Below are 144,179 nucleotides of genomic sequence, written 5' to 3'. Positions count from 1 at the left end.
CCTGACCTGCCTCTTGAGAAATCTGTATGCAGGTCAGGAAGCAATAGTTAGAACTGGACAGGGAACAACAGACTGGTTCCAAATAGGAAAAGGAGTTCGTCAAGGCTGTATATTGTCACCCTGCTTATTTAACTTCTTTGCAGAGTACATCATAAGAAATGCTGGGCTGGAAGAAGCACAAGCTGGAATCAAGATTGCTGGGAGAATTATCAATAACCTCAGATATGAAGATGACACCACCCTTATGGCGAAAGTGAAGAGGAACTAAAAAGCCTCTTGATGAAGGTGAAAGAGGAGAATGAAAAAGTTGGCTTAAAGCTCAACATTCAGAAAACTAAGATCATGGCATCTGGTCCCATTACTTCATGGGAAATAGATGGGGCAACACTGGAAACAGTGTCAGACTCTCTTTTTTTGGGCTCCAAAATCACTGCAGATGGTGACTGCAGCCACGAAATTAAAAGGCGCTTACTCCTTGGAAGGAAAGTTATGACCAACCTAGATAGCATATTGAAAAGCAGAGACATTACTTTGCCAACAAAGGTCCATCTAGTCAAGGCTATGGTTTTTTCAGTGGTCATGTATGGATTTTAGAGTTGGACTGTGAAGAAAGCTGAGCACTGAAGAATTGATGCTTTTGAACTGTGGTGTTGGAGAAGACTCTTGAGAGTCCCTTGGCCTGGAAGGAGAGCCAACCAGTCCATTGTGAAGGAGATCAGCCCTGGGATTTCTTTGGAAGGAATGATGCTCAAGCTGAAACTCCAGTACTTTGGCCACCTCATGCGAAGAGTTGACTCATTGGAAAAGTCTCTGATGCTGGGAAGGATTGGGGGCAGGAGGAGAAGGGGACGACAGAGGATGAGATGGCTGGATGGCATCACTGACTCGATGGATGTGAGTCTGAGTGAACTCCGGGAATTGGTGATGGACAGGGAGGCCTGGCATGCTGCGATTCATGGGGTCACAAAGAGTCGGACACGACTGAGTGACTGAACTGAACTGAACTGAATATTCCATTGTATATAAGTACCACAACTATTCTATCCAGTCATCTGTCAGTGGACATCTAGGTTGCTTCCATGTCCTGGCTATTGTAAATAGTGATGCAATAAACATTGGTGTACATGTGTCTTTTTAAATTAAGCCTATTATGTGCCACATGCTCTACAAATATCCCACATAAATCTAATAAATGGACTTCCTTGGTGGCTCAGATGGTAAAGAATCCACCTGCAATGTGGGAGACCTGGGTTTGATCCCTGGGTTGGGAACATCCCCTGGAGGAGGGCATGGCAACCCACTCCAGTATTCTTGCCTGGAGAATCCCCATGGACAGAGTAGCCTGGTGCGCTGCAGTCCATAGGGTTGCAGAGTCAGACACGGCTGAGCTAATAAGCATAAGCACAAACATAATAAACAAGGTAGAATTTTTTTTTTTTTAATTTGACTGTGCAGAGCAGCTTGTGGAATTTTAGTTCCCTGCCCAGTAATTGAACCTGGGCCACTGCAGTGAAAACACCAAATCCTATACTACCAAGGGACTCACCAAAGGGTTATTTTTAATATTCTTATCTTTTTGAAATATTTTGGGAAAGTATCATCCTCATTCTCTTTATACCCTGAGTTGCCCCACCTTTTAAGGATAGTAATTTATTTGATTGAAGAAATGGGAAAACTCTCAATAACTGGAACTCACTACATTCAAAGGTGAGCCTGGAAGGTCATTGGGCAGCTCTTTCTTTCTTGTGTGAGGTGACCACAATCTTCAGGTGCCTGGGAATGTATCTGCTCTGTACTAACTCTTCCCACAAAATTCTAAAGGATAACCTTGAGAAGAGGTGATTGGAGGCCCTTATATTTCAAGTGTGGGTCTAAGCTAGATTAGTTACTAACTTATTTATCAAATTTAAGACATGTTAATTTAAGATGCACCCTTCTTTTACATGTTATTAAGAAAATAATGTTGCCAATTGAACCACAGTAAGATGTTTTATTACTTAGAATTTTTATCTTATGCTAATTGCAAGGGTATTTTAGACATATCTTGCATGGATTTTTCTTACAATTCATGCAATCCAGGCTTCCCTGGTGGCTGGGCACTGGTGGCTCAGTGGTAAAGAATCCACCTGTTAATACGTAGGTGGAGAAGGCAATGGCAACCCATTCCAGTACTCTTGCCTGGAAAATCCCATGAACAGAGGAGCCTGGTAGGCTGCAGTCCATGGGGTCGCTAAGAGTCGGACACGACTGAGCGACTTCACTTTCACTTTTCACTTTTCACTTTCATGCATTGGAGAAGGAAATGGCAACCCACTCCAGTGTTCTTGCCTGGAGAATCCCAGGGATGGGGGAGCCTGATGGGCTGCCATCTATGGGGTCGCACAGATTCGGACATGACTGTAGTGACTTAGCAGCAGCAGCTGCAGCAGCTAATGTAGGAGACTCAGGTTCCATCTCTGGGCCATGAAGATACCCTGGAGAAGGAAATGGCAACCCACTCCAGTATTTTTGCCTACAAAACCCCATGGACAGAGGAATCTGGAGGGTCCATAGTCCATGGGGTCGCAAATAATCAGACACAACTTAGTGACTAAACAACAATAACAACAATTCTTGCAATCACTCACTGTGTATTCATAAAAGAAAAACATAAGTAAAACAAATTAAGATATTCTTAAAATTTGTTCACATTAAAAGTTAGATTCTGAGTTGTATTTTGATTGGGTTGTCAGTGTCTAAGATTTGCAAGTATTATTTTCCTCTGTGCCACAGCACTAGTGACCCAACATTTCTTAAAAGGATGCTTTCTTAAGCCACTGATACCCTTTCTGTAAACAAGATTGTGCAAGAACTGTGGCTGGTCAATAGCAATTCCGAAACACATCCTCATTTCAGATTTGTTTAAATATGAGAAAGTGAAGTGAGGTGTTAGATGTTCAGTTGTGTCTGATTCTTTATGATCCCATGGACTGTAGCTCACCAGACTCCTCTGTCCATGGCTTCTCCAGGCAAGAATACTGGAGTGGGTAGCAATTCCCTTCTCCAGAGCATTTTCCTGATCTAGGGATAGAACCTGGGTCTCCCGCATTGCAAGCAGATTCTTTACCATCTGAGCCAATAGGGATCAAATCCACAAGTATAAAAAAAGGTGACTTAAATATATATATATTTCCCTACTCATATCATTTTTTAAGGGTATGATTTACATGTAAAACAAAGCATCCAGGAAAGTGACTTAGGAAATTAAGAAAAAAAAATATTCATCTTCTTTTGCCCTGTGGAACAAAAGCAGATGCACAGATGAGTTTGGGTTAGAGATTTAGTTGGCTAGCATGTGGCTGGATGGCATCACTGACTCGATGGACGTGGGTCTGGGTGAACTCCGGGAGTTGGTGATGGACAGGGAGGCCTGGCATGCTGTGATTCATGGGGTCGCAAAGAGTCGGACACGACTGAGCGACTGAACTGAACTGAACTGAACTGGCTAGCATGAGGGAAGATGATAGCGGAAAGAATAGTTTAGCTAAAGTGAGAAGCATGGATTAACAGTGAGATCATGGGAAAAGAATTTAATTTCCAATCCTCAGGTATGTCCATTGTAAAATCAAAATAATCGTCCAGTGAGGCTCAAATGAGACAGAGTTTGGAAAAGCTGTTTATAGACTAAAGTTTCTTCTGAGGAGTGCTGTGGTTGTGATTGTTATTGCAGGCAGATAGATCCCTTCCTCTGATTCTCTCCAAACAAAATGTCCTTTGCTTCATGACCAGGACTGTAGTCTGCCAGGGTCCTCTGTCCATGGGATTCTCCAGGCAAGAAAACTGGAATGGGTGCCTATTCCATTTTCTAGGGGATCTTCCCGATCCAGGGATCGAACCTGGGTCTCCTGCATTGCAGGCACATTCTTCATGGTCTGAGCCACCAGGGAAGCTCCTACACCTGGGTAGTTCACACTAATCAGTGCTCTACTTTCAGGTGCAGGCAAAGTTGCTAAAGCATGGTCTTAGTTGTAGACGGAAGTAGCTGCAAAGCAGGCTGGGTGGTCACTTAGGGTGTTGCAATCAATGTTGTGTGGGTCTCAGGATGAAGCCCACTCCACAGGTCAGTTCTCTGTTATATTGACTCCTCCAGCATCATCACATCTGAGATTGGTGTTTGGCCAATGGATTTAGGTAGAATGTGATTTTTATTGCGGGGAGATGCCTTAAAAATCATCTAATGCAACTTTTTCATTTTAAATATGAGGAAATCTGTTCTGTAGAATTTAAATTCTTTGCATAAAGTGACATTGTTAGAGAGTGGCAGATATGGAGTTCCAAATGCCTTTTGTGAAGTGCCTACATTCAGCTGTATTTGTGCTGTAAACAGGGTAATATGACTGTATCTTCATGATGTATGTTTGTTTTCAAAATTCATAGCAGAGGAGATTGGGAAGAAACCTCTGGGTTTTCGTTTGTTTAATGAATGTTTCTCTGAAAATCACCAAGTGACTGATTTCCCAAGAAGTGGTGTAAGGCAGTCTGAAGAGCTGATTTTAGAACAATTGTATTTCAGATGTATACTTTGGAATCTTGAGTGAAGAATAAGGTGGGAGGAAAGAAGTTGGGACAGTATTTCCTCCCTTTTTCTGTGATACCCTCACCTAAATTCCTCACTTCACTTCTAATTCTTCCTTCAAACAAAATGCTAATAAAGATATCACATTTTATGACAAACTAAAGAGCTCTGGGTGTCTGCAAGCTCCATGTCTTCAAAGATGGTCTCCAGCACTTGGTTTCTGTGAAATGGGATACTATCTCACATCAGATACAGGATTTACCAAGGCAAATTTCACTGGAAATGCTTTTCTTTGCTGCACATTTAATGACTGCCTAGAGGCTCCTGTGTTAGGTTAAGATTCTTTTAGTCGAAGCAATCAACTCTTTCAAATACCTGAAGAAAGGACGCAAGTAAGAAAGGACACAAAGTATTTCATGGATCACACGAGCAGAGCTGCACTCAAGTCTTAGGATAGAACTGGAACCCAAAATTGAATACCCTAAGAGCCTTCTTTCTCTGCTCCCCTCTGCCCAACTGCCTCCTCACTGCTGATTGACTTCCTCTGCTGCTATGGTCCAAATGGAAAATGAAAACATGGCTGCTAATAGCACCCTAACATATACTACAGCTCACGTCTCCTGCCTCCAAGAAGAGCAACTGCTAGTAAAGAGTAGGTTTGGAGTACATCTGTGGAAAGTCTTGAATACTTGGTTAATAAGAAATTGCTGTAACTGTTATTATTTTTTAGCTGTAGGATCTTAATTCCTTGACCAGAGATCAAACTCATGCCCCCTGTAGTTGAAGCACAGAGTCCTAACAACGGAACTGCCAGGGAATTTCCTATTACTCTTGTATCATTAAACATCCTATACTAATATGCAGAACAGCTTTAGTGAAACATTTTCAATTAACTAAATTCACTATTGAAATAAGGTGAAAGAAATAAAGGAAAATTGTAGACATAAGCTGACAAATAGAAAGCATTTCATTTAATGGCAGAGTGGGAAAGGATGGCTATATATGATGAACTCTAGTCTCTGGTTGAAACGATGGGCTTGAAAAATAATAGAATATTGCAGAGTCGAGTGTTGCTATAGGAACAGTTACCTAAAGATCTAATCAGTGTCTTGTTGAATGAAAGGATTTTCTCTTCAGTATGAAGCATTTCAGCACGTGTTAAAAATAGTTTTCTCAAAGCAAGCCCCACAATCTCTGTCCCAAAATCTGCTAGTTCCTAATATTTTTAAAACAAATTTTAAAAACAATCAGAACAGTGTATGTAACATGCTCATTAATAAATGTGATGAGGTTAAACCTATGTTTATTACATCAGTTATTCAGTGAGAAGGATCAAAGGTGTTATAGTTGGCTTTCCCCAAGGCAAAGCCTAAGAAAAGGACTTGGGGGAGAGGTGGTTTATTTGGAAGGTGAGTAAGCAAACAGATCAGGGGAGGGGTAGTTGGCAGAATGAGGTGGGGAAGGAGATTTGCCCCTCTGAAAGATGGAGGCCAGGGCATTTATCCACTACTTCTGTCCCTCATTGGTTGAGGGTTGCCTCTTGAATGTCTTTGTTTCTCAGCTGACCTAGAAAGAGAGCCAAGTGACCCCTGGCCTCCTAGGAGAGGGTCCATGGGCAGAATGTGGAAAGATGAGAATCGCAGGCTTGAAGCAGGATGCTGGTGGTAGTTGAGTCTAACCCCATGTAGAGGTGATGTGACACAAGTACCAGAGAAATCTGCTATATGTAATTTCAGGACAGTAATTCCCTGACCTCATCCTATGCCGAAGTCTAATTTCATATGGTATATTACTTTATTTTCCAGCACAATGACACTTAGGGAGTTATTTAATCTCTCTCTGTGTTAGTGCTTTGTCTCTAAAATTGGGATAATACTAATACTATTTGCAAAAGAGTTGTGATGAGGATTAAATGCATTAAAATTTGTAATGCCCTTAACAAAGTGTGCAGTCCATGGTAAGTGCTTGATAAATGTTAGCCATTATTATCATGAATAATGGTGGAGTAGTAATGTACCACTACCATTGATGGTGAAGCCTATTTTTGCATCTATTAATAGTATCTCCACAATGTCAATAACTCCACTGCTGAGTGATTTCTACTGTATCTCACACACATTATCTGATTTATTCCTCACCACAATTCATACGAAGAATCTGGTACTTTGAATTCTGAAAATATCTCTCAGACAGAAAATCATGGGCTGTTTTCAGAACACTGATGAATAATGTAACTCTTGTTAAGTCTCTTTAGTATGTCTTCAATGTGTCTAAAGCTGGTGAAGTGCGTGTTCTGAGCTTTAAAGCCCTCATTATATGACTTCATTCAGGCAATCTCAAGTCCTTCAGCTGAGATAGCAGTAGATCTGAATACTATTGTTTGTATTGGAAGGATAATTTTAGATTACACGAATGATTTTCTGCAGGGCCAAGATGAAAGTACAAATCACACAGGAAGAGGCACCAAGGCTCACCTGAAAGAAATTGCAACCACTACTTACTAATGAAAACATTTCAAAGGGTCTGTATCTTAAAATACAGTGCTTTAATAGAGAAAAGGAAAAGTGAACGAGTTCATACTTTTCAAGTAATATTAAGTCACTTTCCATTTTTATATTGGTTCTTTATTCAAGATGTTTTCAAATATATTAACTCAGTTGCAGGGCTTCAATTCCTAATAGGAAAATGAAACTGATAATGGTTACTGTATTTATTCACTTGGGCTACTATTAAAAACCCACAGAATGGGTGGCTTAGCTAAGAGAAATTAACCTTTTCACAGTTCTGGAGGCTTGAAGTCCCTAATTAAGATCTGGTAGGACTGGTTTTTGAGAGGGCTTTCTTCTTGGCTTGCAAAGAGCAGCCTTCTGATGGTGTCCTCACACTGCGGAAAAGAGAGTCAGCAAACTTCTGGTGTCTCTTTTCACCAGGACACTGATCTTATCTGATCAGACCCCATTCTTAAGGCCTCATTTAATCCTAATTACTTCACCAGGAGCTTCATCTCCAAATATGACCACACTGGGCATATAAATTTTGGGGGGAACACAAAGTTTCATTTCATAACAGTTACTTAGGAAAATATTTTTAAACACAGATGGCAGCTCATCTTCTCTATAAGCAAAAAGTATTGGTTGCTCAGTCATGTTCAACTCTTTGAGACCCCGTGGACCACAGCCCCCTAGGCTTCCCTGTCCATGGGATTCTCCAGGCAAGAATATTGACTGGAGTGGGTAGCCATTTCCTTCTTCAGGGGATCTTCCTGACTCAGGAATTAAACCGGGCTCTTTCACATTGCAGGCAAATTCTTTATCATCTGAGTCACCACAGAAGTCCCCAAGTATGAAAGGAGAAGAACTGGCCAAATGCATGAGAAAGACGATGTTTTTCTTTTAAAAGGGTCATCCAGGCATAGGCAATGAGTAAGGCTCTTTCTTTGCACCTCATCTAATTTAATTCTAAAAACTACCCTCCTAAACAGAATTATAAGTGATTTAAGAAGTTTTTTGATTAGGGAGGAAAATAAGACATTAAAACAAAACCATTCTTAGAAATCTTTGGAAGTAGTCTGAAATGCCTGGGTGTGGAATGCTTTAATGTAGCTTTGCCTGAAATCAGGGGGTTGATAGTTGCAATAAAACTCCAAATACATTGTTACATCTCAGATTTTGGGAACAGAATCTTACTTTCTTAAAGAGATAGTTTCAAGAGGAAATTTGTTGAAATGCAACAACCGGAAAGTCTGCATTCTTCTTGGGCTAGCTGAGCCTTCAGTTAAGTGTGATTAGCATTGCTGTTGTGTGTGTGTGTGTGCTCAGTCACTCAGGTGCATCTGACTCTTTTGTGACCCCATGGACTATGGCCCACCAGGCTCTCCTGTCCATGGAGTTTTTCAAGCAAGAATACTGGAATGGGTTGCTATTTCTTCCTCTGGGGGATCTTCCCGACCTAGGGACTGCACCCACATCTTCTGCATTGACATTTCCTGCATTGACAGGTGGATTCTTTATCACTGAGCCATCTGGGAAGCCAATTGATAAGGATTGCTGCTGCTAAGTCGCTTCAGTCGTGTCCGACTCTGTGCGACCCCATAGATGGAAGCCCACCAGGCTCCCCTGTCCCTGGGATTCTCCAGACAAGAACACTGCAGTGGGTTGCCATTTCCTTCTCCAATGTATGAAAGTGAAAAGTGAAAGGGAAGTCGCTTAGTCGTGTCCGACTCTTAGCTACCCCATGGACTACAGCCTACCAGGCTTCTCCATCCATGGGATTTTCCAGGCTGGAGTGGGGTGCCATTGCCTTCTCAGGATAAGGATTGCTAATGATTACCAAATGTTACATACTTTTTAGGTATGTAACAATAGCTTACATAACAATCTCTTCCTGCTTTGTGTTAGTCACAGCTCAGTCTTGTCTGACTCTTTGCGACCCCATGGACTGTAGCCCACCAGGCTCTTCTGTCCATGGAATTCTCCAGGCAAGAATGCTGGAGTGGGTAGCCATTCCCTTCTCCAGGGGTTCTTCCTGATCCAGGAATTGAACCCAGGTTTCCTGCATTTCAGGCACATTCTTTACCATCTGAGCCACCAGGGCCTCTTTCATGCTTTAAAGCTCTACAAACATGAGAGAAAAACCCAGCTTAGCAACACTCTCCTGCACACTCAGCTGGATAATGCCAGTTTTCTGGACTTTCCACTTCTAGTTGCCATATCTTCCAGCAAATTACAGATTGCATGATAAACCATGCCTTTCAGAAATTATGACCCTCTGTACTACACACTTTTTTAACCTGTGAAAAACCAAGTGAGGAAAAGCAGAAGGAAAATTAGAAAATAAATCCTCAGGATGGGTTTATTTCTTTATCTTCCTGTGGATTAGCTCTGTTGTTGTTTTCCTTTTCAAAACTATAACCCTCACAGCCCAGTGATGAATTCTAGACTGCTCTTTAAAGACTCCTCAAAGGAAAAACAGTGGCTGTGTTTCTGGTATGTTTAAGTGGAAAATCAGTATCTCCTGCTTAGGGAAATGAGAAATATTAAGCAGTTAGCTGTTGCATTACATAGTAATCTCAGTTAGTCAGTTCAGTTGCTCAGTCGTGTCTGACTCTTTGTGACCCCATGGACTGCAGCACATCAGGCTTCCCTGTCCACCACCAACTCCTGGAGCTTACTCAAACTCAGCAATCTCAGTCATCAGCTATAAATTTTCAGTTGAACACCCGTGGTGCTTTACAGTGTCAGATATGCTAGTCATTTAGCAATTATGTTATACTCATAACCATTCCATCTAGAGCTCTGCTCTAAACAAAATGATCAAGGCAGAACAAAAGAAAGGCAAATTTCAGATTGGTGGCCCAACTTAATTAAAGCACAGAATGAATTGTTAGATGGCAGCATTAATACTAGTCCTATATTTTACCTTCTATAGACAGAGAAGACTATTTAGATCCATTTTACTCATTAATTCCATAGGTTTTTTTATTTTTAGGTAATTATTTTATTTAATATTCATTTACTTATTTATTTGACTGCATCAGATCTTAGTTGCAGCATGTGTATCTCGTTTCCTGACCAGGGAATCGAACCTGGGTCCCCTGCATTAGAAGTGAAGAGTCTTAACCACTGGACCTCCAGGTACATCCCCCTATAGCTGTTTTTGAGTTCTTATGTTTTCTGGACATTGCTCTAAGAGTTTGGAATAAAATTGTCTGTTTGTACTTGCACTAGGCTTATATTCTAGAGGAGGAAGCAGACATTAAAAAAAGACAAAAAGTAAACAAACAAGATAATTACAGATAGCAACACTTGCTTTGAGGCCAAGAAAACAGTACAGTGTTATAAGGTTGCATCATTTATAACAATTTTTGTTTAAAAAGTTATATGTCAATTATACCTCTGTTAAAAAAAAAAAACCCAAACAAAAAACAAAACCCCTCATTCAAAGTTGTTTAAACAACATGGGAATTTATTGGTTCAGGTAGCTGAAAATATAGAGGTATGGATGATTTGGGGTTTAGTTGATCCAGGAGATAAGCAGTGTCAATACTGACCCAGTTTTCTCACCACAGAAGAGGCTTCATCTTAGAGCTGGGTACCCTCAGGGGAGGAGGAGGTCTACTAGCTGGAGTCAGGTACCATGCGTCCTTGTTCATAGGCAACTGGGCTTCTGCATTCTAGTTAAAGGTGCTGAGATTCATTAACTTAGGGCTCTTTCCCATCATAGTATCGGTGACTGAAGATGGAAATAAAATCTGGTTACTGTAAGCCAGTCAAGTCCCATTCCTAGAGGTGGGACAGTGGGGCTACATGGGAGCGGGTAGATACTGGGAAAGATACATCTGCTATTAGCAAAAAAACAAGGAGGGATTGATGCTGGCCAAGTACCTAAAAATGTTCACTACAGAAAGCAACCAGGACCAAGAGATACTTCATAGTGGAAGAAGTGAGTGGAGAAATGAATGACAAGAAGAAGCTAGGTGTGCTGATATCTGGGGAAAGAGCACTTCAGGCAGAAGAAGCACCAAGTATAAAGGCCCTGAGGTAGAAATGAATTGTTATATATTTTATGAGCAAGTATGTAGCAGAGTGTGATGTCACAGAGGTGGAGCAGTGTGGTGATTTAGTACTTGCCAGTTTAGCTAAACTGTAACTACTTTTGCCAAAATCCCCTTCCTTGTACAGTTTTAGATTAGACTTGGCCATAACAATCTTTGAAAAGTGGTATCCATGTTTATGGGGCTTCCTTGGTGGCTCAGCCAGAATCTGCCTACAATGCAGGAGACCCGGGTTCGATCCCTAGGTTGGGAAGATCCCCTGGAGAAGGGAATGGCAACCCATTCCAGTGTACCTGCCTGGAGAAGTCCATGGACAGAGAAGCCTGGCAGGCTACAGTCCGTGGGGTTGCAAAGAGTTGGATACAGCTTAGCAACTGAACAGGGCTCCCTGGTGGCTCAGAGGTTGAAGCATCTACCTGGAATGAGGGAGACCCGGGTTCGATCCCTGGGTTGGGAAGATCCTCTGGAGAAGGAAATGGAAACCCACTCTAGTACTCTTGCCTGGAGAATCCCATGGAGGGAGGAGCCTGATAGGCTACAGTCCATGGGGTCGCAAAGAGTCAGACATGACTGAGTGACTTCACTTACTCACTAGCAACTGAACAACAGCAACAATCCATGTTTATATCCAGAGGGCTGGTGTACTAAGGCACCGTTGCATTTCCCATGATCCTGTGACTGGTCTAATGACTCACCTGGGTATATGGGGCACTTGGAATGTTTGCAAAGTGCTTCTAGCTCTGGCAAGACTGTTCCCTAAGCATCTCTGAACCTTGGACCATGTGTATGTGTGGTCAGGGTGTGAGCACCTCCTGCAGATCACTCTCATCATCCAAGCTGGAGGCCTGGAGGAAGTGAGAGACAGAAGGGGACTCCAAGTTCATACCTGTGGTGTCTAGCTTGTATTTTCAGGTTCCTGTTAGTCCTTGCTCTCGTCTTCTTGTCCCGCCCCCACCCCCCGCCCCCCGCCGCCGATTACCTGCCTTGCTAACTTCAAGCCAGGTACCAAATATGGAAGCAGTAGCCTTATATATATTGTTTAACAATTGCTTAATATCAAACTCATGCAATAGCTTTGGATAAAAGTCCAACTCACATGGAATTTGGTACAGGAAGTGGTTCCAGAAAAATAAGACCCTAAGGAAAAGTTTTTGAATCAGTTCTCTGAATTAGTTCTGGATTCTCAGGAATTGTTTCTCTGATCTTATTAGATATAGAGACATAATAATCCTGTCTTCAGTGATGAAGAAAACAATGGTAGTTCACAGCATGCAGAGGAAAACAGTTAATAAAATGACTACCTGTAGTTACCTGTGATCAAACCTGCATAGAAGACAAGTCCTTAGGGGATCAAGTATTTGCTGCCATAAAACATTCAATGAAAATAGGGAGTGAAATGGGATTGAGTGGTTGCTTATATATGTATGGGAATAGAAATAGAAAGAAAGTGACGAGTTTAGGACTTCAAATTTCCAGAAAACTTTTATTATTGTTACAAAAAAATCCACTTATCTCCTGTAGCTGCAGGACTGAGATTTCTGAAAATAGACACCTACAGAGTCTAAGCTTGTATATGGCTGAATAACAGGATAAATTGAATGCTCAATCTCTCAAGGTCTTTTGTGTCAATTTGGGACTTTGATTGGGAAAGAATGGGACCCTGAAAATTTAGAGAAAGATACATGGAAAAATTCTCATAAAGCTGGGGACCCTTAAGCTCTAAATTATGTTGTGTTTCCCCTTACTTGAAGAAGCAGCTCTTCTTCTGCAAGAGAATATTAGGCTCCCCTCACCTCTCTTCAGGGTTTCCCTGATAGCTCAGTTGGTAAAGAATCTGCCTGCAACACAGGAGACCCCGGTTCAATTCCTGGGTTGGAAAGATCCGCTGGAGAAGGGATAGGCTACGCATTCCAGTATTCTTGGGCTTCCTTGTGGCTCAGGTGGTAAAGAATACACCTGTAATGCAGGAGACCTGGGTTCAATCCCTGGGTTGGGAAGATCCCCTGGAGAAGGGAAAGACTACCCACCCCAGTATTCTGGCCTGGAGAATTCCGTCGACTATATAGTCCATGGTGTCTCAAGAGTCGGACACGACTGAGCGACTTTCATCATTCATAATTCACCTCTCCTCAGGTATTTAAGTTGCAAGGGTATATTATACAATATATAAATACAGTGTAAGTTTACATAAGACAAGTTTGTGCTAAGTCGCTTCAGTTGTGTCTGACTCTTTGTGACCCTATGGACTATAGCCCACCAGGCACCTCTGTCCATGGGATTCTCCAGACAAGAATACTGGAATAGGTTGCCATGCCCTCCTCCAGGGGATCTTCCTGACCCGGGATCAAACCCATGTCTTTTATGTCTCCTGCATTGGCAGGCAGGTCCTCTACCACTAGCACCACATAGGTTTACATGATTTAATTTTATATTGACTCTGCTAATAGAGGAGAGCTATTGCAGAGGATGGCACTGAGAGGTATTCAGGAAGTGCTTGGTGAAGATGATCAGTCCCTTGCTTAGGGAAGACATTGACATGAGGTTAGGAAGGTGTAAGTAAAGCAGCAGTCACCTCTGTGTTCAGGAATCCATGTGTAGGATCATGTCCTCCTACAGCTCACATACATTGTCTCTGACCTGCTGGCTCATGGTGGTGTCATGGGACAGCAGTTTCTGGTATTCTAGCTGCTGCTGGGCCTCCTTCAGTCCCTCCTAATCATGGGCCAGGTATGCATGCAAAGCCATGATGAAGAGTGTCAGCTTCTTCTTCAGGTCACTCACATCACTGAAATTGAGACAGATACAAGTTCTCATTCATCCTCATGGCTTCCCGCCCTCCCTCACTTCACATTCATCCTTCCTTTCAGGCCCAGTATCAGATATAGGAACAACATCCTTACACGGACTCTTGTACTAGCTCTCACATTGCTCAGTGTCAAGCCTCCATGATAAATCTTATTCTGTATCACTTATAACAGATCTCTTTGATTAAGCCCCAACTGATATACAGAAATAGTTCAAACTAGAACTAACAGGCTAAGATAAGGAGTGCTCATTTTATTTTAAATGCATTGAGAATCTTTTGGATAGGTTTAAACAGCTTGCTCTAATGAGACTTAATTTAGGAGAGTTATGGGTATAAGCAAGCCACGCAGTTCTATTGTAATAGTGTAGGTGAGATGGTTACGTGAACTAGGAAGGTAGTAGTGTAGCTGGAAATAAGCTCTCAATATATTTCAGAGGTGACTAGCTAATGAACTAGATGTAGATGATAAGCGGAAGAAAAGAAGACTCCTAAGTTTCTTTTTTGAGCAACTAAGTAGAAGAGCCCTGAAAGACTGGGGAAAACAGATCAATAGTTCTATCTTGCAATTATTAAATTTGAGAATCATATTTGACATCTAGTCAATAAGATATAATAATTAGGTCTCAAGATAGAGTTAAGTGCTGAAAATGTGAATTTGGAAATTATCCTCATGAAGGTGATATATAAAACCCAGGGGTACGATGGGATCATCCAGAGAGAAAGTGGACAAACATTATTATTCAGTTATGGCATAATAATTGAGTAAAGAATACTATTTTTTGTGTTTTTTTTGGAAGTCCACCATGTACTCATGGGTAACTAGGTGATTATGTAACACAATGCCACACACATAATATTTCTCTGACTATCAAATGGCAATCAAATGCTATAAGGTAATAATAATAGTAACTCTAATCAGGATAACCATTATTAATATGAATTAACTTTGCAATAGGAAAATATTGTGATACAATTATTGTTATTTGCTATTCCTTGCCTTATCAGGACTGTGGAATATGACTTGCATGTTTAGAAGTATTTGTCATTGTTGTTCAGTCACTAAGTCAAGTGTATTTCTGCAACCCTATGGACTTTTCTGTACACCAGGTTCCTCTGTCCTCTATTATCTCCCAGAGTTTGCTCTGATTCATGTTCATTGAGTCAGTGATGCTATCTAACCATCTCATCCTCTGCTTCTCCTTTTGCCATAAATCTTTCCTAGCATTGGATCTTTTCCAATGAATCAGCTCTTTACATCAGGTGGGTAAAGTATTAGAGCTTCAGCTTCAGCATCAGTCCTTCCAATGGATATTCAGGATTGATTTCCTTTAGGATTGACTGGTTTGATCTCCTTGCAGTTCAAGGACCTCTAAAGAGTCTTCTCCAACACCACAATTCAAAAGCACCAATTCGTCAGCATTCAGCCCTCTTTATGGCCCAACTCTCATATCCATACATGACTACTGGAAAAACCATAGTTTTGACTATATGGACCTTTGTCAGCAAAGTTATGTCTTTGTTTTTCAATTCACTGTCTAGGTTTGTAACAGTTTTCCTTTCAAGGATCATATCAGGTATCAAAATTATGAGGCAGAGATTATTAGGCAGATTCTGGTTCTTGTCCTTGGAAATAAGACAATGTGTACTTGTCTGAAAAGCTGCTTTAAAATAGATTTTTTTCCTTTTAAAAATCATCTTATTCTCTATTGTCTAGAGACATAACTAACTCAATTCATGTCAATATTATTTTGGGATAAGTGGGAAAATTACTCTTTTCAGTTCGGCACTAGGATGATCAAAATGCAACACCATCTGAAACTGGTCCCATAGCTTCTTGCATACAATGGTAGAAACCTAGATTTATTTTTTTTTTTCCTTGTTGTTGAGTCACTTAGTTGTGTCCAACTCTCTGAGACTCCATGGACTGCAGGATGCCAGGCTCTTGTGTCCATGAGATTTCCCAGGCAAGAATACTGGAGTGGATTGCCATTTCCTTATCTAGGGGATCTTCCCAATCCAAGTACCGAACCTGTGCTACCTGAAAGTCTTCTGCATTGCAGGAGGATTCTTTAGTGCTGACTCCAGTACTGATCCAGTCCAGCACTGAGTCCAGTCCACTAATCTGGACTTCCCATTTTGGCCTTGGCATGGTCCCAAGTCATCAGTGAGATGCAATGCAGAGACTTTGGAGTCAGAGTCCTGGGTTCAAATTTTGGGTCTATCAACTATCTGGCTGATATATATCACTATTTACCTTAAAGATAAATTATTTATTTCCTTTGAGTCCCAGTTTTCCCACTAAAATGAAAATAATAACTAACTTCTAGAAATATTATGAGGATTAAATGAAATAACACAGTTCCTGGTATTTCCTGAGCAAATGCTTGATGTCTGCTAGCTGTTATCTGCAGCTCATGCTTAGTCAGTTATATCTATTCTATTTATGTCTCAGATCTCCCATAACACCCTAAATTTAACAGACCTTCTTCATCTTCCTCTTTCTCTTCTTTATTTTTATCCTCTCCCTTTCTTTAAAAAATTTTAATTTTTAATTTATTAAAAAATTGAATTATAGTTGATTTATAATGTTATATTAGTTTCAGCTGTGCAGGAGACTGATTCAGTATTTTTACAGATTATACTCCATTAAAAATTATTATAAAACAATGGCTATAATTCCCTATGCTATGCCATGTATCTTTGTTGCTTATTTATTTTATACATAGTAGTTTGTGTTTTTGGAGAAGGCGATGGCACCCCACTCTAGTACTCTTGCCTGGAAAATCCCATGGACGGAGGAGCCTGGTAGGCTGCAGCCCATGGGGTTGCTAAGAGTCAGACACGACTGAGTGACTCCACTTTGACTTTTCACTTTCATGCATTGGAGAAGGAAATGGCAACCCACTCCAGTGTTCTTGCCTGGAGAATCCCAGGGACAGGGGAGCCTGGTGGGCTGCTGTCTATTGGATTGCACAGAGTCGGACACGACTGAAGTGACTTAGCAGCAGCAGCAGTTTGTGTTTTAATCCCATAACCCCCAACTTGCCCCTTTCCTCTTCTTTCTCCCCTCTGGTAACTACCAGTTTGTTTTCTATATCTGTGAGTCTGTCCCTGTTTTGCTAAATACATTCATTTGTATTATTTTTTAGATTCCAGATATAAGTGATATCATACAGTTTTTGTCTTTTTCTGATTTATTTCACTAAGCAAAAATGTAATTTCTAGTTCTATCCATGTTGTTGCAAGTGGCAGAACTTCATTCTTTTTATTTTTATGGCTGAGCAATATTCCATTGTATGTACCACATCTTTTTTATCTGTTCCTCTGTTGATGGGCACTAGGCATGCTTCCACATCTTTGATATTGTAAATAGTGCTTCTATGAACATTAGTGTGCAAGTGTCTTTTTGAATTAGTGTTTTTATTTTTTTTCAGATATATATCCAGAAGTGGAATTGCTGAGTCATATGGTAATATATTTTTAGTTTTTTGAGAAAACTTGTTTTCTATAGTGGCTGTACCAACTTATGTTCCCATCAGCAGTACAAGGGTTCCCTTTCCTCCAGATCCTCACAAGCTTTTGTTATTTATAGACTTTTTGATGAGAGTTATTCTGATAGGTGAGACGGTGTCTCATTGCTGTTTTGATTTACAATACATAAGTATATCAAATAAATGTGTAGTATGTCTTAAACTTACACATTGTTTTATGTCAATTGCATCAGTAAAAAAGAAATTTTCTTTAAAAATTTATTTTAAATTGGAGGATAATTGTTTTACTTTGTTGTGTTGGCTTTTCCCGTATGAAGAAAATTTTGTATTATAGCTTTCTATTTCTCAGAGATTTATGCACATGATACACAAATAAAATTGTGGTGGTTTTGAACATTTTCCACACAAGTTTAATACTCTTCAAGAGGTGTGAAGCCTAATTCAACTTCCCTTGAGTTTGCGTTGACTTAGTGATGTGCTGGAAATGAATAGAGAAAAGCAGAAGTGGTGATGTTGGACTTCAGAGACTAGGTCATGCAAGGCACTGTCACTCCTTTCTTCCTATTGAATTGTTCACTCTGGGTGAAGTTCATTGACTCGTCCTGAGCAGAGATCATGTGGATGAGAAACTGAGGCCTCCTGCCACTATCCAGTGACTAACCAAGGCCTCCAGCCAACAGCCGTGTGAGTAAGTCCTCCTGGAAGTGAATCCTCCTGTACTGACAACCTTCATATGTCTGCATCCCCAACTGACTTTGACTGAAACCCCACAAATGATGTGGAGTCAGAAAAACCCAGCTAAGCTGCTCCTGGCTTCCTGACCTTCAGAAACTCCTGTAAGATAATATATGCTTCTTGTTTTAAGCCACTGATATTTGGGGGTAATTCATAATGAAGCAATAGATAACTAATATAAACATGTTTCTCTATAAGAATAAACTTATTAGATAATATTTATTATATTAAAATGTGTAATATGTTATTATTGTGTTTCAGACACTGATTAAATATTTTGCCTGTATTATCTTCTTTGATTCTTATTGGGATCTAATGGTATAGGTTCAATTATAAATTTATTTTGCACAGGAGGAAATGGAGTCTTGGAGAGCTTATGTAACCTGCTTAAGTTAAGTGAGAAGCCTTACTCTGGGATTGTAATGCAGAAGTCCATACTACATTGACTCATTCTTCATAGAGTTAGAGTAAATCTCTTATTGATGTCTTTGACAGAGTGAGATACCAAGCATTATACACTCCACATTCCAGTGCTAATAATGCTGTTTTGTCCTTTCTTTTCCATAATATATGTTTTGAGCTTCCTAGGCTTGCTTTTTTTTTTTTTGTCAGTCTTAACCAAAGGAATCCCAGTACTTTGTCTTGAAACACAGGCCCTCCTAATCATGAAGAAAAGAAGACAGTGCCATATAAGAAGGAAATGTTTCTTTCCTCTTTCTTTGCACATGCAGAGAAAAACAGGAACTATTCTTGCTTATATTAATTTTGGATAAGGATAAGATACCTGGATTTCTGAGATTGTTGCTAACTACTGTTGATAATAGCCTTTAATCTCTGAAAGGTCAGTAATTTTGATTGGTTGTTTTTCTTAATAATGTGTGGCCTTGGTTATAATTTTGATGCAGGCATCACTTTTTTCTACAAGGTATAAAACTTGTGAACTCTGTGAATTCTGAAGGAGATCGTTATTTCCCTCTTATTTCACATTCTTGAGGTAAAATAAAATTATTCTGCAAATTCCTTATTTAAACAAAGATCTTAGGAATCTTGTCTTATTTAAATTTAGCAAGGGTATACTTCAGTAGTACATTTTTTAGTGTTATTTGAGAAAGTCTTTTTGTTGCTGTCATGAATAATTACTTGGATGGCTATAAAATTCCTGGGTCACAGCTCTAACCTGGTACTGATCATTCAGTAGAGTTTGATTATTCTACTGTCTTCTGGCATGTTTTAGGTTGGAGAAAAATAAGAGGCAGATATTTTCTTGATACTTGTAGAGTCTATTTTTCTTTTTCTTCGAAATTATAGAATGGGGTGTGTGTGTGTGTGTGTGTATGTCTGCATTTTATCTTATTCTTTTTCTAGGATCCCACAAATACCTGGGCTCATGTATTTTTTCAAATGAGATTTTTTTTTTCCCTACTTGATTGTCAGTTGTGTTCTTGATTGTCAGTTTTTCTTTCATTGGAACATTTATACTCCTAACTGACTCTGTCCTCTACCCTCCACATGTATTATCTTTTCTCATTGTTTCTTCTCCTCATTTTTATCTTCAATACTGATTTTCTGGGGGTGGGTGACTTTTTCTTCTGTTTCAGAGGGTAGAGGTGGATAAGTGATTCAACAATGTACATCTCAGTCTATCTTGACTGATTCATGCATTTAGTGAGAATTCCACCAGGATTTTCCAAGTTCTTTTTTTTTTTATCATTTTGTCCCAAAGTCAGCTTTTACAATTTTATGTGTCATCAGGATAGAAAATTAAGAAGAAAATTTATTTGATGTTTGTCATCATCTCTTGCCATATTTTCTTAGAAGTCAAAATACAGTAATTTCAAATGCTTTCAAGTACAAAATGATATATGTGTCTCCCCTTGTTTTCAGAAATCTCTTTGGAAACTTACTAGACTCTAATTTACTTCTCATTTTTTCATTAATGATTAGACTATAAATATCTCACCTACATTTTCTCTACTGATATTTTAAGCAATATATTTCTAATTATATAGAGTTTAAAACAATGCTTTGATCTCTGTTCTGGAAATTAGGAACACTCACTAATTGATCTTTATGAAACATTTATATTTTAGGATAAAAATATTAATCACAGTTTTATAAATTTCTTATTAATTAACAAGGTTGAAAATTTGCAAACAATTGTGAAAACAATTCTTCATCAACTTTCTAAAAATCTCTCACAAAGCTTGAAAGAAAATGTACTATATCATAGAACATGTTCCTTTGTGTCCATTTCAGATTAAGGAAATAGATTGATTATCATACATTTAGAACTGTTCTTTATGCAGTGGGGAATACGAAAGGAAACCATTCTTGAATTTAAGGGAACTTAAAACCCTCTTAAAAACGCTGAGAAATGCTGGGCTGGAGGAAGCACAAGTTGGAATCACGATTGCCAGGAGAAATGTCAATAACCTCAGATATGCAGATGACACCACCCTTATGGCAGAAAGTGAAGAAGAACTAAAGAGCCTCTTGATGAAAGTGAAAGAGAAGAGTGAAAAAGTTGGCTTAAAGCTCAACATTCAGAAAACTAAGATCATGGCATCTGGTCCCATCACTTCATGGGAAATAGATGGGGAAACAGTGGAAACAGTGTCAGACTTGATTTTTTTGGGCTCCAAAATCACTGCAGATGGTGACTGCAGCCATGAAATTGAAAGATGCTTACTCCTTGGAAGGAAAGTTATGACCAACCTAGATAGCATATTCAAAAGCAGAGATATTACTTTGCCAACAAAGGTCTGTCTAGTCAAGGCTATGGGTTTTTCCAGTGGTCATGTATGGATGTGAGAGTTGGACTATCAAGAAAGCTGAGCGCTGAAGAATTGATGCTTTTGAAGTGTGGTGTTGGAGAAGACTCTTGAGAGTCCCTTGGACTGCAAAGAGATCCAACAAGTCCATCCTAAAGGAGATCAGTCCTGGGTGTTCATTGGAAGGACTGATGTTGAAGCTGAAACTTCAGTAGTTTGGCCAGCTGATGCGAAGAGCTGGCTCATTGGAAAAGACCCTGATCTGGGAAAGATTGAGGGTGAGAGGAGAAGGGGATGACAGAGGATGAGATGGTTGGATGGCATTAGCAACTCAATGGACATGGGTTTGGGTGGACTCTGGGAGTTGGTGATGGACTTGGCTTACTGTGGGGTCACAGAATCAGACACGACTGAGTGATTGAACTGAACTGAAAACCCTCTTGGAAACAAAAGAATCATGACACAATACATGACTATGTACATATATAATTGATGATCATGGATGAAAAAGAAAAAGAAAATTACCTGCGAGGTGATTCTATCCACTGGCAGTTTATTTGTTTATTTATTTTTACGTTACATGATAAAGCAAGATATTGAACTGCTTGACATTTAAAAATAAAATAAAATCTTTCTTCTCTGTGGGGTTGTCTTTAGTTTGTGTTTAAATTATGTAAGGAGCAACATACTTCCCAAGATGAATTGTTTAGAAAGTAGTTTGTTTCAAGTATTGTTGACTGTCTTACTTTTAACAAAATCTTTAATCTCTTTGCTTACTAAATACAAAAAGATAAAAAGACAGACATCTCTGAAGCTGCAGTATCTCTTTAAACTTTATTATTATTATTTTTTTTTAGGAAACAAAAAAGGAGTCAATATTTGTGGGTCAGAATTTCTTTAGGTTTTATGCTGCTGGGAAATTATGTATAATTTGATATTGGATTGTAGCAGAATGACATTTTTTTTTTCTTTTGTTCCAGTTGCTTTAACCTTAGCATGCCACCTAGCAGTGCTGAATTCAATAGCAGACCTTTCTGCAGACAGAAATTTCCTAGAATCAATATATTGGCCACACTGTGTCATGGAATAAAGACCTCACTAGTTTCTTTTCCTTGGATAGTTTCATATTTTTTCCTTGTTTTGGGGCTGTTTGAATGTGAAAGGATTAGTTGCTTCGTTGTGTCTTGCTTTTTGTGACCCCATGGACTATAGCCCGCCAGGCTTCTCTGTCCAAGAAATTCTCTAGGAAAGAATACTGGAACAGGTATCCATTGTTTTCTGCAGGGGATCTTCCTGAGCTAGGGGTCAAACCAGGGTCTCCGGCATTGCAGGTGGATTCTTCACGGTCTGAGTGCCTCGGAAGCCCATGATGCTGTTTGCTGCTGCTGCTGCTAAGTCACTTCAGTCGTGTCCAACTCTGTGCGACCCCATAGTCGGCAGTCCATCAGGCTCCGCGGCCCCTGGGATTCTCCAGGCAAGAACACTGGAATGGGTTGCCATTTCCTTCTCCAATGCATGAAAATGAAAAGTGAAAGTGAAGTCGCTCAGTCGTGTCTGACCCTCAGCGACCCCATGGACTGCAGCCTTCAAGGCTCCTCCGTCCATGGGATTTTCCAGGCAAGAGTACTGGAGTGGGGTGCCATTGCCTTCTCTGATGGTGCTGTTTAAGAATACACAAAACTAGGGGTACTTTGAAATATCTGCATGACTGTACTCAGCAAAGGTTTTCTTAGTATAGCAAATCTCTTAACTTTCTGGGACGAAAAAAGAAATAGAGTAGGGGAGGGAAGAGAGAGAGAGCAAGAGAGATTAATTAAGTTCTATATATCATAAATGACCTTGTTTTGAAAATTTTTATGACCGTTACATGTCTTTCAATAAGTTATTTAATAGCTCTGTTCATAACTCCAGAAATGAAAACACTGATATTGTTCCCAAAAGGGTGTTGTATAGGTTAAGTAAAAGAATTTCACAGACTCTCCCTACCTCCTCAGCCAGATTCACCAGTACCTGGCCCAGTTGTATCAGCCCTGGGCACTTCCCAAATGCCATGCAACCAGCCACACTAGGACAAACTCCATAAGCAGTAGGATAAAACTGGTCCCAAGACCTCCTATGCCCAGCAATGGGATGTAGCAGGAACCAGCCCCCTATCTGCAGGCCAGCAGAGGCCATTCAAGGTAGAGTCTGGCAGCCAGTTGGACCAGGGGCCCTGTCTACCAGCATTCCCACAGTAGTAAGCCCTGTCACAACAGAAGGGTCCACAAAGTTTATTGCAGCACTGTTTACAGTAGACAAGACATGGAAGCAATTTAGATGTCCATCAACAGATGAATGGATAAAGAAGATGTGGTATATACATACAATGAAATATTACTCAGCCATAAAAAATGAAATTATGTCATTTTCAGCAACATGGATGGACCTAGAAATTATCATACTAAGTGAAGTCAGATAGAGAAAGTCAACTACCTCATGATTTCACTTACATGTGGAATCTAAAAAATGAAAGAAATAAGGAACACATGTATACCTGTGGCGGATTCATTTTGATATTTGGCAAAACTAATACAATTATGTAAAGTTTAAAAATAAAATAAAATTAAAAACAAACAAAAAAAAACAAACATAAAACTGAAACAGATTCATAGATACAGAGAACAAACTGGTGGTTGATAGAGGTGAGGGATGAGATGAATAGGCAAGGAAGATTAAGATGTGCAAACCTCCAGTTATAAAACAAGTTATGGGGATGTAACATACAGCACAGGGTTTATAGTCAGTAATATTGTAAAAACTTTGTATGATGATAGATGACAACTGTGGTGTCCCCAGTAGCTCAGATGGTGAAGAATCTGCCTGCAATGCAGGAGACCCAGGTTCAATCCCTGGGTCAGGAAGATCCTCTGGAGAAGGGAGTGGTAATCCACTCCACTGTTCTTGCCTGGAGATTTCCATGGACAGAGGAGCCTGGCAAGCTATAGTCCATGGGGTCACAAAGATGGTAACTAGACATTGTGGTGATGATTTTGTCATGTATGAAAATATGTAATCACTTTATACCTTAAGTATAAATGGGTTGAATGCCCCAACCAAAAGACAAAGACTGGCTAAATGTATACAAAAACAAGACCCCTATATATGCTGTCTACAAGAGACCTACCTCAAAACAAAGGACACACACAGACTGAAAGTGAAGAGCTGGGAAAAGATATTTCACGCAAATGGAGAACAAAAGAAAGCAGGAGTAATGATATTCATATCACAGATTGATATGAATCCCTTCTCTTCCTGCCCCCAATCCTTCCCAGCATCAGAGAATCCTGCCCCCCAATCCTTCCCACTCTTGAGAGTACCTTGGACTGCAAGGAGATCCAACCAGTCCATTCTAAACGAGATCAGTCCTGGGTGTTCTTTGGAAGGACTGATGCTGAAGCTGAAACTCCAGTACTTTAGCCATCTCATGCGAAGTCTTTTCCAATGAGTCAACTCTTCCCATGAGGTGGCCAAAGTACTGGAGTTTCAGCTTCAGCATCAGTCCTTCCAAAGAACACCCAGGACCGATCTCCTTTAGAATGGACTGGTTGGATCTCCTTGCAGTCCAAGGCACTCTCAAGAGTCTTCTCCAACACCACACTTCAAAAGCATCAATTCTTCAGTGCTCAGCTTTCTTCACAGTCCAACTCTCACATCCATACATGACCATTGGAAAAACCATAGCCTTGACTAGACGGATCTTTGTTGACAAAGTAATGTCTCTGCTTTTGAATACGCTATCCAGTTTGGTCATAACGTTCCTTCCAAGGAGTAAGCGTCTTTTAATTTCATGGCTGCAGTCACCATCTGCAGTGATTTTGGAGCCCCCCAAAATCAAGTCTGACACTGTTTCCCCATCTATTTGCCATGAAGTGATGGGACCAGATGCCATGATCTTAGTTTTCTGAATGTTGAGCTTTAAGCCAACTTTTTTACTCTCCACTTTCCCTTTCATCAAGAGGCTTTTTAGTTCCTCTTCACTTTCTGCCATAAGGGTGGTGTCATGTGCATATCTGAGGTTATTGATATTTCTCCTGGCAATCTTCAAAGAATTCCAACATATAGAGTCTAAACAACATGCTTCTGAATAACCAAAAAGTCACAGAAGAAATAAAAAAAGAAATCAAAATATGCATAGAAGAGAATGAAAATGAAAACACAGCAACAAAAAACCTATGGGATTCAGTAAAAGCAGTGCTAAGGGGAAGGTTCATAGAAAATAAGCTTACCTCAAGAAACAAGAGAAAAGTCAAATAAATAACCTAACTCTACACTTAATGCAACTAGAAAAGGAAGAAATGAAGAACCCCAGGGTTAGTAGCAGAAAAGAAATCATAAAAATTAGGGCAGAAATAAGTGCAAAAGAAACAAAGGAGATCATAGCAAAAATCAACAAAGCTAAAAGCTGGTTCTTTGAGAAGATAAATAAAATAGAGAAACCATTAGCCAGACTCATCAAGAAAAAAAAGGGAGAAGAATCAAATCAACAAAGTTAGAACTGAAACTGGAGAAATCACAACAGACAACACAGAAATACAAAGGATCATAAAGATTTGCCAATAAAATGGGGAACTTGGAAGAAATGGATGAATTCTTAGAAAAATATAACTTTCCAAAACTGAACCAGGAAGAAATAGAAAATCTTAACAGACCCATCACAAGCACAGAAATCAAAACTGTAATCAGAAATCTTCCAACAAACAAAAGCCCACGTCCAGACGGCTTCATAGGTGAATTTTACGAAAAATTTAGAGAAGAGCTAACACCTATCCTACTTAAACTCTTCCAGAAAATTTCAGAGGAAGGTAAACTTCCAAACTCATTCTATGAGTCCACCATCACCTTAATGCCAAAACCAGACAAAGATGCCACAAAAAAAGAAAACTACAGGCCCAAATCACTGATGAACATAGATGCAAAAATCATTAACAAATTTTTAGCAAACAGAATCCAACAACATATTAAAAAGATCATACATCATGACCAAGTGGGCTTTATCCCAGGGATGCAAGGATTCTAAAATATTCATAAATCAATCAAAGTGATACACCACATTAACAAATTGAAAGATAAAAACCATATGATTATCTCAATAGATGCAGAGAAAGCCTTTGACAAAATTCAACATCCATTTATGATAAAAACCCTCCAGAAAGTAGGCATAGAAGGAACATACCTCAACAGAATAAAAGCCATATTTGATAAACCCACAGCAAACATTATCCTCAATGGTGAAAAATTGAAAGCATTTCTCCTAAAATCAGGAACAAGACAAGGGTCCCCACTCTCACCACTACTATTCAACATAGTTTTGGAAGTTTTAGCCATAGCAATAAGAGAAGAAAAAGAAATAAAAGGAATCCAAATTGGAAAAGAAGAAGTAAAACTCTCACCGTTTGTAAATGACATAATCCTCTACATAGAAAACCCTAAAGACTCCACCAGAAAATTACTAGAGCTAATTAATGAATATAGTAAAGTTGCAGGATATAAAATTAACACACAGAAATCCCTTGCATTCCTATACACTAACAATGAGAAAACAGAAAGAGAAATTAAGGAAACAATTTCATTGACCATCGCAACAAAAAGAATAAACTACTTAGAAATAAATCTACCTAAAGAAACAGAAGACCTATATATAGAAAACTATAAAACACTGATGAAAGAAATCAAAGATGACTCAAATAGATGGAGAAATATACCATTTCATGAATTGGAAGAATCAATATAGTGCAAATCAGTATACTACCCAAAGAAATCTATAGATTCAATGCAATCCCTATCAAGCTACCAATGGTATTTTTCACAGAGCTAGAAAAAATAATTTCACAATTTGTATGGAAACACAAAAAAATCTTGAATAGCCAAAGCAATCTTGAGAAAGAAGAATGGAACTGGAGGAATCAACCTGCCTGACTTCAGACTATACTACAAAGTTACAGTCATTAAAACAGTATGGTACTGGCACAAAGACAGAAATATAGATCAATGGAGCAAAATAGAAAGCCCAGAGATAAATCCACGCACCTATGGACACCTTATATTTGACACAGGAAGCAAAAATATACAATGGAGAAAAGACAATCTCTTTAACAAGTGGTGCTGGGAAAACTGGTCAACCACTTGTTAAAGAATGAAACTAGAACACTTTCTAACACCATACACAAAAATAAACTCAAAATGGATTAAAGATCTAAATGTAAGACCAGAAACTATAAAACTCCTAGAGGAAAACATGGGCAAAACTTTCTCTGACATAAAGCACAGCAGGATCCTCTCCCAGAGAAATGGAAATAAAAACTAAAATACACAAATGGGACCTAACTAAACTTAAAAGCTTTTGCACAATGAAGGAAACTGTAAACAAGGTGAAGAGACAGCCTTCAGAATGGGAGAAAATAATAGCAAATGAAGCAACTGACAAAGAATTAATCGCAAAAATATATAAGCAGCTCCTGCAGCTCAATACCAGAAAAATAAATGACCTAATCAAAAAATGGGCCAGAGAACTAAACAGACATTTCTCCAAAGAAGACATATAGATGGCTAACAAACACATGGAAAAATGCTCAACATCACTCATTATCAGAGAAATGCAAATCAAAACCACAGTGAGGTACCATTTCATGCCAGTCAGAATGGCTGCTATCAAAAAGTCTGCAAACAATAAACGCTGGGGAGGGTGAGGAGAAAAGGGAACCATCTTACACCGTTGGTGGGAAATACAAACTAGTACAGCCACTATGGAGAACAGTGTAGAGATTCCTTAAAAAACTGGGAATAGAACTGCCATATGACCCAGCAATCCCACTGCTGGGCATACACACCAAGGAAACCAGAATTGAAAGAGACACGTGTACCCCAATGTTCATTGCAGCACTGTTTACAATAGCCAGCACATGGAAGCAACCTAGATGTCCATCAGCAGAGGAATGGATAAGAAAGCTGTGGTACATATACACAATGGACTATTACTCAGCTATTAAAAAGAATGCATTTGAATCAGTTTCTAATGAGGTGGATGAAACTGGAGCCTATTATACAGAGTGAAGTAAGTCAGAAAGAGGAATACCAATACAGTTTATTGATGCAAATATATGGAATTTAGAAAGATGGTAACAATGACGCTATATGCGAGATAGCAAAAGAGACACAGATGTAAAGAACAGACTTTTGCACTCTGTTGGAGAAGGTAAAGGTGGGATGATTTGAAAGAATAGCATTGAAACATGTATATTATCATATGTGAAATAGATTGCCAGTCCAGTCGATTGATGCTACCAGTCAGTCCACATCACCACCCATTCAGTTTGTTGCATGAGACAGGGTACTCAGGGCTGGAGCACTGGGATGACCCTGAAGGATGGGATGGGGAGGGAGTGGGAGGGGGGTTCAGGATGGGGAACACATGTACACCCATGGCTGATTCATGTCAATGTACAGCAAAAACCACTACATTATTGTAAAGTAATTAGCTTCCAATTAAAATAAATAAATTAATTTAAAAAAATAAATAAAAATATGGAATCACTTTGTTGTATGCCTGAAACTAGTATAATATTGTAGTCAATTGTATTTCAATTAAAATTTTAAAAAAAGCAGTTGCAATTTTTTTTAGACATTGTGAGTGCTGGCTCATATACTGTTCTCCACTGATTTCAGGCCAGGTTGCTTCTATGTGTGTATAATACTTTCATGTTATCTAATGTTGTCTCAGAGAAGACAATGGCACCCCACTCCAGTACTCTTGCCCAGAAAATCCCATGGACGCAGGAGCCTGGTAGGCTGAAGTCCATGGGGTCGCTAAGAGTCGGACACAACTGAGCGACTTCACTTTCACTCTTCACTTTCATGCATTGGAGAAGGAAACGGCAACCGACTCCAGTGTTCTTGCCTTGAGAATCCCAGGGACAGGGGAGCCTGGTGGGCTACTGTCTGTGGGGTCACACAGAGTCGGACACGACTGAAGCGACTTAGCAGCAACAGCAGCAGCAGCAGCAGCAATGTTGTCTCATGGGTCTCAAGGAGTTGGACATGATTGAGTGATTGAGCATGCATGCACACAATGTCTCACTGATCCAAGCGAGGAGATTTGCCACATAAAAAAATTCTGAGCACACGGGCCCTATTTAATCTTCTTATGCACAATTCAAATTCTTTTCCTCAAGATCTCTTGTTTCCCGCAAAGAAGACTCCTTCCCTCCTCTCAAGATTCTTCCCCAAATGGAATTGGGTGGCACTAGAGGTAAAGAGCCTGGTGGGCTGTAGTCCATACGGTCACAAAGAGTTGAATGAGACTGAAGTGATTTAGCATGCACACACAGTGGTAAAGAACTTGCCTGCCAATGCAGGAGACATAAGAGACGTGGGTTTGATCCTTGGGTTGGGAAGATCCCCTGGGGGAAGGCATGGCAACCCACTCCAGTGTGCTTGCCTTGGAGTATCCCATGGACAGAGGAGCCTGGCAGGCTACCGTCCATAGGATCGCACAGAGTTGGACACAACTGAAGTGACTTAGCTCACACATAGTTATTATAAGCTTAATTTGTATGTGATTTTCTCATTTTAATATCATTAACTAAGAAAATTCTGCTGCTAAGGGCATCTACAATGGCACATGCATTTTAGTGTCTGTTGGACCATTACTCCATCTCATCAAATTCTATTCTTGTTTCAATTTTGTTGTAACAAGAATGGAAATAGTCTCCAAATTCTCTTCTTTATTTTTACAAGGTCTTGATAACTTGTATTACCTCGAATTTACTGACATCACACATTCTATTTCTATAACTAACTTTGATACATTTCCTCTTATCCAATAAAAATATTCTCCTCTGACCAGGGCTGCCCACTCAATACCACATAGAGTCTATTGATTGGCAGCTGAATCCAAAGTTATTCTCTCTCAGTGTATAGTGCTGGGTGGTTTCTCATTTGGTACTTTGAAATTCCTTCTGTTCCAGTTAACTATTGCTATTTAACAAGCTATCCCTAAACTTACTGGCTTAAAACAGCTTTAGTATTTTGTTGTATTTTACTATTTTGTTGATGGGGAATTTGTGGATTCTGGTGATGCGTCTGTTCCCTGTGGTGCTGCCGAAGGTCTCTTGGTGGTATAGAGCTGGCAGATGGGCTGGTTTGAACGGTTCAAAATGGCTTGGCTCACATGTCTGCCACTTCGATGGCAATGCCTGGAAGGCTGGCCTTAGCATCTCAGGATGGTTGGAGCTCAGGGCTCCTAGAGCAAATGTTCCAAGTGGACCAGGCAGGAGATGAAAGCCTTTCAAGACCTAGTCTTACAATTTCCAGAATATCAGTCTTGTCACATTCAAACAATTCACTAAGGCCAGCTCAGATTCAAGAAGGGGGGAATTAGAATTAGTTCTTCAATAGAACAATAGCAAGAATTTGTGATTATCTTTAATCACCTATACTTGTCCTGCAGATTTAGTCTAAAACAATGTTAAGGATAAGTGGCATGGCAAGCAATTTAGAAGTGATTACTTTGCCTGCCTGATTCACATTTGTTAGTGTGTGTTTTACTATATATTTTATGAACCAAGTGATAAGTACATGTCCTTTTAAATTTTGCTAATTCAGCAGTGAGTGCAAGATGAGTTTGGTTGTAGAGAAAGTCTACTTTCTAGCCACAACAGTGTCAACAGTGATGATGGCCACAGCTACTACTATTTTCACCTCCACCAGCACTGTTTACTTAGGACCTGTGAGCTGTGTGCCTGGCACTTATGAGCTTTACATTGGCTCTAATACCAAGATAATTCTACAAAGAAGAATCATTATCTTCATTCTGTATACCAATACAGTAAAGCTCTGAGCAAATAAGTAAACTGTAGTTTAGTAGAGGCAGAAAGAGGTGACTGGAACCAGACTGAGTTCCAGTTCCAACTCAGCCACTATCTACCAGTCTATCTTTTGAGCAAGTTCCTTAGTTTAATTTGTGCTACAGTTTCCTGCTCTGTAAAAAAGGAACTAATAGCAGCAACCACTACATGAGAATGTAATGGGGAAATCTAGGTGCCAAGGACAGTACCTGACATTTGGGAAGTGTGAGCTATTATTATTACTATTCCCCAAGTTACAGAGCTTGTAAATATTTCATAATTCTGCAAGCTGCCACCTGGGATGAAAATGAAGAGCACCAAAATACCTAAGGAATCTTTTACTAACTTAGGGACTAGAGCTACAGTAAGTTTGCATCCTATTGAAAGTTGAGTGGACTTTGGCCTTCATAGCACTAAGTTCCAAGAAGTCTGATAATTAAGATCTGACTTTGCAAATGCTGTCTGTGTGTATCTGTGTATTTGTGTATCTGTGTGTATCTCATGGGGCTGCTACTGGCAAACTGCTTGTTCACCTTCAACCTCGATGGCTGTTCTTAGTATCTTGTCACAGTGCATGTTTAGTTGTTAAGCTGTGACCAACTCTTTGCTACCCTTTGAACCGTAGCCCACCAGGCTCCTCTGTCCATGGAATTTTTCAGGCAAGGATATTGGAGTGGGTTGCCATTTCCTCCTCCGGGGGATCTTCCTGACCCAGGGATCAAACCTGCGTCTCCTGTGTCTCCTGCATTGCAGGTAGGTTCTTTACCTGCTGAGCCATTGGGGGAGCTGTCTTTTAACTTTCATGGCAGTAGAGCCTAGACCCCTCACAAGGGTAGACATAGCCTGTCTGACTTGGATAATTTCACAGCGTCCAATGTTTCAAAAGAAAAAGGAAAACACATCCTGGTTTTATAAGTGTGTGTCCTCGTATCACTGCTGTCTTTGCCCATATGATCACTAGCTCCTTTTCTTTTTTAGACTTAACATTCAGTTCACATTTATTGAGTACATATCCTGTGAAGTATACATCATAATAATTAATTTATACTTTATGAATAGCTTTACCATGGACAATCTTTTTAAATCCATGCAGCATTTTACAACAGAGAAACTGGGGCTCCAAAATGTGGCGTGTCTTCCCCAAAGTAATAGACAGTGACAGAGACATATTCTCTAAAAATAAACTTTAAAAAACTGAATTATATCTATGTGCATAAAAATACACCAATCATCTGTATACATACTGATGGATTTTTCACACAGTGAATACACCCATGTAATATCCACTGGGGTTAAGAAATGCTGGACTGGAGAAGCGCCTCATGTCCTTGTCCAGTTTCAATCACTCTCCTTTCTTTCGTGATTTCAAATGGCATCAATTAGGTTTGTCTGTTGTGTTTGACTTCTTTCAGTCAAGTTACGTTTTATGTCTATTTTAAATCACATTTATCCCTATTGTTTTATTGGACGTCTTAGTCTTCTTGGGCTGTGCTATAACAAAATCCCAAAGACTGGGTAGCTTAAATGATTTTTCTGAGATTTATTTTCTCAGTTATGGATGCTGGAATTCAGAGATCAAGGTGCCAGCATCGTTGGGTTCTGGTGAAGACTCTCCCCTGGGCTTATGGATGGCTGTCCTCTCCCTGTGTCCTCATGTGGCCTTTCCTTGGTATGTGCATATGAGGAGTGATGAGATCTGGTGTCTTTTCCTCCTCTTCTTTTTTTAAGGTCAAGTTATATCTTATTTGTTTATTTATTTGGGCCATGTGGCATGTGGGATCTTAGTTCCCCCGCCAAGGATTGAACTTGTGCCCCCTGCATTGGAAGTGCAGTCTTAACCACTGGACCACCACTCTTCCTCTTCTTATCAAGTCACTGGTCTTGCCATGGGGCCCCACCCTCATGGCCTCATCTAAACCTAATTACCTACAAAGGCCCCACCTCCAAATGACATTACATTGAGAGGTAGGGCTTCAACCTACGAACTTTGGAGAAGCAGAAACATTGTCTATAATACTGGATAGAACAAAACATCAGCTTTAAATAAGAAATTTTCTTCTTTGAAAATAAGCATACACATGCTTGGTTATTCAAAAACACGCAAAAGAAGTAAAACTTGGTTGAAATTTATATGTGGTTTCTTTGGAGAAAATGATGTTTGTTTCCAAAAAAGTGTTTGATCTCAGACAAATCAAACCTTCATGTGGACTGAATTCCTGGCAGGCACTTTTGTGTGTCACAAAGACAGTGAGCACAAAGGAACCATCGTGCGTTTTTCTTGCTTGATTTTATTGCAGTCTTTTCTAGCGGCCATGAACATGGAGACTGAATATTGGAAAATTATTATGTTGGTCTATATTTGTGAATTTCTGCTGTATACTAAGAACTGTGCTGGCTGGTTGGGATGATGATAGTGTTGCATAGCACTAATAGTGTTGAGCATCAAGAGAGTTCATTGACTTTGAGCAGCTTACACTCTGGTTGGGGAAAGCATTTGTTCTCCCAGCCTTTTCCCATGTATGTGTTTATGGTTTATTTTGCTGGCTTTATACAGAATCCTTGGATCCCTCTTCATTTAATATGCAGGATGGAGATTTGGACAATCAAAAACAAATTGTTTAAATTGCAGGGAAAAAAATCTATCTGCTAAAATAAAAATACATGTTTGTAACAACAACAAACTGAACTGTTTGAATGTGTGCATTCTTAAGGAGAGGAGAATAAGAATAATACTAATGCATTGAGCTTCTTATATTCCATGGCATATATCAGAGGCTGCACATACAATTTTCCACAGGAATCTGGAACGAAGACTTAGGAGCAGAGGATTTATGATTTCCCTTACTTCTTTACCATAAGATTCTGAAACAAACGAAAGCCTATTTGTCAGCAAATGAAAAATGTACAATTTCTTTTAGCCGTGGTGGAACTGTGGTTTAAAAATACCTAGTGTCCTCTGCAAAAGCCTTGGCTGAGTTTTGAGAGCAGCCGCTTGCCTGTCAGATGTCTAATTATCTTTCCCTCCTCCTCAGCCACACCAGTAGTAAGGAACTACGGAGACCATATTGTTGCCCATATGTTGAAAAGCTACTAAATTAAACCCCAGTGAAAAGTGCTGACAAGTCTATTGCAGGAGTTGAAAGTTGAGTGACTATATTTTTCTAACCTACCACTCCACTGTTAGTATTTTTGCGTTTTCTCTCTCTGAGGTGCAAGCTGGTTGTTCTTTGTCAAGGCCTGAGAGGTTGTTATCACACATCAAAGCCATCAAAAAAGAAATTGAAAATCTAGGTTAGACTGGATTTCAGCAGTTGATAAATGAGAATTAGGCCTAAATCCCTAATGTTAAATCACAAAATCCTGATGTTCAGTTTGTCCCGCTCTGAAGCGTGTGAGATATTCAGAGAATTTAAGTCAGGGACCAGTGATGTTCCATGCACGTGCAAACCCCAGACACAGTCTCCTGAGGTTCAGTGTTCATGGCAGGAAAGGGTTTCTTCACATGTCCCACCACCCCTTTTTTTTCTTTTACTATTGTATGACTGACATTTTATTTTTCAGTGCATTTTATATTTTGGGGATTAACATTAGAAAAAGAGAACTGACTCTTCAGTTCAGTTCAGTCGCTCAGTTGTGTCTGACTCTTTGTGACCCCATGAATCGCAGCACGCCAGGCCTCCCTGTCCATCACCAACTCTCGGAGTTCACTCAAACTCACTTCCATCGAGTTGGTGATGCCATCCAGCCATCTCATCCTCTGTCGTCCCCTTCTCCTCCTGCCCCCAGTGCCTGCCAGCATCATGAGGTGGCCAAAGTATTGGAGTTACAGCTTCAGCATCAGTCCTTCCAATGAACACCCAGGACTGGTCTCCTTTAGGATGGACTGGTTGGATCTCCTTGCAGTTCAAGGGACTCTCAAGAGTCTTCTCCAACACCACAGTTCAAAAGCATCAATTCTTCAATGCTCAGCTTTCTTCACAGTCCAACTCTCACATCCATACATGACCACTGGAAAAACCATAGCCTTGACTAGATGGACCTTTGTTGACAAAGTAATGTCTCTGCTTTTGAATATGCTATCTAGGTTGGTCATAACTTTCCTTTCAAGGAGTAAGCGTCTTTTAATCTCATGGCTCAAATCACCATCTGCAGCGATTTTGGAGCCCCCCAAAATAAAGTCTGCCACTCTTTCCACTGTTTCTCCATCTATTTGCCATGAAGTGATGGGACCAGATGCCATGATCTTAGTTTTCTGAATGTTGAGCTTTAAGACAACTTTTTCACTCTCCTCTTTTACTTTCATCAAGAGGTTCTTTAGTTCCTCTTCACTTTCTGCCATAAGGCTGGTGTCATCTGCATATCTGAGGTTATTGATATTTCTCCCAGCAATCTTGATTCCAGCTTGTGCTTCTTCCAGTCCAGAGTTTCTCATGATGTACTCTGCATATAAGTTAAATAAGCAGGGTGACAATATACAGCCTTGACGTACTCCCTTTCCTATTTGGAACCAGTCTGTTGTTCCATGTCCAGTTCTAATTGTTGCTTCCTGAACCGCATATAGGTTTCTCAAGAGGCAGATCAGGTGGTCTGGTATTCCCATCTCTTTCAGAATTTTCCACAGTTTATTGTGATCCACACAGTTAAAGGCTTTGGCATAGTCAATAAAGCAGAAATAGATGTTTTTCTGGAACTCTCTTGCTTTTTCCATGATCCAGCGGATGTTGGCAATTTGGTCTCTGCTTCCTCTGCCTTTTCTAAAACCAGCTTGAACATCAGGAAGTTCACGGTTCACATATTGCTGAAGCCTGGCTTGGAGAATTTTGAACATTACTTTACTAGTGTGTGAGATGAGTGCAATTGTGTGGTAGTTTGAGCATTCTTTGGCATTAACTTTCTTTGGGATTGGAATGAAAACTGACCTTTTCCAGTCCTGTGGCCACTGCTGAGTTTTCCAAATTTGCTGGCATATTGAGTGCAGCACTTTCACAGCATCATCTTTCAGGATTTGGAATAGCTCAACTGGAATCCCATCACTTCCACTAGCTTTGTTCATAGTGATGCTCTCTAAGGCCCACTTGATTTCACATTCCAGAATGTCTGGCTCTAGGTGAGTGATCACACCATCGTGATTATCTTGGTCATGAAGATCTTTTTTGTACAGTTCTCCTGTGTATTCTTGCCACCTCTTCTTAATATCTTCTGCTTCTGTTAGGTCCATATCATTTCTGTCCTTTATTGAGCCCATCTTTGTATGAAATGTTCCCTTGGTATCTCTAATTTTCTTGAAGAGATCTCTAATCTTTCCCATTCTGTTGTTTTCCTCTATTTCTTTGCACTGATTGCTGAGGAAAGCTTTCTTATCTCCCCTTGCTATTCTTTGAAACTCTGCATTCAGATGCTTATATCTTTCCTCTTCTCCTTTGCTTTCCACTTCTCTTTTCACAGCTATTTGTAAGGCCTCCTCAGACAGCCATTTTGCTTTTTTGCATCTCTCTTAACTGATCCTTATTTCCCCTCATCTCTAAGTAACTACTATCCTAATGGTAATGCCACTTTCCTTTTTCTTCTTCCAAAGGTGAATGGAGAGTCCTTCCTTTGGAGAACAGAAAACCTTTTTTTTTCAATGACTGGCAGTATAGTATTTTATCTTAAGAGTTAACAAGAATCTATGAAGGCTGCCTTATTGCCTAGTTTGCATTTGGGGAAACAGGCTCAGAGACAGTAAGAAGCTTTCCCAAGGTTGCATGAATCAAATTATGGCAGAGTTATTGTCTCTTTGGTTCCTGTGCGGTTTCTTCTCTACTCTGCACATTGGCTTGAACCAGACAACTGGAGATTTCTCAGATTTTGCTCCATAGGACACTGGAGTCCTTCTAAATGTTAGTAGATATCCTCCACAAAGGACTCTTATGTTAAAGATATCTATATCCTGGGGTTTCCCAGATGGTGCTAGTGGTAAAGAACCCGCCTGCCAAAACAGGAGATATAAGATATTTGCATTCCATCCCTGGGTCAGGACAATCCTCTGGAGGAGGGCATGGGAACCCATCCCAGTATTCTTGCCTGAAGAATCCCATGGACAAAGGAGCTTGGTAGCCTACAGTCCATAAGGTTGCACAGAGTTGGACTCAACTGAAGTGACTTAGCATGCAGCACATCTAATATATTAAGATTCACCAGAGAAATAGAGTCAATAAGATAACACACACACATACGTTTTTTAGTTGATAGGTAAAGAAGCTGACCATCATCTTCTACAATGATAGGGAAAATCTATTTTAATTCCTGGTTCCAAATAGGAAAAGGAGTACGTCAAGGCTGTATATTGTCACCCTGCTTATTTAACTTATATGCAGAGTACATCATGAGAAATGCTGGACTGGAAGAAGCACAAGCTGGAATCAAGATTACCGGGAGAAATATCAATAACCTCAGATATGCAGATGACACCACCCTTATGGCAGAAAGTGAAGAGGAACTAAAAAGCCTCTTGATGAAAGTGAAAGAGGAGAGTGAAAAAGTTGTCTTAAAGCTCAACATTCAGAAAACGAAGATCATGGTATCCAGTCCCATCACTTCATGGCAAATAGATGGAGAAACAATGGAAACGGTGTCAGATTTTATTTTTTGGGGCTCCAAAATCACTGCAGATGGTGACTGCAGCCATGAAATTAATAGATGCTTATTCCTTGAAAGGAAAGTTATGACCAACCTAGATTGCATATTGAAAAGCAGAGACATTACTTTGCCAACAAAGGTCCATCTAGTCAAGGCTATGGTTTTTCCAGTGGTCATGTATGGATGTAAGAGTTGGACTGTGAAGAAGGCTGAGCACCGAAGAATTGATGCTTTTGAACTGTGATGTTGGAGAAGACTCTTGAGAGTCCCTTGGACTGCAAGGAGATCCAACCAGTCCATCCTAAAGGAGATCAGCCCTGGGATCTTTGGAAGGAATGATGCTAAAGCTGAAACTCCAGTACTTTGGCCACCTCATGAGAAGAGTTGACTCATTGGAAAAGACTCTGATGCTGGGAGGGATTGGGGGCAGGAGGAGAAGGGGACGACAGAGAATGAGATGGCTGGATGGCATCACTGACTCGATGGACGTGAGTCTGAGTGAACTCCGGGAGTTGGTGATGGACAGGGAGGCCTGGAGTGCTGCAGTTCATGGGGTCGCAAAGAGTCGGACACGACTGAGCGACTGAACTGAACTGAACTGATTTTAATTAGGCTAAAAAAGTCTGTACAGCTCCTTTTTTGTTTTTAAACTTCTTATTTGCAACTTTATTTCATTCAGGAGTTTACAAAAAATGTACTTATCAATGAAAAATTTTTCCTAAAATAACTAAAGTATTTTTTATGTATGTGCCCTTACAATTGAAGTGTTATATATTTAAAAATTTTCTGTTTTTACTCAGAAATCTGATTCCTGCAAAGCTTGAGAACAAGGTGTATATACTTGCTCCAACCCAAGAGAATTGGTTACTACCCTTAACCAAGTTTATTCCTTGGTTCAAATTCACCTAGATTGATGAGTTTGCTGGAAGCCTAAAGTAGCCTTCTACTGGCATGTTTCTGAAACACAAAATCCCAAATGCAAGCTTAATTCATTGTAATTGAGGAAGCCTCTGGCTTGAAAAGAAAAACCTTTGCCTGCTTCACTTTTCTCTAGAATCTCAGGAAACAAGAATGTATTGTATGTGTGCTTAGTCCCTCAGTCATGTCTGAATTTTTGCAACCCCATGGATGATAGCCCATCAAGCTCCTCATCCATGGAATTTTCCAGGCAAGAATACTGGAATGGGTTGCCATTTCCTCCTTCAGAGGATATTGCTGACCCAGGGATCGAACTTAGATCTCCTGCATTGGCAGGTGGATTCTTTACCACTGTGCCACCTGGGAAGCTCCAAGAATGGGTTACTTAAGGCAAAATTTATTTAGGGCCCAGAAAATTTCAATTCAGGCTATTGGCGTATTAACAAATATTTTATTAGATTACAAAGAAAGAAGGAATATTCAGATCATTTCGAATAAAATAGAAATAACTTCCTTTATGGCTCACATTTAGGACCTCACCACTCTAATGTCAGTATCTTTTATTGCTATCATAGAACAGAAATCTTTGTTGTGTATGAGTTTAAATAGCTGATCTCAACTCTCTGTGGATACAGAGAGTTAATGAAGCAGTTAAAGTCAACTATTCAACAACTCCCTGAGATCCTTGGGTTCAATCACTCAGCAGCATTTACTTAACACACTTGGTGAGCACAGAATCTTAAATGTTGTCAGGGATAAAATGTAATAGATGTGGTTCTTGTCTTAAAGGATTTTTCAGGTGGGGAGCTTATAAAAACAAACACACATGAAAAACAATGAGGTTGTTAAAATAATATTTAAACAACTTTAGAGAAGCCTAATAAGTTTATGAATTTGTGTTAGTCTTACTTTTAGTGTGTTAGTGTGAGTGAATTTCCAAATAGTGAGCTTGAATTATTTTATAGTTTAGGTAAAGGGCATTTCCCCCCTTCTTCAACTACATGTACAAAATTTTGGGGCATAAAGACTTGTAGGGGCACACTCTGATAGAATCATTTTTGCTTAGTAGAACAACTCTTTACCTGTAAATCACCTTCTAAGATGAACAAGAGGCCACGATCTACAAAACATAACCCAAACACACTGTCAGTTCAGGTTGCAGGAAGAACCAGCAACTGATTCAAGGAAAGTTCAGGGGCTTCCCTGGTAGCTCAGCTGATGAAGAATCAGCCTGTGGTGCAGGAGACCCCAGTTTGATTCCTGAGTCAGAAAATTCCACTGGAGAAGGGATAGGCTACCCACTCCAGTATTCTTGGGCTTCCCTGGTGGCTCAGATGGTAAAGAAGCATCCTGCAATGTGGCAGACCTGGGTTTGATCCCTGGGTTGGGAAGATCCCCTGGAGAAGGGATTGGCTACACGCTCCAGTATTTTGGCCTGGAGAATTCCATGGAGTGTATAGTCCATGGGGGTGACAAAGAGTCAGACATGACTGAACGACTTTCACTTTCATGTATGGTAGGAGTAGTTCTGGAAGTGGTTAAGCTCAAGTTCTGCCAACCAAGATGATGGTCATCAATGAGACAAGGAGCTAGTATCTGAGGAGTTTGAATGTGAAACATAGTGAAAGCTAAAATGCCCTGGGTAAAAGTACAGGCTGAAAAGGATGCAGATCTACATGAAACCAGCTCCACCCAAATCTTCAAAGACAAGTAAGAGTAATGTTTCAGATACCCTAATGATGATATGTTGTTCCAAATCTCATTCCATTAAATGACCTGGAGATCTCTAGACTTTGTCTTTATTTGGTGTTTTTTTTTTTTAATTTAATCTCAAAAAGTAGGCATATGAGATAACACAATTCCATATTAATGCTTAGCCTCCTTTTTCTCTACAGATTTATTATTTTTTTTTCCTTCAAAGCACAAAGGAGCTCAGGATTCTAAGGAATATTTGGAAATTAGTATCCAGGCTTGTACAAGGCTTTAAAGCTCTACTTTTCCAAACCCAAAATCCACCCTCTGGAGTTTAACTGCTCTACTACTTCTAATAAAAAGTGATGTGTGCCACTTTCACCTGTATTCCACTTGTCTTTGTTTTTTTGAAAGCTTGATTTTAACGTGTAGGTCTCTTTGAGTTAATCTTATTTGGAGTTGGTTGAATGTCTTAGATGTTTATGTTCACATTTTTCATCAGATTTTGGAAGTTTAAAACCACTACTTCTTCAAATATTCTTTCTTCCCTTTTCCTTCTTTCTCTCTTCTCCTACTAGGACTGCCAAAATGCGTGTGCTTGGTCTGTTTGATTGTGTGTCAAAGTTTTTCTTGGTTTCTTACTTTTCAATCTTTTTTTCTTTCTGCTCCTTAGGTTTGATAATTTTCATTGTCTTGACTTCAGGTTTGCTGATTCTCCATTGTGCCTGCTTGAATCTGCCTTTGAATCCCTGTACTGAATTTTTTATTTCACTTGTTGTAATTTTAAGCTCCAGAATTTCTTTTAGGTTATCTTTAGGTTTTCTATTTCTTTATTGATATTTCCATTTTGTTCATATGTTTTTTTTTTTTTAATTTAAATTTATTTAATTAGAGGCTAATTACTTTACAATATTGTATTGGTTTTGCCATACATCAACATGAATCTGCCACGGGTGTACACGTGTTCCCAATCCTGAACCCGCCTCCCACCTCCCTCCCCATACCATCCCTCTGGGTCATCCCAGTGCTCCAGCCCCAAGCTTCTAGTATCCTGCATCAAACCTGGACTGGTGACTCATTTCTTATATGATATTATACATGTTTCAGCACCTTTCTCCCAAATCATCCCCCACCCCCCCACAGAGTCCAAAAGATTGTTCTATACATCTGTGTCTCTTTTGGTGTCTCGCATACAGGGTTATCATTACCATTTTCTAAATTCCATATATATGCATTAGTATACTGTATTGATGTTTTTCTTTCTGGCTTACTTCACTCTGTATAATAGGCTTCAGTTTCATCCATCTCATTAGGACTGACTCAAATGCATTCTTTTTAATGGCTGAGTAATACTCCATTGTGTATATGTACCACAGCTTTCTTATCCATTCATCTGCTGATGGATATCTAGGTTGTCCACCATGTCCTGGCTATTATAAACAGTGCTGCAATGAACATTGGGGTACACGTGTCTCTTTCAATTCTGGTTTCCTTGGTGTGTATGCCCAGCAGTGGGATTGCTGGGTTGTATGGCAGTTCTATTTCCAATTTTTAAAGGAATCGCCACACTGTTCTCCATAGTGGCTGTACTAGTTTGCGTTCCCACCAACAGTGTAAGAGGGTTCCCTCTTCTCCACATTCTCTCCAGCATTTATTGCTTGTAGACTTTTGGATCTCAGCCATTCTGACTGGCATGAAATGGTACCTCATAGTGGTTTTGATTTGCATTTCTCTGATAATGAGTGATGTTGAGCATCTTTTCATGTGTTTGTTAGCCATCTGTATGTCTTCTTTGGAGAAATGTCTATTTCGTTCTTTGGCCCATTTTTTGATTGGGTTGTTTATTTTTCTGAAATTGAGCTGTAGGAGTTGCTTGTATATTTTTGAGATTAGTTGTTTGTCAGTTGCTTCATTTGCTATTATTTTCTCCCATTCTGAAGGCTGTCTTTTCACCTTGCTTATAGTTTCTTTTGTTGGGCAGAAGCTTTTAATTTTAATTAGATACCATTTGTTTATTTTTGCTTTTATTTCCAATATTCTGGGAGATGGGTCATAGAGGATCCTGCTGTGATGTATGTCGGAGACAGTTTTGCTTATGTTTTCGTCTAGGAGTTTTATAGTTTCTGGTCTTACATTTAGATCTTTAATCCATTTTGAGTTTATTTTTGTGTATGGTGTTAGAAAGTGTTCTAGTTTCATTCTTTTACAAGTGGTTGACCTGTTTTCCCAGACCACTTGTTAAAGAGAATGTCTTTTCCCCATTGTATATTTTTGCTTCCTGTGTCAAATATAAGGTGTCCATATGTGTGTGGATTTATCTCTGGGCTTCCTATTTTGTTCCATTGATCTATATTTCTGTCTTTGTGCCAGGACCATACTGTCTTGATGACTGTGGCTTTGTAGTAGAGCTTGAAGTCAGGCAGATTGATTCCTCCAGTTCCATTCTTCTTTCTCCAGATTGCTTTGGCTATTTGAGGTTTTTTGTATTTCCATACAAATTGTGAAATTATTTGTTCTAGCTCTGTGAAGAATACCATTGGTAGCTTGATAGGGATTGCATTGAATCTATAAATTGCTTTGGGTAGTATACTCATTTTCACTACATTGATTCTTCCAATCCATGAACATGGTATATTTCTCCATCTATTAGTGTCCTCTTTGGTTTCTTTCACCAGTGTTTTATAGTTTTCTATATATAGGTCTTATTTTCTTTAGGTAGATACATTCCTAAGTATTTTATTCTTCCCGTTGCAATGGTGAATGGAATTGTTTCCTTAATTTCTCTTTCTGTTTTCTCATTATTAGTGTATAGGAATGCAAGGGATTTCTGTGTGTTGATTTTATATCCTGCAACTTTACTATATTCATTGATTAGTTCTAGTAATTTTATGGTGGAGTCTTTAGGGTTTTCTATGTAGAGGATCATGTCATCTGCAAACAGTGAGAGTTTTACTTCTTCTTTTCCAATTTGGATTCCTTTTATTTCTTTTTCTGCTCTGATTGCTGTGGCCAAAACTTCCAAAACTATGTTGAATAGTAGTGTTGAAAGTGGGCACCCTTGTCTTGTTCCTGACTTTAGGGGAAATGCTTTCAATTTTTCATCATTGAGGATAATGTTTGATGTGGGTTTATAATATATGGCTTTTATTCTGTTGAGGTATGTTCCTTCTATGCCTGCTTTCTGGAAGGTTTTTATCATAAATGGACGTTGAATTTTATCAAATGCTTTCTCTGCATCTATTGAGATAATCATATGACTTTTATTTTTCAATTTGTTGATGTGGTGTATTACATTGATTTGTGGATATTGAAGAATCCTTGCATCCCTGGGATAAAGCCCACTTGGTCATAATGTATGATCTTTATAATGTGTTGTTGGATTCTGATTGCTAGAATTTTGTTAAGGATTTTTGCATGCATGTTCATCAGTGGTATTGGCCTGTAGTTTTCTTTTTTTTGTGGCATCTTTGTCAGGTTTTAGTACTAGGGTGATGGTGGCCTCATAGAATGAGTTTGGAAGTTTACCTTCCTCTGCAATTTTCTGGAAGAGTTTGAGCAGGATAGGTGTTAGCTCTTCTCTAAATTTTTGGTAGAATTCAGCTGTGAAGCCGTTTGGACCTGAGCTTTTGTTTGCTGAAAATTTCTGATTGCAGTTTCAATTTCCGTGCTTGTGATGGGTCTGTTAAGATTTTCTATTTCTTCCTGGTCGAGTTTTGGAAAGTTGTACTTTTCTAAGAATTTGTCCATGTCTTCCACGTTGTCCATTTTATTGGCATATAATTGCTGATAGTAGTCTCTTATGATCCTTTGTATTTCTGTGTTGTCTGTTGTGATCTCTCCATTTTCATTTCTAATTTTATTAATTTAATTTTTCTCCCTTTGTTTCTTGATGAGTCTGGCTAATGGTTTGTCAATGTTATTTATCCTTTCAAAGAACCAGCTTTTGGCTTTGTTGATTTTTGCCATGGTCTCCTTTGTTTCTTTTGCATTTATTTCTGCCCTAATTTTTAAGATTTCTTTCCTTCTACTAACCCTGGGGTTCTTCATTTCTTCCTTTTCTAGTTGCTTTAGGTGTAGAGTTAGGTTACTTATTTGACTTTTTCTTGTTTCTTGAGGTATGTCTGTATTGCTATGAACTTTCCCCTTAGCACTGCTTTTACAGTGTCCCATAGGTTTTGGGTTGTTGTGTTTTCATTTTCACTCATTTCTATGCATATTTTGATTTCTTTTTTGATTTCTTCTGTGATTTGTTGGTTATTCAGCAGCATGTTGTTCAGCCTCCATATGTTGGAATTTTTAATAGTTTTTCTCCTGTAATTGAGATCTAATCTTACTGCATTGTGGTCAGAAAAGATGCTTGGGATGATTTCAATTTTTTTGAATTTACCAAGGCTAGATTTATGGCCCAGAATGTGATCTATCCTGGAGAAGGTTCTGTGTGCGCTTGAGAAAAGGTGAAATTGTTTGCGCGTGAAATGTCTTATAGATATCAATTAGGTCTAACTGGTTTATTGTATCATTTAAAGTTTGTGTTTCTTTGTTAATTTTCTGTTTAGTTGATCTATCCATAGGTGTTAGTGGGGTTTAAAGTCTCCCACTATTATTGTGTTATTGTTAATTTCCCCTTTCATACTTGTTAGCATTTGTCTTCGGAGAAGGCAATGGCACCCCACTCCAGTACTCTTGCCTGGAAAATCCCATGGACGGAGGAGCCTGGTAGGCTGCAGTCCAAGGGGGTCTCTGAGTGTCGGACATGACTGAGCGACTTCACTTTCACTTTTCACTTTCATGCATTGGAGAAGGAAATGGCAACGCACTCCAGTGTTCTTGCCTGGAGAATCCCAGGGACGGGGGAGCCTGGTGGGCTGGCGTCTATGGGATCACACAGAGTCGGACACGACTGAAGTGACTTAGCAGACTTAGCAGAGCATTTGTCTTACATATTGCGGTGCTCCTGTGTTGGGTGCATATAGTTATAATTGTTATATCTTTTTCTTGGATTGATCCTTTGATCATTATGTAGCGTCCTTCTTTGTCTCTTTTCACAGCCTTTGTTTTAAAGTCTATTTTATCTGATATGAGTATTGCTACTCCTGCTTTCTTTTGATCTCTATTTGCATGGAAAATCTTTTTCCAGCCCTTCACTTTCAGTCTGTATGTGTCCCCTGTTTTGAGGTGGGTCTCTTGTAGACAACATATATAGGGGTCTTGTTTTTGTATCTATTCAGCCAGTCTTTGTCTTTGGGTTGGTGCATTCAACCCATTTACATTTAAGGTAATTATTGATAAGTATGATCCCATTGCCATTTACTTTATTGTTTTGGGTTTGAGTTTATACACTGTTTTTGTGTCTCCTGTCTAGAGAATATCCTTTAGCATTTGTTGGAGAGCTGGTTTGGTGGTGCTGAATTCTCTCAGCTTTTGCTTGTCTGTAAAGCTTTTGATTTCTCCTTCATATTTGAATGAGATCCTTGCTAGGTACAGTAATCTGGGCTGTAGGTTATTTTCTTTCATCACTTTAAGTATGTCTTGCCATTCCCTCCTGGCCTGAAGTGTTTCTATTGAAAGATCAGCTGTTATCCTTATGGGAATTCCCTTGTGTGTTATTTGTTGTTTTTCCCTTGCTGTTTTTAATAGTTGTTCTTTGTGTTTGATCTTTGTTAATTTGATTAATATGTGTCTTGGGGTGTTTTGCCTTGGGCTTATCCTGTTTGGGACTCTTTGGGTTTCTTGGAGTTGGGTGATTATTTCCTTCCCCATTTTAGGGAAGTTTTCAACTATTATCTCCTCAAGTATTTTCTCATGGTCTTTCTTCTTGTCTTCTTCTTCTGGGACTCCTATGATTCGAATGTTGGAGCATTTAATATTATCCTGGAGGTCTCTGAGATTGTCCTCATTTCTTTTAATTTGTTTTTCTTTTTTCCTCTCTGATTCATTTATTTCTACCATTCTATCTTCTACTTCACTAATCCTATCTTCTTCCTCTGTTATTCTACTATTTGTTGCCTCCAGAGTGTTTTTGATCTCATTTATTACATTATTCATTTTATATTGACTCTTTTTTATTTCTTCTAGGTCCTTGTTAAACCTTTCTTGCATTGTTAAACCTTTCTTGCATTTTCTCAATCCTTATCTCCAGGCTATTTATCTGTGATTCCATTTTTATTTCAAGATTTTGGATCATTTTCACTATCATTATTTGGAATTCTTTATCAGGTAGATTATCTATCTCTTCCTTTTTTGTTTGGTTTGGTGGACATTTATTCTGTTCCTTTACCTGCTGGGTATTCCTCTGTCTCTTTATCTTGTTTATATTGCTGTGTTTGGGGTGGCCTTTCTGTATTCTGGCAGTTTGTGGAGTTCCCTTTATTATGGAGTTTCCTCGCTGTGGGTGGGGTTGTATCGGTGGCTTGTCGAGGTTTCTTGGTTAGGGAAGCTTGTGTCAGTGTTCTGGTGGGTGGAGCTGGATTTCTTCTCTCTGGATTGCAATGAAGTGTCTAGTAACGAGTTATGAGATGTCAGTGGTTTTGGAGTAACTTTGGGCAGCCTGTATATTGAAGCTCAGGGCTGTGTTCCTGTGTTGCTGGAGAATTTGCGTGTTATGTCTTGCTCTGGAACTTGTTGGCCCTTGGGTGGTCCTTGGTTTCAGTATAGGTATGGAGGCGTTTGATGAGCTCCTATCAATTAATGTTCCCTGGAGTCAGGAGTTCTCTGATGTTCTCAGGATTTGGACTTAAGTCTCCTGCTTCTGGTTTTCAGTCTTATTTTTACAGTAGTCTCAAAACTTCTCCTTCTATATAGCACCGTTGATAAAACATCTAGATTAAGATGAAAAGTTTCTCCATAGTAAGGGACACCCAGAGAGGTTCACAGAGTTACATGGAGAAGAGAAGAGGGAGGAGGGAGTTAGAGGTGACCCGAATGAGATGAGGTGGAATCAATAGAGGAGAGAGGAAGCTAGCCAGTAATCACTTCCTTATGTGCGCTCCACAGTCAGGACCACTCAGAGATGTTCATGGAGTTATACAGAGAAGAGAAGAGGGAGGAAGGAGACAGAGGTGGCAGGGAGGATAAAAGAAGGGAATGAAAAGGAGAGAGACAGATCCAGCCAGTAATCAGTTGCCTAAGTGATCTCCACCGTCTGGAAGACACAGAGATTCAGAGAGTTGGGTAGAGAAGAGAAGGGGGAAGGAGGAGGCAGAGGCGACCTGGTGGAGAAAAAGGAGAGTCCAAAGAGGGAGCGAACAATCAAGCCAGTAATCTCGTTCCCAAGTCAAAATGGGTACTGAAGATTGGATTCTTAAAGGTACAAAATTGAAAACAATACCAAAAAGCAAAGATTAAAATTCTAGAGTAGAGGTTGCATTTTCAAAAATAAAATATTAAAAAAAAGAAGAAAAAAAAAGTCACAAAAATTATTTTAAAAATTTATATGAAGTTTGCTTTAAAAAATAGACTTTTTTTTGAAAAGTAATAGTAGGTTATAAAAATGAAAATTAAAGGAGTAATAGAGGACTTAAAATTTAAAAAAGTTAAAAAAAAGAAAAAAAAGAAAAGAATGATCATAAAAATAGTAAAAATATATCTAGGACTTTCTCGGGCGTTGTTGTGGGCAGTGTGGGGTCAGTTCATTTTCGGATAGTTCCTTGGTCCCCTTCCTATGTAGTTGGTACTAACTACAGGGTTTTAATCTGTTGCACCTGTCACTTCTGAGGCGGTTCCCTCGGTGTTGGCTTCTTCTGTTTGCTGGTCCCTTCAGTGTCTGATTTCCGCCCTGACACAAGGGGGGCGGTGGTGGACACTTTTTTTTTTTTAGGCTCACTTGTTCAGTCGTGCTGTGGGGAGGGAGGGATGCTGCAAACAAATAACAGTGGCATGTGCTCACAGTATCTCAGCCACACTGGGCCTGCCCCCGCTTATGGCACGTACACCCTCCCTGACCACACAGCTCAGACTCTAGGTTGCTCTGCCGGTAACCATCTGAGGCTTGCTCTGGGCTGCATGCACCTCCCAGATCTAAGCCTCTCAGGTTCAGGCACTCAGGTAGTCCTCAGAGGCGCAGACTCGGTTGGGCCTGCGTTTTGTGTCCTTCCCAGGTCTGAGCAGCTCGGGTGATGAGGTGTTTGGTGAGCGCGGTCACTGTGACTTATAGCCTCTCCCATCCCTGCCGCTCAGTTTTCCGGGTGTACAACCGGTGCACCTTCTCAGGAGGATGATGACTGTCCAGAGCCCCAAGAAGTCTTAGTTAGCAAAGAAGCCTGCTTGCAGTTTGGTAGATAATGTCTCTCTGGGGCTGTGATTGCCTCCTTCCGGCTCTGGCTGCCTGTCACCAGAGGGGGATGGTCTGAAGCCGGCTAGTTCTGTTCAGCCCTTTGTTCTGTGCGTGGGCCTGGTGGTGTCTTAGGGCTTTTTGCATGGTAGCTATCCCACAGTCTGGTTTGCTAGCCCAAATTAGTTCCCTCTGATTACCCTCGGGGCATTCAGGCCTGATCCTTACTCTAAGCAATGCAGCCTGCGCCTCCTTGCCCAGCCCCTGCTTGCTAGTGGCAGATGCAGGCGTCTGTGCTGCTTCTCCACTGGAGGAGTTACTGTTGGGCTTGTAATCTGTGGGTTTTAATTATTTACTTACTTTTCCTCCCTATGAGGTTGCCCTCTGTGCTTCCAAGGCTCGCCACAGACTCGGCAGTGAGAATGTTTCCTGGTGTTTGGAAACTTCTCTCTTTTTAAGACTTCCTTCCCGGGACGGAGCTCTGTTCCTCCCTCTTTTGTCTGTTTTTTTTGTCTTTTATATTTTTCCTACCTCCCTTCGAACACAATAGGCTGCTTTTCTGGGTGCCTGATGTTCTCTGCCAGCATTCAGAAGTTGTTTTGTGGAATTTACTCAGCGTTTAAATGTTCTTTTGATGAATTTGTGGAGGAGAAAGTGGTCTCCCCATCCTATTCCTCCACCATCTTAGGACCGCCCCCCTCATATTTTGTTTTATTGAATTTTCCCCCCACCTTTTCTTTAGTTCTTTGAGCTTCTTTAAGACAATGTTTTTTGGCCTTTATATATTGAATCTGCCAGTAGGTCTTTTTCAGGGACAATTTCTGTTGATTTATTTGAGTGGGCCATAGTTTTCTGTGTCTTTATTTGGCTTATGATTTTGTGTGTGTGTGTGTGGTAGTTGAAAGCTGGATATTTTAACCTAATAATGTAGTAACACTGGAAAGCAGATTTTCCCCATTCTCAAGGGTTTGCTGGTTTTTTTTTTTTTTTTTTGGTTGTTGTTGTTGTTTGTTTGTTTCTTGTAGGTTGTCTATATGCCAAGGATCAGTCTGAGGTATAAACTTAGGGTCATCTCAGATAGTTTCTGAGTCTTTCCCTGGATATGCATGGTTATCTGCTAACTTTTCGCATATATGTAGTTGTTTTGAATGTCCTAGTCTTTAATATCTGGTTCCAAAAAGTGTTGGGTGTGGGGGGAATGTGTTGGAAATGAAGGGAAAAAAGGATGCTGGCCCTTTAAATCCCTTGGAAGTCAGTTCAGCTGGACGATCTTGAAATAATGGATGGAGTTTCAACAACAATGACTGCCTACTTCTTCATCTGTGGCTTTATAATCTGAGATAGAAATCAGTGATCAGAGAATAGATCCTTAAATATTTTGAGGACAGGGTCCTTTTTGTGCACTCTGACTCCCACAAGCTGTCTGTAAGTTGTTCAAGGAACACAGCTGCCTGCCATGGGGCTGGGTAGCTGTTTCTGTTTTAAGACCTGGAATTGACCTCAATGTACTGTCTAAGCCTTTGCCTGGAAGCTTTAAGTCTTCAATAGACTCCAAAGTTCTAAAACAGCTATATCTAGATGCTTCCAGTGCAATTATCTTCTAGATAGGGAGACAGATTCCTGGTGCTTCTCACTCCTGCCATCTTCTTGGAGTCCTCAGATGACTTTTTGATACCAAGAGGTTGTAAAATCAAGAAACCTGCTCGTGATCTCACCTGGAGATGGAAAATGATTTTCCACAGAGCTGGCTTAATATGAAGGCGCTTCTTTTTGTTTGGAAGAGTCTAGCTTTTTCCATCGGTTTGTTACCAACATAAGAAATACAGTAGCAAATTGAATTAAGTGCTTGATGGGATTTTGAGTGGATGTTTGAGGTCAGTAGAATGAGTGGTTGGGAAAGAAATTGTAGTTTTAGTCATATGGAGTCGAGGTGTTAGTGAGACCTCTGGGTAGAAGTGCCCAGCAGTCATGAGAAAGGTAGAACTGGGTCTAGCAGGGAAGTAATGGCTGGAGATAAGGATTTCAGAAAAAATCTGTGTCAGCTGTCTTTTCTCCTCCTGAACTACCCTCACTGTCTCAGTGAGAGAGAGAGAGTGCCAGGCTAAATTAAACAAAAGTTCTGCTACAGAAGGCAATTCTTAGGTGAATGTTTGTCACTTATACTTAATAAACATCTCTACAGTAGAAAAAGCTGGTGACTTGACTTACATCTATTGTGAAACAATTACCACAATAAGTTTAGTCAAATCCTGAAAGATGATGCTGTGAAAGTGCTGCACTCAGTATGCCAGCAAATTTGGAAAACTCAACAGTGACCACAGGACTGGAAAAGGTCAGTTTTCATTCCAGTCTCAAAGAAAGGCTACCACTACTCATCTCACACACTAGTAAAGTAATGCTCAAAATTCTCCAAGCCAGGCTTCAGCAATACAAGAACCATGAACTTCCTGATGTTCAAGCTGGTTTTAGAAAAGGCAGAGGAAGCAGAGACCAAATTGCCAACATCCGCTGGATCATGGAAAAAGCAAGAGAGTTCCAGAAAAACATCTATTTCTGCTTTGTTGACTATGCCAAAGCCTTTGACTGTGTGGATCACAATCAACTGTGGAAAATTCTGAAAGAGATGGGAATACCAGAGCACCTGACCTGCCTCTTGAGAAACCTGTATGTAGGTCAGGAAGCAACAGTTAGAACTGGACATGGAACAACAGACTGGTTCCAAATAGGAAAAGGAGTTCGTCAAGGCTGTATATTTTCACCCTGCTTATTTAACTTATATGCAGGGTACATCATGAGAAACGCTGGACTGGAAGAAACACAAGCTGGAATCAAGATTGCCGGGAGAAATATCAATAGCCTCAGATATGCAGATGACACCATTCTTATGGCAGAAAGTGAAGAGGAACTAGAAAGCCTCTTGATGAAAGTGAAAGAGGAGAGTGAAAAAGTCGGCTTAAAGCTCAACATTCAGAAAACTAAGATCATGGCATCTGGTCCCATCACTTCATGGGAAATATATGGGGAAACAGTGGAAACAGTGGCAGACTTTATTTTTTTGGGTTCCAAAATCACTGCAGATGGTGACTGCAGCCATGAAATTAAAAGACGCTTACTCCTTGAAAGGAAAGTTATGACCAATCTAGATAGCATATTGAAAAGTAGAGACATTACTTTGCCAACAAAGGTCCGTCTAGTCAAGGCTATGGTTTTTCCAGTGGTCATGTATGGATGTGAGAGTTGGACTGTGAAGAAGGCTGAGCACTGAAGAATTGATGCTTTTGAACTGTGGTGTTGGAGAAGACTCTTGAGAGTCCCTTGGACTGCAAGGAGATCCAACCAGTTCATTCTGAAGGAGATCAGCCCTGGATGTTCTTTGGAGGGAATGATGCTAAAGCTGAAACTCTGGTACTTTGGCCACCTCATGCAAAGAGTTGACTCATTGGAAAAGACTATGATGCTGGGAGGGATTGGGGGCAGGAGGAGAAGGGGATGACAGAGGATGAGATGGCTAGATGGCATCACTGACTCGATGGACGTGAGTCTCAGTGAACTCCGGGAGTTGGTGATGGACAGGGAGGCCTGGCATGCTGCAGTTCATGGGGTCACAAAGAGTTGGACATGACTGAGTGACTGAACTGAACTGATTGTAAATTTTAAAATTTGTGGAGGATTGATTGTATGTTAAGTATTCTTACCACAACAAAATAAGATAATATTTTATGAAATGTGAAAATGATACCAAATTAAAGTTTCAGTGTCTGTAAATAAAATTTGATTGGAACCTAGTCACACACATGAGTTGCCTGTGGCTGCAGAAAGAGAATTGAGTATTTGCAAAGGAGATTATATAGCATCTTCAATGTTGTTTCTTGGCTCACAAAATCTAAAATACTTACTATCTGGCCTTTACAGAAAAGGTTCACCAATCATGATGCTGGATTGTGGGTCCTCTCCCCTGCTTTCTCTGTAGTTTTCCTTTATTTGCTTTATGTCTTATATACATTTGTTGAAATCATCTTTGTGATGACTCTTCTTTTCTTTGTCATTGTAAGTTCACCCCATTTTTATTTCTTTGCTAATACTTTGCCAACCTGAAAAATAACTATGCAGTGTGTGTGTGCATGCTAAGCCACTTTAGTTATGTCTGACTCTTTGCGACCCCAGGGACTGTAGCCCACCAGGTTTCTCTGTCCATGGGGATTCTCCAGGCAAGAGTACAGGAGTGGGTTGCCATGCCCTCCTCTAGGGGATATTTCAAACTCAGGGATCAAACCTGAGTCTCTTATGTTTCTTGCATTGGCAGGTGCATTCTTCACCACTAGCACCACCTAGGACGTCTGATGTACTATGTCCTAAACTATTAGTACATTATATATATATATGTATATATATATACATATATATATATATATATATATATATATATAAAGTAACTACTTTCAGTACAATAGGCAGGTACTGTTATTCAATCTACTTTGCAGATAATAACCCTGATTTCAGGGAGTCCAGTAGTTAAGTCTCCAGGCTGCCAATGCAGGGGGCCAGGGTTTGATCTCTAAAGTCAGGGAATTAGGTCCTGCATGCCACAACTAAGACCTGGCACAACCAAAAAAAAGAAAGAAAGAAAAAGATCATCATCCAGTTAGAAAGTGTTGAGGCAGGATTCAAACAAAACCTAGGCAGTCTGGTTCCACACTCTTACCCATTGTGGTTGGTCCACTGTTGTTGTCTGTAAATGATCAATGTAGTTTAGGATAAACAAAAAAGTCTGAACAATTTTATTAGGAGAAAAGGAGAGAGAAGAAATAAGTCTGGAGTGGAGAAATTCCGAAGGTGGAATTCTGTGCTCACCAAAAGGTAATTTCTTCTGCTTCAGAGTTTTGCTCTGGGCTAGCCTTGCTTTTTTTTCCCATTGAGCAATGTTTTAAGTTGTCAACAGATGAACCACAGTAGAGGGGAAGGCAGTGGCCTACAGGGCTCACGATCCCAATGGTCTAAATTGTAGTTCTAAGATGTGGTGGTAGCTTTATTTTTAAAAGCTAAAAGTGTTTCCAAAAGTCTTTCAGATAGAGATGGTCTGTGAAAACTAATTTCTCAGACAGCTAAGTGGGAAATGGGGTGTATCATATTTTCCCCTGCAGGTGCAGAAGTTTTGTAAGCAAAGCAAATGCTCTCAGAGGCTTTGCATTAAATAATTTTTGTTTATTTTTTAGTACAGTTTAAAGGATCATACAGCTTTAATTTTTGTTCATTTTTGTGCCTGTATAATATCTGTCAACTCTGAAGAAATAGTATTCTTTCGATCCCTGGGTTGGGAAGATCCCCTGGAGAAAGATATGGCAACCCACTCCAGTTTTCTTGCCTGGAGGATCCCATGGACAGAGGAGCCTCATGGGCTACAATCCATGGGGTCACAAAGAGTTGGACACGACTGAAGTCACTTAGCATGCAGCACGCACAGACTCTACTCTGAAAAATGTTAATTCCCATTTTCCTCCTATATAGCAAGGTTGCTTTACACTCTAATCTGAAGAAAAAAAATTGTTTATGTTCCCTGCAATGAATCTCATCTTTTTTCCTGAGCTATTATCCATGGACTAACGGAAAAACATATTGAATGTATCATATGGATAAACAATATATCATTAATTTGGCTTTGTCTCTGCGATGATATTTACTCAGTCTCTCAGACAGTCGTCTCCAGCTCCTGCTTCTTTCTCTGAGGAGGTACCCCGTGTGTTGGGGCTTGTGGGAGGTATGTGTGGGAGGTATGCTTGCAGTCATCTCCTGGTCTCAAGGTCAGTTTCTCTTGGCTGAATGGGTGCTGCTAGCCCTTTTATAGATAGTCTACAGCTTGTGTCACTTGACTTGCTGTCTTTGCTGGGATCTATCCATGTCCTGACTGACTTAACCCTCTTGCGTGCTCAGTCGCTCTGTTATGCCAGACTCTTTGTGACCCCATAGACAGCCCACCATGCTCCTCTGATCATGGGATTTTTCAGGCAAGAATACTGGAGTGGGTTGCCATTTCCTCCTTCAGGGGATCTTCCACACCCAGGGATCAAACCTATGTCTCTTATGTCTCCTGTTTTGGTAGGAAGATTCTTTACTAGTGCCACCTGGAAAACGCCCTAGATTCCATATATATGGGTTAATATACCATATTTGCTTTTCTCTTTCTGACTTACTTCATTCTGTATGACAGACTCCACTCTCACACCACCCCATCTTACCCCTCCAGCAGGTCGTAGAGTACTGCCTTGAGCTCCCTATGTGATAGCTTTCATCAAAAAATCTACAAACAATAAATGCTAGAGAGGATGTGGAGAAAAGGGAACCTTCTTACACTGTTGGTGAACATGTAAGTTGATACAGCCACTATGGAGAAGTGAACAGTATGGAGATTCCTTAAAATTTATTTTTCACTGGAGGATAATTGCTGTACAATGTAGTGTTGGTTTCTCCTATGCAACAACGTGAATCAGCCACAGGTATACATATGTCCCCTCCCTCTTGAACCTCGCTCCCACCCCTCTAGATTGTCACAGAGCACCGGCTTGAGCTCCCTGGGTTAAACAGCAGCTTCCTATTTGCTATCTGTTTTTCATATGGCAATGTATATGTTTCAATGATCCTCTCCCAATTCATCCCACCCTTGCCTTGCCTCTGCCCCCTGCCTCCCTGTGTCCACAAATCCATTCTCTACATCTGCATCTCTATTTATCATTGATTTTTATCTTCACTTGTGTAACATACTCACCCTTCCTCCCTGAAGTCTAGGGAGGGGAAATGGGGACACACAAGATTTATAGCTTCCAGTCTCTACTCTCTTTTCTCCCCCTAAGCCAGAAGCAGCGGGATGTCTCTTTTATTTCTTCTTTACTATATCTTTCCTTCTTTTTCCTTGTTGGTAGGGCTAGGAAACAGCTCTCCCCATTAGTAAACCCCATATTCTAAGTCCTTCAGTCTATTTTTCCCCGAGACAACATGCTGGTGAGCAAGGTTTATTGTCTTGCTACCTATCCAATTTGTTTGTGCGTGGTAAGTCACTTCAGTCATATCTGACTCTTTGTGAGTCAGACCCTGTAGCTCGCCAGGCTCCTCTGTCCATGGGGTTCTCCAGGCAAGAATGCTGGAGCGAGTTGCCATGCCCTCCTCCAGGGGATCCTCTGGACTCAGTGATGGAACCTATGTCTCTTATGTCTCCTGGATTGGCAAGTGGGTTCTTTACTACTAGTGCCACCTGGGAAGCCCATCCAATTTGTACATAGGAAGTAAAAAACTGTCTGTTTTTTCTTTTTTAAAAAATTTTATTAGAATATAATTGATTTGCAATGTTATATTAATATTTTGTCCTTTCTTTGTATTTCCTATGTAAGAAATTTAATCCTCCCATAGACAGATGCCCAATGTAAAATATGGTACTCAGGAAGACAAAGAACAAAGCCCAATTGTAACTCTATTTCTCATGTTCTATAAGCTTTTACACTGATCCTCCAGTAGGTGGTCCAGTTTTTTTTTCCTTTTTTAAAGTTTTTTTGATGTGTACCATTTTAAAAGTCTTTATTGAACTTATTACAATATTGTTTCTGTTTTATGTTTTGGTCTTTTGGCCCTGAGGCATGCGGGATCTTAGCTTTCCAACAAGGGCTCGAACATCACCCCCTGCTTGCAAGGTGAAGTACCAACCACTGGACCACCAGGGAAGTCCCAGCCCACAGTTTAAAGCTTCTTTGATGCTGCTGTCTCTTGGATTTCTTCCTCTTGGCTGATCCACTATTTTTCAGGCTCATCACCTTTTGTCCTCTATGAAATGTCACTCCTAAAAGTTCTATCATGAGGTCACTCTTCCTCTTTTTCTTCACATTGGATGATTTTAACCTCACTCATCCTTTTAAACACACTAATTTCCCACATGTATATTCTAGCCAGAAGCTTGTGTCTGATTGCTCTGCAGGCTCCTCAAAGTCCACACAGTGAATCTATCTACCAGCTGATGTTTTTGCCTCTTGCACTTGGCATGTCATTTAATGGCTGGAGTATCCAGCCAGTTCCTTAGTTCAGGTTCTCATCATTCCTCAGGTGGGCTATTCCAATAGCTTTTCAAAGAATCTCTCTGCTTTTACCCCTCATTTCACAGCAATCCATCTCCATATTGCTCTTATTTGTTTATTTGGCTGCACTGGGTCTTAGTTGCAGCATGCAGGATCTAGGTCCCTGACCAGGGATTGAACTCGGAACCCCTGCATTGGGAGCACAGAGTCTTAGCTACTGGACCACCAGGGAAGTCCCTATATTGCTCTTAGAATGCACCTTTAAACTCTTTTGAGGCCCCCACCCCCGTTTTTCCTGCCTCACATCTGGCCACCAGCACACACTTGTTTTCCTCTGGTTAATCTTCTGGCAGTTCTCAGAATGCTTCTTGTTCTCTCATGCTCTGCTACTTTTACACCAGTAATTTCTTCTTCTGGGCTACCTCCTCTCCCAGGAATGAGTTAATTCCTACTGATGCTGTATGAGTTAGTTCCTGCTGCTTCCTCCAGGGAGTCAGCCCTTGAAATCCCAACCCAGGTAATGTGGTCTCTTATCTGTGCTCTTTCACACATACTTCAGCACCCCCACTCGCTTTTCTATTTAATTCACGTGTGTTTGTGGAACTACCACACATATTTTGATATTATCCCTCCCTTTTTCGTTCACTTCATTTGGGAGTGGAAACCATGTCTTTTTGATTTCTTTGTCCCTCCTACCTAGGTAGCACTGGACACTCAGTAAGACGTGTGCTTAGTTGCTCAGTCATGTCCAACTCTCTGTGACCTCATGGACTGCAGCTCTCCAGGCTCCTCTGTCCATGGAATTCTCCAGGCAAGATAGTGGAGTGGGTTGCTACGCCCTTCTTCAGGGGATCTTCCCAACCCAGGTATCAAACCCAGGTATCCCACACTGCAGGCAGATTTCTTTACTGGCTGAGCCACCAGGGAGGCCCCAGTAAAGCTTAGTACATGTCTTCTAAATGAATTCATGTGCATATCTTCTCAGTTGCTAAGTTGTGTCCAACTGTTTGCAACCTCATGGACTGTAGCCCTCCAGGATCCTCTGTCCATGGGATTTTCCAGGCAAGAATACTGGCATCGGTTACCATTTCCTTCTCCAGAGGATCTTTCTGACCCAAGAATCAAACCTGTGTCTCCTGAACTGGCAGGCTGTTTCTTTACTCCTGAGCCAACCAGGAAAGTCCTTTTAAAATGAATGAAAGTGAAAGTTGCTCAGTCATGTCTAACTCTTTGCAATCCCATGGGCTATACGGTCTGTGGAATTCTCCAGGACAGAATACTGGAGTGGGTAGCCAATCCCTTCTCCAGGAGATCTTAACAACCCAGGGATCGAACCCAGGCCTCCTGCATTGCAGGCATATTCTTTACCATCTGAGCCACCAGGGAAGCCCAAGAATACTGGATTGCATAGCCTATCCCTGCTCCAACATATCTTTCAGACTCAGGAATACAGCATTGCAGGTAGATTCTTTACCAACTGAGCTATCACGGAATGAATGGTGGAGGTCAATAGAATATGGACAGATGAAAGGTTATTGCTTTCTATTTTTCCCTGGTGGTCCAGCAATTAAGACTCCATGGTCCCAGTGCAGGGTGTCTAGGTTTGATCCTTGGTCAGGAAACTAGATCCCCCATGCTGCAACTAAAGATCCTACAGGTGGCAACTAAGTTCCAGCACAGGCAAATAAAAAAAAAAAACAACTTAATAAAAAGGTCATTTAGTTTGGTTAGCCAAGGGTCTCTACTGGTCTTGGAGAGAGGATGTTCAGTATATATTCTGCTTTCACAGTTCAGGCCCTGAAATGCTTGTAAGGAAGGCTACCTGCTTGAACACTAGTCTCAACTCTCTGCTATACATCAAAATAGAAAGAAAAGCTGTTAAGAGCTTCTTAAAGTGGATTGTGGAGCAATTATAGTGATGGAAAGATATCTGTGATTTGGATGAGCATGGCTTTTAGCCACAGAAAAATAGCCAGACACATACGCTTCAATAAAATCCAGAGCAAAAACCTTCGTAATCAGTTTGAAAATACCCAAGACTTGTTTTCCTTTATAGAGAAAAGCAAAAAACAGTTTAGCAGTTGGATGCAATACTTAATCTTTCATTTTTTGAGTCATGTTAAAATGTGCATTTAAAGCCACCATTCTTTCCTTCATGACAGATATCCTGAGATTTATCCCTGGACACAGTGGGGTAGCAGGTGAAGTTCATGGCAATGGCCCTCATTCTGCTTGGTTTCTGTGTAAGCTCTCAGCCTCCTTCTTTTAACCTCCTCACTTACTTTTCTTACAGACCTTTGGGGCCCCAGCTGCTCAGTGTGGATCACATAACAAGCTGTCAGCAACCAAATAAACAATTTCAGCCAGAAAGTGAAAGCCCTGGGCAGGCTATCCCATGGTGATGAGGAGGCAGGAGATAATAATAAATGACTTTCATTCCCAGTCACTCAGGAGAACAGGAGGCTGGTTAGGGCTGCCGGAGACCCTGCAAGTGTTTGGGGGAGCATGTCAGGAATGTACTTACACAGAACCCAGCAAGGGTATTTCAAAAACTGTGCTCACAACTAGACTTGGACTCAAAATAGCAGTAGGTGACTTAAATCAATATTGGGGTATTTGGGGCAGTCGGTGAGTGTGAGGGGTCTATGGATTGGGATCCACTAGAGATATAGAATGAATAGGATACACACACACACACACACACACACACATAAATGCAGAGAGAGATTTGTTTTAAGAGATTGGCCTACACAACCGTGGGGCTGGCCAACCTGAAATTTGTAAGGCAGGCTGGCAGGTTGGAGACTTAGGGAAAAGTTAATGCTTTAATTTTGAGTTTAAATTCCACAAGGCAGCAGGCTGGCAACTCAAGCAGGATTCTTATGTTGCCACCTCGAAGAAGAATACCTTCTTCAAGAAACCTCGGTTTTTGCTTTCAGTTGATTGTGTGAGGTTAACCTACACTATGGGAGGATAATCTACTTACTTAAGGTCTACAGATTACAAATTGCATCTAAAACATACTCTCAAGAGGCAGGATCAAGATGGCAGAGTAGGAAGACTCTGAGCTCCCTTCCTCCCGGGGACACACAGAAACTACAGATACATCCAGAACAACTCTAAGAACAATCTGAAGACTAGCAGAACAGTTCTTTGACGACTAAGGATATAAAGGAAAAAGTCACCTATTGAGATAGGTAGGAGGGGCAGAGATGTGGTCTAGCCAGGACCCACAACCCCAGGGTGGTGACCCACAATTAGGAAGGAAAACAAAAAACACAGAGGTCCTGCCTAAGGAGTGAGGAGCTTGAATCCCATGTTAGGCAAGCCAGCACTGGGGAATTGCATTGGGGGGATGAGCCCCAACAATATCTGGCTTTGAACCCCCCATGTGACTCCCACCCTGCCCCACCCAGTGGGTGGCCTCAGCTGAGACTGGTGCCCCCTAAATCAGCTCCTGCCCCCACAACACCTGGAAAACAGTCTTGGCACTGACAAGTATTCCCCACCCCCAAAGTGAATCACACTCTAGAGGGCCAGCCCTGCCTACTAGCATGCCCACAGCAGTTCCTGCTGGGCTTTAAAGACAGACAGTCTGTCAACCCCTCCCACCAGTGTGCCCATAACAGCTCTGGCACCACCACCAAAGGATGGCATATGTAGACCACACAGGGGATACCCCTGGAGCACCTGGCTCAGGTCACCAGCAGGGATTGCTCTTCTGGGTCCCCTAAGAAATTTTTTAAGGCCAGGAGACATAGCTTATTTGCCTATTACATGATACATACACAGAGAATTATTCAAAATAAAGAGACAGAGAACTATATTCCAAGTGAAAGGACAAGACAAAACCTCAGAAAAGGAACTAAAGGAGACAGAAAGAAGTAATCTACCTGATAAAGAGTTAAAAGTAATGGTCATAATGAAGCTGCCTGAATGCAGGAGAAAAATAAACACAGGAAGAACTTCAACAAAGAGAAAATATAAAAAGAAACAAACAGAGCTGAAAGCTACAATAACAGAAATGAAAAATACACTAGATGGAATTAAGAGCAGATTAGATGATGCAGAAGAGAGAATGCATCAGTGATCTGTAAGACAAGGTAGTGAAAATTATCCAATCAGAACAGCAATCCCCACCCCCGAAAAAAAGTAGTTTAAGGGATTTTTGGGACAACATCCAAGCATACTAATATCTATATCTTAGGCACCCCAAAAAGAAAAAGAGAGAGCAAAAGGGATAGAAAACTTATTTGAAGAAATAATAACTGAGAATTTCCCTAACTGGGTGAAGAAAACAGGAATTCAAGTCCAGGAAACACAGAGTCCCCAAAATGATAAACCCAAAGAGACCCACACCAAGATACATTATAAAAAAAATGTCAAAAGTTAAAAGGGAGAACTTTAAAGTCAAGAGAGAAAACAATTAGTTAGGTGCAAGAAAGCCACCATCAGACTATTGGCCTATTTTTCAGTAGAAACTTTAGAGGCCAGAGAAAGTGGCATTATATAAAGTGCTGAAACAAAATACTTACAACCAAGAATACTCGGCAAGGTTATCATATAGAATTGAAGAGGTTAAGAATTTCCCAGATAAACAAAAGCTGAAGGAGTTTACAACTCCTAAGCCAGCCATATAAGAGATGTTAAAGGGACTTCTTTAACTGGAAAGGCCATAACTAGAAATAAGTAAATATATAGAAATGAAAATTATCATTGATAAAGCAAACATATAGTAAAGGTAGTGATCAACCAGTTATAAAACTAGTATGAAGGTTAAAAGGCAAAAGTAATAAAATTGACTAAAACTACAATAATTAGTTAAAGAATACAAAAAAAGTAAAATATAATGTCAAAAATGTAAAATGTGGAAGGGGAGTAAAAATGGACTATTTTAGAAAGAGTTCAAAATCAAGTGACCCTCAACTTAAAATAGACCTCTATTGTTATATTCATTCCCAGAGGAAGGTGTGGCAACCCACTCCAGTATTCTTGCCTGGAGAATCCCATGAACAGAGGAGCCTGGTGGGCCGCAGTCCATAGGGTCGCAAAGTGTCAGACCCTACTGAAGCTACTTAGCACACTGTTATAGGTTGTTACACATGAATTTCATGGTAACCAGAAACCAAAAGCTTATAATAGATACACAAAATATGAGGAGACAGGAATCCAAGCATAATACTAAAGAAAGTCATCAGGTCCTGCAAGCATCGTTTCAGCAGAAGAAGCTATAGGGGCAGCAGACACCTCCAGCTCCTGTGTTTTTTGGTTTGCCCAACATCAGCTGCAAGGCATCCTTCTCTGGGGTCTGCAGTTGTGTGGTACCTCTTCTGAGCACTGGAAAATGACCCTCTGGAAGCCTCCATTCAGAGCTCTGAGTGCCACTGGGAAGCATGTAAAGCTCCTTGAAAGTCCTGGATTAGATGGGCAGTGCCCTCTGAGATCCGAGCATCAGTTATTCAAGAAGCCCCAAGAAGCTCTAAGAGGTCCAAGATCAGACAAGCAGTCCCTTCCTCAGAGGTTTGAGGGCCAGCCATTGTTTGCAGTACCTTCTCAGGGAGCCCAGGCACCAGATTGCAGTGTCCCCACGGGGCTCTGAGTATCAGCCATGTGGGGCCCACCACAGCCCAAAGGTCCACGTACCCCTTCACTGGTCATGACGCCAGCTCCACAGCAGCACCTCTTCTGAGGTGCCAGGATCTGGTAACATCCATCTTTTCCTTTTTGTTCTCCAAGCCCTATGAGTCGTTAACCCTCCAAGGGTTAACTCAAAGTCCAATTTTTGTTCCATTTGCTTTCCAATGCCTTTCAAACTAATTGCCAGTATTAAACTTCCTGTAACCTGGACACTGAAATTTGCACCTATTTAAAATTTCTCACAGCCTATATAGCTGGAATATTCTAGGATTACTTTCCTCAGAAAAGATTGATATTGTGGAGGTCCAGAAGGATTGAAAAGTTAAGATTTGTGGGTTTTTAAAAATGTTCTTTTTGAAGGCCAAAATAGAGACAATAATTTTGAGGTTTAAGAGCTTGAATTTTGGTTTCTCAAAAGCAGAGCTCTCAGGTCATCTTTTTTTTTTTTTTTGAATAAATGATAAGTATTCTTTCTCTCTCTCTCAGGCTACATAAATATTCTGAAAGGTGGGGAGGAGGCAAAAAAGTTTGGAAAGGTAAGCAAGATACACAGATGTTTGCATGTTTTCAAACATATTGATGATTTCTGAAAAGGGGCCTTGTTTCTTGTACCTCCCCTCTCAGATTAACAATACAGTCATCTGTAGATGTGAATATCTGAGAGTAGAGAGAAGTCTGTCTGCTCTCCTGGAAAGCACTAATTCCTGTCTCTACCCTGTTGTGGGGGCAGTGAGTAGAGACAATCAGTGTGGACAGCAGATACAGAGAGTCTCAAGATGAGGAATAGAGGGGGCCCAAGTCCAGTCCATCAGGGTTCTTGCTACTCCAGGCTGAGAAAGAGAGCCGGCCTACCCACAATCATTTAAGGTTGTGGTGAATGATGCTTTTGGTGGAAGTAAAGTAGAAGATGTAACTCTCAAGAGTCTTCTTGAGATTATGGACATGTGTAGATGCTAGAGTAAAGGAGAAATGACCATATCCAAGGGCAATGGGAAACTGGTTTGAAAAGTGAATCCAGTTGGCACAGATAATCCTGCTTGAATGGTGGTTGATGTTCTCAAGACAGTGAATTCAGCATGTGCAGAGGATCGAGCCTGGACACAGAGTCAAGGATGATCAAGTGTTTTATCTTCATGCCATGACACTAGGTAATCTCTGCCCCAGGAACTTAGAAGATACAAAATGGGGGAGAAAAATGGTGATGGAACAGTCCTACATTGACTTTTTAACTAAATATTATCGAATTTTAACTGAAATGTCTAACTTTAGCAGAGTTGACTAAGATTGTATTATCTCTCATCAGATGAAACTGAGGGGGGCTTGAAGGAAATTATATTGTTATAGAAGAATATAGAAATATTGCTTTTGTTTATCTGAACACATGGATGTGTATTCCACTGTGTATGTTTAGAGTGTCTCTCCTTTACAAGGAAGTGCTGTTATGAGACATTTTTAGGCAGGAGCTGTTTTTTCTTTTTCCTCCCTAAAAATATGGCTTTATGTCTATGAGGGACAGAAATGATATTCTGTTGCTTGCAATATAAAACAGAACAAAGGAATCATTATGAAGGTTCAGAGTTCATCCCTCAATTAAAAAGGAAAAGGAACAACGTAAGGCATCTAAAATAATCTAGGAGACTGAAATCACAAAACCAATAGTAGATTTACTTTTTTTTTTTTTTTTCTCTAATTTTATTTTATTTTTTAAACTTTACATAATTGTATTAGTTTTGCCAAATATCAAAATGAATCCGCCACAGGTATACATGTTAGTCATAAGTGTTTAAGAATTCTTCCTATTCTGAAGGAAATGTTTAATTTTTAGTTTACCTGGGTAGCATAAAATATACTATGTTTTTGAGTTCCCAAATCATTTTGAAAGTTAGACAGTATGAAGTTAGATTCTAGAGAAAATAATTCAAAGGAAATCAGTTGCAGTGTTGTGTGATGACAGGATTCCTTGTCAAAAGTGATAAGTGTGGTCCAATCTAATCATCACTGGGTGAGATTTAGCCCTATGTCAAGTGTTGTGCTGAATATTTTGAAGAGAGGCTCTGCTTTGGAGCTGCCCACAGCTTGGCAAGTTTTTACTGATTTTGGAAGGGATCTATCAATATTAATGATTGGGAAAAAACCTACACACTCATTGTGAACCAGTTTTGGATGAAAAAAAAGTTTTACTGACACATACTGTATGGGAGCCCTTCAACAATTTATCTTTACTTTAAAAGGAAGAATCAAGAATGTAAGTATAAATAAAGAGGGTTTTTAACTGTAATGACTGAGAAATGGAAATAGTTGAGCTTGAGATAAAAACAACTATCAAGAGGTATTACTGTTTTTGTGTCTAATAATTTGATTGATTCCTTCTAAACAACAGTAGTTGTGATACTGGTGTATTGTGTGTTCATGAAACATAATGTTTGAATCAATTCATATTTGATTGATACAATAACTGCGCCTAAATACCCATTTACAAATAGCAATATTAGAAGACTCTTTAGAGTCCTTTGGACAACAAGGAGATCAAACCAGTCAATACTAAAGGAAATCAACCCTGAATATTCATTGGAAGGACTGATGCTGAAAGCTGAAGCTCCAATACTTTGTCCACCTGATGGAAGGAGCTGACTCATTGGAAAAGACTCTGATGCTGGGAGGGATTAGGGGCAGGAGGAGAAGGGGGCGACAGAGGATGAGATGGTTGGATGGCATCACTGACTCAATGGACATGAGTTTAAGCAAACTCTGGGGGATATTGAGGGACAGGGAAGCCTGGTGTGCTGCAGTCCATGGGGTCACAAAGAGACACTACTTAGCGACTGAGCAACAACAACAAATAGTACAACTTCATTTAGAAGTCAAGTTTTAACTAAAAAATCAGTTTGATTTAAAAATAATTTTGTTGGCATATATTGTGTACATGTGAAGTACTGAGTGAGATGCTCTGGGGATGTTAGAATGAGTAAAGCATGGCCTCAAGCTTTCAAAGTTGAGAGCAGGGATTTTTAAAATCTTTTTAACAACTCTATTTTCAACACTTTAGGATAGTTCTTTATACATAATTGGCTTTCAAATAAAGCTCTGTAAAGTATTTGCTACCATGTGAGGCCTTACGTGTGAAGTACTTTAAACAGGAATTACAAGTAGGTCATAGAAGCATGAGGCAGCAAGACAGGTATCTTACCCTGCTGCCATTTTATCTAAGCACACAAACCCACTCAAAGGTGAAGTGCAGGCATGTGAGTACCACACACCCACACCCACACCATCACAAACACTGTGTTTCGTGTAATCTGCAAGATAGATGAAGACTTGAGCCCTTTCCTATAAGCTGATCCGTCCTTAACTAAATGCTAATATTAACAGATAAGTAAGATCCTTGCTGATTCTAGGAATCAGCGAACTAAAATGGACTGGAATGGGTGAATTTAACTCAGACGACCATTATATCTACTATTGCAGGCAGGAATCCCTCAGAAGAAATGGAGTAGACATCATGGTCAACAAAAGAGTCCAAAATGCAGTACTTGGATGCAATCTCAAAAATGACAGAATGATCTCTGTTCGTTTCCAAGCAAAACCATTCAATATCACAGTAATCCAAGTCTATGACCCAACCAGTAACACTGAAGAATCTGAAGTTGAACGGATCTATGAAGACCTACAAGACCTTTTAGAACTAACACACCAAAAAGATGTCCTTTTCATTATAGGGGCCTGGAATGCAAAAGTAGGAAGTCAAGAAACACCTGGAGTACCAGGCAAATTTGGCCTTGGAATATGGAATGAAGCAGGGCAAAGACTAATAGAGTTTTGCCAAGAAAATGCACTGGTCATAACAAACACCCTCTTCCAACAACACAAGAGAAGACTCTATACATGGACATCATCAAATGGTCAACACCGAAATCATATTGATTATATTCTTTGCAGCCAAAGATGGAGAAGCTCTATACAGTCAGCAAAAAAAAGACCAGGAGCTGACTGTGGCTCAGATCATGAATTCCTTATTGCCAAATTCAGACTTAAATTGAAGAAAGTACGGAAAACCAACATCATTCAGGTATGACCTAAATCAAAGCCCTTATGATTATACAGTGGAAGTGAGAAATAAATTTAAGGGACTAGCTCTGATAGATAGAGTGCCTGATGAACTATGGACTGAGGTTCGTGACATTGTACAGGAGACAGGGATCAAGACCATCCCCATGGAAAAGAAATGCAAAAAAGCAAAATGGCTGTCTGGGGAGGCCTTACAAATAGCTGTGAAAAGAAGAGAAGCAAAAAGCAAAGGAGAAAAGGAAAGATATAAGCATCTGAATGCAGAGTTCCAAAGAATAGCAAGAAGAGATAAGAAAGCCTTCTTCAGTGATCAATGCAAAGAAATAGAGGAAAACAACAGAATGGGAAAGACTAGAGATCTCTTCAAGAAAATTAGAAATACCAAGGGAACAATTCATGCAAAGATGGGCTCAATAAAGGACAGAAATGGTATGGCCCTAACAGAAGCAGAAGCTATTAAGAAGAGATGGCAAGAATACACAGAAGAACTGTACAAAAAAGATCTTCACGACCCAGATAATCACGATGGTGTGATCACTGACCTAGAGCCAGACATCCTGGAATGTGAAGTCAAGTGGGCCTTAGAAAGCATCACTACGAACAAAGCTAGTGGAGGTGATGGAATTCCAGTGGAGCTATTTCCAATCCTGAAATATGATGCTGTGAAAGTGCTGCACTCAATATGCCAGCAAATTTGGAAAACTCAGCAGTGGCCACAGGACTGGAAAAGATCAGTTTTCATTCCAATCCCAAAGAAAGGCAATGCCAAAGAATGCTCAAATTACTGCACAATTGCACTCATTTCACACGCTAGTAAAGTAATGCTCAAAATTCTCCAAGCCAGGCTTCAGCAATATGTGAACCACGAACTTCCAGATGTTCAAGCTGGTTTTAGAAAAGGCAGAGGAACCAGACACCAAATTGCCAACATCTGCTGGATTATGGAAAAAGCAAGAGAGTTCCAGAAAAACATCTATTTCTGCTTTATTGACTATGCCAAAGCCTTTGATGTGTGGATCACAATAAACTGTGGAAAATTCTGAAAGAGATGGGAATACCAGACCACCTCACCTGCCTCTTGAGAAACCTGCATGCAGGTCAAGAAGCAACAGTTAGAACTGGACATGGAACAACAGACTGGTTCCAAATAGGAAAAGGAGTTCGTCAAGGCTGTATATTGTCACCCTGCTTATTTAACTTATATGCAGAGTACATCATGAGAAATGCTGGACTGGAAGAAGCACAAGCTGGAATCAAGATTGCCGGGAAAAATATCAGTAACCTCAGATATGCAGACGACACCACCCTTATGGCAGAAAGTGAAGAGGAACTAAAAAGCCTCTTGATGAAAGTGAAAGAGGAGAGTGAAAAAGTTGGCTTAAAGCTCAACATTCAGAAAACCAAGATCATGGCATCTGGCCCCATCACTTCATGGGAAATAGATGGGGAAACAGTGGAAACAGTGTCAGACTTGATTTTTTTGGGCTCCAAAATCACTGAAGATGGTGACTGCAACCATGAAATTAAAAGACACTTACTCCTTGGAAGGAAAGTTATGACCAACCTAGATAGCATATTCAAAAGCAGAGACATTACTTTGCCAACAAAAGTTCGTCTAGTCAAGGCTATGGTTTTTTCTGTGGTCATGTATGGATGTGAGAGTTGGACTGTGAAGAAGGCTGAGCGCTGAAGAATTGAGGCTTTTGAACTGTGGTGTTGGAGAAGACTCTTGAGAGTCCCTTGGACTGCAAGGAGGTCCAACCAGCCCATTCTGAAGGAGATCAGCCCTGGGATTTCTTTGGAAGGAATGATGCTAAAGCTGAAACTCCAGTACTTTGGCCAACTCATGCGAAGAGTTGTGTCAATGGAAAAGACTCTGATGCTGGGAGGGATTGGGGGCAGGAGGTGGAGGGGACGACAGAGGATGAGATGGCTGGATGGCATCACTGACTCAATGGACGTGAGTCTGAGTGAACTCCGGGAGTTGGTGATGGACAGGGAGGCCTGGCGTGCTGCGATTCATTGGGTTGCAAAGAGTCGGACACGACTGAGCGACTGAACTGAACTGAACTGAAGATCCTTGTATATGTAACAGTTGTGTGGTGTAACTTATTTTCCACCACTGAGAATTTTAAATAGAAAAATGAAACCTTGGGGATTTTTCTTAAACATTTTGTATACCTATTATTGACAGTCCAGTTCTTTTGAAATATAACATGTAGAATTTTAAATAAAATTATTTTCTAAAATGCTGACTTTCGTTTCTGAGTCTTTTCTGCACAGTTACTATAGATGTTCCACAGATCTATGGGAGAGCTACAGGTCCTAATAAAATCACCCAACTTTGTTCAACTATAGGAGAGAGTTACACTGTTGTCTGAGGTGCACATCTCATGGGCCCCAAGAACCCAGATTTGCCTTTTTCAGCTGTTAGGATGAATCTTACTATCTGGCAATAAAGATATTACCCTCTCTTCCTCTGATTATAGATTAAATCTAGTTTTGTTTTTAAGGCAGCTTTCCTATTACCCTCATTCTTGGAGGAAACACTGAAATCTGTTTCTTTATCCTTGTTTTTTCAAAGATAGGGCATCTCTTCTTTTTGGATAGGAGATAAAACAAATCTAGATGACTCCTTATGTATGACCTTTTGGCCTGTTTGTTTTTATTGAGTATTCTCTTATTTCCTGGCATTTAGAACACCCATGTCTTTGTCACAGGGTCACTAGTCTTGATTTAGTCAGATCAATAGTCTGTTTCAACTGTGGGGTTAACAAGGTATTCATGTTATTTCCTGTGCCATTGAATATTTGCCTCTCTGACTGCTGATAAAATCATCTTTGCTATTTTCTGTGGTCTGAAGTTTAAAAAAAGTGTACCCACCTTGATAATGCAGGTGGGTACAAGATAAGGCAAGATAATGCAAAATAGCCCCTGGGTCAAGGAATGTCACAATGGATGTAACATTAAGATCTTTTGCGTCTCTTTGACTTTCCTATTCTGCTGCTGCTACTACTCCCCTTGAGTTTAATGAGAGAGTGGCAAGTGGGCTCCATTTCAGAGTGCATGCGCCAAAATCTGATGGCTACTGACTTGCTCTGATTAAAGCATCTTTATCTTTTTTTTTTTTGCTGTGCAGCCTGCAAGATTTTAGTTCTCTGATCAAGGATTGAACCCATGCCTCCTGCAGTGGAAGCTCAGAATCGTAACCATTTGATGGCCAAGGAATTCCTTGTCTTTATCATTTTAAAATTAGAAACTAAAAGAATCTGTTCCTATAATTCATGAATGCTGAATGAAAATTGACTAAATGATTAAAAGGCTGTTTTTTTTTTGTTTGTTTGTTTGTTTTTAACAAAGTCCTGCATTCTAAACAATCTGGTCCAGATGCCAGAAGCTGTCTGTAGGGTGAGAGCTTGGAGGACCCAGGTGGCTGGCTGTTTTCAACTTTAGATACTGAAAGCCAAGGTTAGTTTGGGAGAGTTTGAAAAGTGTGTGTATCTTAAGGTTTGTGACAATTTCAAAAGTAAAATAGAATAACGGACTTTCATGGATCTATATTTGCTCTTGATGGGCTTCCCAAGTGGTGCTAGTGGTAAAGAACCTGCCTGCCAATGTAGGAGAGGTAAGAGACGCCGGTTTGAGTCCTGAGTCAGAAAGATCCCCTGGAGGAGGAAACAGCAATTAACTCCAGTATTCTTGCCTGGAGAATCCAATAGACAGAGGAACCTGGCTGGTTGCAGCCCATAGCATTGCTAAGAGTCAGACATGACTCAAATGATTTAGCACTGTTGGCTAAAGTTGTAAAACCAAGGCTACCACATCTCTGTGTGTCTGTGAGAGAGACAACAAGCACTTTATCCCTTTGTACAAAGAAGTGAGTCTCTTATTAAGTGTCTGTTGGTAACTAGAGCCCTTTTGCATCTGTGTCTAGAAATTTTGGGGGATTGGGGTGGGGGGCAGTCTGTTGGATATAAATTGGTAACAGGCATTTGTTGTTTATACACAAATGTGTAAAGAGTCTAATGCCTCATTCCAATAAGCAGCATGTCAGAAAGATGCAGGGGTGAAAGGCAGGCACCAGATAATTCTGAAAGTGGTGAGCAGAGGATCTAAATAAGGATGATTGGTTAGAAGTGTCTAAAAGAAACAGCTGGGACCCTGGACTCTGGTTCCACTCCCTGGAGCCAGGTGAAGCCCTCCCCACTTCTGCCAGGGGACTGGAGAATTCTGCTTGGAGAGACTGAATTCTAGTGATCTCAGGCACAGGTGAAGGTAGGGTGACAAACATGGATGCAACCTTTTGATTAAAAACAGTAGGGAATGTACTGATACATATGAAGTATATTGTTATTGAAATTGTTCTGCATGGCTTGGAAAAGAGAAAACTAATTTGTTAGTCCTTTGCTGGTTTGGATAATGAGCCTAAATGTGTATTGGAAGAAAATGCAAGTAAAATATGAATGATCCTTTCTGGCTTGTCAGGAAATTTCTTCTCAACAGACAAACCTAAAGGGTTATGAATTTAAACTGTCTTCTTTCTATGCTCTTAAAAAATGAGATGTTTTTTAAAAATACACTGAAGCTATACAACACAGAATATTTTCTCTGTTCTCTTGACATTTATTTAGCTGCTAGATCCCCTTGCCCCATGTTAGTGATCCCCAATTTTCGTATTTTTTTTCTTTTTTATTTTCTTGTTCTGTTCTCTAGGAGACTTTCTCAACTTTATTTTCCAATGCTTCTCTTGAATTCCTCATTTCTGCTATTGCATTTTTAATTTCTAGGATCTCTTTTTTTTTTCTCTGATGGTGCTTTATTTTTTCAGCCTCCTATGTATATTTAAAATGTAGCATCTTCTCTTGTCTTCTGAGGAGAATTAATTAGTATATTAGGAAGTTTTCTTGGCTACCTGCTCTGTTCCATGAAGTTTTTTCCTTTTTTAAATATTTTTCCCTGTAAGTTCATTTTGATTGCCATCTTTCATAATAGAGAGTGATTCTTCAAGATAGAAGAGGTGAAAAACAGACTGGGAAGCATATATTTGCGTGGAAGAGGTTAACTGGTAAATTTTGATCTCGGAAGTTGTAGCTGGCCTGTTTGTTGGCTGACCACCAACTCTCAGCACCTTCAGATCTTTTCTCTAGGGTTGATCAGTTTTTCCAGAGTGGAATTCACCAGTCTTCTGTGGCAAAAGCCCAAGCCTGCTTGCTAGGTCCTGCCTTCTGAGTGGGGATTAAGTTTTTATTTTTTAAAGTCAAATTCTTGTTTTCATTAGGGCATCTCTCTCTCCCACCTTCATATATGCCAAGTCCAGAATCCCTTGAGTCCAGTTTCTTAAACAGTAATTCTCAGTCTTCCTGCAAAGTGTGAGAGGGGGCTTCCCTGGCTGCAATGGATGGGAAAGCGGTTCTGAGTTCCAGTTGCCTCTTTTATACACTCTGGTTCTTTCTTCAGATCCATTGCTCTGAGGCTTTCAGAGATATCTGGTGCCTTCATCTGTGAGGTGTAATACCAGGGTTTGGCAAACTATGGTCTGCTGGTCAAATCACAATCTTCTGTATTCCAATCCTTGCTTGTTTTAATAAATAAAAAGTTTTATTATCACACAGCCATTTCCATAGTCTTGTATTGCCTATGGCTACTTTTGCACTACAAAGAAGAGTTGATTAGTCATTACAGAGATCCTATGATTGGCAAAGTTTAAAATATTTGCTATGTGGGTCTTTACAGGAAAAAAAAAGCCAACTCCTCTACCACACAACAGTATGGACCAATCTGCTTCTGGACTTCCCCTCTTGTTGGCTTGGGTGTGAGTACTTTCTGATTTGCTATGTTGGTTATCATTTATTCATCTAATTTTTTAGGTTTCAGCAACTTATTACTATTTTATGTTTTTTTCCATTTGTCTTTGGTTTATACTGTTTACCTTAGAGATATTTTAGCAGAATTTCAGGGGGACATAGAGGTAAACTTTTCAGTTCACTTTTAGTCATGTTTAGCCAGAAGAAAAGGTGGGAATTATCAACCTCATTAGAAAAGAAAATCGAGGTTACAGGAAGCTAATTCTCAAAACTGGTATGCAAACCAAGGCCTTTTTGAGCCTGGGGTGGAATTGTGTTTTGTTGACTGCTATACCTTTAGGACTTGATTGTCATTTATAATGTACTGGACAAATATTCATTCTAGTTACTGTTGTTAAAGTCCAGTTCATAACCATTATGTTCCTCCATTGTCTCCAAGAAGTGCTGATCTTATTTGCACTTATTTCAGTCTCCAGAATGTTCATATTATGGATCTGGGTTCGTGTAGCCATAGATTTGTCACTAACTTTCATGTTGCATCAGAGCAGAGGCTATATAGCTCTTTGATTTTTTTGTGTTTCCAATTTGGTATGCTCTTACTTCTGCTCAAATTTCATTGGTCAAACTAAATCATGTGGCCAAACTGAAACTCAGTAGGGCAGAGAACATTCTTCGCCAATAGGAAAGCTACAGTGAAGGAAAGGAAGCATTGTGAACAAGTATACTATGTACAACTTCACTCTAGTCCTAGCCTTTATTATCTCTGTCCTGAATAATGTTAATAGCTTTCCACATGGTCTCCCTGATTCTACTCATGCTCCCTATACAGCAGCCAAAGTGATTGTTTGGAAACATAAGTTAGATTCCATCAACCTTTGACTAAAAAAATCTCCAATGGCTTCTATCACACTAATAATAAAAATTAATCTCCCTTGTTAAATGGAAAAAAACAAAACCAAAGTGTAAAAACAGCACACATATCTTGTCACCTTTTGTGTAAGAAATAAGAGGAAATAAGAATTTATACATGTATATGTTTATCTGTATAAAAAGAAGCATCCAAAGTGTAAACCACAAACCAATGAGGTTGGTTACCTATGGTGGAAAGGATATGAGAAAGAGTGTCTCATATACATCTCTGAGTATACCTTTTTGTATAATTTTGAATTTTACAAACACTGTATTGCCTCAGTCTTGGGTGGCACTGTGGTTTGGGGCAAGCTAAGGGAGAGCTGCAAGCAAATCTTCAGCTCTTTATAGCGGGTTTTTCTGTTGGTGTGGGTGAAGCAAGTCTGAAACTGCTTTTGAAGTAATGAAGCAATGAAGAAATGAGTCGATATTTTGGGGAGCCAGGGTTTGCAATGCAAGAAGAGATCTAGAAAAATAAAATGGGAGAATGCAAGGAAGACGTCCATGGAGATGGATTAGAAATGTAAGTATTGGTGTAAACCCACGATTCTAAAATACTTATGTATTGGTGTATATGCATGTGTATGTGCACAAATATGTGCGTGTATGTGTGCATTATAATATATGTACACAAATCAGATCTTGGTCTCTAATATCATTCCCTTTTAAAAGGAACCAGGGCTCCTTGGAGAAGGTGCTAATTCCAGGGCTGTGGCAGAGTAGGTAAAAGACAACCGTAGAACATCTCATCTTGCTAGAATATTATGTTAACCACTAGCTTTTGGTGGCTATTTAAAATTATGTTAATTAAAATTAGCAAGTCAGTTCCTGTCATTTGCATTGGCCACATTTCAAGAGCTCAGTAGCAGCACGAGGCCAGTGGCTACAGTATTGGATAGCATAGATATGAAAAGTTCCCATCATTGCAGAAAACCCTATTGGATGGCATTATGCCAGAAAGTATAAAGGGGTATTCTAAGAAATAAGGAGTTCATATTACAAGAACACATGAACTGATTGGAAGGCAAGAAGGGGAAAATTTGAGCACTGAAATGATTAAAAACATTAAAGACTTGTATACCATTGGAAAAATACAAGTCCCTGAATCTGTACTGATGGTAAATAAATAAATACATATATAAATGGAGGAGAGGGGAAGACTGTTACAATAGAATTCTAAGGACCAACTGGTAAATGTGCAAGGAATCCTGCAGTTCAAAATCACCATATTGTAATGATTACATTACAGACTGGTTCAGTTAAGGATCATTAATGGATACTAAGTTTAGAGGGAAATTTTAATGAAGGGCAGGATAGTTACAGGGTCTCTGTGATTACTTATTGATTGTAAGGAAAAAATAGTAACTACAATGGAGAAATAGATACACCCTGACTGAGTGATCTGAATTAACATTACCAGTGAGAGGCTGATGGACATTGAGTTCCTCTAGATGTGCTAACCTGGGAAGAATATATCACTCAGGTAGTGCTCCAGCTGGGATCTGTTACCTGAACCTAATCACCAAGGATCCATTAGACAAACTTCAAATGAGTAATGTTTTATTTGGAATATGACAACCAATGAAATACCTGACAGGATTCTGTACAGAGGAGGGAGGGTAGGCTGTAAAGGACATTGAATCATGAAATGGGAGATTAGACAAAAATGTAGTATTAATGTCAGATGTACTGAGGTTGATTACTATATAGTGGCTATTTAAGAAAATAATCTCCTTTTTAGGAAATAAACATTGAAGCATTTAGGGACAAAGGGCCGAGATGAATGCAACTTACTCTCAGATTCTAAAAAATTGTTCAGATACACACACATCCCCCACCCCCCCAAGAAAAAAAGCAAGAAAAAGCAAAGTTAACAGTATGCAAATCTGGAGAAAAGATATGTGAACCTTCTCTGTACTATTATTCTTTCAATCTCCAAAAGTTTGAAATTAACTCCAAATAAAAAGATTTTAAAACTTCTTAACCTTGTCCTAAGAAGGACTTTTGTCATCTGGTCCCCACTAGTTCTCTGCCCTTATATCTGATGTTCACTCTCTCCCTCTCCCTGGGACCTGGAATACACCAGAGTTGTTCTATTTAAAATTTTTTAAAAAATAATTGAATGTATTTATTTTTAATTGAAGAATAATTGCTGTACAATATTGTATTGGTTTCTGCCAAACATCCACATTAATCAGCCATAGGTATAACTATGCCCCCTCCCTCTGGAACCTTCTTCCCACCTCCCCAGACTTTTGCTAGACTTAGGGATTTTACATCTGCTTTTCCTTCTGCCTGGAATTCTCCCCCTGGATCTTTGGACGGCTGGTGTCCTCACATCACTGAGATTAAGGTCTTTGTTCAAATGCCATCTCCTCAGAGAAGTCTTCCTTGAAATGCTGTGCGTTCCTTCTTTTTACACTTATTACTAATTGAAATTGTGCATATTTTCATTGCGTGTTTCTTCAAGTGAATGCACATTCCACGAGGACAGGGACTTTGTTTTGTCTACTGCTAGGCCTTTGATGCCTAGGTAAATATTTGTGGCACGAATACATGAATGATAGGAGTTTTCATCATGGTCATTATGGCCTTAACTTTATCATTCACATTTCTAGCAGGTTAACACTCATTTACGACTCCTCTAGGGCTTGGCCCTCTGTCTTCTGTGCCTTGGTAGTGGCTTTGTAGAGTATGTACCCAGAGTCGTCTGTCTCAGGTCCTAGCCTACCTCTGACATTAATCTGTTCTTGCCTTTGGGCATAATATTGACCTCTAAGACTTTTGGGTGAAGATTCAATGAGTTAATAATATTAAGTGTTTAGCACAGGGCCTAACATATCATTAAGAGTCAGCTAAAACTTGCTGCTTCAATTATTATTATATCTGCCTAACACAAAGCCTGCCAGATCATAAGTATTTAATGAATAATGAATCATATTAGTGTTCATATTACCAAATATAAGAACGCCATTCCTTCCCCCCAACCCTGGTTCCTTTTACAGAATTTTGTTGTGTTCTGTCAAACCTCAATATGAATCAGTTATAGGCATACATATATCCCCTCCCTTTTGAGCCTCTCTCTATCTCCCTCCCCATCCCACCCTCTAGGTTGATACAGAGCCCCATATAGAAAATTCCTGTTGGCTATCTATTTTACATATGGTAATATGAGTTTCCATGTTACTCTTTCCATATATCTCACCCTCTCCTCCCCTCTTCTAATGTCCATAAGTCTATTTTCCATGTCTGTTTCTCCACTGCTGCCCTGTAAATAAATTCTTTGGCACCATTTTTCTAGATTCCATATATATGTGTTAGAATACAATATTTATCTTTCTCTTTCTGACATACTTCACCCTGTATAATAGATTCTAGGTTCATCCACCTCATCAGAACTGACTCAAATGCAGCGGAGTAATAATTGATTGTGAATGTGTACCACAACTTCTTTATCCATTCATCTGTCAATGGACATCTAGGTTGCTTCCTTGTTCTAGCTATTGTAAATAGCTCTGCAGTGAACAATGGGATACATGTGTCTTTTTCAATTTTGGTTTCCTCAGGGTATATGCCTAGAAGTGGGATTGCTGGGTCATATGGTGGTCTTATTCCTAGTTTTTTAAGGACTCTCCATACCATCTTCCATAATGGCTGTATCATTTTACCTTTCTACCAACACGGCAAGAGCATTCCCATTTTTCCACACCCTCTCCAGCATTTACTGTTTGTAAACTTTTTGGTGATGGCCATTCTGACCAGTGTGAGGTGATATCTCATTGTAGTTTTGATTTGCATTTCCCTAATAATGAGCGATATTGAGAGTCTTTTCATGTATTTGTTAGTCATCCATATGTCTTCTTTGGAGAAATGTCTGTTTAGGTCTTTTTCCCACTTTTGGATTGGGTTGTTTGTTTTTCTGGTGTTGAGTTGTATGGCTGCTTGTTTATTTTGGAAATTAATCCTTTGTCAGTTGTTCAATTTGCTATTATTTTCTCCCATACTGAGGGTTGTCTTTTCACCTTGCTTATAGTTTCCTTTGCTGTGCAAAAACTTTTTAGTTTAATCAGGTCCCACTTGTTTACTTTTGTTTTTATTTCCATTACTCTAGGAGGTGGGTCATACTCTAGTATTCTTGCTTGGAAAATCCCATGCACGGAGGAGCCTGTTAGGCTGCAATCCATGGGGTCGCTAAGAGTCGGACACGACTGAGCAACTTCACTTTCACTTTTCACTTTCATGCATTGGAGAAGGAAATGGCAACCCACTCCAGTATTCTTGCCTGGAGAATCCCAGGGACAGGGGAGCCTGGTGGGCTGCTGTCTATGGGGTCGCACAGAGTTGGACACGACTGAAGTGACTTAGCATAGGAGGTGGGTCATAGAGGACCTTGCTTTGATTTATGTCATTGAGTGTTCTGCTTATATTTTCCTCTAAGAGTTTTATAGTTTCTGGTCTTACATTTAGGTCTTTAATACATTTTGAGTTTATCTTTGTGTATGGTGTTAGGAAGTGTTCTAACTTCATTCTTTTACTTGTGGCTGTCCAGTTTTCCCAGCACCATTTATTGAAGAAGCTGTCTTTGCCCCATTGTATATTCTTGCCACCTTTGTAAAAAATAAGGTACCCATAGGTGCATGGGTTTATTTCTGGGTTTCTATCTTGTTCTATTGGTCTATATTTCTGTTTTTGTGCCAAATGCACACTGTCTTGATGACTTTGTAGTATTATCTGAAGTCAGTAAGGTTGATTTCTCTAGCTCCATTCTTCTTTCTCAAGACTGCTTTGACTATTAGGAGTCTTTCATGTTTCCATATGAATTGTGAAAATTTTTGTTTTAGTTCTGTGAAAAATGCCATCAGTAATTTGATAGGGATCACATTGAATCTGTAGATTGCATTTGGTAGTATAATCATTTTCACAATATTGATTCTTCCTACTCAGGAACATGGAATCTCTCTCCATCTGTTTATGTTATCTTTGATTTCTTTCATTAGTGTCTTATAATTTTCTGTATACAGTTCTTTTGTCTCCTTAGGTAAATTTATTCTTAGATATTTAATTCTTTCTGTTGCCATGGTGAATGTGTTGATTCCTTAATTTCTGTTTGTGATTTTTCATTGTTAGTATATAGAAATGCAAGTGATTTCTGTGTATTGATTTTGTATCCTGCAACTTTGCTAAATTCATAGCTCTAGCAATTTTCTGATACTATGTTTAGGGTTTTTTATGTACAGTATCATGTCATCTGCAAACAGTGAGAGCTTTACTTATTTTTTGATCTGGATTTCTTTTATTTCTTTTTCTTCTCTTATTGCTGTAGCTAGGTCTTCCAGAACTATGTTGAATAATAGTGGTGAAAGTGAACATCTTTGTCTTGTTCCTGATCTCAGGGGGAATGTTTTCAGTTTTCAACCATTGAGAATAATGTTGGCTGTAGGGTTATCATATGTGGCCTTTACTATGTTGAAGTAGGTTCATTCTGTGCCCACTTTTTGAAGAGTTTTAATCATAGATGGATGCCAAATTTTGTCAAAGGCTTTTTCTGCATCTATTGAGAGTATCATATGGTTTTACTCTTTCAATTTGTTAATATGTATATCACATTGATTGATTTGCATATATTGAAGAATCCTTGCATTCCTGGAATAAACCCAACTTGATCATGGTGTATGAGCTTTTCGATGTGTTGCTGAATTCTGTTTGCTAAAATTTTGTAGAGGATTTTTGCATCTATGTTCATTAGTGATATTGGCCTATAGTTTTCTTTTTTTGGGTTGTCTTTGTCTGATTTTGGTATCAGGGTGATGGTGGCCTCGTAGGATGCATTTGGAAGTGTTCCTTCCTCTGCAATTTTTTGAAAGAGTTTTAGAAGGATAAGCATTATCTCTTTTCTAAATGCTTGATAGAATTCTCCTGTGAAGTCATCTGGTCCTGGGCTTTTGTTTTTTGGGAGTCTTTTGATCACAGCTTCAATTTCAGTGCTTGTAATTGGGTTGTTCATAATTTCTATTTCTTCCTGGTTCAGTCTTGGAAGACTGAACTTTTCTAAGAATCTGTCCATTTCTTCCAGGTTATCCATTTTATTGCCATATCGTTGTTCATAATAGTCTCTTATAATCCTTTGTATTTCTGCATTGTCTGTTGTAACCTCTCCTTTTTCAATTCTAATTTTGTTGATTTGATTCTTCTCTCTTTTTTTTCTTGATGAGTCTGGCTAAAGGTTTGTCAATTTTGTTCATCTTCTGAAAGAACAACTTATAGTTTTACTAATCTTTATTACTGTTTCTTTAATTTCCTTTTCATTTATTTCTGCTTGAATCCTTATGATTTATTTCCTTCTACTAATTTTGGTGATTTTTTGTTCTTCTTTTTCCAGTTGCTTTAGGTGTAAAGTTAGGTTGTCTATTTGATGATTTTCTTGTTTCTTGAGGTGGGATTGCATTGCTATAAACTTCCCTCTTAGGACTGCTTTTGCTGCATCCCATAGGTTTTGAGTTATCATGTTTTCATAGTCCTTTGTTTCTAGAAATTTTTTGATTTCCCTTTTGATTTCTTCAGGAACCTATGGTTATTTACAAACATGTTTAATCTCCATGTGTTTGTGTTTCTTGCAGTTTTTTTTTTAATTGTAATTGATATCTAGCTTCATAGTATTGTGGTTGGAAGATGCTTGATATGATTTCAACTTTCTTAAATTTACTGAGCTTTGATGTGGTCTATCCTGGAGAATGTTCCATGTGCACTTGAGAAGAAAGTATATTCTTCTGCATTTGGATGGAATGTCCTGAAGATATCAATGAGATCCATTTTATCTAATGCATCATTTAAGACTTGTGTTTCCTTATTAATTTTCTATGTTGCTCATCTGTCCATTTTTGTGAGTGGGTTATTAAAGTCTGCTATTATTGTGTATCCTTTTATGTCTGTTAGTGTTTGTCTTCTATATTGAGATGCTTCTATGTTGGGTGCATAGCTATTTACGACTGTTATGTCTTCCTCTTGGATTGATCCCTTGATCATTATGTCGTGTCCTTCCTTGTCTCTTGTAATCTTCTTTATTTTAAGGACTATTTTGTCTGATATGAAGATTGCTACTCCAGTTTTCTTTTGCTTCCCATTTGTCTGAAATACATTTTTCCATTCTCTCACTTTCAGTCTATATGTGTCTTTAGGTCTGAAGTGGGTTTCTTGTAGACAGCATATGTATGGGTCTTGTTTTTGTATCCAGTTAGCCAGTCTGTGTCTTTTGTTTGGAGCATTTACTCCATTTACATTTAAAGTAATTATTGATATATATGCTCCTATTGCCATTTTCTTAATTATTTGGGGTTGATTTTATAGATCTTTTTCTTCTCTTGTATTTCTTGACTATATAAGTCCCTTTAACATTTGTTGTAAAGCTGGTTTGGTGGTACTGAATTCTCTTAACTTTTGCTTGTCTGGAAAGCTTTTTATTTCTCCATCAATTTTGAATGAGATTCTTGCCAGCTACAGCAATCTCAGTTGTATATTTTTCCCTTTCAGTACTTTAAATATATTCTGCCATTCCCTTCTGTCCTGCAGAGTTTCTGCTGAAAGATCAGCTGTTAAGCATATGGAATTTCCCTTGTATGTTACTTGTTGCTTCTCCTTTGCTGCTTTTAATATTCTTTCTTTGCGTTCAGTCTTTGTTAGTTTGATTAGTATATGTCTTGGCATGTTTTTCCTTGGGTTTATCCTGTTTGGGACTCTTTATGCCTCTTGGATTTGACTGACTATTTCCTTTTCCATGTTGGGAAATTTTCAACTATAATCTCTTCAAAAATGTTCTCATACCCTTTCTTTTTCTCTTCTTCTTCTGGGATCCCTATAATTAGAATGTTAGTGTGTTTGATATTGTCCCAGAGGTCTCTGAGACTAACCTCCATTCTTTTCATTCTTTTTACTTTATTCTGCTCTTCAGAAGTTATCTCCACAATTTTATCTTGCAGCTCACTGATTTGTTCTGCTTCAGATATCCTGCTCTTGATTCTTTCTAAAGTATTTTTAATTTCAGTAATTGTGTTGTTTGTCTCTGTATGTTTATTCTTTAATTCTTTAGGTCTTTGTTAATTGATTCTTGCATTTTCTCCATTTTGTTTTCAAGGTTTTTTTTTTTTTAAAAATCATCTTTACCAATATTATTCTGAATTCTTTTTCAAGTATTTTGTTTATTTCCTCTTCATTTATTTGAACTTCTGTGTTTCTAGTTTGTTTCTTCATTTGTGTAGTATCTCTCTGCCTTTTCATTTTCTAAAAAAACTTATTGTGTTTGAGGTCTCTTTTTCCCAGGCTTGAAGGAAAGTGAATTCTTTCCTTGAAGAAGGTTGAATTATTTCTTCCTTTTGGTTTCTTCCCTCCTAAGGTTGGTCCAGAGATTTGTGTAAGCTTCATTTAGGGTAAGATTTGTGCTCAATTTTGTTTGTTTGTTTGTTTATCCTCTGATGGGCAAGGCTGAGTGAGGTGGTAAACCTATCTGCTGATGATTTGGTTTATATTTTTGTTTTGTTTGTTGTTTAGATGATGGGTCCTGCAAAGGGTGCCCTTGGTTGTTGAGTGATGCTGGGTCTTGAACTCAAGTGGTTTTGGTTGTGTGAGTTCTCACTATTTGATATTCCCTAGGGTTAGTTCTCTGGCAGTCTAGGGTCTTGGAGTCAGTGCTCCTATTCCAAGGGCTCAGGGCTTGATCTCTGGTCAGGAATGAAGATTCCACAAGTTGTTTGTTATGGCATTAAGTGAGATTAAAACAAATACCCAAAAATGAGAAACCAAAGATGAACCCCAGACAAATGGCAGTTAAAAAATCAGGCAAATAATAATTAAAATAATGGAATATACACATATACATATATGTCAAAAGTCAAAACAGTCCAACAAAAATAAAGTACAGTACACTGACCTGGCAAACAAAGGAAGTCAAAAATTATATTTACCAGTTAAGAACAAAACTAACCAAAGCACAAACTGGAAACCAAAACTAAAGCAAGATGCCAAGTGGGGAAAAAAGCGATGAAAACAAAACTGACAAATATGTTGAGAGGAAAGGAAAGAAAGAAAAAAAGAAAGAAAGAATGGATATGCAAAGTTAAATAGCAGTAGATGAAGAAGATTTATATACATTAAAGATTAACTGCAAGAGGCAAAGAACAGTAGGGAAGGCAAACAAAGGAATAAATATAGGAAAAATATAGTAGGAAAAATTAAAAATTAAAATTATAAAAAGAGAATAAAAATGGAAGAAAAAGGAAAAAGGAGAGAGAGAGAAAAAAAAGGAAAACTACACAGAACTGCCAAAGCCCAATGTAGAGGCAGAGGTTTATAACAACAATAAAAAGTGTGACTGAATATACACATACACATATACACCAATAAGCAAAATCGGAACAGTCCAATGAAAATAAAGTACAGTAGATTTATGTGGTGAACAAAGGAAACCTAAAATTATATCTACCAGATCAAAACTAACTAAAGGACAAACTGGAAAACAAAACTAAAGCAAGGTGCCAATTGGGGAATAAATTAATGAAAATAAAAGGAATAAATATGTTGAGAGGAAAGGAGAGAAAGAAAGGAAAGAAAGAATAGATAGGCAAAGTTAAATAGAGGTAGATGAAGAAGATTTATTTACATTCAGGATTAACTGCAAGGGGAAAAGAACAGGAGAAGGAAATGAAGGAATAAATGTAGAAAAAATAATAATAGGTTTAAAAAATTAAAATTAAAAAAAGAGAGAAAAAAAAAAAAAAAAGGAAAATTCCACAGAACTGCAAAAACCCAATAGAGAGGCAGAGATTTATAACAACAGTAAAAAATGTGACTGAGGGAAAAAAAAAGTTCAAAACCTTAATTAGATTTCATAGTGCCAATAAAATCAACAACTACAACAGATGGAGGGAAAGGATAAAAAAGAAAAAAAAAATCCAGAAGAATCTACAGAACAACTCAAAACATAAGAATAATAAGTGTTTTTCTTGAGTTACTGTTGTCAGAGTCTTTTCCCTTGCTGGGAGTCACAGTCCACCTCACCTCCCTAGGATTCCCTCCAACACTGTGCTGATCTCTGGACCTGCTGTGGGAGCAGCTCAGATTCTAATCTGGTCCTACTCCTGTGTGTTCTTGCCTCAATGTCCACAGCTATCAGTGAGATTTTCTAGTGTATTTTCTTTTGTGGGTCTCAATGACCTTTTATATATTCCATAGACCCAGAGTCTGCCTAGTTAATCATGTGGATTTAATTATCAGCTTGTTCAGCTGATGGGAAGGTTTTGGGTCTTCTTAGCCACATTGCCCCTGGGTTTCAATTGTGGTTTTATTTCCACCTCTAAATGTGGGTCGTCCACTGGGGTTTGCTCCTGAGGCTGCCCTGGAGGACTTGGGTTTGCCCCTGTGAGGGCCAGGTGTGGAGGTGGTGCAGCTGCTTGGGTTGCAGGGGTTCTGGCAGCACCAGGGACTCAGGGGAGTTGGTGGCTAGGGCAGCAGGAAATATAGCGCTCTAGAAGGGTACGGCAACCAGGATTGGCCGATACACTCCAGTATTCTTGCCTGGAGAACCCCACCTCCCTGACAGAGAAGCCTGGTAGGACACAGTCTACAGTGTTGCAAAGAGTCAGACACGACTGAAGCAACCCTGTGCGCATAGATGCAAGATATTTTTTTGCCTGTGGCAGCTCTGCCCCATTGAGAGTTGAGCGTGAAGGTGGCGCAACTGCTTGGTTTGTGGGGCCCCCGGTGGTGCCAAGTGTGCTGCCTGTTCAGGCACTTAGAAGGCTCTCTAGCCTGGGGCCCTTCTCTGTTGTTCAGCACGTCAGGCGCATATAGGAGCCCCCCCCCCCCCCTTACCCCGCCCTGGGGTCCTACTCTGTAGATTGGTGCATCAGTCACTTAAAGGAGCACCCTGGGTGGGGCCGTACTCTGTAGTTCAGTGCATCAGGTGTTTGATGGGACAGGCTCTCTATTGTTCAGCTGCTGATGCAGGCGTGTGGGGAGAGAGAGGTTATGGTGATGCTCCACTCCCTACGCATGACTCAGTAGTATCTCCTTGCTCCCATGGCTGCCTGGCTTTCCACCACAGGCATTTCCCACCACAGTCACCTCTCTCACATCCCCTCGGTCCATCTCTCCGCAGTCAACAGCAGCCCTCACCCTGGGATTGCTCCACAATAGCTCAACTCCAGCTCCCAGCTGCTGTGCCCTCCAGGGGACCTGCCTTCCTGTCTGGGGTATGTATGGCTGTGGCAAGGACTGTCTGATTCTCATTCCATTTAGGCTGCCACAGGTCAGCTGTTTCACTCTCAGCCTTAAATGTTTCTCCTCTGACTCAGACAATTGCCCCGATGTGGGGATTGGACCCCTGTTTCAGTTCCCCCACCGGTGGAGGGCAGGTCCAATCCTACTAGCACTCCTGTTTTTCCCCCTAGTTCCTTCATCCTACTGAGTTTTGCGTTGTTCTATATATTCTTTTCCACTAGTCAGGTACTCCTGTCCACTCTCAGCTGGTGTCTGCATGCACCTCTGTGTCTGAAGGTGTAGTCCTGATGTATCCGTGGAGAGAGATGTACTCCACGTCCACCTCCTCCCCCGCCATCTTGTTCCTGTCAAGAACACCATTCTTATGTTTTTTGTTCTTTTATTTTGGAAAATACTTGCTAATTTTGAAAGTGGCATCTGGTTGCTATCTTTTGTTAGCAGAGAAACAAAAAGTCAAACATTGAAGCAGTCGATATACTTATGAGTTAAATTTTAAAAACTTTTTAAAAAGAATTTATCTTATGATATTGTTTGAAAGAATCTAAACTTCAGATTTTTGTGTCTGTATTTTTCTGATTACAATAGATTCTTTTCTACAGTGATTTAAATCATAGTTTAAACTATGCATTTAAGGATGGCATTATCCTTTGTTTTCCAGTGAATTGCAACAAATACATACATAGCTTGGTTGACTCTATCTTTAATGCTATTTTTTCCTTCACTTCTTTTGTTTAATTTGTTTCCACCAAACTCTCTATAAGAACTTCTTTTAAGGAGAAAAGAAAGTATCTTTTACTTCTGTTGATTATATTCACATTGTTTCTTTATTTATTTTCACTCTTTCATATATTCATTAATTGCAATTTAAAATTCCTCTTGGCATAGCCTTTCAATATTTTAGAGTAATTTCACTTTTTGTTCCAGAGTGCAAGTCATTTTAAATTTATTTGTGAATCTATGTTTCTCTCTGTATACTTAAGACTTTAGACTGCTATCTATATTTTATATATTATCTTGTTCATAAATGTAATGTCTTACCCTCGTCTGTACATGATCATTACTAATTCTGACTTGCAATAAATTATTAGTATATTTTTGTTATTATTTCTCTGCATTACTAACATTATTTTATCCCATTTGTTTTTTTAATTAAGTCTTTTTCTTTTTTTGATGGTTCATTTTTATTTTTATATAATGGAAGAAGTGTTAATACCCTGTTTTATTTCTTTCAGATTATGCTTCATTTGGCTTAAAATTCAGGAGGACCCGGTCCAAAGTTATTTAAAAAGAATTTATGATGAAAATCTGTACCTGTTAAATTATTCTAATACTTATTCTAAATTAAAAATCAGATTTTTTGTAATGACAAAAAATTTCATGCCCATCATCCATTTTGGAGAAAAAGAGAGTTCAATATGGCATTATGAATTAGGGTATTTTTTGACAGCCTCTCTGTCAAAGTCATAACTTGGATTTGCTCTGTGACTTCAAGGGGTACTACATGGACCATTCATGTTTGTTTGGAGGATCCAGCAGGGTAATACTGTTGGGTGGCTGAGACACTGTTTTTCTTGTATTTAAAACAAAACTCAGCTTGGTTAATAGATATTCATGCTACATGCTGGTGTGCTAAGTTGCTTCAGTTGTGCCCAACTCTTTGCGATCCCATGGACAGTAGTCCACCAGGCCCCTCTGTCCATGAGATTCTCCAGGAAAGAATACTGGAGTGGGTATCCATTCACTTCTCCAGGGGATCTTCCCAACTCAGGGATTGAACCCGTGTCTCTTATGTCTCCTGCACTGGCAGGAGTGTTCTTTACCACTAGTGCCATCTGAGAACTGTTAATTAAAAAGCATCTTTTGACATGTATTATGGGCTGAAATATGTCCCTTCATGTGTTGAAGTCTGAATGTGACTTTATCTGGAGGTAAGACTTTCAAAGAGGTGGTTAAGTTAAAAGGAGGCCATTGAGGTGGGCCCTAATCCACGTCTGATATCTTCTTTAGAAGAGAAAATCTGGCCAAGCAGACATCGGGGATGTGTGCACACAGAGAAAAGGCCACGTGAAAACACAGCAAAAAGGTAGCCCTCTGGAAGCCAAGGACAGAGGCCTTAGAAGAAACCAAACCTTGAACTTGGACCTCTAGCCTCCACACTGGGAGGAAATACATTTCTGTTGTTTAAGCCACCCAGTCTGTGTTACTTCTTTATGGCAGCCCTCATAGACTATGCAGCGAGTTTCTGAATAATTCTCTTTGTTTGACAAAGAGATTTTTTTTTTTTTCAGTTTTAATGGTTGTTGAAAAATGTTCTCATTCCCTAAATTTGTTTATATACCTGAGAAGCAGAAGATGAAGATAGACTTTTAAAATGTTTGGGCTATTAATATTCTTTATCTTAATCTACATTCTGTCATCCCCTTAGCCAGTGTTATTACTTTATTCTCATTTAAATAAGACAAGGCTAGAAAGTACATTAAAAATTCACTATAAAATGAAGTGGGAATAGTATTTTACAAACAATGTCAAATATTTTCTGTATTGTCCCATGGAGGGCTTAAAAAAATTGAATATGGAAATGGGATTTATCCTAGTAAGACTTAATACTCCAAAATTTTTTCTCTTCAGACAATTAACAGAAGTTCTCTTTTGCCAAGTTCAATATTCAATTCACAACTCATAACATTTTTTTCCTATTCTATGATGTAAGCATTATTATCATTAAAGCATATACTCAGTTTTACCAAGTGAATTTACTTGATGGACTAAGTTTTATTTTACTTTTTTAATTAAAGTATTTAAATACTTTAAAGATTAATAAACATTGGAGTGCATTCTACTATAGGTTAGGTCATTATTGTAACCTTAATTTTGCTGTTTATTTTTATTGAAGTATAGTTGATTTACAGTATTATATTAGTTTCAGGTATACAACATAGTGGTGTGATATTTTTATACATTACACACTGTATGAAGTTACTAAAAAATATTGACTGTATTCCCAAACTTGTGGTTGCCAAGGGGGAAAGGGGAGCAAGGAGGGTGAGGTAGGTGGAGGGGATTAAGAGGTACAAACTATTAGTTATAAAATAAATCACAGGGATCCAAGTTTTAAATACATACTTTAGTATTTTTCAGACATTCAATTTTTAAATATAGTTGCTTATAATACAGTATAAAATCTGAATTTAAAAAAGTAAGAAGTAAGTCATCCCTTATCTCTGCTTTTTGGTCTCTGGTCCTTTTATTTGGTGAACTATGTTATTAATTTCTGTCAACAGCCTATGGAATTATAGAGGAAGCATGGGTCACACTGGTGGTTTAGAAGCAGATAGGAAGCCATGGTTTTTCCTGTGGTCATGTATGAATATGAGATTTGGACTGTGAAGAAAGCTGAGTGCTGAAGAATTGATGCTTTTGAACTGTGGTGTTGGAGAAGACTCTTGAGAGTCCCTTGGACTGCAAGGAGATCCAACCAGTCCATTCTAAAGGAGATCAGTCCTGAGTGTTCTTTGGAAGGACTGATGCTGAAGCTGAAACTCCAGTACTTTGGCTACCTCATGCGAAGAGTTGACTCATTGGAAAAGACTCTGATGCTGGGAGGGATTGGGGGCAGGAGGAGAAGGGGATGACAGAGGATGAGATGGCTGGATGGCGTCACCGACTCGATGGACATGAGTTTGGGTGAACTCTGGGAGTTGGTGATGAACAGGGAGGCCTGGCGTGCTGCAATTCGCAGGGTCGCAGAGTCGGACACGACTGAGTGACTGAACTGAACTGAACTGAGAAACCTTCCTCAGCTGTCTCTTCATGAGTTCGGTTTTCCTTGTTCAGGTGTGCATGCTTTGTCCTGTCCAGTAAATAAATGTGCTGAGTCATATCTGGTACTTTCAGTCAGCTCTTTGAGTTCTCGTTTTAGGCAAAGAAACTAATTCTTCTGAGGCATTAACTCAATTAACAGCACTTAGTCCCATGAATGAAAAGGTAGGAGGTGCCAGAATTGGGAATCTAGTATGAGGACAGGGTGCTGTGGATGTGGAGGGACAGGGCATTTGGACAAGGATGGGTGTTAGAGCGGGCTTCCTAGGTGGCACTAGAGATAAAGAATCCACCTGCCAATACAGGAGACATAAGAGATACGTATTCGATCCCTGGGTCGGGAAGATCCCTTGGAGGAGGGTATGGCAATCACTCCAGTATTCTTGCCTAGAGAATCCCATGGACTGAGGAGCCTGGTGGGCTACAGTCCATAGGGTCGCAGAGTCAGACATGAGAAGTGTGAGAATTTTGTAGTTCATGGAAGGTCCTCCAGGTCCTCAAACCAGGAGCCTCAGAAGGTGGGTAGGAAGACACAGGCTCTGAGATTCGGGTAAAGTGCCCTGAACAAAAGGGAATGGACTACTGCTGGGCTACTGGGTCTGGGAGCCTATCGTTCAGGCTGGGCTTCAGGAAGCTTGATGAGCTTCCCAGATAGGGAAGGAGAAGGGAGACTAGTGGCAGATGCAAGGGTCCCACAGGTGGAGGCTGCTCGCCATCCTTGTTCCAGGCTTTCTGCTCACTTTGGATCTACTAGTCCGGCAAGTGTATGTCAAGAGCCTGGGAGGGGTCAGCCTTGCTTGTAATAAAAGCAAAAGCCTACACCTAAAGTATTACTGGATTTGATTAATTCATTTAACATTAAATTCAAATGTTTAAAAAGTTCAGGTAATTTAGGTAATTCAGGTAAGCATTAGGTGAGTACTTTTTTTTTTTTTTTTTTTTAAGAAAAAAATCCAATGACAGGATAATGGTCTGAAATACTTTACAATATTTCTAAAAACTGTTTTGCTTTTCAGGAGAAATTTCTTCTAAATCCAATGTCATAATTACTGTAAGCAGGGAGGTGTTTTGTGTCTGAAAATATTGCCTGACTCTGGGTTTTTCTCTTTGGGACCAACAGCATGTCAGAGGTGGGAATGCTGGGTCCAGTGTGCCCAGTGCTACCAAAACACCCATTTTCATCCAACTCCTGCCACTTTGAAGATTTAGCGGGGGAATTACTTGGGTCATCAGCTTCCCAAGGGGACCTAATCATACTTTTGATACAACACTGGGGCGCTGCCCAGCCATATTATTTTCTCTGCAACTACATCATACACAACTTTGCTATAAGGATGTGCCTATGTGCCCATGTGACCTTGTTCCCTGGCCAAGCAGTTTGGATGGTAGTGGCCACCTGTCCCAGTGGACTTAACCTGTTGTCTGGCAAGTACCCCCAAAGGTTCTTTCTCTCAAGAACTTGAATCAAAACACTCAGCTTGTAGTGGGCGCTGAATCTTGAAGTTATGTAATGTTGGGGCTGGGTCTGTGTCTTTAAAGCCAAAACCACCTACGAGCTAAAGTTGGGGAGGCAGTTAGAGAAACTGTGAATGGTATATCTGCAGCCCAGAGAATGCACCCGATAAAGAGAAACAGAGATGGGAACCAGTGTTAGGTGAGGGACTGTGGAGATTGACGGGGAGAGAAATTTAGATAAAGAAACAGACCAAGAGGCTGACGGTATTTGCTTTGATTTTTGATGGCCTGTTTATTTCAAGCTCCATGTCCTGTGAGGCCTCCTTTATTTGAATTAGCTTGAACTATTTATTTCTTGTTCCTAAACTAACTTTGACTACAAGAAACACAAAAAGTTAGACCAAAGAACTGCTTGTAGAAATGAGTTATGTCCAAGGGAAGGTAGTTCTGAAAGTAATCAAAGCTTCATGGAGAGAATTTGACATGAATAAAAAGCTCTAGACATATATCAAGCTATGAAGGGTCAATAAGTGTGAAACTATAAACTATACCATCCCCAGAAGCTACCTTTACTGAAATGTTTTCAGGGTCAGCTGTCAGCAATTTTGGAAACTTCTTGTTTAGTTTATCTGACTTCTGAAAACTTGGCTAATAATTTTAATGTCACCTTTTATTTGGTATTTTATATCTCCTTGCTTGGAGATGTCTGAAGGAGGAAAAATGTACTTATCATGGAAGAGTCAAGGGCTTTGAGGTCTATACATTCTCAGAGAGTATCTTGTCACATTACCAAGTTGGTGACAAGAGAAGGTGAAAGAAAAGTCATTTATTACTCTCAGCTTGCACCTAAGAGTTATGGTTATTGTTGAGTCATCTGTCTGCCCTGATCTATTTCAGTGATATTTGTAGATTATTTATTTCTCTCTGTCATTACTGGGTGCCAGAATTTGGTGAAAAGAAGTGCAACTCAAAACTTTATGGGAGGATGAGTTTTGCTATTGACTACTTGTACAATTTAAAAAAAGAGATGCATTTATATATTGAGTGGGTTGACTAACCATTTCTGTTGGAATGTAATGAAAAGAAGGAAAGAAAACAGCAGTCTCAGCATGAATGAGAATTTGGGAACATTTTCAAAACAGAAGTTCAAGGATTAAACGTAGGGGACTTCCCGACTTCCCTGGTGACCCACTGGTTAAGATTTTGCCTTCCAATGCAGGGGGTGTAGGTTCTATCCTTGGTCTGGGAGCTAAGATCCTGCATGCCTCATGACCAAAAAACCAAAACTTAAAACAGAAGCAGTATTGTAGCAAATTCAATAAAGATTTTAAATGGTCCACATAAAAAAAAACTTTAAAAAATAAAGATTAGGGATATAGAAGGTTCTATATTGCTTTAACTACTGAGAAACTGCTCTTCCTCTAAACTAATTACTCTTGTATTGGTGGGGGGGGGGGGTGGGTGGGAAATCCTCTAGGGTTGTACTGATTATCTCAAAAGATATTTTGAAGTTTTCAGGATGTCATCGATTTTTATGATATTTAATTGAAAGTTGAAACCATGTCTTCAGGAGAATTAAAAGGGACATTATACGCAAAAATCTTCACTCAGTGTTTGCTATGTGAAAGTTGTTTGCACAAAAGCATTTTTAATTTGGGAAGAAGGATCACTAATTCAAAAGCCTGGGCATCACTGTATGATTTTAGAAGAAGATCTTTAAACCTGAATATTGAAATTAATAGGGTCTTGGTAAAGAGAACTGAAGCTTTATCTGAGATTTTTGACTGTTGATCATTGCAGGCTTTAGGGTTATCTGATCGTCTAAGTGACTAAAGCTTTCATATAAGAAAGCTGTTTCTATGGCTTAAGGGATGTGAAGTCTGTTATCAATAGAACATTGTTGATTTGGTGGCAAAAATTCTCTTAAATAAACAGTGTCCTGCTGATCCATTCTCTGGTCTCTGTCCATGTTAAACTCACTCTATGTGTGGTGAGGGGGCTCCCATCCTTGCTGATCCTTTGAAAGAGGGGGATAGTAAGAAGTCAAGCTTTAGTATAGCTCATCTTGGGTTAAAACGTAAGTTCTTTAGGGAACCCTCATGTCCTTTTGGTGGGAATGTAAACTGATTCAGCCACTATGGAGAACAATATGGAGGTGCCTTAAAAAACTAAAAATAGAACTACCATATGACCCTGCAATCCCACTCCTGGACATACACCCAGCTAAATTCATAATTCAAAGAGACACATGTACCCCAGTGTTCATAGCAACACTATTTACAATAGCCAGGACATGGAAGCATCCTAAATATCCATCAACAGATGAATGGATAAAGATGTGGTACATATATACAATGGAATACTACTCAGCCATAAAAAGGAATGAATTTGGGCCATTGGTAGAGCTGTGATTGGACCTAGAGAGTGTCATACATTGTAAAGTAAGTCAGAAAGAGAAAACAAATACTGTATATTAATGCATATGTGTGGAATCTAGAAAAATGGTATAGATGATCTTATCTGCAAAATAGAAATAGAGACACAGTCATAGAGAACAAATATATGGATACCAAAGGGGAAAGGGGAAGAGGGTGGGAAGAATTGAGAGACCACGATTGGCATAAATGCACTGTTGATACTGTGTATAAAATAGATAGCTAATGAGAACATCCTGTATAGCGCAGGGAACTTTACTTAATGCTCTGTGGTGACCTGAATAGGAAGGAAATCCAAAAGGGGGAGGATATATGTATATGTGGGCTTCTCTTGTGGCTCAGCTGGTAAAGAATTCGCCTGTCATGTGGGAAACCTGGGTTCAATCCCGGGGTTGGGAAGATCCACTGGATAAAGGAAAGGCTACCTGCTCCAGTATTCTGGCCTGGAGAAGTCCATGGACTGTATAGTCAACGAGGTTGCAAAGAGTCTGACAAGACTGAGTAACTTTCACACCACATATGTATATGTATAGCTGAATCACTTTGCTGTACAATAGAAACTAACACAACATTGTAATTCAACTATACTCCAATAAAATTAATTTTAAAAATGTAAGTTCTCTAGCCTGGACACAGTCCTTCTTAGTCCAGCCCTTCTTCAGGCCCGTCTTCTCTAACATCTTGGCCCTTGCAAACATACTAAAGTTACCATGCATCTTTCTCTAGAAACCCGAGTGTCTCTCTCGAATCCATATTCCATGTCCCCTGAAATGACCTCTTACCACATCTCTCCTGTCCTTTCAGAGTCAGCTCAGGTTCTCTCTGTGCAGCCCTCTTTGACTCTTTCAACTTCGGTTCCTTTTACAGCCATCATTTAATTTACTCATCACAGAAATACATGATTTAGGAAGGGCAGATATTAATCAAGAGTGTTCCCATTGGATGAACGAGACAGAGGAGATCAAGATAAGTGAGTTACCCAAGGTAGAAAATCTTACAAACAACAGGATCATGTTTGGTACCTAGATATTCCTATCCTAATTTTGTGTTTTATCCCCATTTCCCATGTTAATTTATTTTTTTTTTAGGGTATAGTTGCTCAATTGCTTCAATATGATCCAACTCTCTGCAACCCTATGGACTATAGCCTACCAAGCTCCTCTGTTCATGGGATTTTCCCAGGCAAGAATACTGGACTGCATTGTCATGTCTTCCTCCAGGAGAGCTTCCTGACCCAGGGATCAAACCTTCATCTCCTGTGTCTTTTGCATTGCAGGCAGATTCTTTACTGCTGAACCATTTTTTTAGGGTGCAGATGTTGCTTTTCTTCTTTTTTTTTTTCCTTTAAAAGTCATTTATTTTTAATTGGAAGATAATTGCTTTACAATATATAAAGAGAGAGGCCAGAATGGAATTTTACTTCTAGTTTTGGCTGCTGCAGTTGGCAAGGCTAATAAAAATTTTGGGATGAGCATGAGGAACAATTCCCAGAGGCAAATTGTGTTTTACTTTATGAATAAATGTTTATTTGGAGTTCAATGGTCATCTCCTGGTATAACTGGGATTTTAGAATGAATATCTATTAATAGTCTTGTTGATTAGTTTCTTGGCTTAGGGAATTGCCTGTGTTAAAATCTAACCACACCTATCTAGATCAGAAGTCAGAAGAGCTTGATTCCTAGAGGCACAGATTATAACATTGCCCTCTCACCTCAGTCCTATGCAAGGGTTCTGCTTATGGAATGACAATTACTTCACTGCTATTGGTCAAAGCTTTATTGGATCATAGTCAATTTGCCACAGGTGAGCAGTGAACATGACAGCAGCTTACTTTCCTTGGAAAATTAATTCTTGATCTTCCACTCACTGTTATATTTATTTTTTAATACAATGTTTTATATGTTTTTCTTAATTTTATTTCTCTGGGTTGTTTTATTTCTCCAAGCATGTCTTCACTTCTTGGCCTGGTTTTATATTTTTTAAATGCTTATGGACTCCTTTTTCATTAAATTTTTTTCTGATATATTTAACATCTCTAGGATTTTGCCTCATCAATCAGTCTCTTCATGTTTGGGCACATTTTTGTTATCATTAACTTGCTTCACATTCTCTTTGCAAATACTTAAAAAATATCTTGGGTGTGATCTCATCAGTCAGATGTAGGCTAGAGACAGGGACATTCCTTTCCTTACTCTTAATTTAAGGCAGCTTTTATTGCTAATTTGGATTATTTATGCCAAGGGCCGTACTTTTCCCAGGAAGCTCATGATAATCTCTTTTCACGGAAAAGAAGGAAAGAGTAAGGCTTATGGACAGGTGCTTTGTCTTGGGATTTAACAGAAGTTGGTTGGACTAGAACTTGAAATTATACCCGTTGTAGACTGAAACAAAATCCTGGGGAAAGAGTTGTCAACAAAGAGCTCAAGACGAAGTATTGAGGAGACTTCCCTGGTGCTCCAGTGGCTAAGATTTTATGCTCTCAATGCAGGGAGTTCCGGTTCTATCCCTGATCAGGGAACTAGATCGTGCCTGCCATACCTAAGACTAGATGCAGTCAAATAAATAAATATTAAAAAGATGAAATACCTCAATGTCCCTAGATGTGGACAGAGTGGGAATTCTGGGGCCTGTAATCTTGCAGATGAGTGGTAAAGAATCCGCCTACCCATGCAGGAGATGCAAGAGACTGGGGTTTGGTCTCTGGGTCGGGAAGGTCCCTTGGAGTAGGAAATGGCAACCTGCTCCAATATTCTTGCCTGGGAAATCCCATGGACAGGGGAGCCTTGTTGGCTACATTTCATGGTGTCACAGAGATACAACCTTGCATGCAAATGCAAATCCTGGAGATCCAGGCAGTGAGTTAGGTATGAAGATTGGGAAAGGAAGGTGACTAAAGCAAGTGCAGGCTGAACAGGACCCTGGAGCACCAGGGTCAGATGGGCACTCAGAGAGGAGAGGAGAGCAGGGCAGGCTGTGAGCACTGGTGGGGAGTGGGGGCTTAGAAGTGAGGCCAGTTATCACTCCTGGGACGTGGAGACTCATGGTTGGACTTTTTTGGAAACTTGCATTCTGTTCTAGAAATTTCCTTGCAACTGATTCTTTGCGACTGCAAGCAAAGATTAAATGGAACTCTAACCTCACTCCCTTTCTTTTCTTTTGAGAACTAAAGCACTTTTTGCCATTTTCATTCTTGGGACAGCATTTTGGCTTTTTTGATTAACCCAGAGAAGAAATTTTGTTGGTTAGAAAATATTTTAGGAGAAGAAAGTATTTCATTGGCAAGCTTGTGAACTCTATTATCATGAGGAGAACTGATTTAAAGTAAATTCTGCCTCTCTAATGGAAAACAAATGAAATGTCCCTACAGTAGTTTCTAAATTTCTGGCCATCAGCTCCCAGCTTTCTTCCCATATTTATTTAGTGATATCTCCCTGTCCCCGCTGTGGGACAAGGACACTCCAGTTTCTAAGCAGGAAGTATATTAGCAGTTGGATTGCTAATCATAAATAAAAAGTAGGGTTTTAGTTCTAACTGGGCTCATTAAAGAGTAGACACTGGGTGCCCATGATAGCAGGACTTGCCGGCACAGTGATAAACTGAAAGGTTGTCTCTCGGCAACAAATAAGAGTCTCTAAAGTCTCACCCTCCGATGAGTTCCTTGCTCCACTGGATATCTGGGTATTTTGACTGCATTGCTGAGGTCAGCTCTGGTTGTTTTCCTAATGCTGTGTAACCTGGATCTGGTAGAATATTCTTTCCCCTGGTGGTATTGCTAAAGTCAGGCATGCCTCATTTTTAGATTTTGTCATACTCATTACCACAAGAGCTGAATGTGGCTGGAACAATGACACCATGACTAGCACCCTCCCCCACCCCCCTGCCCCTCATCATCATAGCAAGATAAGAAAGTAACTGAGAAGGGTATTTGCTGACAAAGATTGGTCTAGTCAAAGCTATGGTTTTTCCAGTAGTCATGTATAGATATGAGAGTTGTATTTTATAAAGAAAGCTGAGCGCTGAAGAATTGATCCTTTTAAACTGTGGTGTTGGATAAGACTCCTGAGAGTCCCTTGGACTGCTAGGAGATCCAACCAGTCCATCCTAAAGAAAATCAGTCCTGAATATTCTTTGGAAGGACTGATTCTGAAGCTGAAACTCCAATATTTTGGCCACCTGATGCGAAGAGCTGCCTCATTGGAAAAGACCCTGATGCTGGGAAAGATTGAAGGCAGGAGGAGAAGGGGACGACAGGAGATGACATGGTTGGATGGTGTCACCGACTCGATGGATACGAGTTTGAGCAGGCTTCAAGAGTTGGTGACAGACAGGGAAACCTGGCATGCTTCAGTCCATGGGGTCCCTGAGCCGGAAACGACCGAGTGACTGAACTGAACTGAGAAGGGTTGGGTTTGTGAAGAAAATAAAAGGAAGAAAATTTCTTTCTTTGAATAGGAACTTAATTTGCTATCTGTTTCTAGAGCAGATTTATAGGCTGCCTAATCTTTCTTCCTTTCTTCCTTCTTTTCCTTCCCTTCATCTTCCTTCCTACCCTCGCCCTTCCTTTCTTTCTTCCTGGAACTAAAATATAGATCAGAGTAGCAGTCTTAATTTGGAGAGGAATGTTTGATAATGTCTTTTTCTGTGTTGTTATGAAAACAAACAAAACAAACAACAACAGCAATAGCAATAAAGACCAACATCACATAAAAAAGTAATAACACCCCAAGTACTCTATTCATGGATTCTTTTTTCATACTTTATGTGGAGAAGGGGACATGTCTCAGAATTAGAACCCCCTCCCCCACACCTTTTGAATGATGGAGCTTTTATTAAATTTACATCTTCAATTTCAAAGAATAGTCAATAGAAAAAAAAAGATTTAAAGTTGTGGATGGTGGGTCATGGAAGGGACCTTCTATCTTGAGGAGAAAGATAATTTCATTTCCCCCCAATATGTTTCAGTACAATTTAAAATATCATGTCAACCTTATCTTCAAATTATTTTGGCTTGCAAGCAAATATCCTTGCAACTCCAACCTTTAAGATGCTCTCAAAAATAAATAACATTAAGGTTATTCAGCAATGCAAATGAGCTTTTGACACTGGAAACAGTTTCAGCATGTTGATAAACTGCAATTTAATTAACAAACTGTGTAACTAAGTCACATTAATGAAAAATAATGCTGATATATACTTGAGTGGCTCTTGCTTATACATCTGTTAAAAATGAATGGTATTAAGTTTTCTCCTGAAGGTTCTGTAGCTATGTGAAATATATAGATGACATTCTAAGAAACCAAAATACTAAAATATTCTGAGTGGGCATTTAAAGATGTTGATTCTGAGTAGTTATGTCATCCCACTGAATTTTGAATACTTAAACTTCAGCGTCTTAGATATTCATATGGTGTATGTTATTCCTCCCACACCTGTAATTGTCTGGGTAAAATCTGTCCATCTTGGGGCTTTCTGGTGGCTTAGTGGTAAAGAACCTGCCTGCCAATGTTGGAGACATGGGTTTGATCTCTGGTCTGGGAAGATTTCATATTCCTTGGAGCAACTAGGCCCATGTGCCACAACTATTGAGCCTGTGCTGCTCTGGAGCCCGGGACTGCAACTATTGAAGCCTGAGCACCTGAAGCCCATACTCAGCAACAAGAGAAGCCATGACAATGAGAAGCCTGTGCTCTGCAACTGGAGATAGCCCCAGATCCTGCAACTAGAAAAAAGCCCATGCAATAACAAAGACTCAGCACAACAAACAAATAAATAAAATTATTAAACAAAAATCCTGTCTATCCTTTGAACCCTAGCTCAGATGTCAGCTCTGTCAGGTAAACTTTCTTATTCTTCCCCTTTCCTTTGAATATTTAAGTCCCCTATCTTCTATCTCTCCCTCATAGCTCAGTTGGTAAAGAATCCACCTGCTATGCAGGAGACCCTGGTGTGATTCCTGGGTCAGGAAGATCCACTGGAGAAGGTATATGCTACCCACTCTAGTATTCTTGAGCTTCCCTTGTGGCTCAGCTGGTAAAGAATCCACCTGCAATGTGACAGACCTGGGTTCGATCCCTGGATTGGGAAGGTCTCCTGGAGAAGGGAAAGGCTACCCCCTCCAGTATTCTCGCCTGGAGAATTCCATGGGCTAAGTAGTCCATTTTGCTTTTTTTGCTTTTTTGCTTTGCTTTTTTGCTTTTAGCAAAATGGCTGTCTGGGGAGGCCTTACAAATAGCTGTGAAAAGAAGAGAAGCAAAAAGCAAAGGAGAAAGGAAAGATATAAACATCTGAATTCAGAGTTCCAAAGAATAGCAAGAAGAGATAAGAAAGCCTTCTTCAGCGATCAATGCAAAGCAATAGAGGAAAACAACAGAATGGGAAAGACTAGGGATATCTTCAAGAAAATCAGAGATACCAAAGGAACATTTCATGCAAAGATGGGCTTGATAAAAGACAGAAATGGTATGGACCTAACAGAAGCAGAAGATATTAAGAAGAGGTGGCAAGAATACACAGAAGAACTGTACAAAAAAGATCTTCATGACCCAGAAAATCACGATGGTGTGATCACTGACCTAGAACCAGACATCCTGGAATGTGAAGTCAAGTGGGCCTTAGAAAGCATCACTACGAACAAAGCTAGTGGAGGTGATGGAATTCCAGTTGAATATCAAAATGTTTTGCCAAATATCAAAATGAATCCACCACAGGTATACATGTGTTCCCCATCCTGAACCCTGAACCCCCATTTTGATATTTGGCAAAACTAATACAATTATGTAAAGTTTAAAAATAAAATAAAATTAATTAAAAATAAAATAAAATAAAATAAAAAAGGAATTCCAGTTGAGCTATTCCAAATCCTGAAAGATGATACTGTGAAAGTGCTGCACTCAATATGCCAGCAAATTTGGAAAACTCAGCAATGGCCACAGGACTGGAAAAGGTCAGTTTTCATTCCAATCCCAAAGAAAGGCAACGTCAAAGAATGCTCAAATTACCGCACAGTTGCACTCATCTCACACGCTAGTAAAGCAACGCTCAAAATTCTCCAAGCCAGGCTTCAGCAATACGTGAACCATGAACTTCCTGATGTTCAAGCTGGTTTTAGAAAAGGAAGAGGAACGAGAGATCAAATTGCCAACATCCGCTGGATCATGGAAAAAGCAAGAGAGTTCCAGAAAAAACATTTATTTCTGCTTTATTGACTATGCCAAAGCCTTTGACTGTGTGGATCACAGTAAACTGTGGACAATTCTGAAAGAGATGGGAATACCAGAGCACCTGACCTGCCTCTTGAGAAATTTGTATGCAGGTCAGGAAGCAACAGTTAGAACTGGACATGGAACAACAGACTGGTCCCAAATAGGAAAAGGAGTACATCAAGGCTGTATATTGTCACCCTGCTTATTTAACTTATATGCAGGGTACATCATGAGAAACGCTGGACTGGAAGAAACACAAGCTGGAATCAAGATTGCCGGGAGAAATATCAATAGCCTCAGATATGCAGATGACACCACCCTTATGGCAGAAAATGAAGAGGAACTCAAAAGCCTCTTGATGAAAGTGAAAGAGGAGAGTGAAAAAGTTGCCTTAAAGCTCAACATTCAGAAAACCAAGATCATGGCATCCGGTCCCATCACTTCATGGGAAATAGATGGGGAAACATTGGAAACAGTGGCAGACTTTATTTTTCTGGGCTCCAAAATTACTACAGATGGTGACTGCAGCCATGAAATTAAAAGACTCTTATTCCTTGGAAGGAAAGTTATGACCAACCTAGATAGCATATTCAAAAGCAGAGATGTTACTTTGCCAACAAAGGTTCGTCTAGTCAAGGCTATGGTTTTTCCTGTGGTTACGTATGGATGTGAGAATTGGACTGTGAAGAAGGCTGAGCACCAAAGAATTGATGCTTTTGAACTGTGGTGTTGGAGAAGACTCTTGAGAGTCCCTTGGACTGCAAGGAGATCCAACCAGTCCATTCTGAAGGAGATCAGCCCTGGGATTTCTTTGGAAGGAATGATGCTAAAGCTGAAACTCCAGTACTTTGGCCACCTCATGCGAAGAGTTGACTCATTGGAAAAGACTCTGATGCTGGGAGGGATTGGGGGCAGGAGGAGAAGGGGACGACAGAGGATGAGATGGCTGAATGGCATCACTGACTCGATGGACGTGAGTCTGAGTGAACTCTGGGAGTTGGTGAGGGACAGGGAGGCCTGGCGTGCTGCGATTCATGGGGTCACAAAGAGTCGGACACGACTGAGCGACTGATCTGATCTGATCTGATTTGAAGTAGTCCATGGGGTAGCAAAGAGTTGGACAAGACTGAGTGACTTTCACTTTCACTTATCTTCTATCTCTCTTAAAATATTTGACCCTTCCTGCCCTCCTCACATTGTAGTTTGTTTTATTCTACTAGATAAGCACCCTCAGGGTCACAGTTCATTCCCTTCACCTTTGTATCTCTTACAATGAGGATATTATAGAAATTAAAGTAACAAACAAATGCCTCCTTGTTCCATTATCCTGCTTTATTTTCCTCATGCGTATTATCATTAGCATTATGCTATAGTTGTTTCTTATTCACTTCTCATTCTCTTACTCTCGATGTAAATGAAGCCCCACAAGGAGCAGGAACCTTACCTTTTGACTTCAGTATTCCCAGCACTTAGCATAATAGCTGATGTATAGTAAGAGTTCAATAAATGTTGTTAGACGATTATGTAAATAATTCAATGCAGAGATATATAAATTATTCAGTAACACAAATAAAAATTATAGAGAAAAAGGGATGTTGGGGGCCCAGTTATCCTTACTGATTCATAGGTGAATCTCAAGCTGCAAGCCCCTTCAAGACATTCCCGTTATCATTCTAAGGTTTTTCTGTTTTACATTGTTTCATAGATTGCAAGTACCACTTCCCAGGTTAGAAATGGACCATCAGTGAGAATCAAGAACTCACTCCATAAAGTATCCATGAGAGGGGCGAGCTGAGAATTCTTAGCCTCTGAATTCTGGTCCATGAAACTTTTTTCTATCTTAATTTGTGGTAGATCTACTGTGAAGCTAAGAAACAGAAGTTTTAGGCCCCTCCCTTGCATAGGCCCCTTCCAAAGCCCTGGACCTAATTTTGTATTTTTAGTTTTAATTTTTTAAATTAAAAAATTTTTTTTCTTTTAAAGGGGATCTCCCCATCCTCAGGTGTATGAACGTCATGCTCCACAAAACCTAGATGCATCGCTTCTCTTCCTCCAGACTCTAACTTTGTCTCAGTTCTGTATAGTTACTCACTACCTTTGCATTTGAAATCTGGACTCTCTCAGTGTCTGCTTTGCTGGAGTTTTCCGACCTCCTTTTATGTGTCGCTACTCTACCAAAGCTTTTCTCCAGTCTCAAAAATTTTTAAAAATACTGTGGATTTATAATCAGTCTACAAAGCTTAAATAAGGATTGTGATTTCCTAATTTCCCCTCCCCTTTACTTATTGAAATTGTCTATGTTTCCCATGTTTTAACAAATATTCAAAGTCTGGATTTGTATAAAGTTTTATTTAGTCTGAAAGCAGGTTTTTTTCCATAACCAATTAGGTCTCCACATTTAATGAAAAGCATATCTCATCTCTAATAAATACCTGAACAGACTTGGCTCATTGTCACAAACAAATTCCATCAACTCTTAATCAAGTATCTTGGCTCTGTAGGAATTTCAGAGGCACCAGATACCCATAATGTTTTAGCTTTTATTTATTTTTATTTACTTTTTTAAATTAATTTTTATTGTAGTATAGTTGCTTTATGATGCTACTAGTTTCTGCTGTACAGAAAAGTGAATCAGCTGTATCATATCCATATATCGCCTCTGTTACGGGTTTCCTTCCTGTTTTAGCTTTTAATTCCCCTCTAGGTCTATACATTACATGTTTTAATTTTTTTTTCCAGAATTGTTTCCAAAGTGCATTGGAAGCACAAAGCTATCTTTTTCATCTTTACCACTTTCTCTAAACATCCCCCTGAATTTTAAACTTTTGTTGTTCTTTAAATGTTAAAAAATTCTGTAGGGAAAAGCACCTTTTCTTTCCCCTTACTTGTATTTTTCAGCTTCTAAAAATAAGGCACATTATAGCAGCAGCTGCTGAATAAAAACAATAATAAATGAGTTGGAGCTCAAACAAAACATTCCAGGCCAGTTCTTGCATCCCTTATGCCAGCCTTGGCAGAGGTTTTATGTTGCTAGGTCAGCTGGAGGGAAGACTCCAGGGAAATCAAAAGAGCTGGCTGTTGAGATGATAGCTTTGCTCTTCTCTACTCTTGCAGGTGTTGGGCTAGCACTGAGCATAGTAGGTGCTTAGCAATTGTTTGCTGAATTGGTTGCCAGTACAAGGGCTTCCCTGGTGGCTCAGTCTGTAAATCTGCCTGCAATGCAGGAGACTGCCTATAATGCCAGAGACCCCAATTCAACCCTTGAGTCAGAAAGATCCCCTGGAGAAGGAAATGGCAACCCACTCAGTATTCTTGCCTGGGAAATCCCCTGGACAGAGGAGCCTGGTGGACTACAGTCCATGGGGTTGCAAGAGTTGGACACAACTTAGCAACTAAACCACTGCCACCACCACCAGGAATCTATGGGCTTCCCTGGTGGCTCAGTGGTAAAGAATCTGCCTGACAATTCAGGAGACATGGGTTTGAGCCCTGGGTTGGAAAGATCCACTGGAGAAGGAAATGGCAATCCACTCCAATATTCTTGCCTGGAGAACCTCATGGACAGAGGACCCTGGCTGAGGTCACAAAAGAGTCCGGCAGGACTTAGCACCAACAATACCATGACAACAAACAACAACGGGTAATCTAGAGTGGCAGCAGGGAAGGAAGCGATATTGATGGTCACCATTTGTTGAGCATCTATTGTATGCTTGAGCATATACTTAGTGCTATACATGCACTGTTTAGAAGGGCACTGGACATTTGTTTGAGTTATTCTGACATAGCTGTTTTGATATAACTATTCGGATATACTAGTAAACAAATGATATTTCTAGATTTCTTTATTACCAAGTCACTGACACTCTATCTCTGAGCCACAGCCCATTACAAACTCCCAATCCCAAGGCAGGGCTCAGACAAAGGTGAGAAATAGGAATTCTCTCACCTGAAAGCATGTGGGGACTTCCTTGGTGGTCCAATGGCTAAGACTTCTCACTCCCAAAGCAGGGGGACCTGGGTTGGATCCCTGGTCAGGAAACTAGATTCCAACTGCTGCAACTAAGAGTTTTAATAAAGTAGCTAAAGATCCCACATGCTGCAGTGAAGATCCAGTGAGGCCAAATAAATAAACAAATAAATAAAAATAAATATTAAAAAAAAAGAAAGTACATGGAAGCTGAGGTCATATGGATTATCACACTTACTAAATACAAAAAGCCTTCCCATGCCATTCAACTATCCTGAAAGGCATCATCTATTCATTCTCTGAGATTTTGCTCCTGTGTTTCTCACTATCTCAGATTTCTTTTTTGAATGTGTACTTATTATACTCTGATTTTTTAATTAACAAGCACATGTATATACTTTATAATAAAACTTTTTGATTTCCAGTTGGAAAACTAGAACAGTGAATGTCAGTGCTCCTAGAGGGGCATGTAAGAATCAAAGTCTTAAAAAGGATATTCCATTGGTAGTATACTTTCATCTCTGGAAAAGGATAAAAGCAATCATTAAAAATATCAACTATACAAAAATAATTGAAACAGAAACTGAAAGTCTACCACAGTTTGGGTGGGTATTCAGGATGGAGTGAGAGCCAGTGATAACTGTATTTATCATTCAAAAACCAAAATGACAACAGCAGCAAAACAGTGATTTCCCTACATCAAAATGGGCAGAGCAAGAAGTCTTGCTTTAGTCTCTACAGGCTGAATCTCACACACTTGTTTAGTAGAACTTGTCCAAGTTCACATGACTTGGTAAGCATCAGAGTCAAGTCTGTCTGATTCATAGTGCTTGCTCTTTTCAACTGTTTTCTGTGCAAAGCAGAAGATCTGAAATACAGTAACTAAACAATTGCAGCTGAGTCCAGACAGCCTTTGGTGCAAGGTGCTGGGTGTTGATCAACATTGGTGGATAACCTTGCTGTGCTGGTTGGGGTATGAGGTGAATTGGCACCACATTCAGGTCCTGCACACTTGAGAGAATTAATTCTTAGGTAGATTGATAAGGAATCCAGGGGCCCTGAGGAGGAATAAGGGGCCTGGGGCCCTCAAGGAAGAAGGGGTCCAGAGCCCTTGAGCAAAAGAAAGGACACAGTTTTTAATTCCTTCAACTTAATCACATAAAGTGGTCCCCCCCCCCCCCCCCCCCCCCCGCCCTTTAAGCCCAGTGCTAATGATTGCACAGCAAAACAACTCATTTTGCTCAAGGGTATGTTTTTCCTTAAACTCTGTACTAGTGATTATATAGCAACAATGTGCCCTGTTTGAGGATAAGCTTCTCCTTCTTAAGAAACTCCTGACTAATTCCATTATCTTAAAATGTATATTATGGGAGTGGGTCTCTCAAGTGTGCAACCTTGACACATTGTTTTGATTTATTGTTAATAAGCAATTGAAAAAGTATGCAGCTCCCTTGCTAAGACTAGTGAGGGAGCACTCTCTGTTTCCCTTCTGACATCTATGTCAGAAGCTTTGTTTCCTTTTTCACTGTAATAAAACTTTTGCCACATGAAGTTCTGAGTGTCTGAAGCCTCAGCCCTGGTCCCGAAGCTAAGTCCTCTTCTTTGGAGATCAGGAATCTGACACCGTTCACCGTAAACTATCACACTGAAGGTGTCCTCTGCCTTTGAAGGGCTGTGGGTGGCTGATCCTGTAGTTTGGGGGGGGCACTTGCTGCCTTGGCTGAGCTATAATAGCTCTGTCACCTCATGGAAGTGTCAGCTGTGTTGTATCACATTGCCATCTATGAGTAAGGATGGATGGAAAGCAGACACACTTGTCAGAGCTATTTGCAGTTTTGTGATGCTCTGGCAAAAATGGGCCCTTATTATAGATAGTCATTGTCTTAGAAGAAAAGCCACAGAAACAGCAAGTGTGAAATGATGTTGTGGTCTGTTAGTCTGTCTGCCCTAGATAGGGAAAATGATATTCATGGAACTTTCCTTTGCCTCCACCAAAAGATTACACTTCACAGGGCCCTGCTGAGCTTGTGTGCATTGTGAGATATGATGTGGGTAATTGCTCCTTTTACTTGAAGATCCCTTTTGTTAGGGTTTAATAAATAAGTAAACCTTACTAAAGGCTATGGTCAGTCGATCTGGTTATGGGGAGAATCTTTTCTCTCTCAGCTGGTGAGGCTTATGGACCTACAGCATTGTATTTTGAGATTAGAGGAGCAAATAGGTTTAGCTATTTCTATTGCCAGAGGTAGAAAATACTTGGCAGTTAAATACCATGAAATGATTGCTGAAATTCTAGGGACCAGAATTATAAGATATTAGAATTGGAAAGAGGACTGTGGAGTGATGATTTAAAAAATTTTTTTTCATTCATTAATTTAACAAAAATTTATTGATTGCCTAGTATATCCCACTCCAGTGTTCTTGACTGGAGAATCCCAGGGACAGGGGAGCCTGGTGGGCTGCCGTCTATGGGGTCACACAGAGTTGGACATGAGTGAAGCGATTTAGCAGCAGCAGCAGTATATCCCAGGCATTGTACTGATATTCACTGGTATCAGTGAATAAAGCCTACAAAAGTCTCTTTCAACTTGATTTCCATTTTACAGATGAAGAAGCTGAGTTCCAGAAAGGTCACAACCTTAAAAATCACACAGGTAATTGGGAGGAGAATTGTATTTGGCCTCTAGTTCTCTTACTTCAAGCTTTGAGCTATTTCTAAGATATCACATCACCTTAGTCCTAGTGATAGACCGTTGAAGTCAGTGTCTGCATTGAATATAATGTTATGTTTGTATTTTATAGCAATTTTTGTTGTTATTGTTCATTAAAACAACAGAGCTCTGGCCTTCTCTGGTGGTGCAGTGGATAAGAAACCACCTGCCGATGGAGGGGACACAGGTTCAATCCCTGGTCCGGGAAAACTCTGCATGCCATGGAGCATTTAAGCCTGTGCACCACAACTATTGAGCCCACGCTCTAGAGCCTGCATGTCACACAAACTGAAGCCCATGCGCCTGGAGCCTGTACTCCATAACAAGAGAAGTCACCCCAGTGAGAAGCCTGAGCACTGCAACGAAGAGTAGTCCCCTCTCACCACAACTAGAGAAAGCCTGTGCAGAGCAATGAGGACCCAGTGCAGTCAAAACAAAACAAAACAACTGGCTGTTAAAAAAAAAAAATAACAGAACTCTGACTGTGTATTTAAGGGAAGATTCCTTCCTCTCTACCAAAATTTCTTTTTTCCAAACTATTTTTACAAGTGCATACCATGTACAGAGTTCCTGGCATATAGCAAATATTCCATGAATATATTTTGAATAAATGAATGAAGATACAGCAATGATCAAGAGAGGCACATTTCCTGCCCTTGTGGAGTTTACATTATAGAAGTGGTGTGAAATATTAAACATGGTTACACATTATTTGCAGCTCCTCCTATGAAGAAGTAGAATGTATTTAAAAGTCAACAAAATTTTTAGTTAAGACATAATTGACATATAACATTTGTAAAATTTAAGGTGTACGAGCTTCTTGGTTTGTTATATTTATGACTGCAATATGATTACCACTGTACTATTAGCTATCACCTCTATCATGTTACATAATTATCATGTCTTTTTTTGTGATGAGGCCAATTAAGACCTACCTTTTTTAGTAACTTTGAAGTTTGTAATACAGTATTGACTATAATCACTATGCTGTGCATTAGACCTTCAGAACTTATTTATTTACTAGTTGCAAGTTTATACCCTTAAACAACATCTTTCTTATCTCTTCATCTCACAGTCCCTGGTAACCACCATTCTATTCTGTGTTTTTATGAGTTTGGCTTTTTAAAATCCTACATATAAATGATGTCATGCAGTATTTGTCTTTCTCTGTCTGACTTATCTTACTTAGCGTAATCCCCTCAAGTTGCATCTATATTGCTGCAAATGGTCTGCCTGGTGTGTGAGGAGATGATACGTGCTTTAGAAAAAAATAAAGGAGAGAGCCTGATGGTGAATGTTGGGCCAGGGTTGCAATTCTAAATAGGCTGGCCTAGAAAGGCAAATGCAAACCACAGTAGACTATCATTTCACATTCGTCAGAATGGCTATCATCAAAAAGAACATAGATAACACTGCTGCTACTGCTGCTGCTGCTAAGTCACTTCAGTCGTGTCCGACTCTGTGCGACCCCAGAGACGGCAGCCCACCAGGCTCCCCCGTCCCTGGGATTCTCCAGGCAAGAACACTGGAGTGGGTTGCCATTTCCTTCTCCAATGCATGAAAGTGAAAAGTGAAAGTGAAATCGCTCAGTTGTGTCCAACTCTTTGCGACCCCACGGACTGCAGCCTACCAGGCTCCTCCGTCCATGGGATTTTCCAGGCAAGAGTACTGGAGTGGGGTGCCATCACCTTCTCTGACAGATAACACTACTGTATATAAAATAGGTAACTTATAAGTACCTACTGTATAGCACAGGGAACGCTACTCAATACTCTATAGTGGCCTATGTGGGAAAAGAATCTGAAGAAGGGTGGATCTATGTATATGTATAACTGATTCATCTTGTTGTACACCCAAAACTAACACAACATTATAAATCAACTATACTCCAATAAAAATTAAAAAATAAAACATTAAAAAGAAGAAAGCAAGGGAGTCGTCATGGTATCAGAAGATGCTGGGAGTTAAAAATAAGGTAGAGACTGAAAAAATGTCTGTGCCCTTTACTCATTTAGAGTTTGTGAGTGACCTTTGCAAGAGCTGCTTTGGTGAAGTGAGAGGGAGGTGCCTTAGAGCAGAACATCAAAGCCACTGCCACAGACCTCACGGAGGCTGGAGTATGATCAAGTAATGAAGATGCTACCTCTTTGGACGGTTCTCTGTATATAGAGGAGCTGATTCTTGTAATATTTTTTTCTGAAATTCTTCTTTACTTTGGAAAATTCGATTTCTTTTCTTTTCTATACTCCTATTTGCCAGGTACAGGGTTGCTTACCACTTGGAACAGCACAGAACGTGGATGGGTGGGAAGTGGGGGAAGAGAAGGTGGTCATCTTTCTCCCACTGTCTCCTCCTCTTCTCTTGTAGGGCTTCTCCATCCGCTATTATCCTGTAGGAACTCTCCCCCCATGTTGCAGCCTCTTTCCCCTCACCCTGAGCTGTGCTGGTGGTGCTTTTACTCTTCCCTCAGGTACTGTGCATATTAGTTTAGCCTTCATGGCGGGAAGGCTAAAGTGCAATGTGATAACTTGAGAACTTAAACCAGTTGTTATTTTTTGAAAATGTCCACCACCTTGATGTTTGTCAAATGTCTATTGATCACTGATTGTTTATTTATATTTATAAATGATGGACTAAGTTCATGATTATATTGGTTGTTGATGTGGGTTTTACCAAGCAATTATTTTTTGCTGAGGCAAAGAGTTGGACACTACTGAGCGACTAAGCACAACTCCAGTGAATTAAAAAGGCAAATGTATCAGCTCTAGATAAGCAGAATGTGTCAACAAAGCAAGTTTCCTTTTACGGGAAATGAGAGAAGAGTAGTTAATCACTCAGGGACTTGTCCAATTAGGGAATGAAAGAAGGAAGAAAGAAAGAAACTAAGAAGGAAGGATGAGGGGAAGAAAGGAAAGACAGGAATGAAGGGAGGAAGAAAGAAAGGCTTGACTCCATTGCTAAGTGCTTTTATACATTTCACACTTGCTTGAAGTTACCTTTTTATTTTTTGTGCTAACTATAGAGTTATTTCCAGCGAAACACCCACATTCTACCCTTTAGTCATTTTCCTTTTTTTCTGGAGTGTAGTTTTCACTGTTTCTTGTGGGGGCAAACGTCACACCCAGGCCAGTTACACAGCAGGCACTGCTTCATATGCTGACGATTCCTGTCTCTTTCCATCTTGAGCACTGATGCCAACCTTGGTCAGAATGGCACTCATCCCTGTCTCATCTCTCTTAAGCATTTATTGTTGTTGGGGTTTTGTCTGCTCTCATTTAATCCAGTCTTAACTGCTCTCAGTATTCCATGAATTCTTTATTTTGGTTAGTTATAGCAACTTCGCCTGTTTTCCAAGACAGTTAACTTTTCTACATTTAGAGAGGATTGGTGAAGGCAGGAAGATAAATGTGGGTGTTCAGTCCACCATGTAAAACTTGCCCTTACTTCTTAATTATTTATAATAACAAAAGACAGAACTAATATAGTTTTCAGACAACCCCCCAAAACTTCTTTCAGTCAGAGTCACTAGTCCTGGATAAATAGATTGATTTAAATTTAATTTCTTCCTTCTATGTTCCCAGTATAAATGCAAAGTGAAAAACTGAAAGGATAAATTATAAGAAGGAGAAGTCTGGCCAGTTATCAACTGTCTATAGTTAATGGTCTATGACACAGACTGCTAGTTATCCAACCATATTCATTTTCTTCTTCTTTGATAATACCCACGATTTAACTGTGTGCCCATTTCCAGTTTAGTGTTTCCAGTATGGATAGATTATGGCCACTGAGATGTGAGCAGATAGCTCCTGGGTCATGTCCTCCTGGGTCATGTTCCTTTGAGAGGAACTCAGCCACACTTCACTGGACTCCTTCTCTTTTCCCAATAGTGAAAGGTGTCCTGGAGCAGCTCCCTTGACTGCAGACCTGGGAGCAGCATATTGAGGACTGAAGGTCAGCCCCCAATTTTAGGACCGCCTACTCATGAATTACAGGAGAGAAATTTCTATCTTATTTAAACTATTGCATTTTGGGGTTTCTTTGTTATAGCTGCTTAACTTGTATTATAGGGACTTCTTTGGTGGCTCACATAGTTAAAGAATCCAGCTGCCAATGCAGGAGACATGGGTTTAATCTCTGGGTCAGGAAGATCCCCTGGAGAAGGGAATGGGTAACCACTTCAGTAAGTTTGTATAATAATTAATAAATAGCTTTGAATAAATACAGGTTAATTTCACAGACCAGAGGGAAAGCAAAGGATTTGAAATTAAAGGATCTGGGTTAAAATAATGATTCTACCACTCCATAACTATATAAACTCAGATAAATTACTTAATCTTTTGAGTCTAGTTTTTTCCTTTGGCAAAATGAATAATTCCATTATTTCTTATTTTCTTTTTTTTTTCATTATTTTTTATTTTCTACATACACTTATTACACATCAATTGTGCTACACATTGAAGATACAAAAGTAGGGCTCAAGCAAGCTTATACACTAAGAATTTATCATATCTGGCATAGACTAAGTGCTCAATAAAAGTATAGTTTCTCATAAAAGGTAACTGCTTACATATAATATGGCTTAACTTTGGTGTTTCATGATCTTGGCATCTTCTAACTCTTTATCATATATCAATGAAAAAATGATGGTAGAGAATCTATGCTATGAAAAAGAAAAATCAGGATTAATTTCTTGGACTTTGGACGTCTGTTAACTCTATTTCTTTCAAGAGAGGGCATCAGAGGGAAGACAGACTGAAACCACAATCAGAGAAACCTAGCCAATGTGATCAAATGGACCACAGCCTTGTCTAACTCAGTGAAACTAAGCCATGCCATTAGGGCCACCCAAGACGGATGGGTCATGGTGGAGAGTTCTGAAAAAATGTAGTCCACTGGAGAAGGGAATGGCAAACCACATCAGTATTCTTGCCTTGAGAAACCCATGAACAGTATGAAAAGGCAAAAAGATAAGGCACTGAAAGATGAACTTCCCAAGGTTGGTAGGTGCCCAATATGCTACTGGAGATCAGTGGAGAAGTAACTCCAGAAAGAAGGGACAGAGCCAACAAAAACAACACCAAGTTGTGGATGTGACTGGTGATAGAAGCAAGGTCCAATGCTGTAAAGAGCAATATTGCATAGGAACCTGGAATGTTAGGTCCATGAATCAAGGCAAATTGGAAGTGGTCAAACAGGAGATGGCAAGAGTGAATGTTGACATTCTAGGAATCAGAGAACTAAAATGGACTGGAATGGGTGAATTTAACTCAGATGACCATTACATCTACTACTGTGGGCAGGAATCCCTTAAAGAAATGGAGTAGACATCATAGTCAACAAAAGAGTCCAAGTACTTGGATGCAGTCTCAAAAACAACAGAACGATCTCTGTTCATTTCCAAGGCAAACCATTCAATATCATGGTAATCCAAGTCTATGCCCCGACCAGTAACACTGAAGAAGCTGAAGTTGAATGGTTCTATGAAGACCCACAAGACCTTTTAGAACTAACACCCAAAAAAGATGTCCTTTTCATTATAGGGGACTGGAATGCAAAAGTAGGAAGTCAAGAAATACCTGGAATAACAGGCCTTGGAGTACAGAATGAAGAAGGGGAAAGTTTTAATAGAGTTTTGCCAAGAGAATGCACTGGTCATAGAAAATACCCTCTTCCAACAACATAAGAGAAGACTCTATACATGGACATCACCAGATGGCCAACACCGAAATCAGACTGATTATATTCTTTGCAGCCAAAGATGGAGAAGCTCTATACAGTCAGCAAAAATAAGACTGGGAGCTGACTGTGGCTCAGATCATGAACTCCTTATTGGCAAATTCAGACTTAAATTGAAGAAAGTGGGAAAAACCACTAGACCATTCAGGTATGACCTAAAACAAATCCCTTATGGTTATACAGTGGAAGTGACAAATAGATTTAAGGGGCTAGATCTGATACAGTGCCTGATGAACTTTGGACAGAGGTCTGTGACATTGTACAGGAGACAGGGATCAAGACTATCCCCAAGAAAACGAAATGCAAAGAAGCAAAATGGCTGTCTGAGGAGGCCTTACAAATAGCTGTGAAAAGAAGAGAAGTGAAAAGCAAAGGAGAAAAAGAAAGATATACCCATTTGATTGCAGAATTCCAAAGAATAGCAAGGAGAGATAAGAAAGCCTTTCTCAGCAATCAGTGCAAAGAAACAGAGGAAAACAATTGAATGGGAAAGACTAGAGATCTCTTCAGGAAAATTAGAGATATGAAGGGAACATTTCTGGGCTCAATAAAGGACAGAAATGGTATGGACCTAACAGAAGCAGAAGATATTAAGAGGTGGTAAGAATACACAGAAGAACTGTACAAAAAAGATCTTCATGACCCAGATAATCACGATGGTGTGTTCACTCACCTAGAGCCAGACATCCTAGAATGTGAAGTCAAGTGGGCCTTAGGAAGGATCACTACGAACAAAGCTAGTGGAGGTGATGGAATCCCAGTTGGGTTGTTTCAAATCCTATGATGCTATGAAAGTGCTGCACTCAATATGCCAGCAAATTTGGAAAACTCAGCAGTGGCCACAGGACTGGAAAAGGTCAGTTTTCATTCCAATCCCAAAGAAAGGCAATGCCAAAAAATGATCAAACTACAGCACAATTGCACCCATCTCACATGCTAGCAAAGGAATGCTCAAAATTCTCCAAAGCCAAGCTTCAGCAATATGTGAACTGTGAACTTCCAGATGTTCAAGCTGGTTTTAGAAAAGGCAGAGGAACCGGAGATCAAATTGCCAACATCTGCTGGATCATGGAAAAAGCAAGAGAGTTCCAGAAAAACATCTATTTCTGCTTTCTTGACTATGCCAAAGCCTTTGACTGTGTGGATCACAATAAACTGTGGAAAATTCTGAAAGAGATGGGAATACCAGATCACCTGACCTGCTTCTTGAGAAACCTATATGCAGGTCAGGAAGCAACAGTTAGAACTGGACATGGAACAACAGACTGGTTCCAAATAGGAAAAGGAGTTCGTCAAGGCTGTATATTGTCACCCTGCTTATTTAACCTATATGCAGAGTACATCATGAGAAACACTGGGCTGGAAGAAGCACAAGCTGGAGTCAAGATTGCCGGGAGAAATATCAATAACCTCAGATATGCAGATGACACCACCCTTATGGCAGAAAGTGAAGAAGAACTGAAGAGCCTCTTGATGAAAGTGAAAGAGGAGAGTGAAAAAGTTGGCTTAAAACTCAACATTCAGAAAACGAAGATCATAGCATCTGGTCCCATCTCTTCATGGCCAATAGATGGGGAAACAGTGGGCAAAGGTGGCTGACTTTATTTTTGGGGGCTCCAAAAGCACTGCAGATGGTGACTGCAAGCCATGAAATTAAAAGATGCTTACTCCTTGGAAGGAAAGTTATGACCAAACTAGACAGTATATTAAAAAGCAGAGACATTATTTTGCCAACAAAGGTTCGTCTACTCAAGGCTATGGTTTTTCCAGCAGTCGTGTATGGGTGTAAGAGTTGGACTATAAAGAAAGCTGAGCACTGAAGAACTGATGCATTTGTATGGTGGTGTTGGAGAAGACTCTTGAGAGTCCCTTGGACTGCAAGGAGATCCAACCAGTCCATCCTAAAGACCAGTCCTGAATATTCATTGGAAGGACTGATGTTGAAGCTGAAACTCCAATGCTGTGGCCACCTGATGGGAAGAGCTGACTCATTTGAAAAGACCCTGATGCTGGGAAAGATTGAAAGCAGACGGAGAAGGGGATGACAGAGGATGAGATGATTGGATGGCATCACCAACTCAATGGACATGAGTTTGAGTAGACTATTGTAATTGGTGATGGACAGGGAGGCCTGGCATGCTGCAGTCCATGGGATCACAAAGATTTGGACATGACTGAGCGACTGAAGTGAGACTCATTTCTTATGAAAGGAAGATATTGCTATATTTTCTGGTAGCTCCTGGAAGTGCCTCCACATTGCAAACTATATAACAGTAACTGAAGTTCATAGTACACATGTCTAAGTCATCAAGAAAGGGTAAAATCAAGAACAGTATATTCTGGGCTCTCCTGGTGGTCCAGTGGTTAAGACTATGCTTCTAATGCAGGGGGCTTGGGTTTGATCCTTGGCGGTGAAACTAACACCCTATATGCTGTGTGGCATTGTCAAAGAAATAAATTTTAAAAAACTGAATTAAATTTTAAAAAGACTTACTTAAAAATAGCGGCACTTTGTGTTTAATAAGGCAGGGCACTGGTGAAGGCATTTTATAAAGGATTTCAACAAGAATGATTCCAATAACACCTTTCCTAGAGGAGTAAATCTGGCTTCCCTGGTGGCTCAGATGGTAAAGAATCTGCCTGCAATGTGGGAGACCTAAGTTTGATCCCTGGGTAGGGAAGATCCCCTGGAGAAGGAAATAGCAACCCACTCCACTATTCTTGCTGGGAAATCCTACGGACAGAAGAACCTGGCAAGCCCCAGTCCATGGGATTGCAAAGAGTTGGACACGATTGAGCGAGTATCACTAAAAGAGTAAGCTGCAGCTGACTAGACTCTCTGCTTTGATGCAGTACCATTTCCTCAGCTGTTCTGGATCCATGAGCCATTGCTATTTCATACACTGAAACAGAATCAGGTCATGGTGTTATCTTGAGAAAAATCACAACTTTCTGGCTTCTCTTTCCTCGAAAGAGCATTATGACATTTGAATTTCTATCCTTTTATGATTCAGAAATGGTAATCAGTCAGCCTTGAGAAAGTATTCAGCAGCTCATGACCCCTGAGAGGCTTTACTATATAGTTCTGAGAATGCTCTCCTAGAAATGTTTAGATTCATGAAGAAACTTTCTGACATTTGCCCTTTCAGTATGCGAATATTAAGCTCAAACTCATACTGACATTATGCCATTTCTTTTGGTTTTCTTTGGGGGCTTTCATTAATCCTTGATATCCAGGAGCCTAATAATTCCCTAAACCCTACATTTTAGATTTGGAGAAATTGGATAGCTATTTCTAGAGTTCTAGTTATTCACCTTCATAAGCAAAAACACATAACTTGAGGAAATTAGAGAAGTTGAAAATGAATAAGGATTTAAAATTTAATAATAGGTTGTAAAGATATTCAAAAGGAAACATAAGCTTCAGAGGTAGACCAACACATTTCTTCAAAAAATACACAACACTAAATCTTAGCCTCAAAACAACTGTAGAATAAAGACAATCAAATGCAAAGGATGGGTTTTTAATGTCATGCAAGTTCAGGATTCTTGTGTGAAAGAAGGAAAATGAGAAAAAAAAAGAATTTAAACCCCCCCAGTGCAATTTCTTCCTAAAAGTTCTAAGCCTTAAAAAGAAGAGAATCTGAGCCATTCTGATGTATGATTTCCTAAGTCTACATGCTGAAAGCCTTTCATTTAAAATTTAGACTGATATGACTTAATTACATAATGATATGGTAAGATTTCTTAAATTAGTTAATACAGATGTCTAATATTTCCACACATGTTCAGTTACCCATGCTTTTTTGTGGGTTGTTTATCCATAAATATTGTCACTTACCCTGCTACTTTGATTAGTTCCATGTTACTTTCACCACAGCTGTTCTACCTTCCAGTCCCCTACATGGGAATATTCCACAAGATCTGGCTCTAAATCATCTTTTCCTTCCATGTTACACAGCAAATGCCTCATTGACTGAAGCTGGCTGTGATTCTCTCTTCTATCAGATAACACACACCTGCACACAGAGAGACACACTCACACACACCTGACTTCCGAGTCAAGCTTCTCCTACAAATGGAAGAGTTAAGGGTTGTTAGGGGTCATCGTCTTGAACCTTCACTCCCCAAACCAAGTTCTCTAGCTTCTGCTTGAATGTTTCCAGTGACAGAGAATTTTGTGTCAAATATGTTACAGTATCAAGTCATTACCTACAAATTGAGTCCCTGAGAATAAGTTACATACCTCCTACCGCCTTCATGCCGCCTCCGGCAAATGGGTCTTCCCTGGTAGCTCAGTGGTAAAGAATCAGTCTGCAATGCAGGAGACGTGAGTTCAATCCCTGGGTGGGGAATATCCCCTAGAGGAGAGAGTGGCAACCCAGTCTAGTATTCTTGCAGGGAAAATCCATGGACAGAGGAGACTAGTGGGCTAAGTCCATAAGGTCACAAAGAGTTGGACACCACTGAAGTGACTGAACATGAATACACCCCCAAAGTGGGAAAAAATTGTTGAAAAGTTGAGATATCACTCTGGGTGTAGTATTTTGGTAGCTTTCAGTTTCTTCTTACCTACTTCAGTATTTTACAGATTTTCTATGGAAAACAACTTATTTTTTATCAACATAAAAAGATATTACAACCTATCATGTTGTCATTTGCTAAGAGCTCTGGAATAATGCATTCTTGACTCCACATTAGCAGTAAGTGCATTATTAGATAATTCAAGACCAATTATTCTAAATTAACAACACTGAGGCAAATGCAAAGTTTGATTTTAATCATTTTGTTAGTATTTGAAATTTAAATAAGTGATGCAAATTCCACATTTTCAGAACCATTATCTCTTAGCAAACTTTCATTGGATGAGAAAGCAGTTTTACGCTTATTTGGGTATAAACAGAATTAACAGTGAAGCAAGAAGAGAAGAAACCAAGCAATTTCAAAATCACTCAACTGCAATTACCCAGTTTATAATTTTGAAAAATCAAGTGGGATTGGCCCTTGTTCTTTCACAAACTGTACTGAGTCTGGGAAACAAAGCACAACCTCTTCTCTAACTTTGATGTGTCATTTCTATCACTGATTTTATCACCGAGGCGAGTCTGACTCCAGCCAGGCCGTGAGCTGCCAAAGTCTCACCTCTGAGGAATGAAAGGCAACCAGAACATCTAATGATCTCTTTGATTACAGTTAATTTTGGTGGCTATTATAGTGTATTCTGGAGCCAAATTATCTTTCTGAAAATCAGTGCCAGCATAATCTTCCTGTTTCCATGTCTTGGCTATTGTAAATAGTTCTGCTATGAACATTGGAGTACATATATCTTTTCAAAGTAAACTTTTCTCTGGTTATATGCACAAAAGTAGGATTGATGGAACATATGGCAACTTTATTTTTAGCTTTTTAAGGAACCTCCATACTGTTTTCCACAGTGCCTGGACCAATTTACATTGCCACAAACAGGGCAGGAGGGTTCCCTTTTCTCTACATCTTCTAAAAACTGGATTACTTTTACCACAGTTTTTCATTCTCCTCTTTGGTTTAACATTATGCTTCAAAAATGTCTGTCTTAAGTGTTCTTCAAAATTAAGATTTTTTTTTTTTTTTTTATTCTTCCAATTTTATTTTATTTTTAAACTTTACATAATTGTATTAGTTTTGCCAAATATCAAAATGAATCCGCCACAGGTATACATGTGTTCCCCATCCCGAACCCTCCTCCCTCCTCCCTCCCCATACCATCCCTCTGGGCCGTCCCAGTGCACCAGCCCCAAGCATCCAGCATCATGCATCGAACCTGGACTGGCAACTCGTTTCCTACATGATATTTTACATGTTTCACTGCCATTCTCCCACATCTTCCCACCCTCTCCCTCTCCCACAGAGTCCATAAGACTGTTCTATACATCAGTGTCTCTTTTGCTGTCTCGTACACCGGGTTATTGTTACCATCTTTCTAAATTCCATATATATGCGTTAGTATACTGTATTTATGTTTTTCCTTCTGGCTTACTTCACTCTGTATAATAGGCTCCAGTTTCATCCACCTCATTAGAACTGATTCAAATGTATTCTTTTTAATGGCTGAGTAATACTCCATTGTGTATATGTACCACAGCTTTCTTATCCATTCATCTGCTGATGGACATCTAGGTTGCTTCCACGTCTTGGCTATTACAAACAGTGCTGCGATGAACATTGGGGTACACGTGTCTCTTTCCCTTCTGGTTTCCTCAGTGTGTATGCCCAGCAGTGGGATTGCTGGATCATAAGGCAGTTCTATTTCCAGTTTTTTAAGGAATCTCCACACTGTTCTCCATAGTGGCTGTACTAGTTTGCATTCCCACCAACAGTGTAAGAGGGTTCCCTTTTCTCCACACCCTCTCCAGCATTTATTATTTGTAGACTTTTGGATCGCAGCCATTCTGACTGGTGTGAAATGGTACCTCATAGTGGTTTTGATTTGCATTTCTCTGATAATGAGTGATGTTGAGCATCTTTTCATGTGTTTGTTAGCCATCTGTATGTCTTTTTTGGAGAAATGTCTATTTAGTTCTTTGGCCCATTTTTTGATTGGGTCGTTTATTTTTCTGGAGTTGAGCTGTAGGAGTTGCTTGTATATTTTTGAGATTAGTTGTTTGTCGGTTGCTTCATTTGCTATTATTTTCTCCCATTCTGAAGACTGTCTTCACCTTGCTAATAGTTTCCTTTGATGTGCAGAAGCTTTTAAGGTTAATTAGGTCCCATTTGTTTATTTTTGCTTTTATTTCCAATATTCTGGGAGGTGGGTCATAGAGGATCCTGCTGTGATGTATGTCGGAGAGTGTTTTGCCTATGTTCTCCTCTAGGAGTTTTATAGTTTCTGGTCTTACGTTTAGATCTTTAATCCATTTTGAGTTTATTTTTGTGTATGGTGTTAGAAAGTGGTCCAGTTTCATTCTTTTACAAGTGGTTGACCAGATTTCCCAGCACCACTTGTTAAAGAGATTGTCTTTAATCCATTGTATATTCTTGCCTCCTTTGTCGAAGATAAGGTGTCCATATGTGCGTGGATTTATCTCTGGGCTTTCTATTTTATTCCATTGATCAATATTTCTGTCTTTGTGCCAGTACCATACTGTCTTGATAACTGTGGCTTTGTAGTAGAGCCTGAAGTCAGGTAAGTTGATTCCTCCAGTTCCATTCTTCTTTCTCAAGATCGCTTTGGCTATTCGAGGTTTTTTGTATTTCCATACAAATTGTGAAATTATTTGTTCTAGCTCTGTGAAGAATACTGTTGGTAGCTTGATAGGGATTGCGTTGAATCTATAAATTGCTTTGGGTAGTATACTCATTTTCACTATATTGATTCTTCCAATCCATGAACATGGTATATTTCTCCATCTATTAGTGTCCTCTTTGATTTCTTTCACCAGTGTTTTATAGTTTTCTATATATAGGTCTTTAGTTTCTTTAGGTAGATATATTCCTAAGTATTTTATTCTTTCCGTTGCAATGGTGAATGGAATTGTTTCCTTAATTTCTCTTTCTGTTTTCTCATTATTAGTGTATAGGAATGCAAGGGATTTCTGTGTGTTGATTTTATATCCTGCAACTTTACTGTAGTCATTGATTATTTCTAGTAATTTTCTGGTGGACTCTTTAGGGTTTTCTATGTAGAGGATCATGTCATCTGCAAATAGTGAGAGTTTTACTTCTTCTTTTCCAATTTGGATTCCTTTTATTTCTTTTTCTGCTCTGATTGCTGTGGCCAAAACTTCCAAAACTATGTTGAATAGTAATGGTGAAAGTGGGCACCCTTGTCTTGTTCCTGACTTTAGAGGAAATGCTTTCAATTTTTCACCATTGAGGATAATGTTTGCAGTGGGTTTGTCATATATAGCTTTTATTATGTTGAGGTATGTTCCTTCTATTCCTGCTTTCTGGAGAGTTTTTATCATAAATGGATGTTGAATTTTGTCAAAGGCTTTCTCTGCATCTATTGAGATAATCATATGGTTTTTATTTTTCAATTTGTTAATGTGGTGTATTACATTGATTGATTTGCGGATATTGAAGAATCCTTGCATCCCTGGGATAAAGCCCACTTGATCATGGTGTATGATCTTTTTAATGTGTTGTTGGATTCTGATTGCTAGAATTTTGTTAAGGATTTTTGCATCTATGTTCATCAGTGATATTGGCCTGTAGTTTTCTTTTTTGTGGGATCTTTGTCAGGTTTTGGTATTAGGGTGATGGTGGCCTCATAGAATGAGTTTGGAAGTTTACCTTCCTCTGCAATTTTCTGGAAGAGTTTGAGCAGGATAGGTGTTAGCTCTTCTCTAAATTTTTGGTAGAATTCAGCTGTGAAGCCGTCTGGACCGGGGCTTTTGTTTGCTGGAAGATTTTTGATTACAGTTTCAATTTCCATGCTTGTGATGGGTCTGTTAAGATTTTCTATTTCTTCCTGGTCGAGTTTTGGAAAGTTGTACTTTTCTAAGAATTTGTCCATTTCTTCCACGTTGTCCATTTTATTGGCATATAATTGTTGATAGTAGTCTCTTATGATCCTTTGTATTTCTGTGTTGTCTGTTGTGATCTCTCCATTTTCGTTTCTAATTTTGTTGATTTGATTTTTCTCCCTTTGTTTCTTGATGAGTCTGGCTAATGGTTTGTCAATTTTATTTATCCGTTCAAAGAACCAGCTTTTGGTTTTGTTGATTTTTGCTATGGTCTCTTTTGTTTCTTTTGCATTTATTTCTGCTCTAATTTTTAAGATTTCTTTCCTTCTACTAACCCTGGGGTTCTTCATTTCTTCCTTTTCTAGTTGCTTTAGGTGTAGAGTTAGGTTATTTATTTGACTTTTTTCTTGTTTCTTGAGGTGTGCCTGTATTGCTATGAACTTTCCCCTTAGGACTGCTTTTACCGTGTCCCACAGGTTTTGGGTTGTTGTGTTTTCATTTTCATTCGTTTCTATGCAAATTTTGATTTCTTTTTTGATTTCTTCTGTGATTTGTTGGTTATTCAGCAGCGTGTTGTTCAGCCTCCATATGTTGGAATTTTTAATAGTTTTTCTCCTGTAATTGAGATCTAATCTTACTGCATTGTGGTCAGAAAAAATGCTTGGAATGATTTCTATTTTTTTGAATTTACCAAGGCTAGCTTTATGGCCCAGGATGTGATCTATCCTGGAGAAGGTTCCATGTGCGCTTGAGAAAAAGGTGAAATTCATTGTTTTGGGATGAAATGACCTATAGATATCAATTAGGTCTAACTGGTCTATTGTATCGTTTAAAGTTTGTGTTTCCTTGTTAATTTTCTGTTTAGTTGATCTATCCATAGGTGTAAGTGGGGTATTAAAGTCTCCCACTATTATTGTGTTATTGTTAATTTCTCCTTTCATACTTGTTAGCATTTGTCTTACGTACTGTGGTGCTCCCATGTTGGGTGCATATATGTTTATAATTGTTATATCTTCTTCTTGGATTGATCCTTTGATCATTATGTAGTGACCTTCTTTGTCTCTTTTCACCGCCTTTGTTTTAAAGTCTATTTTATCTGATATGAGTATTGCTACTCCTGCTTTCTTTTGGTCCCTATTTGCATGGAAAATCTTTTTCCAGCCCTTCACTTTCAGTCTGTATGTGTCCCCTGTTTTGAGGTGGGTCTCTTGTAGACAACATATGTAGGGGTCTTGTTTTTGTATCCATTCAGCCAGTCTTTGTCTTTTGGTTGGGGCATTCAACCCATTTACATTTAAGGTAATTACTGATAAGTATGTTCCCGTTGCCATTTACTTGATTGTTTGGGGTTCGAGTTTATACACCGTTTTTGTGTTTCCTGTCTAGAGAATATCCTTTAGTATTTGTTGGAGAGCTGGTTTGGTGGTGCAGAATTCTCTCAGCTTTTGCTTGTCTGAAAAGCTTTTGATTTCTCCTTCATACTTGAATGAGATCCTTGCTGGGTACAATAATCTGGGCTGTAGGTTATTTTCTTTCATCATTTTAAGTATGTCTTGCCATTCCCTCCTGGCTTGAAGAGTTTCTATTGAAAGATCAGCTGTTATCCTTATGGGAATTCCCTTGTGTGTTATTTGTTGTTTTTCCCTTGCTGCTTTTAATATTTGTTCTTTGTGTTTGATCTTTGTTAATTTGATTAATATGTGTCTTGGGGTGTTTCTCCTTGGGTTTATCCTGTTTGGGACTCTCTGGGTTTCTTGGACTTGGGTGATTATTTCCTTCCCCATTTTAGGGAAGTTTTCCACTATTATCTCCTCAAGTATTTTCTCATGGTCTTTCTTTTTGTCTTCTTCTTCTGGAACCCCTATGATTCGAATGTTGTAGCATTTAATATTGTCCTGGAGGTCTCTGAGATTGTCCTCATTTCTTTTAATTCGTTTTTCTTTTATCCTCTCTGATTCATTTATTTCTACCATTCTATCTTCTAATTCACTAATCCTGTCTTCTGCCTCTGTTATTCTACTATTTGTTGCCTCCAGAGTGTTTTTAATTTCACTTATTGCATTATTCATTATATATTGACTCTTTTTTATTTCTTCTAGGTCCTTGTTAAACCTTTCTTGCATCTTCTCAATCCTTGTCTCCAGGCTATTTATCTGAGATTCCATTTTAGTTTCAAGATTTTGGATCAATTTCACTATCATTATTCGGAATTCTTTATCAGGTAGATTCCCTATCTCTTCCTCTTTTGTTTGGTTTGGTGGGCATTTATCCTGTTCCTTTATCTGCTGAGTATTCCTCTGTCTCTTCATCTTGTTTAAATTGCTGAGTTTGGGGTGTCCTTTCTGTATTCTGGCAGTTTGTGGAGTTCTCTTTATTATGGCGTTTCCTCACTGTGTGTGGGTTTGTACAGGTGGCTTGTCAAGGTTTCCTGGTTAGGGAAGCTTGTGTCGGTGTTCTGGTGGGTGGAGCTGTATTTCTTCTCTCTGGAGTGCAATGAAATGTCCAGTAATGAGTTATGAGATGTCTATAGTTTTGGGGTGACTTTGGGCAGCCTGTATCTTGAAGCTCAGGACTGTGTTCCTTTGTTGCTGGAGAATTTGCTTGGTATGTCTTGCCCTGGAACTTATTGGCCCTTGTGTGGTGCTTGGTTTCAGTGTCGGTATGGAGGCATTTGATGAGCTCCTGTCAATGAATGTTCCTTGGAGTCAGGAGTTCCCTGGAGTCAGGGTTTGGACTTAAGTCTCCTGCTTCCGATTATCGGTCTTATTTTTACAGTAGTTTCAAAACTTCTCCTTCTATACAGCACCATTGATAAAACATCTACATTAAAGATGATAAGTTTCTCTACAGTGAGGGTCACTCAGAGAGGTTCACAGGGTTACATGGAGAAGAGAAGAGGGAGGAGGGAGTTAGAGGTGACCCAAATGAGATGAGGTGAATCAATAGTGGAGAGAGTGGGCTAGCCAGTAGTCACTTCCTTATGTGCACTCCACAACTGGACCACTCAGAGATGTTCACGGGGTTATACAGAGAAGAGAAGAAGGAGGAAGGTAACAGAGGTGGCCAGAAGGATAAAAGGGGGGAATGAAAAGGAGCGAGACAGATCCAGCCAGTAATCAGTTCCCTAAGTGTTCTCCACCGTCTGGAACACACAGAAATTCACAGAGTTGGGTAGCGTAGAGAGGGGTTAGGGAGGAGACACAGGCGACCTGGTGGAGAAAAAGGAGGGTCCAAAGGGAGAGAGAGCAGTCAAGCCAGTAATCTCACTCCCTAGTGAAAAATGGGTCCTGAAGATTGGGTCCTTAAAGGTACAAAATTGGTAACAAATACATAAAAGCGAAAATTAAAAATCTAGAGTAGAGTTTGGAATTTCAAAAATACGATGTTAAAGAAAAGAAGAAGGAAAAGAAAGAGAGAAAGAACGAACAAACAAAAACAAACAAGGTCGTGAAAATTATAAAGAAAGTACAGGTACAAAATTGATAACTAATACCAGAGAGCGAAAATTAAAAATCTAGAGTAGAGTTTGGAATTTCAAAAATACGATGTTAAAGAAAAGAAGAAGGAAAAGAAAGAGAGAAAAAATGAACAAACAAAAACAAACAAGGTCGCGAAAATTATAAAGAAAGTACAGGTACAAAATTGATAACTAATACCAGAAAGCAAAAATTAAAAATCTAGAGTAGAGTTTGGAATTTCAAAAATACAATGTTAAAAAAAAAAAAAAAAAGAAGAAAAATAAAGAGAGAAAACAAACAAACAAATACGAACAATGTCACAAAAATTATAAAGAAAATACAGGTACAAAATTGATATCAAATACCAAAAAGCATAAATTGAAAATCTAGAGTAAAGTTTGGAATTTCAGATATACAATGTTATATAAAAGAAGAAGAGAAAGAAACAGAGAAGAAGAAGAAAAAAAAAAATCACAGAAATTATATAAAAAAAAAACTATAGGTACAAAATTGATAACATATACCAAAAAGCGAAAATTAAAAATCTAGAGTAGAGTTTGGAATTTCAAAAATACAATGTTAAAGAAAAGAAGAAAAAAACAAAAACCAACAACAACAAAAAAAAACAACAAGGTCAAAAAATTATAAAATATATATATATGAAGTTTGCTGAAGAAGAAAAAAATAGGGTCTTTTTTTTTTTTTTTTTTTTTTTTTGCGAAGTAATAGGTTATAAAAGTGAAAATTAAAGGAACAATAGAGGACTTAAAATTTTTTTTTTTAATTAAAAAAAAAAAAGAAAGAATGATCGTAAAAATAATAAAAATATATCTAGGACTTTTTTGTTTCTTTTTTTGTGGGTGTTGTGGGTTCAGTTCATTTTTGGCTAGTTCCTTGGTCAGATTTATATTTCTCAAGATCTATAGGCCCCTTCCTATGTAGTCCGTAGTAACCACAGGGTTTTGATCTATTGCCTGTAGCTTCCAAGGCGTTTCCCTCTGTTATATCTTCTTCTGTTTGCTAGTCTCTTCAGTATCTGGTTTCCGCCCTGACTCAAAGGGCACGGTGGAGGACACTTTTTTTTTTTTTTTTTTTTTAGGCTTACTTGTTCAGTCGCGCTGTGGGGAGGGAGGGAGGGTGCAAACAAATAACACTGGCGTGGGCTCGCAGTGCCTCAGCCACCCTGGGTCTGCCCCCGCTCACGGCGCGTGTAACCTCCCTGTCCACACTGCTCGGACTCTAGGTTGTTCCGCCGGGAACAATCCGAGGCTGGCCCTGGGCTGCATGCACCTCCCAGGTCCAAGCCGCTCAGGTTCAGGCACTCGGGTAGTCCTCAGAGGCGCAGACTCAGTTGGGCCTGCGTTTTGTACTCTTCCCAGGTCCGAGCGCCAATTTGCTCTTCCCAGGCGAGCGCCAATGCTGCGACTTATCGCCTCCCCGCCACTCGGTTATCTGGATGTAAAACCGGCGCACCTTCTCAGGCAGATGTTGACCGTCCAGACCCCCAAGAAGTTTTAGTCAGCAAAGAAGCCTGCTTACAATTTTATAGATAATGTCTCTCTGGGGCTGCGATTGCCCCCTTCCGGCTCTGGCTGCCTGTCACCGGAGGGGGAAGATCTGCAGCCGGCTATCTCTGTTCAGTCCTTTGTTCCGTGCGCGGGCCTGGCGGTCTTAGGTTAGGGCTGGCTTTTCGCGTGGTAGGTATCCCACAGTCTGGTTTGCTAGCCCAAATTATTTCGCTCAGATAGCGCTCAGGGTATTCAGGTCAGATTCTTACTCTCAGCGATGCAGCCCACGCCGCGCCTCCCTGCCCAGCCCCGATTCGCTAATGGCGGATGCAGGCGTCTGCGCTGCTTCTCTGCTGGGGGAGTTACCGTAGGGCTCGCAATCTGCGAGTTTTAAATTGTTGATTTATATTTTCTCCCTGTTATGTTGCCCTCTGTGCTTCCAATGCTCGGCACAGATTCGGCAGTGAGAAGGTTTCCTGATGTTTGGAAACTTCTCTCTTTTTTTTTAAGATTCCCTTCCCGGGACGGAACTCCGTCCCTCCCTCTTTTGTCTCTTTTTTTTTGTTTTTAATATTTTTTCCTACCTCCTTTCGAAGAGTTGGGTTGCTTTTCTGGGTGCCTGATGTCCTCTGCCGGCATTCAGAAGTTGTTTTGTGGAATTTACTCGACGTTTAAATGCTCTTTTGATGAATTTGTGGAGGAGAAAGTGTTCTCCCCGTCCTACTCCTCCGCCATCTTGGCTCCTCCCCCCAAAATTAAGATTTTAATGACTGTATTCTATTCCATTTTATGGGGGTCCACAATTTATTTAGTTATTCTCATATTCTTGGAAATCTAGTTTATTTCCTATTTTCTACATTTATATCTTCCACATTAAAACATCTTTAGTATTTATTAAAGGTTTTAAGAAGTAGGCTAGTTGGTTGAAAGAATATGAAAATTTTAGAGTGATCTGAGTCTAATCTATCCTTCAAAAAGTTGTACCAATTTATACTTGTATTTGAAGATTTTAACATTTCTTCTTGAATAGCACCAACATTCTACCCAGTACCATACAGTATCATGTGAAGACAAATGGGCCTTAGGAAGCATCACTACAAACAAAGCTAGTGGAGGTGATGGAATTCCAGTTGAGCTATTTCAAATCTGAAAGATGATGTGTGAAAGTGCTGCACTCAATATGCCAGCAAATTTGGAAAACTCAGCAGTCCCTACAGGACTGGAAAAGGTCAGTTTTATTTCCAATCCCAAAGAAAGGCAATGCCAAAGAATGCTCAAGCTACCACACAATTGCACTCATCTCACACTCTAGCAAAGGAATGCTCAAAATTCTCCAAGCCAGGCTTCAACACTACATGAACTGTGAACTTCCAGATGTTCAAGCTGGATTTAGAAAAGGCTGAGGACCCAGAGATCAAATTGCCAACACCTGTTGGATCACTGAAAAAGCAAGAGAGTTCCAGAAAAACATCTACTTCTACTTTATTGACTATGTCAAAGCCTTCGACTGTGTGGATCACAATAAACTCTGGAAAATCTTAAAGAGATGGGAATACCAGACTACCTGACCTGCCTCCTGAGAAATCTGTATTCAGGTCAAGAAGCAACAGTTAGAACTGGACATGGAACAACAGACTGGTTCCAAATAGGAAAAGGAGTATGTCAAGGCTGTATATTGTCACCCTGCTTATTTAACTTCTATGCAGAGTACATCATGAGAAACGCTGGGCTGGATGAAGCCCAAGCTGGAATCAAGATTGCTGGGAGAAATATCAACAAGCTTAGATATGCAGATGATACCACCCTTATGGCAGAAAGCGAAGAAGAACTAAAAAGCCTTTTGATGAAATGAAAGAGGAGAGTGAAAAAGTTGGCTTAAAACTGAACATTTGGAAAACTAAGATCATGGCATCTGGTCCTATTACTTCATGGCAAATAAATGGGGAAACAGTGGCAGACTTTATTTTTGGGGACTCCAAAATGACTGCAGATGGTGACTGCAGCCATGAAATTAAAAGATGCTTGCTCCTTGGAAGAAAAGTTATGACCAACTTAGACAGCATATTAAAAAGCAGAAACATTACTTTCCCAACAAAGATTCATCTAGTCAAAGCTATGGTTTTTCCAGTAGTCATGTGTGGATGTGAGAGTTGTACTATAAAGAAAGCTGAGCACTGAAGAATTGATGCTTTTGTACTATGGTGTTGGAGAAGAGGTGTTGGAGAAGACTCTTGAGAGTCCCTTGGACTGCAAGGAGATCCAACTAGTCCATCCTAAAGGAGATCAGTCTTGAATATTCATTGGAAGGACTGATGCTGAAGCTGAAACTCCAATATTTTGGTCACCTGATGTGAAGGACTGACTCACTGGAAAAGACCCTGATTCTGGGAAAGATTGAAGGTGGGAGGAGAAGGGGATGACAGAGGATGAGATGGTTGGATGGCATCACTGACTCAATGGGCATGAGTTTGAGTAAGCTCCTGGAGTTGGTGATGGACAGGGAAGTCTGGCATGCTGCAGTCCATGGGGTTGCAAAGAGTTATACACGACTGAGCGACAGAACTGAACTGAACTGATGCAGAATCATAGGGCTTCCCATGTGGCTCAATGGTAAACAATCCACCTATTAATGCAGGAGATTTCTGGTTTGATTTCTGGGTTGGGAAGATCCTCTGGTGGAGGAAATGGCAACCCACTCCAGTATTCTTGCTTGGGAAATCCCATGGACAGAGAAGACTGGTGGGCTGTGAACAGTACATGGGGTTGCAAGAGTCGGACATGACTGAGTGACAGAACACATATGCAGATAGTATATTTTTCCAATTTAATAGATGATAAGTGTCTTTCCTCTATTTTGATATCCATTCATTTGAATCTTAGGATGCATTTTTTTTTGCCATTTGTGTTTCTTTTGGGTGTGACTGGTCTGCTCATGTCCTTTGTTTATTTGTCTTAAGACTTTTATAAATGAGTTTTGAGTTCTTTATGTATTAAAGATGTCAAATCTTTTGTGTTTAATTTGTTCCTCAAATGCCACTTTACTTGTAATTCAATTTGCGATATTTTCCTTTGCTTTTATGTTGAGAAAATAATGTTCCATCTAGTCATTAATTAAATATTCAAGTATATATTACCTTCTTGTTTTAATCTAATTGATTAAATTTGTTCTTGATTTAATTTCTTTTGCATTATTTTGGAATAAAGTGAAAATGTTAAATTGATTTCTCTCACTCCCATCCAAAATTACCAATTTCCTAATACCATTTATTGATTCATCTTGTTTTCTTCACTAACTTGGGAGGCTTTACCATATGTGAAGTTTTCTTCTTTCAATAAAGAAGTGTGTTCCAGAGTTACTTACTCTGCTTCATTATCTATTGATCCCTAAATTGCCTTCAGTTCAGTTCAGTCGCTCAGTCGTGTCCGACTTTTTGTGACCCTATGAATTGCAAAACACCAGGCCTCCCTGTCCATCAACAACTCCCGGAGTTCACTCAAACTCACGTCCATTGAGTCAGTGATGCCATCCAGCCATCTCATCCTCTGTTGTCGCCTTTTCCTCCTGCCCCCAATCCCTCCCAGCATCAGGGTGTTTTCCAATGAGTCAACAATTGCCTTAACATGTTATAATGAGTTCTAGGTACACCTTAACATAAGATGAGGCAAACTGCCCCATTACTTTTACCCCCTAAGTTTTAGCTAATTTCACTTGTTTATCTTTCAGATGGACTTAAGAATTACTTTGCATGTTAGAAATGTTAATGAGATAGTGACTGAGATTGCTTTAAACTTTACAGAATATTAATTTAATAAGAATTGGCATCTTACTGTCCTAGAATATGATCTATATCTTTCATAGTTCTCAACTTGCATCTCTACATATTTAAAAATGGATATTGTGAATTAATTTTTTTCCAATACAACTTGCTCTCACACAATATGGAAAAGATTTTTTGCCTTTTTTTTCTATATTTGTTCAATTTGTAAAGATTTACTTAAACTCAATATCTTCAAAGGTTTTTCAGTCAATTCTCTCAGGTTTCCTCAGTAAATGTTAACATTGTTTTTAAACTTAGGTATAAAATGTTGTTATACTTATTTTTTTTCACTTATTTTATTGAACAGAATTCCCAGGAAAATGTTGATGAATTATAATTTTCCTGGTTTTAATGGCAATATCTGTTTTATACTACCATCAAATATAATGTCAGCATGTTGATTTAAGATAGATTTTTTATTGCTTCAGGAAAATATTGAATTCAAGCTTTCTGAAACTTTTGATTTGATTAGTAATTAGCATTGAAAATATTATATAATGCCTTTACAGAAAAATGGAGTTGGATTACAATTAGCAAAGCCTAACATAAAATCATCTGTCAAGGGAGAAATGTTTACAGGGTCTGGATGAAGTATTATGAAGCAGAACAAAGAAGCGTGGAATTGCAGATAAGAGGCAAAAAGTTAATAGCTGGTACAATCCACCGCTTTGACTTCTTAGCACCATATACATATTTCCATGCGTATTTGAACTTCCCTTTATTATAACATGCTCTGTTTTTCCACCTTACAAGATGCAGCCATCCATCTGTAAGCGAAGATATTTTCCCTTCTCCCAAGAACAAAAAGTCACATCATCCCAACAGTTATTTTATTAATCACTGACTATATCAATTATCCCATAATTTCAATCCCAGTCTCACCAAATATTTTGTTACCGAAAGATTGAATTATAAAATTTATTTCTGGACTTCCTGGTGGTACAGTAGATACGAATCTACCTGCGAGTCCAGGGGACATGGGTTGGATCCCTGGTACAGTAAGATTCCACGTGCTGAGGAACAACTAAGCCCACGCACCACAACTACTGAGCCTGTGCTCAGGAGCCCACGTGCCACAACTACTGAAGTCCATGCCTGTCCCACGTGCCACAACTACTGAAGTCCATGCCTGTAGAAAGGTCACTCGCTCTGAAACAAGAGAAGCCACTGCAATGAGAAGCTGAGCACTTCAATGAAGACAGCCCACGCTCACCCCACCTAGAGAAAGGCCAGGCACAACGAAGACCAAGCACAATCAAAAATAGATAAACAAATAAAATAAATTATAAAATATTTATTTCCAGCAAACATACAAGTTTAATAAAGGGAAGAAGGAGAAAGAGGAAAGTAGTTAGTCAGTTCAGTTCAGTTCAGTCGCTCAGTCATGGCCGACTCTTTGCGACCCCATGAATCGCAGCACACCAGGCCTCCCTGTCCATCACCAACTTCCGGAGTTCACTCAGACTCACGTCCATCAAGTGAGTGATGCCATCCAGCCATCTCATCCTCTGTCGTCCCCTTCTCCTCCTGCCCCCAATCCCTCCCAGCATCAGAGTCTTTTATTACATATAAATAAATATATGTGTAATAAGAAAATATGCAAACTACTACATATGTTGAAGTATTTAGGAGTAAAATGAATTACTGTCATTTGTTTTTAAGTGACTCAGCCAAAACTATATATGAGAAGCAAATATGGCAAAGTATTATCAATTACAAGCTCTAGGTGTGGCTATATGAATTTTAAAGGCATTTTTTACTGCTTTTCTGTATGTTTGCAAGTTTTATCACAAACTTTAGAGTCTATATTTATAGTACAAATTAAATTTTTATTTCTAATTTACACATTTGACCTTATTTCTAATATCATGATACATACTTTCTGCTTCTTAGGGTCTCTTGTTTCTTTTTTAATGCTCTCTTTTGTATTGTATAATGTATTTTACTTATACAATACCTCAAGAGATTTACATCTAATATCAATGTCATCTTTTTAATATCAATGTACTTAGTGTAATATCATCTAATTAACAAAGTCATGATGTCCACTTAGCTGAACCTCGGCATAGAATAGACACGTGATTCTGCCAGGAAGAGGGAGACGAGGGTAAGAGACTGATTTCTCAAAGTATAAAAGTCTCAGCTTACCTTTTCTTTCATTCAATGCTCATTGTATTTAAATATATGTTAGTATAAAATACCACTGGCTAGAAATAATAATGGTATCTGAGACTCCACTTGTTTCTTTTGTGGGATTCAAGTTCCATCCTAGCTCTAAGTCCACTTCTTCCTGAGGTTCTTGGATATTTCACATCTAGTGTGATTCTAGTGAAGATTTCCTGGGGCAAAGGCCATTATTAATGCTCTCAATTGAGTCTCCTGAATTGCAAGGAGATCAAACCAGTCAATCCTAAAAGAAATCAGCCTTGAATACTCACTGTAAGGACTGATGCTGAAGCTCCAATCCTTTGGCCACCTGATGTGAAGAGCCAACTCACTGGAAAAAGACCCTGATGCTGGGAAATATTGAGGGCAAGAGGAGAAGGGGGCGACAGAGGCTGAGATGGTTGGATAGCAGCACTGACTCAATGGATATGAGTCCAAGCAAACTCTGGGAAATGGTGAAGGACAGGGAAGCCTGGTGTGCTGCAGTTCAACAAAGAGTTGGACATAACTTAGCAATTGAACAACAACAATTCATTAAAATATCAATCTATATCATGCTTATCAATGTTGCCATGTGTTTAAAGATGCGGAAGCTTTTATTTCCAAATGGAAAGTGAAAGTGTTAGTTGCTCAGTCACTCCAGATGGATGGTGAATTACTCCAGAATAAGAAGACAGCCCACAGAGAATATTCTGGCCATGTTCATTGGAGAGTTGGATAGTTAACAAAAATGCCCTCTGCATATTAATCCCAAACTTCCATTAGGGCAGGAGATTCACTCTGGTAACTCTTCTCTCCTTTTATTTTTTTATTATTTTTTTAAATTGGAAAATATTTTATTTTATTATAACAGGGAGAAAAAATAAATAAACAATGAAAACTCGCAGATTGCGAGCCCTACGGTAACTCCCCCAGCGGAGAAGCAGCGCAGACGCCTGCACACGCCATTAGCAAGCAGGGGCTGGGCAGGGAGGCGCGGCGCGGGCTGCATCGCTTAGAGTAAGGACCTGGCCTGAATACCCTGAGCGCTATCTGAGCGAAATAATTTGGGCTAGCAAACCAGACTGTGGGATATCTTCTCTCCTTTTAAAAAATCCTTTTCAAATGGTACAGATGAACCTATTTTCAGGGCAGGAATAGAGACACAGTCATAGAGAATGCACTTGTGGACACTGAGGGGGAAAGAGAGAGTGGGATGAATTAGAGAGTAGCGTAGACACTTCTGTGTACTACTCTGTGTAACATAGAAAGCTGGCAGGAAAGAGCTGTATAGCACAGGGAGCATAGCTTGGTGCTCTGTGATGACCTAGATGGCTGGGATCGGAGGGAGGCTCAAGAGGGAGGAGAGATATGTAAGCTTAGCGCTGATTCACTTTGTTGTACAGTAGAAAGCAACACAACATTGTAAAGCAATCATCCTCCAATTAAAAATAAATTAAAAAAAGCCTTCTCTGTTGATCTCTCTGCAGAGCAAAATAGTTTATATCAGAATTTCCTGGTTACTAAAGAGCTAATTATTTGTCCAATAGATATGTGAAAAAAATCCAAGCCACATTATTCCCTACTAGCTATGTATTCAAGCAATGTAAACTAAGAATAAATAAATAGCAATAGAAATTTGTTGTTTCACTGAAAATGATGTGTTCTATATTCATAAAGAAGTTATTTTTATATTACCCCAACACTATTAGCCTAGTCAGTAGTCGATAACATAAAATGAACAAGAAATTTCTAAATTTCTCTTTACAAGAATTATTTTGGAGAATGAGAAAAGAGGAAAGCTTAAAGCAGTTTGTGTATGCATGTGTGCTCAGTCATGTCCGGCTCTTTACAACCCCATGTAGGATTACATGTAGGCCTACATGACTGTAGGCTGCCAGGCTCTTCTGTCCATGGAAATTTCCAGGCAAGAATATTGCAGTGAGTTGCCATTTCCTTCTTCTGGGGATCTTCCCAACCCAGGGATCAAACCCACATCTCTTGTGTCTCCTGCATTGGCAAGTGGATTCTTTACCAGCTGAGCCACAGTTTGAGTAGGGATAATTCACAGAATTATGCTTATATGATCTCACAGTCATGTCCTCTAAGGGAAGAAGTGAAGTTTATGTTTAGGTTTAAACATTGAGTATGCTACAATCACTGAAACCTGTCTGTAAGAATAAACTGATTCCTAAGTGTTATTATATTCTGAATTCCTAAATAAGATAGAGAATTTGAGTCAGTTATAATCCTCACTCCTGGACTAGTACTTAGGCAGAAATAAACCAACCAAAGATTAAACCTTTGTTTCTGATGAAACAGTCTGAATTTGGGGGGCAAGTTTTCCCTCAATGAATAGGAAGGGAGTGGAAGTGGCGTTTTCAAAGGACAGAGTGCCAGTTGTAGGAAAGACTTGCTGGGCACTCTTCTTTTTTGATTCCTTGGGACTGACTTCTCATAGAGTAGTGAAAAAATAAGATTGTGGAGCAGTTCCTGTGTAGTCACTTCATGATATAAACAGGGTGAGTCATTAATACCACTTTGTCATCAGTTCCAATTATTCTGGCAGACAATCTCTAGAAAATGAAACTGTTATGTTTGCCATGGAACAATGGAACAAGGGGAAGGAAAATAAGGAGGAGGATGACCATTGCCATTTATTTTCTTTGATAATCCATGGCATTCAGTTCCTAGTTGAACCATGTTGAAGGGCTAGGAAAGATGAATACAGGCTATTTCCTGACTCCCCAGGTTTGGCCAGGAGCCATTCCACAAGCTGTTGTTTCCCTGGACTTTTAGGTTCAGCCTTCTGGCAAGACTGTAGAACCAGTAAGTGCAGTCAGATTGTGCTGAACTCCTCTCAATCTTCATAGGCCATCTCTGCTATAACAAGCCTGCTGTGTTAGATCTCTTCAGTTGTGTCTGACTCTGTGACCCCATAGACTCCCTTGTTCATGGGATTCTCCAGGCAAGAATACTGGTGTGGGTTGCCATGCCCTCCTCCAGGGGATCTTCCTGACCCAGTGACAAAACCCATGTCTCTTAGGTTTCCTGCATTGGCAGGAGGGTTCTTTACCATCAGCACCGCCTGGGAAGCCTCAAAAAGCCTATACAAGCCCAATAAATGAACAAGATTTTAGTGATCTTATTTTCAAGTTAAGTGACATTCAGGTTTGAAAAAATCTTATAAGTCTATAGAAATAAATAAAATCAACATAAGACAAGGCGGGAGGAGAAGGGGACGACAGAGGATGAGATGGTTGGATGGCATCATCGACTCAATGGACATGAGTTTGGGTAAACTCCGGGAGCTGGTGATAGACAGGGAGACCTGGCATGCTGTAGTCCATGGGGTCACAAAGAGTCAGACACGACTGAGAGAGTGAACTGAACTGAAGACAAGGCTATGTCTCATATGATCAAATGCAGTAAAAAGTGGTCAATATATAGTTTAAAGAACCAGAGCAATTGAACTAGTAACCAGTTACTGTCATTTAGCAGAATGGAGACGCAATGTTAAAGAAGTATATGAACCAAAAAACCCCAAAACAACCAAAACCCAAACACAAACCACCAAGCCACAAAACATTCACTGAGCAAACAGATATAATGTAGTTTTGAGGTTACTATTGATTTTTTCTTGTCTTTAGCAGTTGATGGTGGTGGACAGTTCTTAAAGTTCTGTTTGTTATAATGTTTCCTTAGGGTTGGGATGAAAAAAGGTAAGACAGGTTTCAGCTCATATTTGAGAATTTTCCTCTATGGATGCTTTTCCAATTGTTCAAAAGCAAAAACAAGGCAATACTAATGTTAGGAACTTAGAGTGTAAGTATGCTCAAATATCAATCTTTGCATTGTTCGATAAGACCCAAGAGAAAAATATCTTGAATTATTAAAGTTGTTTGCCTTTATAGCTGAGCAACAGTCCTTAGAACTCCCTTTTCTCTGCATTAATTTAAGAGGAGGCAAATCAATGAGAAGGACTCCTCTCTTCTCTCATCATTACTCCCCACCAATTTGTTTAGGAGCTTTTGGGTTTGAAGGAATGTGAAAACCAGCTCAGGATTCAATATAGACTGGGCTATTGCTGTGATTATTTGTATACAGCCTGATGTAACTATACTCTGAGACTCAGTCCCACCATTTACATTATCTCCAAGATGGGAAAAATGGGGAATTTTTCAGTTTATCCTTGGTCCAGAAGGAAACATTAATATCATGCCCCCAGTGGAAACATGCCCAGACCTGTCACAATCGTCTACTAAGGTGGAAGGAGTAGAATGGACCTGGGGACTATTGTCTTTTTACTTTTGGATCTGTACCTGACGAATGTGTCTTTATTTTTCAAATGTATGGCATTAAAACATTTTTGAGCCAGTTGAATCAATTGAAAGCCTTGGGAAACTGAAATAGGCTATCAATTATTGACATTAGCCTATAGAATTCATTTTGCAAGAGTCAGTGCCCGTATGTTACTGTGTACAGTCTTTGCAAGGAGATTAAGTGGTAAAATAGAAAATCTGCTAGACTTGGAGTCATGAAAAATGGATTTCTGGTTACTTACCATGGATTAGCTGTGTCTGGTGGCTCAGATGGTAAAGAATCTGCTTGCAATGCAGGGAACCCTCCTTTGATCCCCGGATTGGGAAGATCCCCTGGAAAAGGGAATAGCTACCCACTCCAGTATTCTTGCTGGGAGAACCCCATGGACAGAGCAGTTTGGCGAGCTAGAGTCCATGGGGTCGCAAAGAGTCAGACACGACTGAACAACTAACACACAGGTCACACAGTGCTCAAATCATCTGGCTCTTTCGATAATTTAACCAATAGTGAGACAGTAAAAAATAATTAGATTTCTGTATTGTTAAGCCTCTAAATTTCTTTTGGTAGGCATGGAGGCTAGTAGCCACAAATATGCCTCCTATTCCATGTGTAATCTTGATCAACTGCCCTTAAATATTGAAGATTAAATGCATCTCAATCTCCAGGGTAAATCCAGATTTCATAGACATAACTGAGAGAAATGTGAACTGTTCCTTACTGCCACTGCACCACAAGGAGGGGACCTGTGTCATCTGGCAGGCTGGCTAACATTGCTGTGGTGATGCTGGGCTCATCCAGCTTCTTCCCAGGCAGCAGCGGATCCTCATGAGAGAGTAATGTGAGAGAGGAATCTCACCTCTAAAGACCAACTTAATTAAAGGAGCCAAACATTGAGGATCTCACCACTGGCCCATCTTAGTGCTCAGCAGTTTCTCTTCAAATGCAAGTGGCCATAGGAACACTGGACAAAAGACAATTCATTTTCCACTTTAAAACCCAGTATATTAGCAAGACTGAGAACAGCAGTAGGTATTCTGCCATGAAGAAAAATATTTTCTTTATTCAGAATCTCTTCTACAAGACGTCTAAAATTTGCAATTTCTTTTTTTCTTTGTTTTTTTTTTTTTTTGCTTATTCTTATTTTTTAATTGAAGGATAATTGCTTTACAGAAGTTTGTTGTTTTCTGTCAAACCTCAAAACGAATCAGCTGTCAGTTCAGTTCAGTCACTCAGTCGTGTCTGACTCTTTACAACCCCATGAACTGCAGCACGCCAGGCTTCCCTGTCCATCACCAACTCCAGGAATTTACTCAAACTCATGTCCATTGAGTCATTGATGCCATCAAACCATCTCATCATCTATTGTCCCCTTCTCCTCCCACCTTCAATCTTTCCTAGCATCAGAGTCTTTTCTAGTGAGTCAGTTCTTTGCATCAGGTGGCCAAAGTATTGGAGTTTCAGCTTCAGCATCAGTCCTTCCAATGAATATTCAGGACTGATTTCTTTTAGGATTGACTGGTTTGATCTCATGCAGTCCAAGGGACTCTCAAGAGTCTTCTCCAACACCACAGTTCAAAAGCATCAATTCTTTGGCGCTTAGCTTTCTTTATAGTCCAACTCTCATATCCATACATGACTACTGGTAAAACCATAGCTTTAACTAGATGGACCTTTGTCAGCAAAGTAATGTTTCTGCTTTTTAATATGCTGTCTAGGTTGGTCATAGCTTTTCTTCCAAGGAGCAAGTATCTTTTAATTTCATGACAGCAGTCACCATCTGCAGTGATTTTGGAGCCCCCCAAAATAGTCTCTCACTGTTTCCACTGTTTCCCCATCTATTTGCCATGAAGTGATGGGACCGGATGCCATGATCTTAGTTTTCTGAATGTTGAGTTTTAAGCCAACTTTTTCACTCTCTTCTTTCACTTTCATCAAGAGGCTCTTTAGTTCTTCTTCACTTTCTGCCATAAGGGTGGTGTCATCTGCTTATCTGAGGTAATTGATATTTCTCCCAGCAATCTTGATTCCAGCTTGTGCTGGATACATATATTCCCTCTCTCTTGAACCTACCTTTCATCTTCCTCCCCATCTCACCCCTCTAGGTTGATACAGAACCCCTGTTTGAGTTTCTTGAGATATACAGCACATTCTTATTGGCTATTTTACATAAGGTAATGTAAGTTTAACACATACAACCATAATAACAGTCTCAGATAATACATGTGAAAACATACATTAACAAATTCCTTAAAAATATAAGTTGCTAAAAGGGTCTCAAGAAGAAATAAAACATCTTCAGTTCAGTTCAGTCGCTCAGTCATGTCTGATTCTTTGCAACCCCATGAATTGCAGCACACCAGGCCTCCCTGTCCATCACCAACTCCCAGAGTTCACTCAGACTCACGTCCATCAAGTCAGTGATACCATCTAGCCATCTCATCCTCTGTCGTCCCCTTCTCCTCCTGCCCCTAATCCCTCCCAGCATCAAAGTCTTTTCCAATGAGTCAGGTCTTTGCATGAGGTGGCCAAAGTACTGGAGTTTCAGCTTTAGCATCATTCCTTCCAAAGAAATCCCAGGGCTGATCTCCTTCAGAATGGACTGGTTGGATCTCCTTGCAGTCCAAGGGACTCTCAAGAGTCTTCTCCAGCACCACAGTTCAAAAGCATCAATTCTTCGGTGCTCAGCCTTCTTCACAGTCCAACTCTCACATCCATACATGACCACAGGAAAAACCATAGCCTTGACTAGACGGACCTTTGTTGGCAAGGTAATGTCTCTGCTTTTGAATATGCTATCTAGGTTGGACATACTTTCCTTCCAAGGAGTAAGCATCTTTTAATTTCATGGCTGCAGTCACCATCTGCAGTGACTTCGGAGCCCAAAAAAATAAAATCTAACACTGTTTCCACTGTTTCCCCATCTATTTCCCATGAAGTGATGGGACTGGATGCCACGATCTTTGTTTTCTGAATGTTGAACTTTAAGCCAACTTTTTCACTCTCCACTTTCACTTTCATCAAGAGGCTTTTTAGTTCTTCTTCACTTTCTGCCATAAGGGTGGTGTCATCTGTGTATCTGAGGTTATTGATATTTCTCCCGACAATCTTGATTCCAGCTTCTGTTTCTTCCAGTCCAGAGTTTCTGGTCTTGTAACCATTAAACTATAATCAGTACTTAAAAAATTCTTCCCCAAAGAAACCATTTGGCTTAGATTGATTGCTTTACAGACCAAACTATCAAAACTGAAGGAGCAGACAATCCTAACCGTCACAATCTCTTTCAGAGAATACTGAGAAAGAAGAACACTTTCTGTATCAGTATATAAGTTTATCTCTGTGTATAGTGAACAAAATAACACTGGCTCAAAAAATACAGAGTTTTATTTCTTTCTCACATGATCACCCTAGAGTAGGTGGTCAGGATAGGTCTGGCCGATATGCTCTTCAAGGTTATACTTGGCTAATATAATGCTTCCTGGGTCAGGACCTCAGGCTCCTTTTACCTTGCTGTGTGACCATTTTTAGAGCAGTACCTTTGAACACACAGTCCAAGAAGATTCACAACCAAATTCTCATTCGTGCTAGTCAGAGAGAAGATAGATTAAATGAGAGGACAGAGGCTCTTACCAGGACCTCCTTGGTGGTCCATTGGTTAAGAATCTGTTTGCCAGTACAGGGAATATGGGTTCCATTCCTGGTCCAGGAAGATTCCACATGTCAAGGGGCAACTAAGCTCATGTACCGTGACTACTGAATCTGTGCTACAGAGGCCACGAGGAGCACCACTGAAAACCTTGTGCCCTAGAGCCTGTGCTCTGCAGCAAGAGAAGCTGCTGCAAAGAGAATCCCACAAACCACAACAAAGAGTAGCCCCTCTGGCCGTAACTAGAGAAAGCCTACTCAAAGCAATGAAGATCCAGTGCAGCCAAAATAAATAAGTGAAAAATAAAAAGTTCACATACCAGAAATTGCCTTTTATCCCATCAATCAGAGCTTAGTCACATGGTCACACAAAGTTGCAAAGGAGGTTGGAAAATATAGCCTTTATTTTGGGCATCTAGGGGTCCAGCTATGAACAGAGGTTCTATTACTACAGAAGAAGGGGAGAACAAAAACGGCTCTCTCTGTTACATGTTCCAAATCATTTTATACAGTGAAAATTACCTTGACACCAAAACCAACAGGGACACAGAGGATTAAATACATGCCAAAAATCCTTTAAAAATTTCCAAATTGAATCAAGCAATGCATATAGAAATACAGTTGTCCTTTGATATCCCCAGGGGCTTGGTTCCAGGACCCCTCTCAGATACCCGAGTCCTTAGATGCTCAAGTCCTTTTATAAAATGCTGCATCATTTGCATGCAACCTGTGCACACCCTCCTGTACACTTTAAATCATCTGTATAATACTTGCAATACCTAATGCAATACAAATGCTACACAATTAGTTGCCAATGTATGGAAAACTCAAATTTTGATTTTTGGAAGTTTCTGGAATTGTTTTTCGAGTATTTTCAACTCATGGTTGGTTGAATCCGAGGATGTGGAATCTGTGGATATGGAGGGCTGACTGTATATATTATTCATTCTGTCCAACTTCAGTTTATTCCAGGAATGCAAGGTTGATCAAATATGAGAAAATCTACTAATATAATTCATCAACTAAGCAGACTGAAAAAGAAAAATCATTTGATTATCTCAGTAGATGCAGAAACAATTTGATAAATTCAACCAAATTTATAACAATTTTTTAAAGCAAACAATAAAAGAAGGGGGAAATTCCTTAATTTAATAAAGGATATCTAAAAACAGGTACATCCCAACATCACATTCAACAGTTTAATATTAAATGTATATTTGGATATTACAATTGAAGTTTGACCAAGACACTGAAACATAGTAAATGTTGCATACTAATTTAAGGTAATGGACCAAGAAAAAGAATTTTTCAAGAAAATGGGTGAAAACCAGTTTTAGGACTGTAATCCTCCTCAGCATATATAAAAAAGGATCAGAGTGTGGGGAAGATAGAGTATTTATGAGTTAATTTTTCTTTGATAAAATTATGCTATGATTCTCCTCTCCTTGTGTCCCCTGCCCCATCCCCCAGGAGTGGGGTACGGTGGTATTCCTCATCTCAAGCTTAATGAAGTAGGCTTCCATAAGGCTACTACATACCCAGAAGGCTTGGTATGTTATCCTTGCTGCTTGGGGATGTAGTCGATTCCCAGCTGAAAGACACAGGAATCAGTCCTTCTACTCACACTGGAGGTAGATCCCAGGGATTTGTTATTGTGCTGGAGTGTGTCTACCCTTACAGGGTTTGTGAGTGCTTTCAGAGAGCTGGGTGTGAGCCACAGAGAGAGTGCTGCTGGTCTTGAGACCTTCTGACCCTGTCTAAGAGAACCACCCATATGATAGAGGGACTCTACCAGTGAGAACCTGTCAGCCCAGTGGACCGGCAGAAAACAGGGGGAAAGGGGGGCGGTGCAGGTTGGCAAGCTTGAGAAGGGGCATTGCCCACATACCAAAAACAGTGGTGGCAGATTTCCAGGGGCTTCCATTGAGTTCGTGAAAGAAGCCACAGGATAAGGAGTCAGCTTTGTATCCCTCTGAGGGATAGCCTGGAAGCCAGCATACCCAGCACTAGTCATTTGCATGAGATTATATTCTAAAGTCAATATGCAAGGTGAAATTTCTGCATCAGTAATGCCTTTCATTGCCTTCTATCTTCCTGTGTCAGTTTTCTTTTTCTTGTCCTTGCTGCCCTGGAATTGCTTTTCTCCAAAAACCATTAATTCTCAATAGTTGCCTTTGTCTCTGTTTTCTAGGGAACCTGAAATAAAACAAATATCTATTTATTTTAAAGATCAAGGAGATAATGTCTGTACATGTGATCAACACTTAATAAATACTAGTTCTCTTTCCTCATTTTGCTTTCTTCTTTTACCTCTCTAACAAAAAAAAAATGCATTTTTTCTGTCTTTTGCATTATCCTCCTATTTTAGTAAACTACAGTATGATTTATACAGTGGCTATACTCTCTTAACTAAAATTTCTTTTTAAAAATAATTTTATGTATTTATTTATTTTTGGCTGTGCTGGGTCTTCATTGCTGCGTAGGCTTTTCTCTAGTTGTGATGAGCAGGGGCTACTCTCTAGTTGAGATGCACTGGCTTCTCACTGTGGTGGCTTCTCTCGTTGCAGAGCACGGGCTCTAGAGTGTGAGGGCTTCAGTAGTTGCACACATGAGCTCAGTAGTTGCAGTCCCCAGGCTCTAGAGCACAGGCTTGATAGTTGTGGCACACAGGCTTAGTTGCTCCACAGCATGTGGGATCTTCACGGACCAAGGATCAAACCCATGTCCCCTGCATTGGCAGGTGGATTCTTTATCCCTGAGCCACCAGGGAAGCCCTTAAGTAAAAAGTTTAATGTAAGAGAATAAGTATAAGCATCTTTACAAATAGATAATGCACAGAGAGTTCTGTATTTTCTTGGGATAGTTATAGGACCACAGTTAAATCTCTGAAATACATCAGAGGGTTGATTTGGATTGGTAAAATGCTTTCAGAGAAGGTAATACACTTTATTTCCTCCAATTACTGTGTGCAAAAGCACTCAGTTTGGTAACACATCTGTTAGCCCAAGGCTACCTAATAGACAGTTCCCTTTATAGTAGGTTATAGCACTTTGTGCTATGCTGTGCTTAGCGGCTCAGTCGTGTCCAACTCTTTGCAACCCCATGGACTGTAGCCTGCCAGGCTCCTCTGTCCATGGGGATTGTACAGGCAGGAATACTGGAGTGGTTTGCATTTCCTCTTCCAGAGGATCTTCCCAACCAAGGGATCAAACCCGAGTCTCCCGCATTGCAGGCAGATTCTTTACTGTCTGAGCCACCAGAGAAACCCATAGCACTCTGCCAAGAGTCATCATTTTATGTCTTTTCTCAGGAGATTTATTTGTGCTCTTTTGTTGTTGTTGTCTTTTTACAATTGTATAATTACAGCCTAAAGGAAAACGCTCTTATTTTCCCCTCTCTTGAAAGACAAGATTTCCAGAAATTTGGGTTTATTAGGTCTCTTATTCGATTTCCTAATAATTTGTCTTCTTTCCCCAAATTCCTGTGAGTGAAATTACTTTTAAAAAATAGCCTTGCAAACTTCCTAGAATTAGTTAATCTCATTATGAAAGATTTCAAATTAAAATTAGAAGTTCAGTTCAGTTCAGTCGCTCAGTCGTGTCCGACTCTGGGACGCCATGAATCACAGCACGCCAGGCCTCCCTGTCTATCACCAACTCCCGGAGTTAAACTCATGTCCATCGAGTCAGTGAAACCATAGTCTTAATAGTTAACCTAATCCCTAAATTTAACTCCCCCAAATCCCCTCAATCTTTCTTCTCTGATTGAAGAATCATTTTTTGTTTTATGGTTAAGTTCTAGTTTTACTCTTCTGGTTATTCAGATATTATATATTTCTTAAATTTTTTTCTCTTCTTAAAACATTGTCTTTATTTTAATCAAGGTTAAACTCCTATTTTTTAAGGAATCAAGCATTACGCAGCAACTTATGGCAAAGAGCAGACCTCTGAATGTTCCAACTCCCTAAGTCAAAATTCTTCTTCCAAAAACAGCTACTTTGAACACTTTTGGCTGAGTATTTTGGTACTACTCACAGCTCCAAAACTCATATTTTTACTGTTGCTTCCTGTTTTCCTTTTCAAGCTTTATTTATTGACTTTCTACCATGGAAGATGAAGATTTAGTTCTTTCCCCTGCCCTAGTTCCTCAAGGGCTTCCCAGGTGGCTAGCGGTAAAGAACCTGCTTGCCAATGCAGGAGCTGCAAGGGACATGAGTTCAATCCCTGGGTGGGAAGATCCCTTGGAGGAGGGTATGGTAACCCACTCCAGTACTCTTGCCTGGAGAATCCCATGGACAGAAGAGCCTGGTGGGCTACAGCCCGTGGGGTCACAAAGAGTTAGACACCAGTAAAGTGACTTAGCAGCAGCTGCAGTCCCCCAAACCCTCAACAGAGTTCTGCCTCTTCTCTTCCTCTATTATAATGTACACCTTTGTTTTGACTTACTCCTTTCTTCAGTAGATTTGAAGTCTATGAATGGTTAGTCTTTTGAGATCTTGCAGGTCTAAAGATGTTCTGTTCTACTCTCACACTAAGTTTACAATTTTTGTGAATATACAATTTCATGCTGAAAATAATTGCTCCTCAAAATTTCTTTTAGTCTTTTTCCCTCCTTGTTCTTAGTTTCAGTAATTTCTATTGATGTGCCTTCAAATTCATTGATGCTTTCCCCCCAGTATTCAATTTGATGTTATCCTGTATTTTTAAAATTTTAGATATTGTATTTTTAATTCTAGAAATTCAATTTGATTCTTCTTCAGATTTTCCACAACTCTCTTGAAATTATTCCCTCATTACATGCATTCTTTCCTATTAGCTTAAAAATATTTATAAAATTATTTAAAAGTCTTTGTTAATATATCATTTGGTTCATCTATTCATCTCTTTTAATTGACTATGTTACATTGTCTTTCTTGGCATGCCCGTTGACTTTGTTTTGTATATTGGATATTGTGGATGATACAAAGTAGACCCTTGATTACCTTCTTCTAAAGAGGGTTAGCTGACACTCTGATTCTATGAAGGCCTGGCTCTAAACTTTGCTGGGATAGGTTTATTTGGTTTCTTTTTCCCTTAGTCCAAACTATCAGCTCTTAGTTCTGTGATATGGTCCTTAGTCCTGAGGTGTGGCTTCTATGATATTTTAGTAACAGCTCAGGACTTCATCTTAATTGCTATGTTCATGCTATTAAGTAGCTGCTAACATCTCACTTCTTATCCTTCCAGCTTCTACTTCCCACTGATGTGGTCAGCTGAGTTCTAGGTGCCTGCTTCTACCGAAAGGTAATAACATCAAGGACTCCATGGGCCTGTTTCCAAGGACTGGTTTTTCCAAGTCCCAAAGTCTTCAGTGTCTCAGATTGTTCACAAAGTTTATCCAGACTGATGTTTCCACTTCAATGCTTTTTGGAGCGAATGTCCCATATTAACGGTTCTTTCATCAATTGTCGTAGGTACTTGCTTCCCTCTGTATAAAGCATTTGAGATATTA

This window comes from Bos indicus x Bos taurus, chromosome 9 (assembly GCF_003369695.1).
Source record: "Bos indicus x Bos taurus breed Angus x Brahman F1 hybrid chromosome 9, Bos_hybrid_MaternalHap_v2.0, whole genome shotgun sequence".
Classification (NCBI taxonomy): domain Eukaryota; kingdom Metazoa; phylum Chordata; class Mammalia; order Artiodactyla; family Bovidae; genus Bos; species Bos indicus x Bos taurus.
This window is presented reverse-complemented; position numbering follows the sequence as displayed.